We start from the raw sequence: 144179 nt of genomic DNA on the forward strand, positions 1-144179 counted from the left end.
CGCTGACCGGCACAGGTTAGCCAGTGTGCAGCAAATATCCTTTTCTCCTATTTCCTAAGGAATTCATTAATGTGGCTTTTTGTGAGTCCACAGAAAGGCTCAGGACCAGTAAATTGCGTATTTGCTCCTCGTTTTGCAAGGTCATCAGCCATTTCATTTCCCTCATGTCCTTCATGCCCCGGAATCCAGCCTAGTGTTACTATGTTGAGGTTTCTTAACGTGTTGAGAAGGTTTAGGCAATCATTTACCAGTTTAGAGGTGATAGTTGTTGATAGAAGGGCTTCTAGAGCCGCTTGACTATCTGAAAGTATGTAGATGTGAGTACCTCTCATTTTGCTGCTAAGGCATTCTCTCACATCGGAATCGATTTCTTGAATTTACGCCCATTGATTCCTGCCCCTGTTCTACCATTTTCCAATTTGGACCCATCAGTAAACCATAGCTGGGAGCCAGGTTTGAAAATGATAGAGTTATTTCTCCAGTCTGTGCGTTCATTAATTATAACTTGGAAGTTCCTGGAGAGTTTTGGTTTAGGTGATAGTATATCATCCCTATGAAGAATGGGACTATGTAGGAAGTCTTCTAAGATCTTTAAATGTCCTCTCATATCCCCACTTTTAAGTTTAGATATACCTTTTAATCTTAAAGCTCTCGAGCGAGCTTCCCTTACAAATGCATACTCCCTATTTTATTCTAATTGAAATGCGTGCATCAAGTCACGCTTCAACTCAATTGACCGCTAATTAGAAGTAAATCAAAGCACCACTACATATCTATGTATATTACATAGTTAGTATGCATGTATGTAGCTAAAAGAATTCTGTATAACGTATGTATGCGTAAAACTTCTTCTAAGTTATTGATTGAGTACTTAAATACTTAGCTTTGCTTTAGGACGTATAGGTAGGTAGGTAGGTAAGATGGCAAGAGTACCCCAGGTACACTACAAGTAGCACTTACGTGCCGTTTTGATACCATAAAGTGGACCACTACCTGTGAAAGGATTAAGGGAGGAGATAAGCCCGTCTACAGCCATCTAGTGCTGTTGATGTAGCGGAGGAGAGAAAAGGGATCTAGGCTGGAGAATTTCATCAAGTCATCCCCAAAGGGGACGCTGAGGAATCTCAAGCGCCTAGCCGCCAAGGCCGGACATCTGCAGAGAAAGTGTTCCACAGTCTATTTCTTTGCAGGATCCCCACAGCTTCTGCAATGGGGGTTGTACGGAATTCCAAGCTTCTCCGCGTGAGTGCCGATCACCCAGTGGCCAGTGATCACCGCAATGAGTTTGGAAATTGAATGGCGGGGAGTTCCCATCACCTTAAGCGTTCTGTTTATGTCATATTGAGGCCATAGTGCTTTTGAAATGGCACACGATGAGACAGACCTCCATCTGTCTTGCGCTTTTCTAGAAAGAAGTTGTGTAGTTTCCCTTTAACGACGGCCAAGGGGATACCGATGTCTGAGAAGAGGGCATCTGGATTTGGTTCTGCCGCCCCCTTCCTGGCAAGCTCATCGGCAATTTCATTTCCCTCTATATTCCTGTGCCCAGGAACCAAGATGAGGGAAATGTTTCCAGCACGTTCGAGGCGTTTAAGTTCCTCCTTGCAGGAGTTCACGAGAAGAGAGCTGCAGTACGGCGACGACAGTGCCTTGATTGCAGCTTGGCTATCGGAAAAAATTTTAATGTCTCCCTCCCAACAGCGATCCCGAAGACCTCTGCTTGAAAGACGCTGCTTGTCTCCGGCAGTTTATAGGAGACCGAAATGCTGGCTGATTTGGAGTAGACCCCTGCCCCCACTCCAGACTCCATTTTGGATCCGTCAGTGAAAACAGAGGCATCTATATCCGCAACAACTCTCCCCTCTTTCCAATCTTGCCTGCTCGGAAAGATAGCCCTAGCACAACGCTCAAAGCACAGTTTGCGGATGGAGAGGTCGGTGCGAATATCAGAGAAGGAAGGGGAGATCTGCTTCAAGATGCTGCTATGCCCTACAGGGAGTTGTCTCCAAAGGCCAAACTCCTTCAGTCTAATAGCGCTCTGAGCAGCAATGGACTTAACCTGCAGATCCATAAGAATTAAGTGGAGAATAACGTTGAGCGCAGCGGTGGGACATGTCCTACAGGCACCAGTGATGCCTACACATGCAGTTCTCTGCACTCTCTCTAGCTTAGTGGTGATGTAGCCCTTCTGAAGAGCTATTCACCAAACTAGGTAACCATATGTCAAAATTGGCAGAACCACTAAGTTGTACATCCAAAGTACGACACGTGGCTTGAGGCCCCATTTTTTGCCGAACATAGATTTACAGGCGTAGAAGGCTATATTAGCCTTCTTAACTCGATTTTCTATGTGCGGCTTCCAGTGGAGCTTGGGGTCAAGTACTACACCAAGATACGTATACTGGCCTCTATTTTTATTATATCAAACTTTAGTGTTTTCTAATAAAGTTGCGTTTTATTATTGCTAACTATATATTTTATGGATTAAAATGGCTGCAACTATCAGATCAGTCCATAATTTCGTGCGTTAAAAATTAAAATGGAATCTTCGAACGCGTATAAGAGGCATATTTTGTATTTGTTTTATAAAAGTGGTAAAAATGCAACAACTGCTGCTGCAGAAATAAACACTGTTCACGGAGAGGATACCGTGCGTGTAAGGACTGCGCAAAAGTGGTTTTCAAAATTCCGAAGTGGTAACTGCGACGTGGAGGACGTCCCACGCGCTGGTCGTCCAGAAGTCTTTAACTCCGACGCCTTGCTCGAACTCGTGGAAGCTAAGCCAAATTTGACAGTCGATATGATAGCTCAGAGGTTAAATTTATCGCATGGAATAGATCTCAGGCACGTGGTTCAGTTGAGAAAGGTTTCGAAGCTGAGAAAATGGGTTCCGCATAGACTTGCCGTCGCCAACCTTCAGCATAGAGTGAGTGTGTGTTCTCAGCTGCTGCAACGGCTGAAATGAAAGTTTTTTGAACCGTTTCGTTACTGGTGATGAAAAATGGGTCCTTTACAATAATCCTGTTCGCAAACGCCAATGGTTAGATAAAGATGAAACACCAGAACCGACCCCTGGAGATGGCCTTCATCCCAAGAAGATTCTCCTGTCTATTTGGTGGGATATGGCCGGTATTGTTTATTATGAACTGCTGGAACCAAACCAGACGATAACTGCTGATTATTAGTCCCATCAGCTATCAAACCTGAATGAGGCACTTAACAAAAATCGACCGTCTTTAGTGAATAGACGCAAAGTTTTGTTTCACCACGACAACGCCAGACCTCATACTGGCAAAGCAAGCTGAACTAGCTCGGATGGGAGCTAACGCCGCATCCACCATACTCTCCGGATATTGCACCTTGTGATTATCACTTTTTCCGTGGATTTCAATCCCATATGAGTAACAAGAACTACTCCTCAAAAAAGCTATAAAAAGGGATATCGAAGCGTATTTTGGCTCCAAGGACAACACATTTTTTGAGCAGGTAATTAATATAAAAATTTGCCTAAACGTTGGGAAGACATTGTAAATAATGAAGGAGAATATATTATTGATCAATAAATACTTTAAACATCTTTTTCATTAATTTTAAAACCACTATTAAAAAACGCACGAACTAATGTACTGACCTGATAGTAGTCTGGTCAAATACTCATTTTTATAGATATTTTTTAGGAATTTTTTTTAAAGAAAATAAAATGCCATCGTTTTGATTTTCTAATATGTTATTATTGACTTCAAAAAGGTATACAAAACAATTTTTGTTTTTTTTGACATATTGTTTTGTAGTAGTGTGGCACCAAAGTAAGCGTCTTAAAAAATAGATAGGTGGCTTGTCAACCGGATTTTAGCTCTTCAGGACATGTGAAACGAAAAAGGTTAAACTAATTAGTATTCTGTAGGCTTGTCATTCTGGCAGGTCCTGTTCTTCTGTTCTGACATCTGCAGTTGCCATGCGGCTAACAAAACGCAGCTACGACGGGCTCTTCAATATGCGCTATAACCTTACTGATATTTTGAATTTTAGTCTAAAATTTTCACATTCTATTTTCAACATATTTTACTTTTAAAATATGTAAAAAAATATATATTTTGTCTCATTTTTTAACCAGACCACTACCACTCAATGATCTCGAAACGACTTTTTTCGGCCTGGTGTTGAAAAAAAAAAACTATTCAACCGAATCGTCTGAAATTTTTGAAATTTTAATATTTTGTTCAAAACATCAATGGCTTTCGCCCGTACTAGGGTCATACTATTATTTCAAATATTTCGCACTTTTTTGATTAAAACACTGGGCAAAACCGATTTTTAGGGTGTCAAATTCAAAACCGCGCCATTTTGTCAATGTTTTTTTTTTCTAGTACGGGACATAGCTGCAGTCATACAGATTAATAATTTTTTGGTTTTTGTCTTTCAGATAAATAGAAGAGCCAAAATGGACAACATTGTCCAGGTCCAATTTTTTGCGAGGGTCAACTTTATCGCCATTTTGAAAATTATTAAAATCAAAAAAAAAACAAATTTCCTTTTTTTTTTGTAGAAGAAGTTAAATAAAAAGTTAAAAAAGTTTAAATATCATTTTTGATTTTTAATATTCTGAAAAAAAAAATCATGAAAATACCTTAAATTTTCGGGCTCTCGATCACCGGGACCCCTTAGCAAATTTCGTTGGTGTCGCTTAACTTTTTTCTAAATATCTAACGCGAAATATTTTTATTTATTTATTTATTTAATAATCTATATTAAAAATGGAATATTTCATACAAACAATGAAGAACAGATTAATGCTAAATAACTCAATCAAAAATTAAGGAAATTTTTTATTTACTAATTTCATTGTAATGAAATAAAATGGAACATTTTTCGTAATTTGCAGAGAAAGAGTATTAGATAATATTTAGAATTTGGTTCAACAATTTATTTAGTAACAAATCGTACTTTTGTGAAGTGGTTCATTGTTGAATAAAAATCAAGGACAATCTGATTTAAAAGCGAATTGAATTCTCTTAAAGTTATAGAAATCAGGGCATTGAAAGAATAATTAGTTCTAACCTGCATCTATAGAAGAATATGCTTGAGGAGTAGAGAAGAGCATGGAAAGGATGGGCATCTCAGACAGTGTACTCTGCCCAGCTTGCGAAGAGGAGGATGAGTCAGCGGACCACTTCCTGTGCGTCTGCCCTGCCTTCGCTCGAATCAGGCTTGAGGTCTTTGGTACTGATGTGTTAAGAAGCGACCATCTTGGCTGCTTGGCACCACAAGATCTACTCAGGTTTCTTCGGAGGTCACGTAGACTTAAAGAAAATTTAAAAGGATCCCGAGTGCAGTTCAATGGTATTTAATGTGTCTGAGTGTTGTACTGGCTAGTTGTCTCGACAAAAATAAGGGAAGAATATGAATGAATAGAGAAAAATATAAAGGAATATTTGAGTATGATTTTCTGGATTTAACGTATCACCATAAGTAACTATTCAATTTTATAGTCGATTCGAGCTTAAAGGTACAGATACCTGTAAACGGCCATATTTTCCTTGATTTTTATTAAAATTATTTAAAATGAAGAAGTCAATATTTTTTTTCAAAATAGGCATACAGTTTATTTATACACTAAAATAATATAAACTTTTTTTTATTTTAATCATTTAAACTGATGGATGCACACTCAATTCTTCCAGGAAGGTCGCAGCGGGGCTTCTCAATCGGCGGGCATTGTAGCTTCGGCGTCAGTGACCTGAATAGAAAAAACCAAAAATTATTTTGTTTATTAATGTCATTATTTCTATATGAATTAAACAAAAATGGAAAAAAATCGCGGAATAAAATGCTTCAGAAAAAAAAGAATTTTGGGTCGAATTTTCCTAATATTTTTGCTTAAAAAAAATAATTTTTTTGAAAATTTTTCGAAAACTTGTAAATTTACATAGAAAGTAAAGAAGAAGAAGAAAAAGATGTGGGCCAAAGTTCAGGGAGATCAGTCAATGACTTTCGGAGTTATCGTGTACGCCAATTCGAAAAATATAATATAGTTTTGAGAAAAGCGCTTCTAAAGTTTGAATACAACGTAACTATACCTTTCCCAGCGCTCGAACGCAAGGAATAGAGTCGTCACGGTTGACGATCTATAATACAGGGTGGGCCAAATAAGACCTACTAATGACTAAAGACTACTGCTGAGCAATATGCGCAGTTGCTCCATCTTGTTGAAACCACAAATTACGATACTGCTCCGCCATTGGCCGCAAAAAGTTTTCAATCAATTCTATAGAAGCTCCTGAAATCGATTCCGGCGTTTGATCCTCATTTTCGAAGAAATATGGATCGATAACTTTAGTGGCCATAACACCGCACCAAACAGTACATTTAGATGGGTGCAACTGATGTTGGTGTGTTGCCCTCGGATTTTCAGAGCCCCACAATGTACAGTTTTGCTTGTTGAAGAAAAACTCGATAATTTTAACGCGTTGTGTTGTACTGTAGGGTTCTATAATAAATTTCCAACAATTCAATTATAACCTACAAAAAAAAAAATAAATAAATATGTCAAAAAATAAAAAAGTTATTTGTGCTTAACATTAGTAGGTCTTATTTTGCCCACCCTGTGTAAGAAATACTTAAATTTACGTTCTAAAATTTTTTTCACATATTCTTAAAGGATTATATTAACATTTTATGAAAAACAATTTTTTTTTTTCGAATTTTTACAGGTATGTGCCCCCTTAATAAAATAATTTCGTTTTAAATTCCTATCCGAAGATTTGAGAGCTCTAGAAAACTGCAAATATTTATGTTTATGAGTGATGGAGTGTGATAACTTAAACTTTGTGAAATATTTATTTTTTTCTTAGTATGCTAGTCCTATTTATTTGAGGATATAATTTTTTCAGATATCATTTATCTTAAGCTTAAAAATAGCATACAAATTGGCAACTTCAACCCTACTAAGTATGGAATCCCAATCTAGAATGTCATGAATGAACTCTCATTATTTTATTTTTTATTTTTATTATGTGTTATGTTAAGTTTATTATATTTATTGAATTATCTGTTTGCTATCATTTTTTCGACCCAAGTTTTTATCGCAGTTATGTCCCAAGGTATATTCACTACCTGCCAATCCTGCTCTATTCAATTTGTTTAATATCTTCATACTACCTTACAATTTTTTTTTTACGTTTTATTTTTAAAATTATTACCAGAATTGCGTTTTTCGAACCCAACAACTCGATGCTATTAAAATTCAATTAGAAGTATATATTTGCATGGCCTTGGTTCAGCTTTTGAACGCATTTATATTTATATTTTTGTCATATTGTGGGTGTGTTCCAGTTATAATTGAAGGTCTACCAATTTGTGTTTTGCTGCCCCAATAATGACTGGAATGCCAAAAATTACCAAAAGAGTTATTAATATGCATGCGGCAATAACAACTTGTCAAATAGTGTTTGTTGTTTTTTTTTAATTATTACACATTTTATTTATTAGCCATATTAATATGAACAGCCGACACATTAACTATTAGTAAACCGAATGATATTTTGAATTTGCGGATGATCACCGAGGGCTCGGAGAGAAATTTTGATGCATTAGTTAGTTTTGTACCACGATGAAGAGAATAATGAGATGGCTAGGCGCCGTGGTACCGCTACTTCGTTTTCATCGAATTTGCCAATTTGAGCGACGTCACTCTCGCACAATTGGTGATTAGTGTGACCAGATTACCATCTTCGTAACTTGATTTAGTATTTAAAATGAAGAAGTCAATATTTTTTTTCAAAATTGGCATACAGTTTATTTATACATTAAAATAATATGACACATTTTTTTTTATTTTATTCATTTAAAATGGCGGATGTACACTCAATTTTTCTAGGAAGGTCGCAGCGGGGCTTCTCAATCGGCGGGAATTGTAGCATCGGCGTCAGTGACCTCAATACAAAAAACAAAAAAAATTGTTTGTTTATTAATGTCATTATTTCTATATGAATTAACCACAAATGACAAAACAAAAATTCGCGGAATAAAATTCTTTAAAAAAAAGTGAATTTTGGGGCGAATTTTCCTACTTCGAAAAAATTATTTATTCGAAAACTTGTAAATTCACATAGAAAGTAATATCATAAAAAAATAGAAAAGCATGAGTTATCGTGTATGCCAATTCGAAAAATATAGTTTTGAGAAAAATGCGTCTAAAGTCGGCAACGTAACTATACCTATTCCCTCCCAGCGCTCGAACGCAAAGAATGGAGTCGTCACGGTTGACGATCTTCCGCTTTTGACTTTGTTTTGTTTACTTATTTAATTTTTTTTTTAATTCTTTCTTAATATTCCTTTTATGTTGCTATTTTTATCTTTGATATCGTAAGTACTTACTTTTTTTATTTTTCAAAAGCGGTAGCTCAGTTTTAGAGAACGACCGAACATCGACTTTTAAGGCGCAACTGAATGGAAACGAAATTCGGCTAATTTTAGCCGAAAAGTCGATTAGACCTTTGAAAATGTTCGGTTCGACTTTTCGGCTAAAATTGGCCGAATTTCGTAGATAAAAAAGTAATGAATTTTTAAACATCCAGTAATTGAATTAGTAAAAAAAACACAGGTGTACATATGTCTAAATCACAGGCATTTCAGCTCATAATATCTACATATTTATGCTTTTAAATACCTAGCTTTAAGAACAAAAAAAAAAAAAACTAACAAGAAAACAAAAAAAAAAAATTTAAAAATTAAAAATGCTTATTTCTATATGGGTACATGTGCCTTAATGATATTTGAATAATTTTATATTGTAAAGATAGTTTTATATTCTAGTGCACCAACATTAGCTCAGCAACCTTGCCAGGCCCACCTTCTACCCGTATAGAGCTGACTTGCGGCACTTGAAAACTGCTCACTAGCCGCACTCGAACCGCACTTGATATTTCAAAGCAATTAAAAAAAAATACTAATTCGGGCTTTGATAGCAGTCTTCAAAAAATTAAAAATTAAAACCTAAATTTGTATACAATAATTAAAAAAAAAAAAAATTTAAGTCGTTCCGAAACGGAACAGAAATTTTGTTGCCCAAAATGGCCGAATTTGAAGTCGAAGCCGAAGTTCGGTTGGGCGCTACTCATTTTTGTAGATTTATTTTGCTCTTCTTTATGTACATATGTACTCTTTTGGTCAGTCGTTATCATAATTATTATGAGTTTATTATCGGCTTTTGGCACGTGATCTGAGTATGAAGAGCTCCGATATTTTAATTTATAACTGATATTTTGCATATATGGATCTATTTGTAGCGCTTCTTTTATCAATATTTACAAGTGTAAATATTTTGTTCACACATTCATGGGCACGTATGTAAGCAATAACTAAAAATAGTAATGATTTGGTTAGAAAATTTAAAGTTTTGTATAATTTTGATATTATTTTAAGGGGACAGATACCTGTAAAATTTCGAAAAAAACTATTTTTTTTCATAAAATGTTAATATAATCCTTTAAGAATATGTCAAAAAAATTTTTAGAACGTAAATTTAAGTATTTCTTATATAATATTATAGATCGTCAACCGTGACTGAAGCTATGCCCCGTACTAGAATAAAAACAAAAATTTGAGAAAATAGCGCGGTTTTGATTTTGACACTCTAAAAATCGGTTTTTTACAGTGATTTAATCACGAAATAATGATGTGATTCTAGTACGGGCGTGAGCAATTTATGTTGTCTACAATATATTAAAATTTCAGGCGATTCAATTGAATATGTTTTTTCTTTGACAACACCAGGCCGAAAAAAGTAGTTTCGAGATAAATGAGTTTAAAGTTTGAGGTACAGGAGCGCGTGGGCCGCTCTCTACCTAGTTAATGGGCTGTAGAAGATAATAATAATAATATTGGGAATTTCTGCACGTCACATTCGGGCAGCTTGCGATTCGTTTCTGGACCATCTCAAGGCCATAGTCAAGGCAAAAGGTGGTCATATCGAGAAAAAGTAAATTCATTCTTAATTTTGAATTATTTTCACAAATTTTTTACTTTGAATTGAATAAAAGTAAATAATTTTCCAAACTAAATTTACGGCCTTTTTAATTGATTACACTTCGACTGCCGGACCCTGTATGTATCGACTTCGATCGGAACTTACGGAGGCTTCCCTCTGTACAGATATATACACTCTTGTGCTCGCATTATTAATAATTAAAATATTTGCAATGCTGTTGTTGCTAAATTTTCTTGTTATTTTCTTATAAATCAAGGTCTCAAAAATTAAAAAAAAAATTCACAAAACATTACCAAAGTTTAGCGAATTCTCATCAAGCATATCAACTCGGATTTTTTTCTTATTTTTTTCTATTAGAATCTGAAGTGATGCTTGTACTCCCACTCAGTTTCACAATGGAATGCCGAAAAAAATGGATGGTGTATTCTGCGCCACCTTAGTCATATAGAATTCATAAAATACGAAGCCTTGTTCTCGCAAACGTACACCACTTGTTTACAAAAAAGTGAAGAAATCTGCGCTGTTTCCATTTTTATTAGAAGCAGGGCAAGCGATCATGTGATTTATGTGAAAGAAAATTTTCCACGTCAGACGCGAAAGAAAATTGGCAAAAGTCAACGCTATTGTTCATTGCCTTTAAACGTATAGTTTTTATATAGTTGTTATATAAATACTAAAATTGCATGGGCTATACAACTGCGTACCTGATTAAAAAGTTCACAATTTTTAATACAATTTTTTCGAAATTTGTAAAATTTTTGTAAATTTCGTACAAAGTTTGAACTATAGCTTAAAAAAAAAGTACCGGAAAAAAATAATGCGAATACTGTAAAACTATAAAGTGACTTAATTATGTTGGCACGAATGTATGTTTATGCACGAAGCAGTGTGACTATTTTCCGCAACTTAAGAGTCGCACCTCGTATTGCCTGCAAACGGAAATTTCAAAATATGTCCACCAGTTAAATATAATACTGTAAAAGCGGCAACTCTGCCGGAGCTACAAAAGCTTATATTAATAAAGTTCTTTACATTGCTATAATTCAAAACTTTTGGCAGAGAGCTTTTCTATAAGCTTTTCTTCAAGGTCTCTCTTTTTAATATACTTACCGGAAACTTCGATAAAAAGCTAATCTTAGTTTTAAGCTTTTGCGGCAGTGACTGCACTTTCTCCACTACCAAAAATCACTACAGAGGGCGCATCACCTCCTGTGATGGTAAAGCTATGGTGTACTCGTATGAACACATTCGTTGAATTAAACAATATTTTCATGGCTTCTTATGTTCGGTTATATAACGGTGTTTATACAAATTTTAATTTTAAGTTTTTTGTAGAGAATGTTAATATTACAAAGAATGTTCATGGATAGACAGATAGACATGACTAAAATGAGAAAATTATTTTATTAATATATCTAATTTTTTGACTCGCAGCTCTTCATTTGACTTTCGCCGTACCATAAGACGACGACTCGATCCATAAATCTTATACATGATTTTGTTACTAAAGACTATGGCTTTCCAGCTCTCAAAACTTTTTGCTAGCGAACAAAAGTCGCTTTTCGTTGTTTATTTTCATATGAACGGCTTATTTCGTGCGACGTGACCGGTTTTTTTCTGTATTTTTTTCTTGAGGGCATTATTATTCCTGAGTACTTTGCGCACCTGTCTAATCAGATACTTAGGTGTAAAATGTTGTCTTTCGCTTGAGGCTGTTATATGGAGTTTTCGCGATTTTCTTTTAGTATTTGGTGATCCTCCAGCAGGCGCGGTAGGCGAATGGGTTGGTGCGTGACTATTATTTGGGAGTGCTTAGGCTCGAAAATTTGTGCATGAAACAGCAAAATGAAAAATATATTTCTAATAGTGGTCGTTCCTCGGCAGGCAATGGCAAAATTTTGTGTGCATTTCTGCCATGAAAAAGCTCTTCATACAAAATATTTGCCGTTCGGAGTCGGCTTAAAATTGTAGGTCCCTCTCCTCTCTAGGCCAAACAGTCAAAAAGGTTGTAAGCGCCATTTTTTTTCCTTGTTCACTCCTCTCGGCAGCATAGGATCTCGACAAGACTCTTCCATCGTACACGGTTCTGTGCTGTTGTTTTTTCACCGTCCCATGAGATGTTGGTATCTGCTAATTCGCACACCATCGACCATCTCCAAGTGTGTTTTTGGTCGACGGCGACCTCTGCTCCCTTGCAGGTTCCAGTCCAGCGCCATACTCGTGATGTTATCTGGTGATTTTCTCAATATGTGACCTATCCATCGCCACTTTCTGCATTTGATTTGCCTAGGTATGGGGTCTTCATTCGTTAACCTCCACAGTGCGTCGTTACTGATGGTGCTTGGCCAGAATATTCTGCAGATGATGGGGAGGAATTTGTTGATAAAGGATTGTAGCCTCTGAGTGATGGTGTTAGAGACCAGGCATGCTTTGCTTCCGTACAATAACACGTATTTTACGCATGAGCCAATTATTGGTAGTGGAGTGCGCCTGGAGATTCGCGAATTCCCCCATACCGTACGTACTCGCCCGATTGCCGCCCTTGCCTTAGCCTGCAGTTGACATCTTCATCTGCGCCCCCATCTGCCGTGGTGATGCAGCCGAGGTAGCAGTAACTTTCGACAAATTCCAGCGCGCATCCGTCAACCAATATCTGCCTTAGGTAATTGTGGTTAACTCGCATGGCCTTGGTCCTAGCGATGTTGACCTCCAGTCCGACAGTGCGTGCCAGCGCGACTAGTCTGACCGTCATCGTTTGCATATCAGAGAGTTTGTGAGAGATGTCATCGGCAAAGTCCACGTCCTCTAGATGTCTAGTGAAACTCCATACGATCCCTTTTTTGGGCAGGGTCAGTTGGCTCATGACGTCATCAAGGACGATGGCAAAGAGAAGGGGCGACAGGGGACAAACTTTCTTTACGCCTACTTTGGTAGTAATGGATCGTTGATATCACCTTTGTGAAGCACTGCCAGTTCGGAGTTCTCGTAGAGAGCTTTGATGAGGCGGGCTCTCTTGGCGGGAACTCCCTTTCTACTCAGTGCCAGTCATATTGCGTCTCGTTTGATAGTATCGAACCCCTTCTTTAAGTCTACGAACAGCATGTAGAGCGGGGAGGACCACTCAACTGATTGTACTACTTCCGAAGTGTTCACTTTACAAAAGCAAAAGAAAATACTAAGATTTCTCACTTCATTGTTTACTTAACGGTAAGTAATTACAAGCATTGCCTTCATGCGCTATTTGTATATACATTCTATGGCAAAACAACAACATAAGCGGTAATACCAAATTAAAATATTTAGTGTATGCTTTAAATCTATGTTGCCATATGGGTGTACCACTTGCCACTTGTACCAAATTTACAGTGGTAATCACAAAACGCCTCCAAACTTTCACTACGTGCTGCCTGCGATGCATACTACGAATCTTTTGGTCCGGATGAATAAGCAACTCCGAGTTGCTTAGAGGAACTAATAAGCTCGAGATTGCCTGTGTAGTAAGAAGAAGGAAATGTAACAACATAGCCAAACATGCGTAACGGTGGAATCCGTTGGAAAACCTCGTATAACCTGGCGAAGATCAACTGAATTCGAAATTACAACACTCGGCTTATCGTGGACCGAATTGAGTGCCATAGTGCAAAACCATATCCGATCGCGTTCTGGAGTAGTTTACGCCCTCTGCTTCACTAGGAGTTAAAGGAAAATATATACAGTGTCCGGCACTCGAAGTGTAACCAATTAAATAGGCCATCAATTTAGTTTGGAAAATTACTTTTATTCAATTCAAAGCACATTTTTTGTCCAGAGACGAATCGCTTTTTTCAGCGTCTCGAAACTGGTGGATCTTTTAGTTCGGACTTTGCTCTCCAAAATGGCCCAAAAAGAATAATCCATCGGATTCGCGTCTGGTAAATTTGAGAGCCATTGTGTGGACGTTATGAAGTTCGGAACGTTGTTTTTTAGCCATTCTTGGTTCAGACGGTGCCGACGAGTCCTGTTGAAAAGTCCATGGTCTGCTAGCAAAATGTTTGTCTGCCCACGGCATCAAAGCAATCTCCAGAATACTTTCCCGATAATATTTCGTATTTACCTTGACACCAGGCTTGATGAAAACGATTGGAGAGCGCTTATCTGCGGTTACAGCGGTCCAAACCATTACCTGTGTTGGGTGCTGGCTCCTGGTGGCCAATCGATGACTCAAATTCTCGTATGAACGGTCGGTTAAGTAAACCATATCGTTTTGGGAGTTTACGAATTGCTTAATTTGAAAAATTTTGTCTTCAGAAATCACAATGTTCGGAAATTTAACGCTTTCGGCCAAGCGAAGCAACTCCTTTGCTCTCTCAAGTCTGACTTGTTGCTGCTTTGGTGTGAGATCATGCGCCTTTTGGATAAGGTAAGACTTTGAGATAATTTTTCAGTATGCGGCAGATGCGACGGTTGCAAAAAATGGCCCAATTATTCCACTGCTTGACAATACACACCAAACCGTCACTTTGGGACTGTGAAGTTGCTGTTGGTGTGCTAATCGTAGGGGACCAATAACTGCAATTTTGTGATTTCCATTTCCATTTAAATGAAAGTGGGTATTATCACTCCAAAGTGTTCACTGTACGAAACCGCTTTAACATTGTCCAGTCGCGCAAATTGTAGTTGTTAGCGCTTGTACGATTTGAATTATGAAGTAGTGAATTCTAAGATCATGTCAGCAAAAGGTTTTACTTTGGACTAAATTGGCAATTGAGTAGTAAAGTCCTCTCTTGACGAACAAAACTAACACCCGTCCTAACGTAAGGCACAGAAACTTGGATGATGATAATATTCGATGAGGTGTTACTTGGAGTGTTTGAGAGAAAGATTCTGTGGAAGATTATTGGAGTTTTGAACACCGCAAACGATGGAGCGATGAGCTGTATTAACTTTTAAGAATAAGAAGAATTCTAAGATCCCACCTTAATATTTTACCACAATAGTTTTTGGAAGTCCCAAGACAGCTGCTCTCTTGGGCACGGATTGACACGCAAGCTGGTAGTGACTAGCTCAATATTTTCATTTGTGTTTGATTCCCGGCTGGCTATCGATTATTTGCCACCGCATTTGTCACTTCACGCTCATAAACAAATCAAATCTTCGACATGTAAATGCCGAATATTGTAACGTGAACGAAATCTACGACAAGGAATTGCACATGAATCATTTGCTTGGAAATACTCTTCGATTGCAAACGCACTACGTCCACTGCGAGGTCGTGAGTAAATAATCCGCACGAATAACAAAGCTAACGCTGATGCGCTCAGAGGTTAGAGAGAAACTTTAAATTTAAAGCCTAATTCTGCTACCGGACACCCTGTATAAGAAATAGTTAGAGCAATGCAATTACTCTATCATTAAAATTCCAAAAAAAGGATTGTACTTTTTTTTCAGAATTTTCAGCGATCTTCTGAGTATACAGTTTTATATCACATTCCATTTTTATATAATAAAGTGACCGTTCGACGTGTGTCAAAAATGGAGTTAATTTTTGGCATTTTTTTGCCTTGAGTTTCGAATTTTTTCTCTACATACAAAATATGTTCCATAGGGAAAAAACTGTAGAATACGATAAAAAGAAAAAGTTATTCCAAATCAATTCGATTTTCGTTGCACTCCAAACTTTTACTTCATTACACCAAAATTAAATGGGCTATAAAAATTGCATTCTAAAGGGTGGTTAAGTTTCAAGGCCCGGTGTTGATTTTGAATAAAGTACAACTTTTTTTGGAAATTATTGTCAGTTCTCTTTACTATGATAATATTGGAATAGCTCAATTACGGATAGAATAAAATATTGGCCAAATGGTTGCCGCGGCCTCGGCGGCACATCTCCATCCGATGGTCCAAATTTTCGATGACGCTCAGGCATAATTGATGTTCTATGCCGTAAATGTGCCGAATTATCTCATCTTTGAGCTCTTGAATTGTTGCTGACTTATCGACGTACACTTTTTCTTTCAAATAACTCCAAAGAAAGAAGTCCAACGGTATCAAATCACATGAACTTGGCGGCCAATTGACATCGCCGCGACGTGAGATTATTCGGCCATAAAATTTTTCGCGCAAAAGAGCCATTGTTTCGTTAGCTGTGTGACAAGTGGCACCGTCCTGTTGAAACCACACATCGTCCACATCCATATCTTCCAATTCGGGTCATAAACAGTTCGTTATCATATCACGATAGCGAACGCTATTCACAGTAACTGCCTGACCGTCCTCATTTTGGAAAAAATACGGCCCAATGATGCCGCCGGCCCATAAACCGCAACAAACAGTCACTCTTTGTGGGTGCATTTTAATTTGAACGCCCGTTTTCATAATAAGCCTGAATAACTTCAACGCGTTGCTTGATTGTGTATCTTTCCATGGTTCAAATTGAGTTAGTCTGAGATTGGAAAATGTCAAATGAAGTGCAGAAAAAAACTTAAAATTTAGGTCTGGTTTACATTCAACAACGGCCCTTGAAATTTAACCACCCTTTACAAAGTTTTTTTTTAATTCAGATTCAAGACTTGAGAATTTCAATGACTTTTTAAAATTTCGTACGAAGTTGGGAACCTTGATTCGTATGACTTTTTGTTCAAAGAATGTACTGTTACCCTTATTGAAAATTATTCAAAACTAAATTAAAATAATTATAATAAGAATAATAAAAATTTATATTCACAGGACAGGATTTAACTAGAGTGGAATGGATGGCAGAGTTTTCTTCTTCTACTGAATTGATTGGATATTGTTTTCTTACAAAAATAAATCATGCGACGCTTTATTTTACGCTATTTAAGTAAAATTTATCGCATGGCACACAATTACTTACTTAACTCGACGGTAATGAGCAATACAGGAGAGAATGTTGGTTGATATGCTTAAGTAAATAAGTAAATATAAATGCAATAAGTACCTATATACATACACACATACATGTAAATACATATACGTATGTATGTATGTTGATTGAAAAATGCAGCCCTTTATGGCCGAGCGCACTGATGAAACCAATAAAATCACATTTTTCAATTCCATCCCAATTCGCGGAAGAACATTATTTTGGCTTTCTTTTGGAAAGCAACGTGTCATTTAATGTTGGTTGGGTCATAATTCGTTCAATTCTTCGCTTAATGCTTAAATGGTTCAACAGGAATGAATGGAATTATAAGCGTCAAAAGTTTTATTGAATTATTGAGTGACAGCTCAGTAGATGCGCGAGTTGACGAAAAGGCTTATTTGATTGACAATTCGTGGTGGTATGTATGTGTGTGCAGATAATAAAATTATCGTCAGGTGGAAGAGCCTGATATGCATAAGATTTGTTTGTTTAATAAAAGCGCAGAAGAATACCTTATATTGAAAAGCCAGATTGTGCTGGTTCAAGTATAGTTCTGTGGCTGATTGACTGCCTTTCTCTTTTGATTGAATGCCTGCCAAGTTGAATGACCATTTATGTCTTTTGCAGCCCGTCTGATTGGCTGCTTGTTTGCTGTGTCATTTACTACCCACTCCGAGAGAGGTAAGAGCGTCAATGAAAGCACAAAAGAAATTAAATATTGGAATGTGGTTAGCGGTTATTCAAAAGTTTCATTTGTATTGGTAAGATGACAGCTATGAAGAATAAATACAGCTGCGTTAATGGCAATGTAACAGAAGTTGAGAAAAGGGTCGAGAGAGAGAGCGAGGGGAAAGAGAGGGAGGGGTAGAGAGAAGGTTGTTATGTTAATCGCAATGTAATAAAGGGAGAGAGAGCGAAAGAGGAAGGGGGAGGAGGGAATGAAGGAGGGAGAGAAAGTGGGTGGAAGAGTGAGGGTGGGAGGGAGAAAGTCAAAGAGAGAGAGAAAGAGAGAAGGAGCAAGATATTGAAAGACCCAAAAATGAACAAAAGCCTGAAGAAGGATTATTAAATGAATGTTAATTTTAATTATAAAAGCTGTCAGCTACAAATTCCTTATTTCATTAATATGACAAACTGATGGGCTCAGCGATAAACATAATTAAAATTTCGTATTCTTATGTACGTACAGCGAACCAAAGAGAAACTGGGATACTAATAGTCAAAAAATTTTAATTTATATTGTATAAATAAAAAAAACTACAATATTTACAGATTTTTAAGGCATTATTTGCATTGAATATATTTCAGTTTTAACCATTGCATAATTAACGGTAACTCCGTTTATTTAACCCTCCGTTGGTGACCCAGGTCTGATCAGGCCTTTTCGACTTCGGGCATGAATTTAACATATTTCTGTTGTAGCTAACGACTTGTCTCCAGGTAGCTTTCCACCAATTGGTGGTCGCAGAGGAAGAGGAAAGCCTCCTCTGCGTTGGAAAGATCAGTTGGAGAAGGACTTGGCTTCGTTTAAAGGTTGCAAATGGCGCCGATTAGCATGAGAAAGAAACGACTGGTGCGCTTTGTTAAACTCGGCTAAAATCGTCTAAGCGGTTATTACGCAAATAAAAAAGAATAATAAGAGGAAGAGGAAGCGATAACATTATACACAAACAAGTACTACCTCTTCAATTTGTTTGCTTTACTTATTGGGTCGTTTACTTCAAGCGATGACGTCAGCCGGTTGTCAAAAAAGCGAAAAAGAAAATAGCGGTTTTCGGAAGGCGGCTCCTTTAGCTTCTGTACACTGTATAATCGTCTGGTAGTGTTTGGAATTAGGGTTCATCAGCATGAAACCCATATTTAGCGAAAATTTAAAAACATTCTGGAAAAAATGCTTGCTGCTTCTCGTCTGTCAAATATCTATTAATGATCTCGAGCTGAGCTCTACTATCCTTTTATGCACATTATACTCGTATTACCGTTTATCAAAATTGTCATTAGAAGTTATCTTAACATGGGCTACATTCCGCTAGGCTGGGCGGAGGCAAAATTCTCCTTCATAGCCAAGGTACGTAGGTCCTCACACACTAACTCCAAAGACTTCAGACCCATTAGTCTAACGTCTTTTCTGCTCAAGATCCTGGAGAGAATAATGGATGAATACATACGGGGCGTTGTGCCTTAAAATAGGCTCTCCTCGGCGCAACATGCCTATACTAAAGGGAAGTCTACAGAAACCGCCTTACACTCACTCGTCGGGTTGGTGGAAAAATGCTTATTAGACAAAGAGTGTTCATTGGTTGCTGTCGTAGATATAGAAGGCGCCTTCAACAATATAAAGGCGAGCGCTATAGTAGATTCAATAGAAGATTTTGGAGTTGAACCTGATAGAAGATATGCTCGTCAAAAGAAAGGTACGGCTAAATTAGGCAGCACTACTCTAAGCAGACAGGTCTGCAGAGGCACACCGCAAGGCGGAGTCCTCTCCCCTTTTCTTTGGATTTTGGCAGTAAACTTCCTATTGCTGACCCTGGAAAGAGGGGGTTGCCACTTCACTGCTTACGGAGATGAGTTAGCAATTGCCGTTAAAGGCAAATATCCTAACACCCTTATGGATATTCTGCGCTCTAACATGACCACACTTAGAAGCTGGATTAAGAGCAGGGGACTCGATATAAACCCCTCAAAAACTGAAATAATTCTCTTTAAAAAGAAACATAAGCTCCCTATAATCTCCCCACTAATTTTTAAGGGTGTGGAGATTCCTTTGAAAGAGAATGTCAAGTACCCAGGACTCATATTAGACAGGAAACTCACGTGGAAATCTATTATTGAGGAAAGAGTAAAGAAGGCCAACGATGCATTATATATTTGCAAAAAAGCGGTCGGTATCAAATGGATACTAACACCTCGTGTTACGCACCGGCCCTATACTTTTGTAGTTAAGCCAATATTAATGTATGGAATACTTGTATGGTGGCCATCTGCTCAAAATGCGACTTACGCTAAAATCATGAAAGGTTCAAAGAACAGCTTTTTTATGCATCTCTGGCGCTTTAAGGACTACCCCAAACAAAGCGCTGGAAGTGCTAATCAATTTACCTGCCCTAAATCTGGCAGGGAAACACGTGGCCGCCGCCTCGGCGCTTAGACTCAAAAGTATGGCGCTATTGAAAGACCGGTTGTTTGGCCACGCCTCTATTTTGCACTCTCTGAATAGTCACAAACAAGAAATAGACTACTCTATCCCTAGACTCACCTTTGAAAGGATCTTCAAGACGAGTATGCCGTCAAGAACGGAGGGGCAGACACCAAGGCCATGGAGAAGGGGGAATTAAATTTTTATACAGATGGTTCCAAGATAGACGATAAGTTTGGCTATGGAGCATTTTCGAAGGAATTAGGACTGGAACTATCCGTTCGACTACCAGACTACTACAGCGTCTATCAGGCAAAAGTTCTAGCTATAAAAGAAGCGGCTACATATCTAAATACGCTTGCCGTAACAAAATCGACTATAAATATATTCTCGGATAGCCAAGCGGCCATCAAATCAATGAATGCGGCCTTACTAAGACTAAATGTTGCACAGGAATGCCGAAGGTCGTGGCTTGTTTAACCAGTCAATGGCTATTTCGCAGGCATTCCTCAAGACTAGGAGTTTTCTCCTATGGATATTGCAGAAGTTGCAGAGATGAGGAAGAGGAAGAAACAGTTGAGCACTTCCTTCACAATTGTCCAGCCTTAGCTAAAATCAGAGCAAGTTGCCTAGGTAAACACTTTTTCAATTCTCTTACAGAACTGTCTGGCGAGGGGTTGGGATCAATTCTACGTTTCATAAGAGCCACAAAATTGTTCCATGAAGGAAGGCAAATGGGGTTCCCGTGTAGCACAGTGGTGTCAAAACGGACCTGTAAGGTCTAAGTGAGTTGGTCGTGCAGACCGACTACCACCATAATCTTACCTATCCTAACCTATACCTTTATGCACAACTGAAAAATCTAATTTAAATCGCGCATTGCAATTCAGTTCTACTAGAAAGCAGATAGAAGTTGTTAGATAGAAAATGTGGTACCCAAAAATATTACTTACAGCAAGTTGTAAAATAAATAATAAACATTTTCGACCGGCAGATAGAATTGTGCTAAGTTGGCCAGATCAAACCTATTTCTTCTCAACAATTGAACTGGCCATTGATTACCCATGTATGGCAAATGAAATACCAAAAATATCAAAAAAAAAAGAAAAGAGAAATCAAATTTACTACAAGGTTCTTCAATCAGTTTTGCGGTGATAAGGCAACATTTAGAGCACTTTCGGTTTCCTAAAGGATAGAGTGGATGCGTTGCTTGTGCGTCGATTTATCACCATGAAGGAGACTTGGGTCAAGACAAGACGATAAAAAGTAGTGTGAATCTGGTTCCTCTTCTCCGAAACGAGTTCGGGTCCAAAAATCGGCCAAGAAAGTGTTAGCATCGGTTTTTTCGGATGTGAAATGAATTTTGTTTGTAGATTACTTGCAAAGTGGTCAAAAAATAAATTCTTAATATTATTGTAACCTCTAACCCCAACTGAAGGAAAAAATTCTTGATAGGAGACTCAGTTTGTAAAAGAAAATTATGTGATCATAACAGCTGTGGAAGCGTATTTTGCTGCACTTCGAGCTTCTGACTTCAGGGATGGAAGTCATAAGCTGAAATCTAATTGGCAAAAGTTCAATGATATTCAGGGAGACTATACTCAATGATATAGTGTATTTCAAAGCATAAAATTGTGTTTTTCTTATTGAACCGCAAACCTTATTGAATAACCTAGTATTTTGCAGCTGCTTACTGTCCAGTAAGTAGTGAGTATTGAGTTTAGGTAATATTGCTCCGTTCAACTGGTCAGAAACTCATATGTATCGAAATTATCGCGCTAAGTGAAATGAAATAAAATTTTTGACAAACAGTTTTACTGCTTCTTGGCTGTTAGCAAAACAGGGCGAGGCTGATCTTTTCTGTGCGCCTGTTAAGACTGCTGAAAGGAGCAGAATTTGGAGAATATTTGTTAGCTGCCGAAAATTTGTTGGACTGTTCGACGCCGGTGAACTTCTGAATTTGTTGAGGAAATATGGAGAGAAATATTTTTGTAGCAGCTGGTGTCCTAATTGTAAGAAGTAGAATTTCGTTCCGTTGCAAAGCAAATAATTGTAAGATCGCAAATTATTAGATCACAAAGTGAAATTTATTGAAATGTTGCTGATTTTTTATGCTGCTTTCTTGTGGGGGACTGACAAATTCCGTGCCATAGGAGACTCATACATTTTTTGCTTTGATTGTTAAATTTAAACAAAAGGGTTTCAGCAGACCTTTGCAGTCCAGTACTGCGCACTTGGTGAATTTGTGCGCCATTATTCACTGAAATTGAATTTAGTTCTACTTGGCCCATATAGTGTTTACTGTTTTCTTTACTTTGATATATACATGCCTCTGTCCACTTCTAGGTAGGTAGGTGAAATGGTGAAGTGCACCTGCCACTCCTCAAGTAGCACTAAAGAACCGCTTTGATAACATTATGAGACCTCCATGCAGATATCTACAACCTACCAAAGTTGTTAATATAGTGGAGAAGATTAATTGGATTTAGGTTGGCGCACTGCCCCAGGCTGTCGAAAAAAGGAGCTCCCAGTGACCTTAGTCTTCTAGCTGGCAAACCTGAACATTTACAGAGAAAACGCTCTACAGTCTCCTTCTCTGAAAGGTCCCCACGGCTTCTGCAATGGGAGTTAAATGGTAACCCTAGCTTTTCCGCGTGCGTGCCGATCGTTCAGTGACCGGTAAATACAGCTACGAGTTTGGAAATTGAATGGCGAGGAGTACAAAGAACTTTCTGAGTACTTCGTATATCGTATTGGGGCCAAAGGGTTTTCGAAATAGCACATGAAGAAATGCAGCTCCATCCCTTTCTACACAATGAAACAATATTTAATATTAATATTTAATTTGTTCTTTTATTTAAATTATTTTATATATCTTTTTTTATTGTATGCGGCCTAATTTGTCTAAAGCCATTAAAAGTTCCTTGAAAATATTTATATTCTCCCGAATGACCTCTTCATGGATATGCTTTAACATGCGAGAGTTGGAAGGCAGTAGTTATATCAGTGCTAGCTTCATTTGATTTGGATTTCTGTTGTTATTTATTAAATTAGTGTTCTCGTTTCTTTGCCCTTCTTTCTTTGGCAGAATCGGTTGAGTCTCTACGCAATGCCTGGCGCCTTCGGGCTAAATCTAGTGAGTCCTTTTTGACCATCATGGCTGGAGTCATTTGGTATACCTCAAAGGGAGCACTTTCGGATGACTCTGATGGGTCTCTTTCGGAAAATTCTGTTGGTTCATCTTCGGATACCTCCATTGAGACATCTTTAAGTGACTCGTCTTTAGGTGACTCGTCTTTAGGTGACTCGGCTTTAGGTGACTCGGCTTTAGGTGATTCGGCTTTAGGTGACTCGGCTTTAGGTGACTCGGCTTTAGCTAACTTGGCTCTACGGGGTATGGCGATTTCGCCCATCTCAGCTACGGGATCTTCGTCAGAATCTTCCATTGCCACTGGGGACGGAAATGTTGGATGCGTGATCCTTTTTTTAGTTTGTGTTAAACTTATGGAGGAATCAGTTATGGAATCTTCCTCATCATATTCTTCTTCGGTTACTTCCATTATGGTATCCTCCGGTACCTCAAGTGGAGCTTTTTTTCTTATTATTACGGCTGTGACACCTTTGGGTGAATTTCTTGGGCAACTTTCGTTAGAAGATTCCGATTCTTCGCTATCGATGACAAAATGCCGGGGACGAGGATCGGCTTGCAATTGTTCGGATTTTAACTTTTTTAATTTCACGTCCTCTGGAATATCTCCGGATAAATCGGTTTGGACAATTTTCGACACCATTTTTATGCGTTTTGGATGTCTGGGGGCTTCCTCGGTTGGGGGTCCCGGAACAATAGTAATTTTTCGTATCTTGGGTATTGCACCTGTTGGTTGGGTGAATAAGGTGTGAGCACGGGCTGCGGCAGAAGTTGAGGGGCCTGTGTCCATTTCTAACGGCAGGGGTGCAGGTGGTTTATTTGTGCTTACACCAAATTTATAAATAACAACATGCTCGTACTTTTCACCAGGCTTCAACATGATCGATGGAAATGTGTACTGAAAGAAACCGAATGAGGAAATGTTGCAGAATTACTAAAATTGAATATTAATAAATAAATAGATTATTAAAGTGATTAAAAAGTGCCGTAGCATTTTATCGTTCAAAGATGCTGCTGCTTTGCAAAAATTAATATGCATGTTTTATTTTATTGGATTGCATCAGAGAGCTAACAACAGCCTCAGCTCTAGACTATGTAAAACTCTTTTCAGCTGGTAAAGAGCCTTCAAAAGTTCAAAAGCGGTCGACAAAGCAGCAGTCAAGAACAGTGCACACAAAGCATTAAAAGCGTGTAAAACGGAAACGGAAAAATATTTTTTATTTTTTGATTCATTGTTAAAAAATAAAAACTTTTTTCTGGCCATACGAGGTTCATTCAAAAAGTTTTCAGCCTTCAAAAAATGGTCTTCCAAAACAGGTATGTCGCTGTCGACTCGGATTCCGAAACTCACAGCTGTCTGAAATCAAAAATACAAAAAGTATTTTATTCAGCGTGAATGTCAAAATCGTGGAACTGCGATCTTAAAAAACAAAATTTTGACAAAATGGCGGACGTTCCAAGATGAAAACCCGTTTTTTGACCTTTTGTTTTGATTTTTTTACTTTAAAGTTCCGAAAAAAATCCTAAAAATTGGAATGATCGTATTTCACACGATAACGACATCAATTCTATGCCATTTAGATTTTATTTTATCAAATTTGGTTCAGTAGAACCGGCTATATTTGTGCCTATTGTCCATGTGAAGAAATTTTTTCAAGGCTGACAACTTTTTGAACGAACCTCATATGGCCAAAACACAATTTTTATTTTTTAACAATAAATCTCGAAATAAAATACTGGAAACAAAAATAAAATTTAACAAAACGGCGGACGTTCAAAGATGAAAACCCGTTTTTTGATCCTTTTTTGAATTTAAAGGCCCGAAAAAAATACTAAAAATGTTTTTCCCAAATGATCCTACTTCGCACGATAGCGACATTAATTTTACGTCATTCAAATTTAATTCAATTTTATTTCATCAAGATCGGTTTTGCAGAAAAGACTACATCTGTCCATTGTCCATGTGAACACCATTTTTTTTAAAGCTGACAACTTTTTGAACGAACCTCGTATGACGAAAACAATTTTTTTTACAATAAATAACGAAATAAAATACGCAAAACAAAAATAAAAAAATCTTTCGAAGCATTCAAAAAACTTTGTCAAAAAAATACGCAAAACAAAAATAAAAAAATCTTTCGAAGCATTCAAAAAACTTTGTCAAAAAAAAACTGGCATTCGGAAGCGGCATAAAACTGGCACCTCCAATTGTGGAACAACATCACGACGCACGCCACAACTAGGAAGGTGTAACTCGGCAAAAAAGGTGTATGCAACAGTTATACATATGTATATAATTTAATCGTTTTTAGTTCTCAAGCTCTTATAAAAACACCCGATACATATATATATATATATATATATATATATATAGCAGAAGCAGAAAATACAACCAGTGTTTTTCGTTAATACAAAAGGCGTGAATGATGGCTTAATCGTAGGATATTTGCTGTAGGGTGTATATATACAGTCACTCACACCTTATTTCATACAGTGCTTTATATTTCTCAATATTTTGCGAAAATGGGAAAACAGAGTATGCAGATATTTTATTTTATTTTTTTCATTTCTCAACATAAAATACAAAACAGTGTCCACTCGTTTCATTGTAATGCAAAAACACAAGCAGAAACATATAGAAAATTCACGCCACAGCTTAAATGATGCAACTTAGAAAAGAACATCTATTTACTTTCAATTTTTAAAATTTTAAGGTATTTAGTACTTTTTCGGGTATCCTTTATTATCAATAACAGCTTGCAGTCTACGTGGCATGGAGACAACCAATTTTTTTGAGTATTTTGTACTATCTTTGTTCCACTCGTCAAGTATCGCCTTTTTCAGATGAGATTTGTTATGGATGTCAAATTTTCTTATATTTGCCTTCAAAACCAACCACAAATTTTCGATGACGTTCAAGTCCGGTGATTGTGCAGAAGTTTCCGCAATGTGGGGACATTTGAATATTAACTATTAGGTTGGAGAATAAGTTCGTAGCATTTTTAACGAAGACTTTTATTTAAACAAAAAAAAAAACAATAAGTATATCTCTAAGTTAATCAATTACATATTCGCCGTTGCTGTTTACGACCACTTCCCGCCTCTTGGCCAATTTGTTGATGTCGTTCCGCCAAAAACCGCCTGGTCTGGTATCAAAGAAGTTGCTGAGCCAGTTTTTAAGGATCTCTGTGTTACTCTTCATATGGTTTGACAGGGACGGGAAAAGATGATAATCGGGCGGTGTAAGGTCTGGAGAATCCGGGCTCTCAATCGAGCTCTTGTAGTGCGACTTTGACGACTTGTGCCACATGGGGCCTGGCGTTGTCGTGAAGGAGTATGGTTTGACCATGTTGATCAGCTATTTTCAGTGGAATAGCCTCATTTACGCAGTGTGGCTGGGCAAAATAGAGCTCGTTGTTGACCGTGGTATTCTTTTCGAGCATTTCCCAGTACACCATGCACTCCTAGTCCCACCAAACAGATGATCTTGATCATGGATGAAAATCCGGCTCGACTCTCGGCTTTGCCGTATCTCCTGGAGCCATCCACTCCTTTCTTTGCTTCACTTGGATGTGTGAGCACCATTTCTCAATTCCCGTGACAATTCGGTGCGAAAGCGCTATTTATGATCGCCTGTTGGTTGATGGCAGGCGAGATGCTGAGAAGCGCTTTGAAGGCGATTTTCTTTGTTTTTTCGTTGAGTTCGTGCGGCACCGAGGCTCCCAATTTTTCGGTAAACTCCATTGAATGAAGATGCTTGAGAACCGTTTTATGATTGCAGTACATATTTTCCGCCAATTCAGAACTGGCTAGGTGATCGTTCTCCTTGCAAAAATGATTTGAGGCGTTCTTCATCGAATTCAGAAGGTCTTTCGCTGCGGGACGTGTCATCGACATCATCGACGTCAAAGCCACCATTTTTGAATTTTACAAACCATTTCCTTGCTGAAAACTCGCCTTTGATAGCTTCTCCATACACGTCGCAAATGTCCAGGGCTGCTTCGGCAGCTTTTTGACCTCGATGAAAAGCATAGAAGAGTAGATAGATGTCGAAAATGTTGATTTTTGCCTCCTGTGTATTCCATTTCTTAGCTTCAAAACTAATAAAAAACTAAGTAACTCCAAAAATACAATTGAAATAGTTTTGTAGAGCAGAAAGAGTTCTATCGCATGAATACTTACCCTTTGCCAAAGAGCAAACAAGTCGTTGGAAAATAAAAAATATATGAAAACGTAATGAACTTATTCCCCAACCTAATACATTTGCATTATTTGTGATTTTTGCCTAGGGTCGTTATCTTGATAAAAGAGAAAGCCGTCTTCAATTTATAATTTTCTAGCGCTTTGCACCAAATTTTCTTGCAAAAGTTTTAAATAAACATATTTGTTCATGATTTATTTGATAAAGGGCAAATTTCCCACTCCATTTGAAGACATGAATAATCAAAACCATAAAATTGCCATCGCCGTATTTTATACTAGCTCGCAAGTTTTAGGATTTCAGCTCCGTATTGGCCTCGCGTCATATAAAATGTCAGCCATCGGGTCCAAATGAGTTTATTTTTACCTCGTCTGCAAAAAGAACTGTCCTCCAAAATGCTGGGATCTTATTTAGTTGGTCACGCGCAAACTGCAATCTCATACTTCCATTCTGTGCACCTGCGAAATGTTTACTACGGGCAATTCTACCATTTAAATTTGCTTGCCGCGGTACTCTTCGAACAGTTTCTGGATCGTAAGTCTTACCTAAATCCTTGTGGGCCATTCAAGTTAACTTTGGAGCACTTGTTGCTAGATTTTTCTTCACTTGGCGCACTAACCACTGAGAATCTTTCTCTGCGAAAGTTTTATTTGGAGTCTGTCGTCTCTTATCTACCATACGATTGTCAAGCATAAGGCGTTGAATAATTTGCTTAACATTTGACGAACGTAAATATATAATTTCAGCTATTTTTCAATGAGACATTCCTTTTCTAAAATGCTTCAAAACTAAGTTTCGCTTTTCTATCAAAGTACGCGGTTCCATTGTTAAGAAAAGAAAAATACGAGCGTACATAAAATTTAATTTTGCTTTATGCCAAACTCACTTTACAAACACTCGCATACTAAAAATACCATTTCGTTTGTTGAAACCTGCGCCAGGAATAGCGGTAACTGTATCATTTCAGTTGTGGCATGAATTATGTGTATGTTTTTGCGTGCTTTTTTGCATTATAACGAAATGAGTGGACACTTTTTGTATTTTGTGTTGAGAAATAGAATAAAATAAAATAAAATAAAATAAAATAAAATAAAATAAAATAAAATAAAACAAAATCAAATCAAATCAAATCAAATCAAATCAAATCAAATCAAATCAAATCAAATCAAATCAAATCAAATCAAATCAAATCAAATCAAATCAAATCAAATCAAATCAAATCAAATCAAATCAAATCAAATCAAATCAAATCAAATCAAATCAAATCAAATCAAATCAAATCAAATCAAATCAAATCAAATCAAATCAAATCAAATCAAATCAAATCAAATCAAATCAAATCAAATCAAATCAAATCAAATCAAATCAAATCAAATCAAATCAAATCAAATCAAATCAAATCAAATCAAATCAAATCAAATCAAATCAAATCAAATCAAATCAAATCAAATCAAATCAAATCAAATCAAATCAAATCAAATCAAATCAAATCAAATCAAATCAAATCAAATCAAATCAAATCAAATCAAATCAAATCAAATCAAATCAAATCAAATCAAATCAAATCAAATCAAATCAAATCAAATCAAATCAAATCAAATCAAATCAAATCAAATCAAATCAAATCAAATCAAATCAAATCAAATCAAATCAAATCAAATCAAATCAAATCAAATCAAATCAAATCAAATCAAATCAAATCAAATCAAATCAAATCAAATCAAATCAAATCAAATCAAATCAAATCAAATCAAATCAAATCAAATAAAATAAAATAAAATAAAATAAAATAAAATAAAATAAAATAAAATAAAATAAAATAAAATAAAATAAAATAAAATAAAATAAAATAAAATAAAATAAAATAAAATAAAATAAAATAAAATAAAATAAAATAAAATAAAATAAAATAAAATAAAATAAAATAAAATAAAATAAAATAAAATAAAATAAAATAAAATAAAATAAAATAAAATAAAATAAAATAAAATAAAATAAAATAACCCCGCACGGACATCCCTCACCGAGGGGTGCTGGAAGTAACGACTCCACGGCTCCGAAGTTTCAGCGAAGAAGAAAACATACCGCTAAAATGCCTAACATGCCGGCTGTGTGAATGCATGTCTGAAGGACACAGTTAACCCAGAAGGAAATCTGTAAACCACCTGGCAGAAGGTTTAAAATGCAATTACCCGTTTCGAAAAACGGAGAGCCGCATTATAGAGGAATCTAATGATTGCAGCCGAGCGAGGATATGTGTCAGCAGAAGCCACGGCTGCCGGCGAGGGCTCTGCTCATCGGCATCAGATAGCGGAGTCGCCAGTGGTACAACAACAACAACACGAAAACCCCAACACTGCGACAAGTGTTTCTCAAGTTAATCTTGGGACCACAAGAGCAGGCCGTGTTAGACAGCGTATTCAATGGACAACGGAAATGAATGAATATGTCCTGCGCTGCTACTACATTTCCACAAATTGTGAAGAACCGGAGCACATGACGACCTATCGTGAGAGAATGCTAGACCTGTTTCTGAGAAGATATAGACATCTGAATGGGAAGCTAACCGAAAATAGCCTTGCTACAAGAAAAAAAGCAATCTTCCAACACGAATATGTAAGAAAAGAAAAGCAAGAGGAAATTAAAAGTGCAATACGCAACGAGCTACGAGGAGTGGAAGGAAGCGAAGAAGAAATAACACCAGAGATAACCGAGGCACGCAACCCACAGCCTGAAGATTTAGCGGAATTTACCAACGCACAACCTGAACTTAACTTGATCTATGAAAGTATTGAAAGCGATGGTCCAGAAACTAATGAAGAACGGGAGGTGAAAGATATTTTCCTTAATTATCTGGCGAATTATGAAGGTATGGATCCTTTGCTAAGACCAAGGATACCCCGATTAGGCGAATCGGAAAAATTAAACGAAGTGGTTAAAACACTTAACTCGAAAATTCTGCCAGCATATGTCGCCAATAGCACCAACTTGGAATATGTTAACACTCTCTTTTATGTTTCTGCTCTTACTACTGTACGATTACTGGGGAAGCACCCAAAGGTACAGACATTTAAAAATAAAACAACGCAAAAAACGCCAGTAGTCCCCAGGTGGCAAAGAAGACTCGAAACACGAATTGCCGGTCTAAGAGAATCTATAGGGAGGCTTACTTCATTTAAAAATGGGGCTAAATCTAAAAGGTTGTTAAGGCATGTATCTAGTATCATCGCGCCGCTTAAGCCTCAGACTGTGGGCCTTGACCAATTATCAGAGATAATTGATAGGAAAGTACAGCAACTCGCCGCTTACTCAAAGCGATTAAGAAGATACCTCAAAAGTAATCAGAGGCGGAAGGAAAACCAGCTTTTCCACAAAAATCAAAAAAGCTTTTATAGAAATCTGCAACAAAACAGCAATGCAGAATCTCAGACATTATATCCACAACAACAAGAGTTAGAGCAGTTTTGGGAGAAAATATGGGCACAAGCAAAACTCTTCAATGCTGATGCGAATTGGTTAGCCAAAGAAAAAGAAAAAGCGGATAACGTTGCACCAATGCACTTCTACGACATAACAGCAGAAGAAATAAAGAATAATATATGTACTTCAGCTAACTGGAAATCCCCTGACCTAGACCAGCTACACAACATATGGCTTAAAAAGCTCTCAGTAATGCACGAAGCACTCGCAAGATGCTACAACGAGCTACTGAAAAATATAGCTGCTATCCCAGAATTTCTCACTGCCGGAGTAACTTATCTTCTTCCAAAGGACGCACCATCTGCTGATCCAGCAAAATACCGCCCAATTACTTGCTTGAGCACGACATACAAACTCTTGACGAAAATTATCGCTAACCGAATATATGAACACTGTGAAAGTAACAGCATTTTATGTGAAGAACAGAAAGGTTGCAGGAAGCGCACAATGGGCTGTAAAGATCAGCTTATTATAGACACTGTTATCACAGGAGTAGCTCTGAGAAGAAGGCGGAATTTAAGCGTCGCGTTTATTGACTACAAAAAAGCTTTTGATTCAATGCCGCATGATTACCTATTAGAGATATTAAGAATATACAAAATCGATGCTGCCACTGTTGCCCTCTTGGGCCGCTTAATGAGCAAGTGGAATACAAAACTGGTTCTAAATGGAACTGTTTCGAAACAGATTTCAATCAAACGTGGTATATTCCAAGGGGATGCCTTAAGCCCGTTATGGTTCTGCATTGGTCTCAATCCACTTAGCAGGCTTCTCACACTTAAACAAAATGGCTTTATACTCAAAACTGAAGTAAGAGAGCACACGTTCAACCATCTTCTGTTTGTTGACGACTTGAAACTGTACTGTTTGCGTACGCATAAGCGTAAGCATAAGCTATATGAGCTGATAGATGCCACTAAAGCTTTTAGCGATGACGTGGGAATGGAATTTGGACCAGATAAGTGCAAAATAATACATTTGATTAGAGGTCAGCTTGATGAATCCGAAGAAAACTACGCAGTAGACCAAAATATCGTTATAGACAACTTGCATAGCAGCGAATCTTATAAATATTTAGGATTTCTGCAACTTAAAGGAATCAACCACACGCTAGTAAAGCAAAACCTCATTAAAAATTTTGAGGCACGACTGAAAGCTATATTAAAAACTAGTCTGAACAGTGGAAATAAATGCAAGGCAATCAATACCTGGGCCATACCCCTTTTGACATACTCGTTTGGAGTAATAAAATGGTCTCAGACAGACATCCTTCGGATTGAAACGCTGATACGCACCACTTTCACAAAGTTCCAAAGCCATTACCCTCAAAGCGCTGTGGAAAGAATATCGCTTCCTCGAAACGTTGGTGGGAGAGGAATCATTAATATAGCGCGCCTACACTTTTCGCAAACTTTGAAGTTACGTACATAATTTCTAAGCAGCGAGTCCCATCTATTTAAAGCTATCGCTATGGCAGATAATGGCTTTACCCCGCTAAGTCTGATGGAGCAGAATATCCCAGTACCTGAGGGGGTTAAATCCCCAGCAGAAATGATCGCAGCATGGAAGGCAAAAACAATACACGGTGCCCATCCGCATGATCTCGAAATGGAATGGATAGACGCACAGTCATCCAATTTATGGTTGAAAAGAGGAAAACTATTTTCTGAAACAGAAGGTTTCGCAATCGCTATCCAAGACCGAGTTATTCCAACAAGGAATTTCCGAAGGTCGATACATGGCGAGGCAATAGAAGATAGATGCCGAAGGTGCGGCATTTACGGTGAAACAATCGACCATATAATTGCTGGATGTAGCGTACTTGCCCCCCGTGAATATGTCATGAGACATAACAATATAGCAAAGATCCTCCACCAACAACTTGCGATCAAACACGGTCTCTTACAAGCAGAAGTCTTGTATTTTAAATATGAACCAAAGGCAATAATCGAAAATGCAAATTTTAAACTGTACTGGGACAGATTTATATCCACAGATCAAACAGCAGCTGCCAACAAACCTGACATTATCTTGTTCGACAAGACAAATAAAACGATCGAAGTAATCGATATAGCGGTGCCCCTTAAAAGGGGCAAATACTCCACCAAAGTATCGAAGTATGCAGCTCTGGCCATAGAACTTAAACGGATGTACAAAGCGAGAGAAGTTAATATAGTACCAATAATTATATCTTCCACTGGATTAGTGCCTAAGCATTTAATAAAAAACTTGAAGAAGTATGACTGCCAACACCTCTTAGAAGACATGCAGAAGTCGACCATACTGGACACATGTGCAATAGTTCGTAGATTTTTAAATATTTAAGCAATAGTAATCGCATGGACGTAGAACTTGGACTACGCTCCACCAGAGCACAATCCCTTGAAAATTTTATCCGGGATGTGTAATCTCCGGCAATAGCCGAGATGGATTAAGCTCAAATAAAATAAAATAAAATAAAATAAAATAAAATAAAATAAAATAAAATAAAATAAAATAAAATAAAATAAAATAAAATAAAATAAAATAAAATAAAATAAAATAAAATAAAATAAAATAAAATGAAATAAAATAAAATAAAATAAAATAAAATAAAATAAAATAAAATAAAATAAAATAAAATAAAATAAAATAAAATAAAATAAAATAAAACAAAATAAAATAAAATAAAATAAAATAAAATAAAATAAAATAAAATAAAATAAAATAAAAGAAAATAAAATAAATTAAAATAAAATAAAATAAAATAAAATAAAATAAAATGAATAAAATATCTGCATATCCTGTTTTCCCAAATATTATGAAATATAGAGCACTTTGCAAAAAAATCGTCTCTGTATTAAATAAGTTGTGATTGACTGTATGTATGTATTTATGTGTATACATGGTGACTGTTGGCAGTTTTCTGCTTTTAAAATTATTTATTTATGCATCTGTTTGTGTGTGACGTTATTGTTCTTCAACTCAATTTGTGACACCTTAGCTTTTTGTCGCTACAAAGCTTCGTTCTTTTCGCCTTCCTCTAGCAGCCTGACTGTTATCAGAACCAGAATGGCTCTTTATAAATATAAAGTTCGTGCTCATCAGTGCTGCTCTTTTGACTTTTCGCAAGCGTTGTTGCGCGCATTTCATTTCTGTATCGCGTGGTTTTTGCCAACAGCATTCGGTAAGGATTTCTTTTAATTTTTCCTCATTTATTCATCTTCTTTATTATTTCATTTATGCAACTGTCACAATCGCATTAACCTTTTGTCATGTCACTCTCGGCTACTAGCCATGTCACTATTTACTCTGGCGCGTATGCAAGGTATGCAATGCGTGTAGTCCATCCTTTTTTGTATGAATGTGCATGCATCCCTGCAGTGAAACGCCAAACTAGTCAGAAAAAATACTAATTTACAATTTGAATTCCGTGGCTGAAATCGAACTGGTTCGAAAAGGACTATACTTGTGCCACTTACAAAACGATTTACGCAAGCCTACTTCGTATGAATTCAACACTATTTTGCTTTTTGTTGGGTATGTTTGTTAACTATTAACACGATTACACATTCTATTATATAATAGGCCTCAGTTTTAGCAATAACCTCTTCATTTATGTCTGCGAGCAGCCAGTAGTCGCTGAGAGCCAAATCTGGCAAATACGGAGGATGTGAGAGCAATTCAAAGTCCAATTCATGCAGTTTTGTCATTGTTTTGATTGACTTGTGACATGGTGCGTTGTCATGATGAAACAAAATTTTTTTCTTTCTCATATGCGGACGTTTATTTGTAATTTTGGCCCTTAAACGCTGTAATATTCACTGCTGATGGTATTTCTCTTTTCCAGATAGTTCATGAATATTACTCCACGCACATCCTTAAATAGCGAGTCCATAACCTCCAGCCAATTCTCGTGTTCCGATCGCTTTGGATGAGGTTCACCAGTTGCTGTTCACTCAGATGATGATCGTTTTCATTCCGGAGTAAAGTGATGGATCCAATTATAGGTAATAAAAAGGTTTTCATTTTTGGGTTCCTGAATTTATTTTAGTTTTTTGTTTCACTTTGTAATCTCAAACTAGTGAGTTTGGACTAGTTTTTTTGTCTAAATTGAACTAGCATTAGACTGGCCAGTTGCTTGTGTGGGAAAAAGACATTTGGCTGACTAGTTGGGTCTGCGGCTCCTACTAGTGCAGTGTGAGTTTCGGACTATTGCACATTCTCTGATATTTCATTCTGCCCACATCCGCTTTCGAAGACAGTGGAAGGAGTGGATACTATCGATGGCATAAAGTCTCCAAAGCTACACTGGAGCAGAACCTGTTGTGCCAATAGACATAAACGCGGCTCAAAGAAATGCTAATGTGGTTCCAGGGTACAAATCCGCCGAGAAGGAGGAATGTTTTAATATGTTACTGGGAGCATAGCCTATATACCATTGGCGTGTCGACACCTTTATTGTTTCTGACATTTTGATTTCAAACACCTTACCAAAAAAAGAAGGGTATGCACACGCACTTATATATGTACATCTGCCGTCCGGTTTATTTGCTTATTGGCACTAATTTATAATTTTGATGGCAGCAAATGGTTATTAAAGCTACCATATTTGATCTCCAGTAAGACAAGGATTTACTAATTCAAGTGCCTCAGTGCCTGGGCTTTAGCTCTAGTATGGCCCTCTGGATATACCCTCAAATGGTTAGACCAATCATACTGTATGCGGCACTAGTATGGTGGAGCAAATCTATTCAAAAAACAGCGGTAACCAAAATGGAAAAAGTACAAAGGCTTGAGAGAACTACCCCAACAGCTGACATGGAAGCACTCCTTAATCTCCCACCACTTCATATAGCAATCCAAGAGGAAGCAGCTACGCAAGCACTCATGCTACACATGAAAGAAAAATTTCATTTTAAACAAAGTCAAAAACACCATAAGCATGGCTCAAGTCTCAGACCACATTGACCCAACCCTCTGTTTCACAAAAGGATACACAGCTACCTTTCTTGAGAGAAACGAGTTGAAAACAAGCTCAAAATGGATGAATGATGATTCACAAAAATGGTACACTGATGGATCAAATACACCTTATGGTGTAGGAGCAGGAGTAGTGGGGCCCAGAATCCACAAATCATTCACTCTCACCAGGGACACCACCATCTTCCAAGCGGAATTATACGCAATGAGCTATGGAAGCAGCAAACATCATGCAACGTAGAAACCACAAGAGAGTAAATATTAGAATACTCTTGGCCAGCCAATCAGTTCTAAAAGCTTTAGAGAGCTATACCTACAACTCAAAAACTCTCTTAGAATGCCACAAGGCACTCAATAACCTGACATCCAAAAACAATGTCTCATTAATTTGGGTACCAGGACATGAGGGATATGACGGCAAAGAAAAGGCAGACTTTCAAGCCGAAAAAGGGGCAGATGTAAATTTCATCGGACCTAGTCCAATGTTTGGATTTAACAAAAACAGCCTAAAACAAAAAGTAAAATACTGGGCCAAAACTCTAATAAATCAGCATTGGAAGAACGTAGAGGGTCTTAGACTCCAAAAAGTTCCTAAGTTTCGATGCTAAAAGAGCCAACATGGCCCTCACGTTAAACAAAAAGAGCATTCGCACTCTCACAGGCGCCCTCACGGGTCACTTCACCTGCAACAAACACTTACATAAATTAGGCATAACTAACACCAGCACCTGCAGATTCTGCTGCGAAGATGAGGAGTCTATAGAACATCTCACCATCGAATGTCCGGGGTTGACGCATAGAAGGAAAAAGTTTTTAAACAAGTTCATGCTTATAGATGAAGACCTCCAATCACTCCCTCAGAAGGAGCTGGTACAATTCATAAGCATACTTAACAGTCAACAGACAGCATAGGGTGGATAATAGATCAATATGGTCGCAGCGCTAAAGGCGCATACCTTCACCCTTTACTACCATTAACCAACCCTTACTAATTCAAGTGAACACTGTACTTTGCTCGAATATAAACGAGCATCAAAATATTATTGCATCTAAAGGTATTTCGCAGCAGTAAAACTTCAGCAACTGCAATATTGGGTTTGATGTATTGATTCACTTGAATGGCGGCACTAACCAAATAAGAAAAAAATTTTTATATATATCAAATATAGGAAATTACATTTTTTCCTTTTATTATTTCAAGCTTAATAGTTTGTGCTGCCACCTTGTTTATAAATTAGTTCGTAAATTCATTGATGAATTAATTTATACAAATTTTTCAGATAGTGTGTAATGAAATTTCAGACCAGCCCATTTTAATGATTCGAATTGAAGCATTTTTGCCTTCAATTTGTTATCCATTCTCAGCTTTACCAGCAAGTCATCCTAATAGATTTTCAATAATTTCTAATCTTCGGAATGCGTTGGCCATACTAACGATTAAACGTTTTGGAACGCAATCCATGCTTTGAGCACACTTGAAGTGTGTACAGGTGCATTATCCTGGTGAAAGATCCAATTAATAGACCCAAGTGATTCACGAATCTTGGAAAAAGATGATCCCAACAGAGACCTGTTTCCCTAGTCTAGTCACTTTTTAGTCTACAATTTCCAATCGAACGCGCCATAGTACGATATTGCATCCCATACCATAAAACCACCTTCACGGCTGTGATGTTGACTCAAGCACCTCTTCTCCTTTTTAAGGTCATAGAAATAGTAATTGTATCCATCCGGCTCATCCATATTGAATCCCTTTTTGGCACTAAATACTTTTTTTCCATTCACCGGGATCCTTATACGTAAGCCAAGCCATGTGGTCTCTTGCAAAATCAAGCCGGCGTTTTTTGCAAAATTGATTCAAAAATGTTTTTCTGTTTGTTATTTTTTATGTTTCAGATGTGTCGCTGTTGGAAGAACCCATCGTACGTTGGATTTCCTGGCGCAACATCTGCCATTTCTTTCATTTTTGCCGTTGGAAGGGCGGAATTTGATGCAATCCTAATTATTTTGGGGATATCCTTCGATGTCAAAGCAATCGCAGTTCTGCCTTTGTGGGTATAATAGTTCTTACCATAGGAGGCACCTTATTTAATGTAAAGATCCACAACTTTTGGACTTGGACCAATTTTTTTGGCAATTTGGCGCATTGAAAGTCCCTCGGAGGTCAAGATATCGATTTGTCCTTTTTCGCGATCTGTTAAACTTTTCTGCTTTCCCATTTTATTAGAATTAAGAAGTCCTCCACTAAACTCAATGAATGCCTAGAAAACGATGCCTTTTCAAAGCTTTCATACGCAAATAATGCAAGAAAATAGAGGGTCTCTATTCAAGTCAACCCACAAATCAAGTAGAACCTCTTATGTTACGAAATTAATAACCATTTTCTTCTATACAAATTTTTGCTTGTAGTCAAGTGAACCGGACTGTGTGTATTATAAGTAACGTATGTTTGTGTGTGTTATTTTGTGTGAGAATCTACGATTAATACTTTACGAGTTCGCTTAATTCTAAATATCATTAAACTCACGTTATGGGGTGCGTCGGCAAATTTTTGGCTCATCATACAGAAACCACCGTGCCTGGCGTATCGTGCATCCATTTTCCCTATGAGTGGTCTCTGTAAAAGAAATTTCAAATTTAGTTTTGTTATAATTTATGTACTTTTGCTTGTAATTTATTAGTTAAGTGCATAAAATAAAGCAGTAAAACAGCGCATAAGCGTAACAAACATACGTCTACGGTATTTTATCAGAGAAGGAAATGAAACTCCTAAAAATAAGATAAATATAAAAAAATAAAAAATATAAAAAGTTTATAAATAAAATAATAACTAAAAGAGAAATATTCTGAATCCATGATGGGAGCATAATAGAACTTCTAGGTCACACTGCTAAGCCCCGTCCTGGTAATAATAACAAAAAAACAGTGACTTCAGTTTACGAATAGCAAAGTTTCTATTGTTATTGATCTGCTTAGACTTAGATAAAGATTATGTACAAGTGAAATACACGTAGTCTTGCCGTAAATTCTGTGAAAAATTTTACAATGGATACAGCGAGAAAAATTCATAGGAAAAAGTTCTGTCATTTTTGCTCTTGGTCCGTTTGCGTTGTCTACTCTTAAACTTTACTCAGTTTCGTGGCAAATTCCGCTTGTTAACAATGGAGTGGGGAGGCAAGGAAAATCGCATGGCAGTGAATGCATTACAAAGGTGTGGTAAGAGGGCTTTGTGAGATTTCCGAACTGCTAAAAAACTTTAATATTTCGAGAATGTTTATTTACCGCACGATCAGTCATGAAAATATTCTTTTCATATTTGTGAAAATGTTCACTGTTGAAGAAGTTTTTAATAAGCAAAACCATAAAATCTACGCTGAAACTTCTAAAGACGCAAGTGATCGGCGTGGCCACCATCCAGCCTGCGTAATGGATTGGTGAGGAGTGTCATGGACGGCGTTACTTCTCTTCATTTCTGTGAAAAAGGGGTTAGGGGCCGTTCATAAACCTCGTGTCCCGAATTTTAGAAAAAAATGATCGCCAAGATATTTCGCACGGCTTCTTTGAAGTGCAGGACATTCACAGAAAAGGTGGTGCACCGACTCAATTTCTTCTTCAACGTCTGCAGAAGTCATGCCAGGTACACTAATTCTATGGGCTAGGATGCCGATAGTGCAATTGATTTGTTGAATCCAAGCAGACATTTTGTTCTTTTAAGGTTCAGTTTTGGCCAGAGCGCTTTGGAGACTCTGCAGGTAATAGTCAGAGACTACCTTTTATTGGTTTCCGTCACTACGCTCAAGTCAATCGCAGTGTACAGTTCGTTGTAAGGAATACTTATGTCCCCTACTACTCCCTGAGGGTCCAACTCAGGACATTTCCTTGTACACTCTTCTGCTCTTTCCTTTCCCTCTACCCCAGAGTAACGCTACGCAGTGGTATGTCTCCAGCACCAGTAGTCCAGCAAGACCTCGTGGACTAATCCCTGTGGTGGAAAAGAATGGCCAACAAAGCCCCAGTGCTCTGGCCAAAATCCATGTCCAAACACCAATTTCCGGCAGAACAGAGAAAAATAGATATTTTTCATTCAATTAACACCCCCGATCTCTTAGATAGTTTCTTGACTTACTCAAAAACTCTCCGAGCATAGCATTTAAAAGCCAAGTGTAAATGCGCACCTAACCACAAAATATAATATAGAAGTTATCTTTGATAGTTTGCTCTCCTTCTCGGCGCATACAACCACAATTGGTCCAAAACCCCCTAGTCGACACTTGACAGAAAAGGCAAAGAAATGTTGCTGGCGACATTTAAAGCAATTGATTGGCCGGTTCTGAATGGAACTAATGATTCCCAGTGGGGTAAGCTTGAAACCTGTCAGAAGAACAGCCATGGGGGGGGGGCACGTCTCCAGAACGAGGCTACTATGCTTTCGGTAAGGAAGCATCTCTTCAACTACACTGACGCTTCTAGGGCTGAACACAACTATGGACCAGGTATTAATCGACATTCATCCGGACCCTCTTATCACCTTCCTAAACTCCCAACCCTTATGAGAAACCTTCAAAAAAGTCATATTGCAAGATGGAAACGGGGTGACCACTTGCCAAATCTTGCCATCAATAAAGTGAAGGAAAAGTTGATCAATATTACCAAATTTACTATCAGAGAGCTGGAAGAGAACTCGAACATTGCTTATGGATCCGTTCAGGACTTTGTAATTAATGATCTGGGCTTACGCCGTGTTGCTGTAAAGTTGGTTCCAAAGGACCTGAATTTCGTGCAAAGTGGCACCGTCTTGACAGATAGATTTCTTTGAGGTTTGCACTTCGACTTCATGGTCTTTTGTGTCCTCTACTCATCACAGTACCTCATTCAGAGCGCGTTCCCTTATTAAACTCAGGATAGAGCTGGGCTGGATTGCAGTTCGCCGAGATGTCTCAATCTTCTGCGCGTTTGAACGCCACATTCAAAGAGAAGGTGAATTGGAGTCTCCTGGGATTGGTCACAGAAATGGCAAGAAGCAGTAGACCATATCCCGATCATGTGCTAATCAGTTAATCCTTGGGGATGTTTATGAAACTTTACACCGCTTTTGGTTGTATCTTCCCAGTAAGGATTTTGCCTGACTTGATACCAGCAAACCTCTCTTAGGCTAGACCGCGTTGATATCGCCAAAAACATGATTTCTAAGGCTTAATATTGTATTCAACATCGAACACATTATTACTAGAGACTAGAAGTGGATTTATGAGTGAGACATATAATTCAAGCATCGGGCGACTGAGTGAAGAGCTCCGAATGAACCAAGACCAAACAAGCCAGTCGTTTTCATATAAAAATGGAAGCGATGTGCACGGATGATTTCATGGATTACAACGGCACTGTTCACCACGAATTTTTGCCAAAAGGTCGGAGAGTTAATAAGGACCATTTTTTGGACGTTATGCGACGTTTACGTAAATAAATTCGCCAAAAAATAAAAGATTTGTGGAAAAACAACTCGTGGATTTTACAACATGGCAAAGCACCATCACACAGCGTCATCATTATTCGTAGACGTTTGACCAAGAACGAAACTAATGTCATCCAATAGTCATCGAGTTCATCTGATATGGCTCCCTGCGATATTTTTCTGTTTGATTGAGTCAAAAATCCACTACGGGATCCGCATTTTAACATCCGAAAGAAAGTAATCGAAAATTTTTAGTCGGCTCTTATGGCTATTCCGAAAATAGAGTTCTAGAAATATTTCGAGTGCTGGATGGGAAGTACTTTGAAGGTGATAATAACACTTTTGAGGAAAAAACTTCTATGTATTTTAAATTTTCTGAATATATTTCGTGCACTTTTTCATCAGAGTGATATTGCATTTCAGGAACTTTGTTGAAATAAACTACCATTTATGCATTTTTTCTTTGCCATTGGTCATATTTTGTCAAAAATTCTATTTTGTATGTAAATGAAATGTATTTCCCATGTTTGACAATAATCGCCGAAAGAAATCAAGTGCGATTAAATAATAAAAACGAAAATAAAATTGTGCAAAACGGAGTTACAAATGGCATCATATAACTTTGCAAATTCAAATTTAATACTTTCCGCCTGCAGTTACGGTTTAATATAAATATAATTGCCATAAAGGTATTAACGTGAGTGCGCTTGTATATGTGAATACATGAAAACAGTGGCACAATTTAAAACTAAAACAGACACTGATACGTTATAACACGTTCGATAAAGCAATCTTTTTGCAATGCATTTAAAATACAATAATATGCACACGCTCGCATAGAGCTACAGACATACTCGTATGTCTGCACGTATGCATGTGTGAGGGTGTGTGCATGCAAGCATGCGAAACCAATACTCATACGACCCGTTGTGCCAGCCATACAAACTCTCATATATTGTAATATATTTTCATTGTATTGAACGTAGAAGTAAGAAAAAACTAGAAAAAATGTTATCAAAAACAAAAACAAAGACAAAACAGATTGAAATTATATGTATTATATATATACGTACAGCGCATATGACACGTAGGCAGCGTGCCTCAGGCGGTGTGGCACACAAATAAATGCACACACAGTCAATGTTATGAGTCACATATGCGGTTACTACTCGTATTTGTATTCGTGCATACGTTTGCACGTATGTGGGTAGGTGTGTAGTATTTTACTATTATTTGCGTATTGCTTGACTCTAATTCTGTGCTTCCCTTATAACTACATACCCTGCAGGGAAGTTCACTAGTATCGAGTATTGGTGCGAATGCCATGGTCTTTCGGCGAATCCTACACAAAGTACCTTAGTGCTTTTCACTAGGAAACGCAATATGGAAGGCCTGTTACTACCCACATTGAAAGGGGTAACACTGCAACTGAGGCTAAATATCTAGTAATCCTAGATAGTAAACTTACCTGGAAAAAGCACGTCGACCAGAAGGTCTCTCGAACACTAAAAGTCTTCTGGCAGTGTAAGAGAAACTCTGGCAAGACATGGGTTCTAAGAACGGCGATAGTACACTGGCTGTACATCACCCTGATTAGACCCATTATTACATACGCCTCTGTAGTATGGTGGAAAGCCACAATGGTTAATTCCAGAGTAAAACACCTAAACAGGCTGCAGAGAAGTGTGTGCTTGGGTGTCACAGGTGCCATGAGCGCAACATCTGGTGATGCCCTTAATGTCATTCTGAACCTGCAATCTCTAGATCTTCAAATTCGAAAGGAAGCAATGAAGGCGGCGTACAGGCTAAAGTTAAACGGAGTCTGGGGAAATGAAGTAAGCACTGGCCACTGTCAGATATACTACCAGTTGTCGAAGCAGTGCACACTGTTCTCTATGCCGGTGGACAATCGGGTGCCTGTCGTTGGCGTCGGTAGGAAGTATGATGTTTTGATCGCAGATAGAGATCAATGGCTAAGTCCAGAGAACCCATTAACGGGATATCAGCACACTTCCTTCACCGACGGATCCAAAACCAGTGATGGAAGCGGATCTGGATGGTACTTGGACGAAAACACTAAGTACGCCTATGCCACAGGACCGATGGCCACGGTATTCCTTACGGAAGTCTATGCCATCTTGAGTGTGGCATACTGGCTAATTGAGAAAAAGTGGCGGGGTGGCAGTATCGGAATTTGTAGTGACAGTCAAGCTGCACTGAAAGCCCTAGCTAACCCACGCTGATCTTCAATGTTAGTCGGTGAATGTAAGACAAAACTGAACAGTGTTGCAAAACACAACAAAGTTGGTCTTATTTGGGTGCCTGGACATTGTGGTATTGCAGGGAAGGAGTTAGCCGATAAATTGGCTAATGAAGGCTCTGCAAGTATGCCACTAGACTCTGAACCTTTTCTATGTGTCAATTCTGCATCGATTCAACTAGGGATTTACGACTTCATGAGTTCCACCGATAGAGGTGGACTTGTCCAGCCCCCCCATAAATCTAATCTAATCTAATCGAAGGGGTGAAAAGTCTTTAATACAGACAAAAATCATTCAGTACAAAATTGTTTTTTTTAATACCGGTCGCCATTCGTCAGGCAATGGCAAAGCTTCGAGTGTATTCCTGCCACCAAGAAGCACCTCGTAAGCTCGTCGTAAGGAAAGTTTAAAAGCAAAGGTAATTTATGAACGAATGTTAAAAGTGTATAAGAACTTCTCGCTATCAGTTAGTACAGTAGAAAAATGGGTTGCTGAATTAAAGCGTGGTCGTACAAGCCTTGAAGATGATCCACGTCAAGGCGTCTGAAAACAGCAGCAACACTAGAAATCGTAGAAAAAATACAGGAAATCGTATTGAAAGTCGTCGAGTGATTGCATCAGATTTAGTAAAAGGCCTAAGCATCTCATTAGGCATTGTATCTAAAATTTTGACTGAAGTATTGGGTTTCAGAAAGGTGAATGCACAGTGCGTGTTGCATTCGCTAGCAACAGAAATGGAACAAAAACACATAAGAATGCGATTTTTTTAGAAACATTTAGAGCGTATGGAAAGGATAAAGTGGATCTGGTGCTTCGACTAATCAATATAGATGAAACTTTGGTCTATCGCCATGAGCGTAAATCAAAACAAGAGGCTGAAGAGTGGGTGCATACCAAGAAGGTATTAGCATCAGTTGTTTGGGATGCGAAAGGAATTTTGTTTGTGGATTACTTGCAAACTGCTAAAACAATAAATTCTGAATATTATTGTTACCTTTTAGACCAGTTAAAGGAAAAATTCATGAAAACAAAGAGTAAAAGACTTAAAAGATTAGACTTAAAAGATTAGACAATGGCTAAATTCCATAATTTAAAGTTGGAATTGTTGAAGCATCCATCATATTCGCTAGATTTGACCCCTAGCAACTTCCATCCGAAATCCTCGACATCTCCGAAATCCATTTTTTATTGGGTAATTTTAAGCACAATTTCAATTTTTTTAAAGAGATGAATCGCGAGTTTGGCTTGAGCTTTTGTTGTACATAAAAAAACATAAATCATCGTCCAGTCTGACTCAAGCAGAAGCTTATTGCATCGGAGACCATATTCAGCACATGACTTGACATAATGTGCCAGTTGCCCAGGAGTCTCTAAAGATAGATGTCGCTACTCGCAAGATTAGTAGTGAAGTGGTTCACAATGGGCGAGATCGTACTAGTTACGAATCAGAAATCCTTTCTTCTAGTTCAGGATTTTCCAGCAGGCTGTGCAAGAGTGTGTGTAAACACAAGACACATGTTTTTCTAATGAATGGCTCTGCAGCCAGCAGCAACAAGAACACCAGCTTGAGGAGCACAACAGCAATGGGCAAGCGAAAAACAATACTTTTGGGCACAAAGCAAAAAAAAAAGGAAAAGAAAAGAACGGTAAAAACGGTAAACTTAAGTAAAAAATCATAACAAACGTAAGCACTTGACTCGCTTGCTAGTGTAGTCAGCACTTTTTATTTTTTTGCAAGATGCAGCTGAGACTTGCTGCAATTGCTTGTTTGCGCACTTCAGTGCATTTCGGAGTTGCACTTTTTCATTGTGTTTGTATGTTTTTATGTTTGGCTACTTTTTGGACAAAAACGCTAAGAGCGTAAAGTGGAAAAAAGGAATGCAAGGCAGTGGTGAAGAGAGAGAGATGTAGTGAGCGGCAGCGAGATGGGGATGGGGCGAAGGGGTCACACGCGTTTTTGCATTGCAGCAGAGGCACGTGCCAGTCATAATAATGTCCACTTTTCAGCTAACAAAACCATTTTGCGTTTTGAATCTATAAAACATTTCTATTGCACACACGCACACGCACACGCACAAGCGAATTTCGAATAAGTACTTACTATAAATTGCAGCGGAAACGGAAATAGTGCAATCATAAAATGCACTGCTGGCCTTCAGGAGTATAAGCAAGTAGTGAAGTACGTGTGCTTTAGCAGTGAAAACGGCAATCAAGGTTAGCATACCAATGAGTAGATTTCCGACTGTCTTTTGGATTTACGCTACTTAATTAAATAATTAATTATTACAGCCAATTAATTTAATTTGCCATAGAACACATTTTAATTGAATTTTAAGGACGTTTTGGTTCAACAAAAAGAAGAAAAAACAAAAAAACAATTGCTCATTTTCAAGATACTTCTCTTTGCTTATGAAGGGTGGTTTTTTAAGAGCATTAGAATTTAAAATGATAGTACAAAACAGAAATTTTAATGCAATGAATTTTTTTATTATTATTAGTAGTAGTGGTAGTATTTATTGCAAATAAAAGTAAAATATACACAATTTCAAGTTTATTTATTGTAATATTCAGAAAAAAAAAATATTTACAATAACACTAGTCTACAAGGAAAAGTATCCGAAATAATTTAAACTAATATCTGCTTCTCTGTCCATACAAAATTCGGATTGATAACTAAAATTAATTTATTAGTTTGAGTTTTCGAGATATCCTAACCTAAAAGTGCAAAAAACCCCATTTTTGCCCATATTTGAGGTTATGTAGCCTTGCAGATGTTTTCTTTCACCAAAATTAAAGGATGGCATCTTTAAATACAATCCTTCTTTTTTCAAATGGCGTTTTGTTTGCTCAAATATCATTTTTTTTCGCAGAGATATCGCATTTTGAAATTTTCATGTTTCGAAATTTTCCTACACCTGAAAATCGATTAAGATAACATAGACATGATATAGTCGATTACTAATTTTCTTGAATTGAGTCTTATTTTTCTTAAAATTTTGTGTCACACCACAAGTGTGCTGACTCACCACACCCCTACACTATCTAACCTTTGGGTACCGAGTCACACACAGCCCTAACCGCTAGAAACCACCCCTATCATACCGCGAGCAGGCTAACCCACATAACCGCAAGCAGACTTACACACAAACTCCAAATTTACATACTATTAATCCATATATTTCAGGCCCTCAAACCCAAGAAAATTAGTAAGCGACTATATCATGTCTATGTTATCTTAATCGATTTTCAGGTGTAGGAAAATTCCGAAACATGAAAATTTCAAAATGCGATATCTCTGCGAAAAAAAAAGATATTTGAGCAAACAAAACGCCATTTGAAAAAAGAAGGATTGTATTTAAAGATGCCATCCTTTAATTTTGGTGAAAGAAAACATCTGCAAGGCTACATAACCTCAAATATGGGAAAAAATGGGGGTTTTTGCACTTTTAGGTTAGGATATCTCGAAAACTCAAACTAATAGAGCAATTCTGAGGCCAGATTTGGATTCAGCGCATCATAAACCTTCGGAAATATATAGTCTGGTTTCTGGGTCTGAATGTTGGTTAAATTTTGTCGGCCTGTGTAATTTAACGACAATGGCATGAGCCGTCTGTCGATTTATTTTTCGTGCAAAATAATTATTCGGTTTACGGTTTTTAAAACCAGTTAAATTCTTTTATTAAGTCATCTCTGTACATAGAGTCATATTTAATGAAACGCAAAAGTTTATCCCAATGATCATTTTCCCCCATCATTTGAATCAGTCGTGAATTATGAATCATTTAAGGTAAAATTTCCGAAAAAGACTTTTCTATATTCTCTTAATATTGGGGAGCGCGCCAGGAAATGGGTTATGTTTTCAAGCTCGCCTGAATTACTCATTGAGCAAGTTTTATTTTCTGTGTCAAATCCGTTGTTATTTAAAATTACCATGTCACTTCTAGCCCTCATTATCCACATGCAATCTAATTCCTTATATATCGTACTAGTACTTAAGGCGTTTTGTATGTACACATTCATCCTTGCCTGGTTATGGTATGTTATCTATTCACCAAATGACATCGTTTTTACGAAACAAATTCTTTAAGTCTCTAATTCAGAAGACTTCTATCTTTATAACAATTTTGGACAGATAATGTCGCAGCCGATTTTCTGAGTACATAAACAAAAATCTGTGTATATACTTAAGGAACAGTTCTAAGGTGAACAAATGATTTTCTTGCAATCCGGTTTCCAAAAAAAGTATGTATGTAGGCATATGTGATGATAGCTTCAGAATTCGCTTTACAAGATACTTTTGCAATATATCAACTTGAACGGCAAACTGCAAGAAAATGTTTCCATTTAGCTTCAATTGAAATTTCTTTCTTTTTTAAAAGACAAGTCCACGAAGCATTAAGACACTTTTTTGCTGCAGCTGTTCTGTTTTCAACATGTTTTTTTAAATTAATCTGAGGTGTATTTCCACTCCTAAGTAAGTATATCGAGACACAGTCTGTATTTCTTCCTTACTATTGTATAATACCACTTCACATCTTTACTAAGTTTCCCACCTTTTCTGAACACCATTATTTTAGACTTTGAGCGGTTTATTTCAACCTATGGAACGTATGTAGCAGTAGCTTTCAAGGTTATTAATCGTCTTTTTTAGTTTACCTGGGTGATCCGCTAACAAAATGATATCATCCATACATTAGAAGTCTAATATTTTTCCCTTTTATGTGTAATCCTCCATCTAAGCTTTCATGTAAGTCGTTTATGTAATGGGCAAATAGTATTGGCGACAATAAGCATCCCTGTATGGCGCCTGAGTTTGTTTTGAATGCATCTGAAATTTCTGAGCCATTCCATACAACTCTCTTTGTAGCACTGTATATATTCTCTATGATCTTCATTAGATTTGTTGCAAGACCAATGTGGTGCAGCTTATATATCAAGGCGTTTCTTGATACTCTATCAAGCACCGCTTCGAAGTCGACAAACTACGCATAAACTTTCTACTTTTCTGCGAATTTTAAATGGACAATAGCAGCTAAATTGAATATATTTTCGACTGTGGGGTAATTCTTTCTGAAGCCGGCTTGGTACTCGTTTAAAATACTGTTCCTTTCAGTCCGAGAGGCTATTCTTTTGTTAATTATGCCCATCATAACTTTAGCAATGCAGTTCATGAATGAAATTCCTCTGTAGTTTCCTACCAGGGCAGCATCCCCTTTTCTGAAAAAAGGAAAAACTACGCTGGTTCTAAAAGCCTCGTCTAGTTTGCATTTTTCGTAAAGATTTATGTAAGCACTTGCCATAGCCGTAATGAAAGTATCGGTAGCATTTTTTAAGAACTCGTAAGGAATTCTAACAATCCCTGGAGCTTTGTTTAACTTAACTTTGTTTAGCACAGATCTAACTTCGTCTGGTGAAAAAACTGCCTCAAGTAGATCGTCAGCGTGGAAGTTATGCGCATAAAAAATTTTCTTGTCATTCGCTGGCTCAGCAGACTTTAAAAATAAACCTTAAATTCATGCGTTTATATGGCGAAACTTATTTCCAAAGCTTCACCCTTATCTTCTTAGCAAACTTCCACCAGCTGGCGCTATCTTTAATGTTGTTGATATTTTCTATAAGCCCGTTATACCATTCTTCTCTATTCATTTTACATACTTCTTTAAAATATTTATTTGCTTTTAAGTATCATATAACAACTTATTTGTTTCATTATAGCTTTCTCTAAGGGCACTTAATCTTTGAAATGACGAGATTCTTGCTTCTTGACATTCTTTGTTATTATTATTATCTGGTAGATAATTTCTTGGCATTTATTTTTTTAATTAGATATCCGAAATATGTCCGCCGCGGCTACATGCCCCATTCGATCGATCCAATTTTTGACTACTTTTTTCAATAAATCGACGCAATCCGACGCAAAAGATGGTCATTTGGCTTCAATTATTGCACCAACTGTATTTTATAGGCATGTAAGCCAAGTCAGTAAGAGAATTACTAATGCAGACATACTTTCCAGGCTGTCTCTGCACGGAAGACTTGTCATCGGCTGGTCCAAACAAATCAAATCACCGGGGCAAGACGGAATTATCCTCGCTGATCTGTAACATACAATAGATATGATTGCTTCTACACTCGCCTCATACATACGATGCATACGGTAAAGGTAAATCAGTAGAGACAGCACTTCACTCGCTAGACGACACAATTAAGAAATCAATTCACTTTAAGGAATACACCCTTGCTGTTGTTTTGGACATCGAGGGTGCCTTCAATAACATATATCCGGAAGCAACTACCAAATCGCTAATGGAAGAGGGAGTAAACAGTGCGCTTGTCTCATGCATAGAACGAATACTAATCGGGCGGATGACAAGCACAGATTTGGGTGAAACATCCATTATGAAATTTCCGGTCAGGGAAATTTGCCATTCGGAGTCGGCTTAAAACTTTAGATCCCTCCATTTGAGGATCAACAGCAAGACGGACACCACAAATAGGAGGAGGAGCTCGGCCAAACACCTATCAGAAGTGTACGCAGCCATTATATATTTTTATTTATTTTTACTTTTTATTAAGCCAAAATCCTTACGTAAAATTGTTTACGTAGTCGAAGAGCAAAGGCCAACTACTTAAGAAGGACGACGAACCGACATTCTGGCTTTTGCTCCAACACTGTGCGCTACAGCAGCAATATTTTCTTCGGTACACATATTTCTTAGAGTGAAGAACGCATGCCAAAGATGCGGAAAATTGGAATAATTCGTTTTCTACATAAAAAAGGAGACATGTTGATCTGTGAAAATTACGGGGCCGTAACTCTTTTCAACGGCATCTGCAAAATATTTTAAAATATTCCAAATGCTAGACTTAAACCGCATGTTAAACTCATCATTGGTAGCTACCAGGCTGGTTTTCAAGAGGGAAGATCAACGATTGAATAAATTTTCGTACTAAGACAGATTTTGGAAAAGTCCCCCGAATACGACATGACGACGTATCATCTTTTCATATACTTCAAAACAGCTTACGACAGTATAATTAGGAACCATAAGTTAATCCGTTTAACATGCTCGACCATGCAGAATGTAAGAAACATAGTGAGAGTTTAGAACAATCCGTCGCGAGAGTTTGTCAACTTGAATGGACTTTGAAAAGTGGATGGGCTCTCATGTCTTCTCTTTAATATTGCTCTCGAAAAGGTTATCAGGGACTCTGCCGTAAACACAAAGGGAACTATTTTGTTTAAATCGGTTCAATTGCTGGCTTACGCGGACGACATAGACATAAGCGCATCCTCGAAAGAAGCCTTAGCAAGTATTGAGAGACAGCAAAATTTATGGGCTTAGAAATAAACGAAGCCAAAACTAAAGTGCTAGTTTCAACTACATCGGACACTGTCAGACATAATGTGGGTCAAATACCAAAAATCGGTGACTATGGTCTCGAAGTAGTGAAGGAATTTAAATACACTGAGGTAATCATTAATCATGACAACAAAAGTTCTGGAGAAATCAGCCACAGAATCCTTATGGCCAACCGCTGCTATTTTTCGCTGTGTCAACACCTAAAGAGTCGCTTTCTAGACAAAAAAACAAAGATTTCACTGTATTGCTCAATTATAATTTCCATTTTGCATAATCGGTAAATGCCACATACAGAGAAGAAGGGGCCGCTCGCCACTTAGATGAATAGACGCTGTAAAAGAAGACGCAGGTTTATTGGGATTTCGGGCATGAAGGACACAGGGGCGAAACCGAGACAATTGGAGGCACATGCTACAGCAGGTGAAGACCAGACCAGAGTTGCCCAGCCAACAATGTTGATGATGACACACATTTCTTTGTCTTGTTAATGGATTTGAATTGAAAGGATTAAAATTAGTGCGAAAATGATTAAAAACTGCAAATGATTAAATTGCTTGCTCAGTAGGCTGACTATGTTTACTCTAAAATGGACAATGAATGCTCTACAAACTTCGCAAACAGATTTATTTTTTTGAAAGTAAATTTCCCCAACAAAGAGGCGCTCTTCTGGCGTTAAACGCATCTTGATAACTTGCCAAACCTTAATGGACAGAAATTGATATTGAAATTGACAGTTTGTCATTCATATGTACATATATGTTAAGCCATAGCTATCGATATCGTTAGTTCTCATGCTGCTAAAAACACACCCGATATAACTGCATGCAGTTACTTCTCATGCAAGTGCACTTGTCGCGTCCAAGAGCACTAGAAGACTGAAGTGTTTTTTGATTTTTTTTTGTTTTTGTGCCAAGCACGTACTCACTTGTGGGTAATGCGATTAGTTGGTGTGAATTGGGTAGAAATTAAGTGCGAAATGTCATACGATGCGAGAAATAGTTTCGGGAAAACCTCACTGTAGTAGTTATGGGTGTGAAATTTAAAATATTTTTTTTTTTGTTTCTCGTTTGAAGCTCCAGCAATAGTTATCTGAAATTGGTGAATGAAAAAAATCACACCCTCAAGATGACACTGGGTTGCCGCTGTTTAGAAAAATCGTATTTGTGTTCCGATTTGGCTGGTACACAGAACTAAGCTTACTCCGCGTGCATTGTTAGGCTTCATATTTTTTTTGTTGTATAGTTCGAAATTACAAATGAGTATTGCTGAAATGAGCTTTCACCTTATAAAGCTTAACACTTTGGCAAAAATTAGTACACCTCCAGCCTGGACAAACTCCCGTTTTTATAAAGATACAAATTTCTGCTCAAAATGCAAAGGTTTCAAGCCTTATGCCGTGCCGCACATTCTATTTGAAGACGTAGATAAGCTCCAACTTTACTTTGTTAAGGGGGCAGTTCCTTCAACTTCTCCAGCATTTTCAAATTCTTCATTTTTTTTTGCTTTAAAAATTCATTTACAATCTAAAGAATGTCTTTTTAATATTTTAAGCTTAATATTAAGTATAAAAAGTCCCTATAAAATGACTGAAGTGATAAGCATCGAACGAAAACTTTAATCGCGTTTTTCTCGAAATACGTATTTTTGCCCGTTGTCGAATAGAACTCAAAAAGTAATGAAGATATTAACTAAAATTTTACAGTGATACTCTTTAACATACTCGCCTTTACATGTACCTAAAATTTTATATTTAAAATCACTAAAATATTGCTTTGATCAATTTGTTTTTAAAACATGTAATCTTTTTCTGTTTCACTTCAAATTTTAGTTTTTTTTTAAATTTTTTTTTTGTAAAAATAGATAGTTCAAATCGGAATAACTTATTCTAATGAACAATTTTTGTCTGGTTGATTTTTTTTTGTCTGGTAGTTGATTACAAGAGGCTGTACATTCCACGGCGAAAATGAAAGGAGCCACGTTTGAGCAGCTGTAGTGCCAGCATTGTGTTTTTTTTTTTTTTATTTATAAAAATGTTTGTATATTCATTTAAGCATGAATATTAATATTTAGTTTGAAGTTATTAAATACTCTAAGTTTTTGCTAAAATGATTGAAAAACTCGTTGTACGGAGGAGCTGCCCTCCCTAAGCAAATTTTAGGACTTCTGGAATGCTTGCCTACATAAGGCCGACGCCTTATTTATGTAGATTAAATATCCAGAAATATCCCCTCAAACGAGTTTTAGAAATTCCGAATATTTACGGAGGGACGCGACAAAACTTCAAAATTAGTTTTGAGGCAAAAAAAAGCATGAATTGTTATTTATACACAAAAAAGTGATTTGGATTGCCGAAGCAAAACTGCAAAAATAGTTTCCAGATATAAGTGTTCAAATTTAAGGGTTGAAATCTTTACAAAACCAGTTGTTCGAATTCAGGAAGGAACGCGCAATTTAGTTTGTTAGTGATCGTTTTTCGTTTGGCCCCCTTTTTCGAGCTAGCGACAGATATAGCCGTTTCTCCAGAACCGATTTTGATGAAATACAATTAAAATGACGTAGAATTGATGTCGTAATCGTGTGAACTACGATCATTTGAAAAAAAATTGTAGTATTTTTTCGGACTTTTAAAGTAAAAAGAAGGGTCCAAAAACGGGTTTTCATCTTGGAACGTCCGCCATTTTGTCAAAGTTTATTTTTATTATTTTATTTATATTTTTAAATTTCGTAGTTCACATGATTCAGACACCTGCGAGGCTCGGAATCCGTATCGTCAGCGACATATGTAAAGTTATTTTGAAGGCAGATAACTTTTTGAACGAACCTTGTATGGTCAAAAAAAATTTTGTTTTTTAACAATAGACCAAAAAACAAGATACTTAAAACAGAAATAAAAAATCCTTTTTGTTTCCAGTTTACCCGTTTTTAAAGGAACACCCAATAAGCACCATTTCCAATGAGGCGAGGGCCGTATGCCATAATATCTGAAACGAATATGGAAAGTGGGCACATCTAGTGGATGTAGTTGCACTACAACCAAATTATATACAAAGAATAATAGTTGAGCACATTTGAAAGGTGGTCTACTGATTGATGGAATAAATGTACGCCTTCTTCTATATGCTGATGATATTGTTCTCTTAACTAATAATCCTAATGACATGCAATCTATGATTAAAAAGCTACAATATAAATATTGTATATTGCGCTGACTGGAGCATGGAAGTAAATTTAATGAAATCTGAGATGATGGTCTTCAGAAAAGGTGATCAACTAGCCAAGGCAGGAAAATGGTGGTAAAAAGGTGAGGAAATAAAAGTGGTAGCAGAATATAAATATCTTGGTGTCATTCTCACACCCAAAATGGCGTTTGCTAAACATGTGCAAGCCAAAAATAATTCAGCAAAAGCTAGTATTAATAGTACATGAAGCAATTTCTTAGCTAAATCATACATCTCATACAAAGGCAAATGGAAGCTGTTTCAGGCTGCGTGCAGAGCCATACAAACATACGGCGCTCAAATCTGGGGTTATACGCTGTTCGAAGAAGGAAATAAACTTCAGCGTTATTTTATTACAAGAATTTTCAAATTACCTGACTTCACCCCGAATTATGCAATAACTCTAGAGACTAACGTAGAAGATAGCTACTTATATTCGTTAGAACTACATATGAAATACATTTAGAAACCTATCTATAAATACAACAACACACTATGCAACTCAAACGAAGAAGGAGACATGTACCACTTCTTAGGAAGGTGCCCTGATTAATGTATGAATCAAATCAATTGTTAGCCATAATTTTTCATAAATTAAATAAAGAATTACCTACTACTATTACTACTATTTGAGCACAGCAACAAAAGACTCCCACAAAACTTGACACTTAGAGCATTGCAAAGAAAACATATTCTAGGCTGAATCATTTAAAGAAATAGGAATAGAATATAATTTAAGTTGAGACGATAGAAATGTGAATTCAAATGTTTGGAAAGAAAAAAAAGCGAGACAGTGGAATGAGGAGGAATAATAAAATTCAAAATAAAATGTAGGAACAATCCAAAAAAATGCAGTTTGGGGAAAAAGAAATCCATTATTTTCACGGCGTATGGCTGTAGTGATTTATATCACGTGAAGTATCGATCAAACAATATTTAAAGTTTTTGCTCGTTGTCAAGGTGACATTTCACACTAAACAAAAATCTTTTGGTGCTTTTTGTTTGTTGCATTCAGGATTGAGTTACAGGGTATTAACAATGGAAGTCCACAAAGAGAAAATTCAGAACATTTTACAGTTTTACTTGGACAAAGGTGAAAGTGTGAAAATAAAAGCCAGGCCGTTGAAATTGCGAATGATATTTATGGTGCCGATACTGGAACATTTAATTACGAGCAATTCTGGTTTCGTTGTTTCCATTCAGTCGTTTCTGATGTTCAAGAAAATGTCGATAATGTTGAAAATATCCATAAAAGCACAGAAATAATCGAAGCTGACCGTCATATTAATAGTCGTAGCCTCGCCCAGGAGCTAAGAATCGACCATCAAATATATTTAAACAATTTTCGCAAAGCAAAAAATAAAAAAAAAATATATTTCTTTCTCCCCAAACTAATATATTGAAGAAACATTTAGACTTCAACAGACAGGAAGAACTTACTTGAATTACTTGACACAATTCAAATTGTTTTTCTAAATACTCATGGAATGGTACGTACTTGCACTTTGCTTTAGCGCATGAAAGAATAAGGAAAGAAACTACACGAATTGTGGAAGGGCAAGTCAGACTTTTCCATTGAACTCCGATTCGTACTGCATTGTCAGTAAAGAGGTCTCGAGAACCAACTAAAACATTTTATAACTACAGCGTTTAGCCTACTATATTCGTTGGATTTTGCATTGTGCGATTTCTACCTCTTCGTTAGATGAAATATGCAAAAACAGCTTTGAGTGCAGAAGGAGCTGTGAAAGAAGTGAAAGAAGAAGGCTGCCAGCACTCTTTGGAGGACTGTAAAATTCATAAGAAGACTTACCGAGGTAGAGGAGGAGTAGATATTGAATGTGATCATAGGTGTGTATGAAAGAAAAGAAATTATTATCGGGAGGCAGTCTCATAAAAAACATATGTGGAGTGGTTAGTCGCTTATGACCGAATGCACAAAACAAAAAAAAAAAAAAAAAAATATACAGTCGAAATTTAAGCTCTCTAGCGATAGTGAAATTACAGTGAAGGGAAAATGTATTTGGGGCACATTTACATAAAAGTTGATCATACGCCATGTACGTTTGTCAGCCTCTATCAGAGATATTGGGCAATGGGCAATCATCGGTATCCGGGAAAAAAAATTTGCGCGCAAGTGCAATAAAATCGATATCATCTTGATTGAGATCTGATTCAATTTATGATCCATTCTATTCGTTTTGTTTTTCGTCAATACAAAATTTCGCAACATAGCTTTTTGTAATTAGTAGCAGTGGCAAGTGAATATATAAGTACATAAACATGGAGGTATATGATGTACTTTAGAAAAGTTTTTATTTCAGAAATTCATTTAGTGGTGGATGAAGTTTTTCAAAATCTAATTTTCCACTGTTAAGCATAAATTCTTATGGAAAATTGATAAGAATTAAATTGATTAAAAAAAAAAAAACATAAATAAATAATTGGTGCGTTCACTTGTATTAGGTGCTTGGCCGAGCTCCGCCTCCTACTTGTGGTGAGCGCCTTGATGTTGTACCATCAATGGAGTGACCTATAGTTAAGGCTCGACTTCGAACGGCAGATATTTTTTATGCGGGACTTTTTGATGTCACGAATACACTCGGAAGTTTGCCATCGCCTGCCGATGGGCGAACGCTATGAGAAAAAACTTTTTCTGATTCAATTGATTAGCTCGTCGATTTTCAGTTGAAATATCGTTTTGTGGAGAATGTGTATTATTTGCAGATGCTTTATCTTCTATGCTGTCATATTTCCAACAGCAGTTCTTATGTAGAATATTGCCACATACAATTATTATCGATTGAGTCCAAGTCTGTATTTTCCTTCAAATGAAATTCTTGGCTGAACTGGAATCTGGTTTTAAATATCCTGATTGCATTTCGGACAACAGTTATTTTGTAAGAATGTAACAAATTGTTTGTGTTTCTTCTTCTTTGAACTTCTTCATCTTTCATAGCATTATAACGCGTGGTGGGTCAAAGCTTCCTTCAAAATGCTCCTCCAAAGCGGTCTATCTTGAGCTGTTGCTTCGTAGTTACATATTTCTAATTTCTTAAGATCGTGTTCCACTGCGTCTATCCAACGGTTCCTCGGTCTGCTTTTCACGTCCATTAGCTTTTCTGTTAAGGCTTTCTTCACGGTATAGTCAGCTGGCATACGGCATAACAAAACGTACAGCTGTCTCGTTCTGAATTAGATTGTTCAGCTCAAAGTTCAATCGAAGTCTGTAGGCAACATCATCCATTCTTATAGGGACAAGGATCTTCTTCTTTAATTTTTTTTTTCCATGCTAGGAATCTGCGCGCAGTCGAGTCCATACCTCTTAACCCACCTTAGGATTGGTCAAATACGGGTTCTTTACATTGTTATCTTTGTAGCTTTAGACAAAAGTCGGGGCTTGAACAAGTTAAGATGGGCGTAATATGCTTTGTGTGCGGCGTTGATGCGATGCCTGACTGCGGACGTTCAATCACCGCTACATACGAACGTAATTAATTTTCCGATAAAACTGAGCCGCATTACACTTTGCATTTAATTATATTTCCTTCGTTTTATATTTGATGAAATCTCTTTTTTTTTTATTTGTAACTTTTCTAGCTACCGTTCTTTTTGAAACATATTTCGCTCGCGCTCGGCGGGTGCCGCACGCTATGAAGTTGCGCCAGCTTTCATTTTTGGCGTTAATAAGCTCTTGACATTCATCAACAAACCATTATTTTTTGGATTGCTTTGGTAAGTAGCCAGAAACATCCCTGACTGAGCTGGATATGCTCTTTGCTACCGCATTCCAATCCTCTACAGATTTGGGCTGAGTTCATCCAATTGCGGATGCAACGTAGATTGGAAGCTGATTTTAATTTCTTTATCTGATTAGAAAAGTTACATTTTTCTCTTTTGAAGTTATTTTTAGACCCAACAACTGCCAAACGCTGCCTTAATATTTATCAAATAATGATCAGAGTCGCAGCAAGCTCCTCGGAGTGAACGGACGTCAAGTACTGAGGTAGCATGCCTTCTGTCTACCAGCACATGATCTCTAGCTGGTTAGCTTTTCGGCTTCCAGGGATTTTCTACGTTCGTTTGTGGATGCGCCTGTGTTGCAAAGAAGTACTGCTGATCCTTAAGTTATTTTCGTGTGCAAAGTTTATTAAGTAATGGCCATTATCACTATTAGAATTGTGCAGAGAGTGCATCCCAGAAACCTCTTTCACAAAGTCTTCCTTTGTACTACCAATATTTAAATTTTATATCAGTACTGTCAATGCCAATAAAAATGATCTGGATCGTTCTAGTGGGAATTGTTTGTGATGCTTAGTAACCTAAGGGAATATGCTAATTGATGAGTTTTTTGGAATTTGCATATATGGATTTAGGTATATACATTTTACACAAAAATACCAATTTTTAACCGTTTTAGTGAAGAACTCCAAACGCATATAAAAAACCATACGGCGGAAGAACGAGCGAGAGAGTGCAAATTTATAAAAAGCAGTGTCACACTAATATATCAGGAATTATAGATAAAGAGAAGGCTGCGTCATTACTAAAATGGAAGGGAATTGGGAAAACTCGACAAAAGAAAGTTGGATCTATACGCTAATCTCGAAAGATGGTTAAATCAAAGCTATGTTGAGCTTGACTTTTAGCTAACACAATTCCTGAGAGATCAGGGTTACTTCCAGAAGTACCTATACCGCTTTAAGGTACGCGAGTCGCCTTCTTGTGCAGCATGCCATGAAGAGGAAGATGTAAAGCATGTGTTTTTTGTATGCCTATGCTTTTCGATTAACAGACGTGATTTGGCTACACTATTAGGAGATGGCCCCAAAGTATGCGTGGCATAGGATTACGTCGGCAATCAGCGTTATGCAACATGCATTAAAGCATGCAGACGTCTACCAGGTCAGCGGTAGCTAAACAGAGGAAACTTGACAAAGAAACGGAGTCCTAAGTTGACGTGAGACAAATATGGTGGGAGGTGGGGGACAGGTCCAACTGGGGTAGTTTCGGAAATAAGCAAAACTGTGGGAGGATTAAAGTATATGCAACTTTTGGCAGCTTATGTCTGAAGAGTAATTTACGTAGAGCTTAGTGCTCAACCACGTCCCGATGATTTACTTAACGTTAGAACCGGGAGGGGATCGATGCATTGACTGTAGAAGGTTTGCTCCGAGTTGAAGTTCCACACTGACGAGCTAAAGGCTTTCGATGCTTCCTCCTCGTAAAAAACAGAAAAACAAAAACATTTTAGTACTGTGTTTGAGTTTTATTTATTTGTTTTTTTATTTACTGTTTTTGTTGTATTTATTAATTTTTTTTATTTACGCATTGAGCACTTTGGTGCAGCTAAACCCGAGTCTTTGCTGTAATGATTTATTTTTCTTCTTACTCTCCTCCCTCATAAGCCATTTTTGCAGTACTCTCCTGATATCCATTTTATTTGGTTGGTTTTACTGTTTTTACTTGCTTCAAAAGCTTATTGTTTTAATTTGTATTTGCCAGCAGTAGTGTGAGTTTTAGTTATTGTTGTTCTTCTCTCAATGCGCAAATCAAACAACACTTTATGAAAGTTTTAAACTTTATACCAGCACTCATTCTGCTATCGAAGTGGTCAGCAGCGCTGAGGCACAAACACAATGCACACATACACGCACATTCACACATACTTGCTAACAAGAAAACGTTTGTTCATAAACTCAGAAATGGTTATGTTCATTTATGCACATTCCCATATACAAATACACATACAGCGATACATACATACACACATACAGATATACAATGATACATGCAGAAGCATGCGGAATACAATAAAGCTGTGCTGTGCTGCAACTCATTTTAAATTTGAGCTTTGAAAAGTTGCTCAATTGCGGTTGCTGCCACATCGTTGGCTAATTGAGTGCGCCACTCAGGCGTGCAATGCATTAATGCATACACATATATATGTATATATTTACTAGGAACGCCAGTCCCGGGATCCCAATATCCCGATATACTGGCAGTCTAGCATCCCCGTGTCTTTCAGGTCTTGGCAATAATGGGATTAGCTGGCATAAGCCCCGGGGATACCGAAAATGTTGATATTTTGAATTGAAGGCAGTAAAACTTGTTTATTACAAAATTTGATTCAAATATGTATTAAAATTTGGCTATTGTATGAATTTTTACTCATATTACATATCTAATGTCCCAATTACGTCGTGGACTCAGAAAACACCAACTAGATTTTTGTGCTGATGCACCTAAAATTTTAAACTTTTGGTCACTTTCGTTATCTGGGCATGATATTATTAAGGCCGGCGGGCCAATTAAAAGGTCAAAAAAATCGATTTTTTTTTTTTCCTGAAATCAATAGCTTAGATATTCAAGAACATGAGACACAAATTTTCAGAGTTAAATTCCAAGTATTTGCAGAGCTACAGAGCCGAGCGTAGTGCGGCGACGAGCAACCGTGCGCTTATTGTTGTACTTTGAAGCGCGTTTTCTCGGCTTTTCATTTTCACGATTTTACCTAATTTATGTACACGATTGCAAAAAAACTAAACGAGCTATCCATTTCATTCAAAATGCGTTATCTTCAGTATTGTTTTCTCTTCTATGTGAACTAAAAAAAAACATCCAAAAACTTTTTTAAGCGACTTTTTACCCAGTTGAAGAGTTTTTTTTTTCCTTGAAAAACCACTTTTTTTTTCTACCTTCCCCAAAAATTCGAATTTTACGTGTTTCTCCCAATTTTCTTAGTTCACATCGAAGATAATTACATCAAAATTAATAATCTTTTTTTTTTGTTTTCAGATGAAAATTGCAAGTTGTATCTTGTACAGAAGTTGGATACAGGCGCTCTGGGAATCTATTGATAACTCGGCTTACAATATATTGTTGGAGATTGTACAAATTTTTTTTTTTAGTTCAAATATATATTAAACTATCCCCAAAACTTCATTTGGCTAATTGTTTTTTTTCTCATCCTACAACGCTTCGCGAAAACTACTGAATTTAGGACATCTAATTGGCCCGCCGGCCTTAATGGTATTTTACCTTTATAATCCTCCTAGAAAAGAGACATTGATGGAATATCTCTTTTCTTACATAAAACCTGCTGTTATTCACTTTGCTCACTATTAACCTCTATCTTCAATATTTCACTATCTACTGGCGTTTTCCCTTTCGATTTCGTTGGAAGTTGGCGTCCATCACTTCAATTTTCAAAATATGCATTAATAATGAAGTAAAAAATTATTAACTTAACACTTAGGCTTTCCCAGTAACGGGCCAAACAAATAAAACCATCTTTTTGTTCAAAATTGGCTTAATTCATCAACGTAATTTCCATCAAGAACAACGCAATCATTCCCGCACCGCTCTAACATTTCAATACCACTTTTGTAGAATGACATATCTTTTGCCTTAAAATAGGCCTCTGTTTCAGCGATAATCTCTTCATTCAAGCAAAATTTCTGCCGGCGAGCATTTCTTTAGGTCTACGAACAGCTAGTACTCTTTGGGGGCTAAACCCGACGAATACGGAGTACGTGGGAGCAACTCGAAGTTCTATTGATATAGTTTGGCCATTATTTTGATTGACTTGTGACACGGTGGATGAAAAAAAATTTTTTTCTTTGCCACATGCGGACGTTTATTTGGAATTTTGGCCTTCAAACGCTCCATTACCGCTATGTAATATTCACTGTTGGTGGTAGTTCCCTTCTCAAGATAGTCCATGAATATTACACCACGCACATCCTAAAATACCGAGTCCATAACCGTTCCAGCAAATTGTAGTGAATTCCATCGCTTGGGACGAGGTTCACCAGTTGCTGTCCACTCAAATGATGATCGTTTTGATCTCGGAGTGAAGTGATGAATCCATGTTTCATCCATTGTCACATATCGTTGCAAAAATTTCGGTTAATTTCGTTTAAATGTGGCCAAACACTGCTCGGAATCATCAACATTTTCTTGTTTTTAGTCAAAAGTAAGCAAAGTCGACGCCCACTTTGAACTGAGCTTTCTCGTAGTCAAATGCTTATGCAATATAAAGACAACAAGTTCCTTTGATATCTTTACGATGTCAGCTAACTCACGTAACTTCACCTTTCGCTCATTCAAAACAAATTTGTGAATTTTTTTGAAGTTTTCTAGTGTACCGCCTTGCGTTGTGCATTATTGGTGTTTCTACGACCAGCACCAGTTTGAAGTCAGCAAAGCATCGTTTTATTGTTGTTTCTGATGGAGCGGAGTCCCTATAACACTTTTCAAGCCATTGCTTCACTTGAACGATATTTTTTCCCATCAAGAAGCAATGCAAAATTAAAACACGAAATTCTTTTCGATTCATTGTTTTGAAAATATCAAAAGTAGCGTCACTCTTGGCGCAATAACTCACGAACTAATGAAGAGGATATCATGAAATTTATTTCTAAAGTTAGTTCTAACTGAAAAAGAGGTAAATTCAATAAAACTAGTTCTACGTATGTGCTATACCCGTGACTTTTCAGCCTATGTTATATCTAAATGACCGACTTGTTCCAATGTTCCAGAGAAAGTGGTCAAGGACACGCTAGCATTTGCTATCAAAGGATTGATTGATTTTTGTCAGCATGGGTTTGTTGGCGGAAAAATTACAAATTTAGCTGTTCTTTGTCTCTGAATTTAAGAGTAAGCCTCAAGAGGATACTAAATAGGTACATCGATTTTTCGAATGCATTTGACACAGTCGCGCACAAAATTCTCCTCTGAAAACCTGAAAATCTTAGCTCCCCTTCTGCTTTGCCTTTATGGCTGAAATCATATCTGTCAAATAAAATCTTATTTGTTAAAATTGGGAATACTAAATAGCATACATTTGTGTCTACTTCTGGGGTACCACAAAGTACAATAGCATTCTTAGTCCTGCCTTGTTTATACTTTTCATTAATGTAAGTATTCGAAATATTTATACTTTGCAAATGATTTGAAACTTTTTCGCAGAATCTCCCCTCTATCGGACACAAAACTAAGACTCACTTTACTTTTGCTCGATATGACCACCTTTTGCCTTGACTATGGCCTTGAGACGGTTCAGAAAGGCATCGTAAGCTGCCCGAATGTGACTTGCAGGTTACAGCGGCCCAAACCATTACCTGTGGCGGGTGCTGCCTCCTGGTGGCCAATTCTCAAATGAACGGTCGGTCAAATAAACTCTATCGCTCTCTCAAGTCTGGCTTGTTGCTGCTTTGGTGTGAGATCATGCGCCTTTTGGATCTTGTATCGTTTGACTTTGAGATTAGGTTTCAGTATTCAGTTCTTTCACCATTTGATTGACACTTCGTTGGGGATTTCGCTCAAGTCGCTTCTTCACTTTTTGAAACATTTCACGTGACGTTGCAATCTTTTGATGACCGCCTCCATGAAGTTTCGCGATGATACTAGTATCATTGCAACGAGTAATGCTGGGATGAAAAAAAACTTTATTTACTTTAATGTGCTTGAGCTGAAAAACTATCGTTGGTTGTTGTTTTCCAGAGCCAAATATAATGTAATCCCACCATTACGTTTGAGATCCATTACTTCTTTTTTCGTGTTTAGTGTCGGCAAAATGCCTCCGCGCGCTTGTAAACAATACTTTGGACTGTTATTTAACCAACTAACAGACAGCTGATTCCCGTCTATCAGCTGCACGAGCATCTGAAGTTGGTTATACTTGGAATGCCGGACCCTGTAGTGATTTTAAGGACCTATATAGTAGAAAATCTTCTATAATGCCTTAGTCTGTTCGAAGTTGGAGTACGCCTCCGTCATCTGGTATCCGATGTATTTCGCACATTATCTTCGAATTCAAAGAGTTCAACGCAAGTGTGTACGTTTTGCTCTTCAAACTTTACACTTTGATAGTTCCTTGCCGTCCCACAGTGCTTCCTATCAATGTTTTATCACTTGAGATCCGACGACTTGTTCAAAGCTTAATGTTTATATATATTAAGATATTATATTCGGTACCATTGATTGTTCAAATCTACTCGGCCAAATAGGTTTCAATGTTTCTAGTAGAATACTTTGCTCTTATAATCCATTTTATGTTGAAGTTTTCAGATCTAATTACCTTAATTTCGTCGCTCTTACAAGAGGTCTTGAAAAGCTTAAACGGCTTCCTAGCAGTCTTGATCTTAAGTTTTTAATGCCAATGTCTGAAGGTCTGTGTTTAAGTCACTTATTGAGTCTTACTAGCTTTAGTTCTTAAGTTTTTGTTATTTTGCCCTGTAAATCTAGTCAGTAAGAGTGATACTATTGACTTGAGTAAAGACAGAACCCAAGATTTAGGGATTTTTTAAAGAATATCCCGAAATCGTGGGAGCAAAATTTTCCGCTAATATCGCCGTCCCTAATATTGCATGGCATAGCTACACACATACCTATATAGGACATACGTAAACGTGTATGTTTGTACGAACATGTAAATGAAAAGAACAACAAACAAGGAGCAATAAAAAATTTTAATAACAAACAGGGAAATTGTGTAAAAAACGTACTTAAATAGTTGGTGCTTTTGCTGCCATTTTTACGGGCATTGCTGCTTGTTATGGTTAGCAATTTTTGTACTTTGAGCCGGGCAATTATTTGGTTTCATTGCCTTTTGCATGCATATTTCGTTGCCCATAAAAGTGCCGTTTATAACAGCGGCCTAACTTCATAATATTTTTTCTGCGCCAAATATTACGCTTCTGAGCCATACGTTAGGACGGGCATGATGAGAGTCTTGTAGAGTGTTAGTTTTGTTTGTCGAGAGAGGACTTTACTACTCACTTGCCTACTTAGTCCAATGTCCGGGTCGTTCCGGTAATGACGATCGTGGTAAGCGTTTCATTGTAAAGAAGTTAGAGATTTAATGCACGGAGACATGAAGGTATATAAAAAAATACATAGAAAGGCTTATAAAACACTAGGATACGGTGTAATATCGAATAAAATTCTAAAGAAATCACATTTATGCTTAATAGGCTAAATGTGCAGCTATTTATCACCTGCGTTGCAATTTTAAAAACTGAGTGTTTTTCTGTGCAATGGAAAGTCGTCCAAACTATCCTTATACCAAAGCCAGATAAGCCACCAGATATGGTTCCCTCCTATCAGCTAATAAGTATACATACTAACTGCGTTTTCAAAAGCTTTTGAAAAACTATTCTTAAAAAGGCTTAAGCCGATTATTGCATCGAAACTTAGGAGGCAGAGTTATGAGAAATACGATAGGGGTTGGTTGGCTGGATGGTAGAGGTGCTATCTGAGTGATACACCCCAAACTCAGTTAGCACAAAAGGTGCCATTTTGGTACACCACTGCTACTATTTTGTCAAACCATCTTGATTTCACAATAAATCTACGTATGCGATCTGTGTTCTTTCCTGCAATTTCTACCAAGTTTTTCTTCTTCTACGTTCCTTGTCGTAGAACAGCCAGACTTGGGCACTTACACAGATATTGGAAGACTGTCTCCCTAGAGTCTTTAAGATTGCAGCTTCTACATCTATTGCTATACGGCCACTCCATCTTCCTAGCATGGTCTTCGATAGGTCAACGGCCGGTTATTGTTGACGTAATTCTAAAGGTGTCTTGGCTTTCTTAACAGCTCGTCAGTTCTGGATTTGTTGTAAACTGGCCGCGTTTCCTTCGCTGTTTTGCTGGTATATGCAATGGTCTATCTGTTGAAAGCCTGCTTCCGGAATTGCAGAAAGATCTCCCTCTTGTAAATGATTCGGGGGCAGCCCACTGCTAGGACTTCGAATACTCTAGAGTTAACCCCCGGTCATCATTAGCTTTCTCATTTCCTTCTATGTTTATATGATCACGTACTCAGATGACAGATGAGAAAGATGTCTGTCGTGCGTGCTGAGACATTTAATTCTTCGTTGCATTGCCTGACGATTTTTGAATTGGTTGTTGATGACTTGGAAACTAAGATATCTACTTGACTATCCGAAAAAATACGTGCTTCTGATAGTTGTTGTAGATGATTTCTGATTATCTTGCAAGTTTCCTTTATCTCGAGAACCTCTGCCTCAAAGATGCTATTCCAATTCGCCAAGCGAAAGGACTTGCAAGTTTCGGAGCCTTTCGAATATACACCCGCACCGATGACGCAATCCATCTAGGTTCCATCTTGGTTCCATCAGTGTAAAGTGCGGTGGTATCTTCCTTCACTACTAATTTTAACTCCAATTCCTTTCACATGAGAAATATTACCTTAAATTCTAGTCTGAAGTCTACAGTAGCGGTAATATAGTCTGATGGATTGCCGTTTAGCTTTCGACTATCAAGACTATATGTCGATAAGGCTCTTAAGAGGGCATTATCTTATTACAAAGCATTCACATTATTAGAAAGCAAGAACCACATAATGTCTTTTATCGAAGCTTTCAAGATACTGAAGAAGAGAAAACCGTCGAACACCTCCTGCGTACATGCATTGTTCTATACAGAAAAAGGCTTTCCACGCTCGGATTCGCCATTCCTGACAACATTGAAGTAATTAAAAAAAAATTTCATTAAAACCATAGGTTAGTTCAGGCAAGACCAAGACCACTCAATCTAACCGAACCTAAGCAATTCAAAGTGTAATTGCTAGGTGAATACAAGAGCGAATTACGTGCCGAGGGCATATAGCGTTAACTGCAGTTAGTCTCTTTTTATAATTACCAATATGGGCACAAACGAATACCTTTATTGACTACATTTATTGTTTTTTTTTTCCTAAGTAATAAACTGACGTGTTTTCTCTGCTCTTTGTTGTACCTTTAATTAAATCAATTTCACTTATGTTACCCTTCACTTCCTGCAATTACAAAACTATTGCACTCAGAAAACCCCCTATGCCACTTTCTTTTCACTGCTATGAACTCGCGGCAGTCCACTGCTGCACTTTTGCAACAGCTGTTGCCACTTCAACTTAACAGCTATGCAGCAATTGCATCGGCATTTTGAGTTCTTTTGTTTATTCCCCCATCTCTGCTTGACTGGTTCCTCCGGACTGGCCTCCGTAGCTAATTGCTTGCTGCTCTTGCTGCGTTCGATTGGAAGATTTCGTTAGTTGAGGTAGCAAGCAGTAACAAAGTGAAGGATGTGGGAAAAATAGTGACTGCGGGTAATCTTTTTTGAATACAAGTTAATACGATTCTTAATACACTGACTATTGTAAATATGCTTACACCGCGCTTCCATAACACGCGCACATTTAGGTGCAGGAAGTTCACCTGCAATGTAATTGACACCCAATGAACTTGCGCAACCGAAGCGCGCGCCATCAATATAAGGCACACAGAATATATTTAATTCGCAGTGTCAGCATACTCGAATACTCAAATAAGATGTGAAAGGAGAGTGCTGGCATAGCAGCGTCCTTGTATTGCGAAGTGCAGCGGTAGTAGATTTAAAACTGCTTCCATGCCAGCAGTTAGGGTAATTCTCATGGCCCCTGTTAGAGTTTTTTCATCTTACACGATTTTTTAAATTTGTCTAACCCATCCCAACATTTATCATATGTCGGATGCATTTTTTTACACAAACAGATTTGCGTGTATAGAGCGCTTTTATTGCAGGCATTTTTTGTTATACTGATATATTCTGTTATACTATTATAATGTTACATTATAAACTGTTATACTATAAACTGTTATACTAAAACTGGTATACTGTAAACTGTTATACTATTATAATGTTATACTGCCATACTGCTATACTGTTTTACTGCCATACGGTTGTACTGTTATACTATCATATTATACTTGTTCACACTTACCGAGCCCAATTCAGTATCGGGTAAATCGTTGGCGGTGTAGAATTGTAGGCCTGGTTGATTGCTGAAAACTTCCATCCAACGGCCGGATGGTGGATGGGCGACTCTAAGAAGAAAAAATAAATATACATTAAATTGACTGAAGTCGAAACTCGGTAAGTTTTTAATTAAAAATAATATATTAGTTACTATAAATGTTTAAAATATTATGACCGAAAACATTTAAGTTTTGAATAGTACTAAAAGACGGCCGTCGTAGCCGAATGGGTTGGTGCGTGACTATCATTCGGAATTCATAGAGAGAACGTAGGTTCGAATCTCGGTGAAACACCAAATTAAGAAAAAAAGAACATTTTTTTAATAGCGGTCGCCCCTCGGCAGGCAATGGCAAACCTCCGAGTGTATTTCTGCCATGAAAAAGCTCCTCATAAAAATATTATATCTGCCGTTCGGAGTCGGTTTGAAACTGTAGGTCCCTCCATTTGTGGAACAACATCAAGGCGCACACTACAAATACGAGGAGGAGCTCGGTCAAACACCCAAAAAGGGTGTACGCGCCAATTATATATATATTATATATATATGTATAAAAGAATTTAATATACTTAAAATAAGTAAAATATACTTAAATAATATATCTATAATATAAAAATTAATCAGAAAATGTGTTGGTAATCGCATAACTCAACAACGCATGGACCAATCTTAACAACTCTTCTTTTAAAATGTTCCTTGAAGTCCAAGGATGGTTTTTACGGCGAGAAAGTTTCTAATAATTTCCGGCAAAGCCCTAAAACAGCCCTTTTCTTTTTACCATACAAATATTTTCTAACTAAATGTAGAGTCGTGCGTGTGCGTGTATTTAAGGGTAATTTTGGACTACAAACTTGGCTGAAAATTAAACATTGAAGAACGGGTAAAGAAACCAGAAATCGCTTTATATGCCTGTAAACGTATGCTAGGAAGAAGATGGGGTCCTCAACCCAAGTATACATTATGGTTGTATAAGGCGACGTTCTAGAGAGAGAATACAACATCAAATTACTTGGCAGAATACAAAAATCAGGCTGTGCAATAACAGTCAGTGCAATCAGACCATGTCCTAGGGAGGCCCTGAACGCACTGACACACGTTATTCCGGTAGATCTACATATCAAGAGGATGGCAATAATGAGCCATTTAGGTTAAATGAAGCGGGTCGCTGGAAGGAAAAAACTTCGTGCAATTAAAAAAAAATCCAACAAAATTGTATCAAAATTTCAAACTTTGAAAAAATTTCTAGCATGTTCCTTTAAAGCCAGTTGAATTTTGGTATAACAGGGTGCGGATTTGAGATGGTTCGGTTTTCTATAATCACTTTTTGCAGTGGGTGTAAGGATTGCACGAAAAATGAGTTTTACTTTTAGTAAGGAAGGCTCGAAGCATCAGTTTTAGTTAAAAAAACAACAAAAAAAAAAAAAAACGAAAAATAATTCGATATGTAATTATATTTTCTGAACAATGCGAAAGAATTCGGAAATTATAATACTATTTTTTTATCGCATATTTTAAAATCTCAAAACATTAATTTAATATAAATTTGTATATAACTACGGCCCCTACTTAAATTAAAACTTTGTGCATAACTTTTGTCTTATTTGATATGACATTTCGATAAATTAACATAAATATAAATTTATGGCTAACTGACCTGGCTGCAAGTGTCACTTCTTTAGAGTTATTACCCATTCGTGACACGTAATAGTTTTGATCGTAACCATCCATAGATTGCGGTAATTCTCGCATGCATCTGCCTAAATTCTCTCCGTAGTGAAAATCAAAAGGAGTGTGACGCACTGAAACAATAATGCCAGTGGGAATCTTTTCGCTGTTTGTTTGGATCATTTTGTCCGCAAGGATCGTGACATTGTGTTGATAGAGACCCTCTTTGCCAGCAGTCTGTATGCGTTTGTTGCCATTGATAGCATGACAGTAGTTAGGCCGAGCACATATGCATGTTCCCAAAGGCAGAAAGAGAGAGAGAGAGAGAGAGAAAGAGAGAAAATGTAATGAATATTATTATATATGCATGTATGTTATAAAAAATTCTCCATGAAGACCGCCTATTTTGAATTTCATGCTAGTTTGATAGCTGCGAGGTATGTAAACTGCTGACTGAGCGAGTTTTACCGATGACCTTAACCAAGCGCACTAACCGTTTCTTTCCTGTGGTAACTAACGCCTTTGCTATTTACCTTTCTCTTCCTCTGCTATTACCGTCGACGGCACCACATTGAATTCTCTATGGGCTGAAGCATTTGAAACATTTGAGAGCATTTGTAGCCAGTAGCGCGGAACGCATGAATATGTATTCATAATATAATTCCGTGTCACCGTAAGACTCATACATTTCAGCGCTAGGTACCGGAAATGATCAGCAGAATGCTCCTTTTAGTAGGACTCGCAATACGGGAGTATTTTACTTTATAAGTATTAGTGCATTTTTGGTCGTTGAGTGAGCAGTTTACATTTCATTGACTTACTTAGTCTAGAAACTAGCCCTTGTAAGTGAGTTAGTTTCTTCTTTGGATTTCAAGGTTCACATTTAAATCGATGTTTAAGCTGGCTTCGCAATAAACGAGGTCGGTTAGTACTTTGGAACTGTCGACTTGTATCGACTTTCTTGGTTTATGTTTTTATTTTTTTGTAAGCATTCGAAAGAAGCGATCTTATTGGCGAGTTTATATCTTAGAAAGAAATACACGATTTAATAATTAGGTTTCGAAAGCTGCTCGAATAATATCATCTAGTAGTTTATACGTATTAGTTTGGGGAAATAGAAATCCATTATTCTCTCGATAGATGGAAGAGAGACGTATTATCCGAAAGAAGAAATGAGAGGCCGAAATACGTGAGTGCGAGGAGCTTGAGATGCTGGCCAATAGGAACAACGCCCGAAAACTATACCATAAAGTTCGGCGGCTTACAGAAGGTTTTAAGACTGGGGCGTTTTCCTGTAAGAACAAAGACGACGATCTGGTGACTGACGTACAGAGCATACTTAAATTATGGAGGGAACACTTCTCGAACCTGTTAAACACTGACAGCTGCGCATGTCACAGAGAATGTGAAGATACCGATATCCCAATCCTTGACGACGGAATTGTCGTTCCGCTACCCGACCACGACGAGGTGAGAATAGCGATAACGCGGCTAAAGAACAACAAAGCCGCGGGCGCCAACGGACTGCCGGCTGAGCTATTGAAACATGGCGGCGAGGAGCTGGTAAGGTGCATGCATCAGCTTCTATGCAAAATATGGTCGAATGAAAGCATGCCTGCCGATTGGAATTTAAGTGTGCTCTGCCCAATCCATAAGAAGGGCGATCCTGCAATCTGTGCCAATTACCGCAGGATTAGTCTTCTAAATATCGCCTATAAGGTTCTAGCGAGCGTATTGTGTGAAAGGCTGAAGCCCACCGTCAACCAATTGATTGGACCTTATCAGTGTGGCTTTAGACCTGGAAAGTCTACCATCGACCAAATATTCACAATACGCCAAATCTTGGAAAAGACCCAGGAAAAGAGAATCGACACACACCATCTTCTCGTCGACTTCAAAGCTCTACTCGACAGTACGGAAAGGAGTTATTTGTATGCCCCGATTCCTGAATTTGGCATCCCCACAAAACTAATACGGCTTTGCAAGATGACTTTGCAGTGCCGTCAGAATTGGGAAGGACCTCCCCGAGCCGTTTGAACCAAACAAGGTTTCAGACAAAAGTAAAAATAACGGTACTTTTTTCTGCGAATTTGTTCTCGTCGTACGCATTGTAAAATTTGTCACAGAATTTATGGCAAGACTAAGTATTTAAGTTATCTGAAAACCGGATTTATATGGGTTTTGTTAGGCAAGAAGCTATACTATGTATATAAAAAACAGAATTGAGCATTACCCAAAACAAAAAAATTTAATAAAAAAATAAATTAATAAAATAAAATAAGAAAAGTAGTCAAAACTGCTCAAATTGCTGCGGTGTTATCGTTTTGTCGCGCTGTGTTTGCACGTGTCTACGCAGTCACGTTGTCTTTGCGACAAGCGTCACTTATGGTGTACTTGCCCTGAAGCCTTTTTACTCGCTCGCACAAACATACATACCACAAAGCTAAAGATAGGTGTGCTCCTTTATCCTTCGTTTTACCTATTAAGCTTAACTAATCCACCCGTTCACCCACTTACTCCGAAGTGTACTCACATGGCCGGCCAGATTAAAATATGTATGGTTTGTCATATTGACCACTGTCGTCATTTTTGTTGTTGCTGTCATTTTAATAGCTACGGAACCATTGTCGCTTAGCGAGTAACGTACGGTGCAATATAATTCACCAGGATAGCCCTCGTGACCGTTAGGTGAAGTATGAAAAAAAGTGACACCATCGGAATGCGTCTGTAATAGTTGCCAACACATCTTATTGAAACCAAATCTGCCACCATGCAGATGATGTGGACCATAATTTCGCGTAAGCCTTATATGCTTGTTGTAGATGTAGAAATGAGAATTGGAAATGAGATTGCACACCCGCCCAATGGTGGCGCCAAAATAATGATTAGGCCCGTCCGTATATTCTAGACATAGGAAGAAATGAAACACATTTAAATGGCATGAAATCAAATACAAAACTAAATGCAACTAATAAAAACACAATTAATAAAATAACTAAATGTAATGAAGTGATATCCAAAAATATAACAACATATTATAAATCGTGATGAGTATAATGAAGAAAATATATGCAAGGGAGGATACTAAAAAATAAAGTAGTAATAATAAATAAATAAAGTAGGCTACATTTGAATAATAAGAACAACTGCAGGCTAGTCCATCTAGCATTTGGAATTTGATTTGGCTATAAATAAAAGGCGCAACCATATTTTTCAACGTATTTTTCTTTTCGCTGGAAAGCGTAAATCTTGAATTTAAACACGAAATGCCATTTGCTTGAAATTACTTCCGCAGCCCGCCTTGCAGCAGTAATGCATCTTGTCACATCCATATTCCAGTAGATCACGCATCAAAGTCAATGTCGGTGTCATCTTTCAACTCTTGAATTGCCTCTGGTTGGCTGGCTTCTTCTTCTTCTTATTATTTTATTATAGGTTTGCACATGTTTTTCTTCACAGGATTATATATGTAGTTACAAATTATACAACTATTACAAAGTATTACTAAAATTCAAAATGACGAATTATTATTGTCCTTCCGCTAATGTCGAAATCCAGCTTTCGCGCCATCTCTTTGGTGGTCTTCCAGGTCCGCGTTTTCCATATGGTATATAGTCCCTCGCTATTTAGATAATTCTGTCGTCACTGGCTCTAGAAACGTGATCATTCCAAACTCGTCTTCTTGTTCTTATAAACTTCACTACGTCATTAACGCCAGTTTCGCCACGAATGACCTCGTTTCTAATGCAGTCAAGACGTGTTTTTCCTACGATGGATCGAAGAACTTGCATTTCAGCTGTACGCAGTAGCTGTTTTGTTTTTGCGTTTTCAGCTCGTGCTTCGGCTCCATAGGTCAGGATTGGTCTTATTACAGTCTTGTATATACGTGTCTTGCTTTCAGTGGTCATATATTTGTTCCACCATACAACATCCCTAATGCAACCCGCAATACGTACGCCCTGCGTACATCTCTCTCTGACTTTCTTAATAATGTCGCGGTTACTGGATATTTCTATCCCCAGGTATTTAAATTTCATAACTTTCTCTATCATCGTCCTTTCTATTTCAAGTTTGCATCAGATCGCATTCTTGACAACTACTTAACTTTTTGTTTTTTCTCTGGAGACCACCATATTAAACTGTTTGGCTGTAACTACAAACTTATGTAGTAATCTTTGCAAATTGTCTTCAGAGTCCGCAATTAATACGGCATCATCTGCATAACATAAAATTGGTACGCTCATGTTATTAAAACGATCCCCATCTAATGACTTGACTTCTTTTATTATTTGGTCCATTTTTGTATTGAAGAGTATTATTGTATTGAGCTCAGCGAGTCTCCTTGTCGTATTCCGCTTGCAAATGGAACTTGATACTTGAACTGATATATTTTCCATCTATTCTAATTTTTTTTTTGCAATCACAGCTCAGGTTTTTAATGACGGTAAGAATGTCTGCTGGTACACCTTGCTTGGGCAAGTTGTTCAAAACATCTTGCAGTTTGATTCGGTCGAATGCTTTTGTTAAGTCAACAAAGCACATATATATACAGGTATGCTGGTGCATTAAATTCAATTGACTTTTCCACTATCTGTTGAATGATATACGAGTAGATCAGTGGATCTATTTACCGAAAACCGTATTGTTCCTCCTGTGTGTCCAAGTACGAGTTTAGTTTGCCCAAAAATGTCTTTGAGAATAGTTTTTGCGTTGATTCAAGCAATGATATACCTCGATAATTTTGTGGATCTTTTTTGTCACCTATTTTAAATATGGGTATCATAATGCTGGTTTTCCATCCTTGCGAGATTTCACCGGCTTTAATTACGATATTGAATAAATTTGTTATTTGCTGGTGTAATATTTTTTTTTTTTGTTTTTTGGCAGCAGGTTGGCTGGCGTAGCATTTATTTTGAACTGTGCGCCATAAAAGACGAAGACTCAAATCGTAGCTTTAGCCGGTCAATTTACATCATTCGATTTTCGAAGCGAGTGCGCAAAACATCAAATGCAAAATTAGCTGTGTAGACCGTAGCGCCATGCTGTTGAAACCAAATGTCGTTTATGTCTCTCTTTTCAATGAGGATAAACAAAAAATCGCTGTTAACATGGAGCAGTGTCAGCTAGCTCAAGACTAGGCGTCACTTCTCTAATCGCTATGTTTCGCCTCTGCTCGCTTGATGAAAAATTTAAATGTAAAAGCAACAACAAAATTATCGAGCACGATTCGCCGCTAGCGCGTATGGTTACAGCTAAAGGTTGAATTAGTGGAGCCACAACCATAATCGCATAAATCGGCTGATCGAATCAACCTATGGGCAACTTTGATTAGAGATGGCATACCAAATATCGTAGTCATAACCGTAAACGTTGGTTGGTTTTTCGCCGTAACCGTAAACAGCTGATTGTTGATTTGCCGATTTGTGCCTGTTTTTACTGCATTTTAGAAATGAACAAATGAATTATAATATATGTAAATAGCAGCTGTTTATGGCTATGGCACAAATAATAGATGACAGTAAATATGGTTATGGCTAAGACTACGGTTACGGTTATCGCGTTATGGTATGGCACCTCCAATTTAACCTTTAGTAACTCTCTCTTCTGTGGGGGAGAAAAGGATGAAAAAGGACAGTAATGCGTTTTACGGATGTAAAATAATGCAGGGATAGGGAAAAACGCTCGAAAAACGGACATGGTACGTTTTACCAGGAAGTGTAAGGTCTCGACGTGGAACCTCCCGAAACTCGGCAACAACGAACTACTTCTCAAAAATCATCCTGGTACTTCGGAGTAATACTAGACAGTAAATTGCTGTGGAAGCGCTGTACGCATGTAAAAGAATGCTGGGCGTTACTTGGGGTCTATCACCCTCTCTGATGCATTGGTGCTACACAGCAGTAGTTAAAGTGATATTGCTGTATGGGGCCTTAGTATGGTGGACTGCGACGAGAAAACTGACATACTTAATGCCACTGGAAAGGATTCAACGACTCGCTGCTCTGTGCATAACAGGAGCGATGAAAAGGCGCTGGAAATGATACTCAGCATGCCACCTATTGACCTTATGGCGGAGAACCTGGCAGCGAAATCCGTTAAGAGGCTGCTGGGGTATTCACCTGTAGAATCTTGGGGCACAGCTCAATAGGAAACTGGAGTTCAGGTTGCACAAACTACATGACTTCGTACTTTAATTAGAAGAAAAGGTTTCGCACTACAATTGAAGAAGATGAATGGCACAAAGGCATGAAGCCTGGCCATAGGACTTTTCACATCTCTACAGACGGCTCTAAAACTTTTGACGTAGTCAGAGTGGACATTTACTGCTCAAAACTAGGAATAAGGCAGCCTACCAAGCTGCCGGATCACAGCAGTTTTTTCCAAGCGGAAGTTTTTGCTGTGAGGAAAGCCGCGGAGCTGGCCTACACACGAGCAAGAAAGAACTCAACATTTAATATACCCGTGGAAAGTCAAGCAGCAATAAAAGCAATAAGCTCATATTGTATTAAGTCCAAAAATGTTCGACGGAGCAGGGATGCCATAGAAAGGCTAGCCGCAAACAGTAGGCTGCATATCTACTGGGTACCTGTTCACAAAGGCATTATGGGGAACCAAATAGTAGATGAGATAGCAAAAAGTGCTGTTAGACTACCTTTTGAGCAAGAGAATGACATACCAAAACCGCTAAATACAATATACAACGAAATGGACGACTACATGAAATAGCGAAAAGAAGCTAGGTGGACTAATCTGACCACATGCAAAACAGCAAAAGTCATGTGTAGAACTAACGACAAAAAACTGACTCAATTTGTACTTACGCTCTCGCGAAAGGACTGCAGAACTATCATAGGTATGCTAACAGGTCATAATCTATTGGCTGCACATGCATACAAGATAGGGATTGCGTCACGGACAAATGCAGAAAATGCAGAGAGAATGTTGAGGAAACTTAAGAACACCTTCTGTGCGTCTGTCCGTCATTATTAAAAAACGCGTTTAAAATGCCTGGGAGCCTCACTGTTTGAGGGTCTGGAGAACGTCTCAAAAGCGGGTCTCCCAGCTCTGCTTAGATTCGCCAAAAGCGATGTCTACTTTCGGTATTCATAGAGGTCGGTTTCCATCTGGTATCTTTAGGGACCAAAAGGTCTATGCGTGGCTTATTGCCAACCAGGCTAACCTAACCTAACTCTCTCTTCTGATATTTGGCAAGTTTCATTAGACCGCGTTCATACAGGGAAAGTTTTGTTCCTTCCACTTTGCAAATTCTCCTTTAGTGTGCCTGCAGGTGTTCACACACCTTCCAACTGTTAGTTTTAGTCTACAGTCAACAAGAACATAGAAGAGAGCGCGAACGCAAAGGCTGTTGACAGAGCGCGAGTATCGCAGTTACGAGCTAAAGAGTCAATTTATACGATGATTTTTCAGCTTGGGTTTTGTTTTCACATTCTCTTATAAAGAAGTCGCCGAAAATCTTCGTGCATTCAAACGGTGACTTTTTCTTTGCGGCATTCCTTGTGTGCTTTTGAGGTTTAAGTGGACTATTTTCTTTGATCATTCGTTTGCCAAATGCAAAACAAAATGTCAAAAAACTCCTCGATATCGCTGATCGTGCGTGCATGCCTACCCGGTTAATTTCTCTACACTTTTTGTCGCTAAGCTCGACATGCTTGACCTTCCACTTAGGGTGAAAAGTCATCGTGTAAATTGGCTCAAATCAACAAATGTTTCCCTGTATGAACGAAAAAGATATCTATTATTTGCTCGGTAGATGGTTGTTATGATCGAACTCTCGTAAATTATCAAACAATTTAAAGTTTATGCTCGTTGTCGGTGACTTTTTACTTAAAAAATTATTTTTATGTTTTTTGTTTGTCCCATTCAGTTGTGAGTTACAATTATAAAAACCCAACTTTGAAATCCAACTATAACACTAGCAGCATAACTAATCTTACTTATAGCCAAGCAGCAATCAAGGTTCTCAAGTTCTTCAGGTTACATGAAAACTGGTGTGGGAATGTCTTAACAGTCAACCATTTTACCTACGTATCTACCTATAAAAACGGCGCTTTAGTGCTACTTGAAGATTGCCAGACCGGCACTTCAACCATCGCACATATGTCTTAACAGGCCGAATATCTTAGGCCAGGACAATCGTTTACGTTTCTATGCATTTCAGGGTACATAAGAATTACTGGAAATTAAATAGCAAAACAATTAACATGAAAGGAGCGGCCCCCGCATTTATTGGCCCAGGAAAGGACAAATTCTTCTCTCTTATTCAGGACATTGGGAAAAGAAAAGAAGATTTAATGCTGGAATAATTTACCCGCTTCATCGCAATCGAAGACAAAAATTAGATTATTATTATTATTATTACTTCCTAGCGCTCCAATTGGAGGCGTAAAGTACCGAAACAAATTCATTCCATTGGGATCGATTCTCGGTTATAAGCTTTATTTGCGGCCATGTCAGCGAGTCATCAGCTGCCGTGAATTCAACGTAAACGCTACATATTCAAATTGCTTTGGGTCGACCTCTACTACGTGTGTCTTGTGGACTCCAATCTAAGCACATTCTGCTGATGTCAGTCAGACATTTTCGCAAAGTATGACTAATCCACCTCCATTCACGCTCGCAAATTTCAATTTCAACAGGACTTTCCCCACCTCGGGTGAGGAGCTCATCATTTGACACCCAGTTATCGGGTGCGTAGGATGACTCTAAGGCAGCGATGTATGAAGGTCTGAAGCTTTGTTGTTGTTGCACCAGCCGCAGACCATTTAAAGATTGTGTGGAATTAAATACGAATAATTTTAGAATCATCACAGGGATTCTTTCAGGGCATTGTAGATTGACTTATCGCCTTACAGACCTTGAAATATACTCCAAGGGAAGATGAAACCGTCAAACATGCGCGGGAATCGTGCCCAACACTGATCCATAAGTGAGAGTAACACTTGGGTAAATATAGTTTACCAGAGGAGGAAGTAAAACTCAATAAAATAGAACAAATACTAAAATTTATTGAGGAAGTTGGGCTCAGAGAATTTTTTTTTCCTCGTTCACTCCACACGAGAGCATAGGGCCTCGACAAGACTCAGCCTTGCGTTGGTTTCGTTAATCTATTTTGCTTTCTGACAGGGTAAGTGATTAGCCTGCCGCTACCAGTCTAAGTGGTGGGAATGCCCACCTGTCGTTGCTTAGGAGCAACGCCTTTTTACTTCTTGAAGCGCCATCTGTGTGCCACATTTTTCTGGCAGAAGGATCACACAGATGGTTGAGGACTTTGCTAAAATTGGTGTGTCAGCGCTATTTTACCGCGATCGCCCGCTTCCTCTTGCTGGCGCCACTGTTGCAAAGTGTAACTGTGTCTTTTTCTTTGTTATTTTGCTTGTGTGGGAGTAAGGATAGGAAGGATAAGGTTTTTGGGGTTGAGGAATGAACTTTTTTTTTGTTTAGAAACTACGAAAGTAGTTAAGTTTGGAAAAGTGCGAGGACCGTGTTTTACGTGGAATTCGAACCCACAACCTCTGGGATGGCAGCCTAGTGCACTTACGCTAGACTACTGAGGGCTCAGAGAAATACTTTGCTTATACTTTTTCAGTGGTGCCAACACAGGGGTGCCGCCTGCTAACGCTCGACGAATTGGAGGAGCCTACTGTAAAGCAGTGGTCCAATGATAAGGCGCGACCAAGAGAACCTGCAGCAAAAACTCTTACTCATTGTGGGAATGCGCGAGTGCAGTTTGCTAATATGTTTTATTTATTATAATATTTAGCCCCCGGGGAGGAAATGAGGTTAATATGAAAAGATGATTTTCTGGTAGAAATGCTCATACTCAACCAAACATTCTTTCGTCCACTGATCAAAGTTGATTCAAACGAAATGTGGCTAATTTTGTAAATGTCTAATTACAAACTAAATTTCTGGTTCAACAAAATCAATTGTTCAAAATCTAAATACCAGTTGGGGCCGTCTGCATAAAGAATAGCGCCAGTTTAAAGGAAGTACAAGCTGACCAACGTCAAAAAAAGTGAAAGAAAATAAAAATTTAAAATAAAAACTCCAACCAAAAGCCTCAGTCGTTCAATGTGTTAAGGGTTGTTGTTAGTGGCTTCTAAAAGCGCACAGCAAAGCTGGACCGTTGCTACAGCTGCTGAAGTATGTCAGAATGCAAACGCGCGGGCGCACCTCTGCTATGGCTGTGGCATGCAACAGACCAAACGGAAGTGGCCATAGCATATCAAGTGCCACTGCTCTCATCCGCCATCCAGCATCCGCTGGCACCTCGGACGCCACTGTCACCGGCACGCGTCGTGTCGCGCCACTTGATGTCGGCATTAGTGGCAGCCACTTGTTCCTCTTGGTCACCGGTTCGGTTTAGGTGCCGCCTTTTGCTTTTTTGTATTTTACTCATGCTGCTGTTTTCTATGTACTTTATAGCGGCATATTAGAACCGTACGCGCATATGAAGTAACCGAAAATGCAGTGTTCAGTAGCTTAGTGCTCTGACCAGTCCTATGCAGACCACAACATATCCGGTGCATGACCTCATCGCCGCCATTCGCAGACGAGTCACATTGTAGTTGAGGTCAGTTGAGGTGAAGCATTGCCGGTTTTTGTTTTTGTCTTTCATTTTGTTAGTATGCTTTAATGGACACTGTTGCCATTGTTTGCTCGTTCGTTGTTTTTTTCCGGGTGTGAATTGCGATTTTTGCTTTTGTCTTCCGCTCTGCTGCCGCAACGCGTCAGTTCCGTTTAAGTGGGAAATTTGTTGCCCCTCAAAGTGTTACAAGTGGTAACACCAAATTGGCTCTTGGCAGCAAATCGCCCCGAGTATGTATGGATATGAGCAGCTGCAACAGCAGTGACTAGGGTGGCACATATGGCTAAATTGGTCGGAAAAAATAGCTTTAGCAAGGCAGACAGCTGCATACGAACACCGACGGATGGACGAACGGGGCGCACAGTCATCTGCTGGCTCTAGCTGACCGCCGCCACAGATGCCAGAGTGTTTGTGTCTGTATCCGGTAAATCCGTCTGCTTAGTCTCTTTTTTCTCTGTTTTTTCCGGCTATCCCTCTTGAATTCGCCTGCTCAGCTGGTGCTACTTTGATGTTGTTATTGGTTGAGCTGTTTGTGTCGCACGCTATTTGGTTGTCTTACCAGTGTCAGTTAAATATTTGTCACATTGTTGAGGGGAAATGCGTTCACGTAAGTACGCGCACGTGCAGTGTAAAGTATGTTTGTGACACCTCTGTGCACATGAGTACGCATGCATTGCTACCAGGAAGAGTGACATCTGTTTTTTTTAATATTTTTTCCAGTTCTCATAGGTCTCTGGAATATTTCTCGAATATTTTCTAATCGCCTGCTGGAATTGGGTCATTTCGAAAAAAATTTGGAACGACAGATAAATAATGATATTTCACTCACTTAGAGTAAATGAAATTCAGGCAGGATAATAAATGAAATAGTTGAATAAAAATCGGTGCCCGTGTTTTAAAAATACTTGAGTGTAGAATTGATGCAATGGATGCCGCTTTATTTGTGAAAAGTAAGTTCAAGTGTGCTCTCTACTAGCCGCATTTCATGCTTGATGTTGTTGTTCTTGTAGTAAGAGAGGCCCCGCCATTGTAGAGTATATCATCGGTCGTCTTCGTCTGGCTCATCTAAAGGTAGGCCCAGGAAATATGCTCTTTCAACAGGTTGGGTCCAGAGGGAGAGGGGTGTTAGATGAGTGAGTTTTAAGGGCATGTGAAAAGGTGGTTGGTGTCGTGCGGGGTGCCTTCACATGCCGGACATAAGTAAGGTATGTCGGCGTCAATTCTGGATAAGTAGGAGTTTAACCTGCTAGAGTATCCATAACGTAATTGTGCCAAGGTTACGCGGGACTCTCAGGGAAGTTGGAGCTCTTCATCTGCAATGGGTGGTTGTTGGACTCCGATTACGCCATTCACTGGACGGGAGTTTATGAAGGGGGTAGCAGTCTCATGGTGGATGTCGTTTAATGTCTGTTTAAACACTGTCCGGTCCAGTAGGTTTCTGTTTGTTCTGTCCTGGATCTCGTTGGCGTAGTGTAGTAAATATCTCTTGACGTGCCTGGGAGGCGGCTCTGGCTCAAGAGTGAAACCTACGGTAGCACCCCAACAGGAACTGCTTGCTGAGCAGTTTGTTATCTCCTTGACAGGTAGCATATGGGCCACGTTGTGAAGGTGTTGTAATGCGGACATCAGGAGGCAGCCCGTCGATGTCCGAATGACAGTGTTTTGGCATGTCTGAAGCCTTATCCACTGCGTGTCACTAGTTCCAGGCGTCCAGACATGCGCAGTATAGTTTAGAACCAGCCGGCAAATTGCCTTAAATGACGATAGCAACAATTCTTTGTCTTTGCTGTCGGCAAGCGATTTGACAACCTTGTTGCGATGTTGGACTTTAGTGACAATTGCGGTTGTGTGCGCAGAGAAGGAGAGCAAACTGTTTAAGGTTACACCCAAAATGTTGGTATTGTTTACCGTCGAAATTGGTGTATCATCGACTTTTACCTTCAGGGGCAGTTTAACCTCCTTTGTCCACGTGGTAAAAAGGGTTGCCGTCGACTTTGTGGGGCAAGGTTGGAGATTCGTCGCAGTCAAAGAGCGAGAAAGGTCAGTGAGGTAGCTGTTCACTTTGGAGCACAGACCATCGATGTCATTTTCGACGCCATTATCGTGCAGTCGTCAGCGTATGTGACCAGGGAGACTCCCTCTGGTGGCTGGGGGAGCCTCGAGATGTAGAAGTTGAACAGCAAGGGTGAAAGAACACCACCCTGCGGTACACCTTGCTTAATCTTCGTCTGTTTGGATGTAAGTGTCACGCTTAGATAACTTATTTATTATTTTATCTAAGAAGTCTAAAACGAGGAGGTTTATGTTTTCTAGTCCACAGTGTTTTGTGTTTTCTGAGGCCGCAACTGGCAGTCCACCGACTGAGTACAGCAAATGACCTTTCCAAGATCTCATCCATGACTGAGAAGAACGGTCTCGATATCATCACCGGGGTATGCTAAGTATGAACTTTGGCAATAGCAACTAGCCAAAGGAGAGGCAAGAGAGCATCACCCTGTGGTCGTCCACCAGTGCACAAATCTAGTGATTTTAGCCCCTCTTTCCATGGCAATTGACTCCGCCCTAACTTTAAAACGCACAATTTAAGTACTTCATTCAAAACTAGGTTGTTCAAAAGAAACGACTGGCGCGCTTTGTTAAACTCGGCCAAAATGGCGTAAGTGGATATTGCGCTAATTAAGAGGAAGAATTTCGGATTTGGTCGATTTCCCTGAAACGGAGCTTACATCTCTTTTGGGCAGCTTCTTTGGGCAGCGGCACGTTCTTTATTTTCATATATATGTATGGTCACATGTATGTCTGTAAGTAATAGAGGACTGTAAATGTAACGAGGAGTTATTAACAGTAATTTTCGAATAACGACACTTTTTCAATGTTTGCTGTGCTTGAGTGAACCCAAACATACTTTTATCACACCACTTTTTTGTTGGTTTGTTACTTTTTTTTTGTTATAAAGCAAGTGAAATAATTTAATTTTTATAAATTTATGGGTAAATCTGAGTTCCATAAAAAAATACATCAACAGTTTTTTCAAATATTGTACACCCTCTGGACAATAATGAATTGCTGCAGTATATGGGCTTAAGTCATTCAATGTAAGCAACCAATCGATGTATTATAAAAGATTATAAAGTTTTGCAGATAAAGCCTCATTTCTAAAATTAATAAGTACAAGTATACACTTACCATTGAGATTGTTATAACCAAGAACAACATCTGTTGGTGTATTATTAGGGGCCGGCAAATCCAGGGAGTAGATGCTAGCGCCATAGGATATGACCTGGAATTTTATACATCCACAGTATTTGTTTGTGTATTTGAATTATCAGTTAGTGCAAACACCGATGTCGCCTCAATGAACGTTGACGGTCAGTCATTGTTTTTAAAAGTGTTAAATTAAATGCATTGGCCGGTCCAGCCGATGTCATGCGAGTTAGCCATAAGACCAATGAGAAGTGCAGCAATTGGCATAATGAAAATGTGGCATGTCCGGGTGTAGTTTTCAGAGCATCGGCATGCAGAAATAGATAGAAAACATTAAAATAAGTGAAAGAAAAAGGAATGTTGTGCAGTTGAAATGAAACATTAGCGATAAAAGAAAATATACAGTGACTCACAGCTTATTTGATGCAGCCAAAAACAAATTATTAAAATATCAAAAATATTTTATGGTATTTCCATTACCGATATATATCTTATATTTTTTGACGTGATAACGTTTTATAATTCGATTTAGCCGGTTGCACGCACGAAAAAATGTGTCGTTACCTTGCTCATTAGTGTTACCTTGCTCATTTGTCGTTACCTTGCTCATTTCGTTACCTTGCTTATTTGTCGTTACCTCGCTCATTGCCGTTACCTTGAATGAACTGCAAGCGAGAGCGCGGAACGAACGACAAAGAGCACAATCGGCCCCCGCGTTCGGCAACGTTCGACATCTGGCTCTGTCCTACTTAAGCGAGCGTATATATGTATGTATATGCGCATATGTAGGTATATAAATTCACATACTTGTATTTGCATATGCCTTCTTGCTGTGTGCATGGTAATGAACCATTTCTCTGTTGAGAATAGGACGATGATAGAAAAAGTAGGAAATGAAAGGGAGTGTTTCGAGTGTAAAGTGTCTTGAAAAAGGCAAATCGATGATGGTGCCTCTTAGTGTTGTTGACTTATTAACGACTGATGCACAATCGAAATTGAAGATATCTTTCATGAATTTGATAAATGTTTCATCATTCTTCACGTTTGAGTAAATGTAACTTGACCTATTCCATTGCAATTCCATTTACCTCCTCCTCTATATCCATACAAAATATCTATCAAACAAATAAAATTAAAGTTTTGTTTTGAAAATTGCAACCATTCCATCAATATTTTCTTATGACGTTGTCACGTTAAACTATCGTCAGTAAACCGACTTTACAGACAACCTCTTTTTTGTTTGTTATTAAATAACAACATTTAGTAACAAAAAATGTTTCTTCATAAGAAAGATAGGTAGCGCAAATTAAAATAATTCAGTTACAGTTTTGAGGTCACGGCTTAAATTATGCACTAAATTAAAAGTATTGAAAAACATAAACACATTAATATTTCGATTTCATGATTACGGCTAATACTTAGTGGGGTATCCCTTTTGATTCAGACCAGCTTTTAATCGAGAATACATAGATTCTACAAGTTTTGCTGTATAACCGGAACTAATTTTATCCCATTCTTCCTGTAGTGCCCGTTTCAGATCAGAAGCATTAGAAATATTGTGGTTTCTTATTTTATTTTACATAACTGACTACAAATGATCAATACCATTGAGATCTGGACTCTGTGCAGGTGTCTGTACTACATGTGGGCGGTGTCAGATAAGCCAAGTGTTTACAATACCAAACGTATGCTTGGGATCGTTTTCTTGGTAGAACCTAAACGAATCTCTAATGCCCATTTTATACGCACTTTGTACTAAATAATCTTTTAGCAGATCCAGATACATCTCTATATTCATTTGTCTTTCGATAAATTTCCGACGCCTGAATAGGACATGCAACCCCCTACCATCACACTGTCCCTGCTGTGCTTAAATGTAGAGCTCAAATTACATGGTTGAAGCATGGTGTCTGATTTTCTCCAAACGCAGGAATTTCTGTCAGACCTGAAAAGGTTAAATTTGCTTTCATCCGCAAAAACAACGGACTTTCAGCACGAAATGCCTTTGTTCAAATGATGTCTGCAAAACTCTATTCTTTGTTTTCTATTACGAGCATTAATCAACGGTTTATTTCGGGCAGTTCTTCCATCAATATTTTCTTGAGCAGAACTCTACGAACAGTTTTAGGGTTACATATCTTGCCTAAGTATTTTTCGACTGCGTTCATTAATTTTGGAGCGCTTAAATCGGGTTTTGCTTTAACTTTGCGAACAATCCACCTCTTATCTGCATCATTAAATATTTTATTTGGCACAGATTTGCTCTTATCTTCTGTCCTGTTTTCGTGGCGAAACCTTTCTATAATGTGCTGGAAAGTTGAGGAACTAATAGCAACAATTTCTGCAATTTTTCGCTGGCTTTTGCCCTCTTTATAATGATGAATAACGTTTTCCCTTTTTTTCAAGTGAGGTTCGTTTTCCCATTTTAAGAAATGGAAATTTTTTCAACTTTTCTTTACACAAATTTTTTGAGAATGAATTAAGACGCTAAGGTATATAGAAAAAAATATATTTCATAGTTATGGTATTCTTAGAGAAAATATAAAATACACTGCATCATTTCACCTGTGAGCATATTTTGGTGAGAAAACTATTTGTTTCTATATTTTTTCAGCAAGCTTTGCTTTTGTTCTTTCTGTAGTGGTAAACATAGTTTACAAGTCGAATAAAATTTTTTTATTAAATTTAATAAGCATAGAGTAATTTTCTTTTTTCTAAAAAAGTATTACCTGTATATGCATACAGGGGTTGATTGAAAAGTAATGAGCCTTATTGTTTTTAAGCAGTTTTATTAAACCGTTGGGCTTATACAACTAATATTCTTCAAAATAGGACCCTTGAGCGTCAATACAACGCTGGTAGCGGTCCTTCACCTGCAGGAAACATTTTTTAAACTCATCCGTCAGAATCGCGTTGAATTCGGCTGTCACATTTTTTGGATCGCCTCGAAGGAGTCGAAACGCCTCCATTTCAGCTTTCTTTTCAGGCGCGGGAACAAGAAGAAGTCCGGAGGGAGGACAGAGAAAGGCGGTGTGCGCCGGCACATTGTCGTGATGAAGGGTCCAATTGTTGACGAGGTCGGGCCGAACCCGGGCGACCCGGTTTTTCAGCCGAAGGAACTCTTCTTTGTAAAATGCTACGTTTACAGTGCTTCCTGGAGGTACAAACTCCTTGTGGAGGATGCCTCGAGAGTCGAAAAAGATGACGCAAATTTGATCAAGTAACGTTGCTCCAACGATCGCTGCATTTTCGCAACTGCAAAATAATAACACAGTTTTAAAGCAGCTTTCACGCGCGGAGCGATGTTGACTGCACCGCTGTTGCCAGCAAACTGGGACCGATTTTTAGTGGAAGGGGAAGGTCCAACGATCATTTTCCCTCACTAGCCGATTCGGTTGATCGCTTGGCAGACGCTCCGCGCGGGAAGGCTCATTACTTTTCAATCAAACCCTGTATATATAATTGTGGCTTGTACTCTTTTCCGGGACCTATAGCCAACTTCGAACGGCAGATATTTTTATGGTAGAAATACATTCTTATGTTTGCATTACCGCTATTAGAAAAAACGTCTTCTTCGTTTTTGGTGTTTCACAGAGATTCGAACTTACGTACTCTGAGATCCCAACGGTAGTCACACACCAATCAAGATGATGAAGAGAGCCCTGACGGACTAGACATGCTGATGTTGAAAAAGCTGGGTCCATTGGGAGTAGAATATCTCACCAAGGTCTTCTACTCGACGGTTAACAATCCCAAAATATTGGGAGTTACCTTAGACAGCTTGTTCTCCTTCTCAGCGCATACAACCGCTATTGCAACTAAAGTACAGAGTCGCAACAAAGTCCTCAAATCGCTTGCCGGCAGCACTTGGAGCAAAGGCATGGAAATGTTGCTGTCGACTTTCAAAGCAATAGGCCGACCAGTTCTAAGCTATCCTGCGCCTGTCTGGTCGCCTGGAACCAGTGATTCGCAGTGGACGAAGCTTCATACCTGCCAAAACACTGCATTAAGGACAGCGACAGGATGTCTTATGATGTCACCGATACAACACCTACACGATGAAGCCCTTATGCTGCCTGTTAAGGAGCAATACAAATTGCTCAGCAAGCAGTTTCTACTGGGGTGTTACCGCAGGCCTCTCCCTTATAGACACCTGCTTGAGCCTGAGCCACCTCCCAGGCACATCAGGAGGCATTTCCTCAACTATGCGGACGAGATCTCAGACAAAAAAAAACAGACAGTTACTGGATCGGACAGTGTACCGACAGGCTATAAACGACATTCATCGGGAGACTCTCACAACCTTCTTCAGCTCCCGAGAGTCGCGCGTAACCTTGGCACAATTACGTTCTGGATATTGTAGCAGGTTAAACTCCTACTTATCCAGAATCGACCCCAACATACTAAACATATGTTCAGCATGTGAAGGTACCCCGCACGACACTAACCACCTTTTCACATACCCCATTAAACCGACTCACCTAACACGCCTTTTCCTTTGGACCCAACCCGTCGAAACAGCTAGTTTCCTGGGCCTACCGTTAGATGAGGTAGACGAAGACGACCGGTGATTACGCTACACTGACAGGGAAAAGGTACTGCTACAGCAACAACATGAAGAGATAAAAGAATTTCAAAGCAGATTGTAATAAAATCATTTCATAAGAAAGTTGGCAAGTAAAAAAGTTATTACATACTCGTATGTATGTAATCGAATTTCCTTCGGACTATTCTGTTTCATGTAGTATAACATCTATGGTGGAGAAAAAAAGTTTAGGTAGAGTCATTGTTTTTAAGAAAATATATAAGAAATATCTCGTAGAAACTATTTTCAACAACAACTCACATGTAGTTTGTGTCTTTTATTCGTTTCCCTCCAAATGTGTAAACAAATTTTCCACTACTTCATACGTAACTCAAAACATACCATAACAAAAAGGAGAACAAAAGCGGGGAAAAAGTTAAGGCACTGCAGTGTGTGTAATCTGTTTCTCCTTACATTACTGGGAACTTCTAATTAGACTGCTTTAAAAATGTTGATTTTGTTTGCGCAAACTTGGATGAAATTTGAGCACAAAAAGTAAAAAAAAAAAACAGTGGAACTGGAACTGTAATCACTTTTATTTTTTTATTTTGTTTTTGTGAAAAATGTAAAAAAATTAAATCAGCGAAGGAAATAAAAAAATAAAAAAATTCTTTAATAATAAAATCTATTAGGTTGGAGAATAAGTGCGTAGCGTTTTTATCGAAGACTTTTATGTAAACAAAAAAAAATTATTTAAATGAGCTAATCAATTACATATTCGCCGTTGCTGCTTACAACCTCTTTTCACCTCTCGACCAATTTGTTGATGCCGTTTCGCCAAAATTCGCCTGGTCTGGCATCAAAGAATTTATTGACCCACTTTTTAAGGACCTCTTTGTTATCGAAGGTAACGCCCTTCATATGGTTTGACAGGGAGCGAAAAAGATGGTAATCGGTCGGCGCAAGGTTCGGAGAATACGGCGGATGCTGCAGGACCTCCCATTCGAGCTTTTGGAGTGCGGCTTTGAAGACTTGTGCAACATGGGGCTCATGAAGGAGTGTGGTTTGACCATGCCTATCAGGTCTTTTCAGTCGAATAGCCTCAATCACGCGGTGTAGCTGGCCAATGTACTGCTCTTTGTTGGCCGTGGTATTCTTTTCGAGCATTTCCCAGTGCACCATGGCCTCCCAGTCCCACCAAACATATATCATGATTTTATTTAATGCTGAATCTTAAAAGCCGTCAGCTCAATAACAAATTTCATATATTTTTTGACACTCTACGAACAACACCCTCCATCCAAACCAGTATGTGTACAGAACCGGAAACTCTACGGACATTTGCTTTACAGATAGCTGATGGAGCATCTACGGATATCCAAAGTGCTTTTGACTATGAGGAAGAAGTTCTCTGTGCCTTCCTTGGTATCGAGGTGCTTCTCACGCGGGAGTATGTCGCACATTACCGAAGAGGAACGCCCAGAGCCCTATCTGCAAATAGATTGCGTCCCTGCTACAGACAGGGATAGCTGAAATCGCAACGGCAGGCTATGCTACCCAACTACAAACAAGTAAATGGTGTCCGTAGGAGGACTTGCTTCACTTGCTGACAAATAACGGCATCCCCTGGCAAGGAATTTCAGATAAAGTTGAAATTATAACGAGGGGGTAGTTTAAAAACACTCTTTCGAACTTGTTGTAGAGAGATTTAAACCTGACGAAGAGATGGTGTGCTGAGGAAGGTCTGGATATAAAGACGTCCAGAGCAACCATCATTCTTTTTACCAGAAAAAGAGTTCAACCAAGAATGGGGGAAATAAGCTTGGACGGGGCTGTTATTGGATTTTGTTTTTTTTATTTATCTCGGCCAGATGTAGGCGGAAGAAAGGCACATACATACGCTTAATGTAACCCAGCTCTATCATGAGTTTAATAAGGGAACTGGGTGCAAACCTCGAATTCATTTAATCTAATCTAAATAACAACTAAAAAGTAAAAAAATAAAAATTAAAAAAATTCATGAGTAATCCGTATAGTGCGAGTTTGTAGACTTTTCTTATTACCACGTCTATCCTTGTGTTACTTTTTAAATTTTATTATCCGGAATGAGCAAAATCAAATCTTCTTTACGCGAACCTTGCATTGTTTTCGTTAACTAAGAGTCCATTTGCGCGGATATTCAAAAATATGGTATTTAAAAGACAATTATAATCTATTGGCAATAAAAACTATGCAGATAATAGAGAAAATCCACGAATATATAATATGATTTCTCAGTATTTGAGTGTTTCAATGTTTGAGCTGCTTCATTTTGCTTTCGCCACGATCGTTTTCGCACAATATTGTCCTATATGCCCCATTTCTCTACCTCAATCACCATCCGTTTAAGAAATTAGTCGATTTCGTTTCGTTTGGCCAATGCTTCGCAGATGGAAATTCCATCCCTCAAGCTTCTGTTTGAATCAAGTTAATATGTTAAATTCGATCTTCATCGAATTTAGCCTTTCTTGTGTTTAGTATTATTCAACAAATTACTTTTTTATTGTTACTAGGGCACGAAATAGGTGAGCTTAGGTTAAGATGAAATGGTTACTCAACTTGGACGAAAATCAATAATTCGTTTGTTATTAAGTAACAAATATTTTTATATTTTTTATAAAAAAAAATCGCTAATAGAGCTGTTAGTTATTTACAGATAAAATTACAAAACAAAAAAACACTTTATTTATTCACTTTCTGTTTGTTGGTATACTCTGTAAACTGCTAGCCCATATTTTTGTAACGCTTGAAACATTAAAACTTTCCACCTCCTTCCAAGAAAATGTGTGCTATTGCCCACCCTTGATGGCTATCCACTTCTTCGCCACACTTGCCCATTCGCCCAATCGCCTACAATCAACGGATAGATTACGGATAAATGCTCAGGATTTTCCGGCGAGGAAACTGACCAACTTAAATGCCGACCAACTCAATGCGTGGCATTGCCTTTCAGAGTGCTTTTGTTGCACGCTTTGCATGCTTTCGTTAGTTGTATTGTTGTTGATATTTTGACGCTTCCCCACGCGCGACCTCAGCTGGTTGTGCATAAAGCGGGGAAGAAAATAAAAGTAAAATCTCCAAAGATAAGGAATGAGCAAAGTGAGCCTCTGTTTTCATCTGTGATGTTTAAATTTGTTGCAAGCATTGTTAAGTGGTATAAAAACCCAAAACAAGACATCACAGATTTGAATTTAGTTAAGTTAATTTGTTCATGAAAATTAACTATTTTTCGGTAGATCTCTGAAATTAACCTCCGAACTCCTAGAGCTGTTCGACTTCACGTAGTGGAGCTTAAACGGTGTCCACCTACTTTCCGTCTCTAAATAATTTTTCGGATTACAATTTGGATTTTCTAAATTCTAAGTTAGTTGCGATATACCGCTAGCAGAGTACGTTAACACAAAATTTATAAATTACCACAATGGAGATGACGATGTGGATGTGAAATTATCCCCTTGTGACTTGTCTCTGACCGCATGCCTCAAAAGAGTAGGGTTTTAATCCTTGCAGGACACTTTTATTGCGGCTCAGAAAGCCGTGGGAGGTCATCCGAAACAAAAATGTGAGACTCTTCCTCTAATTCTGAGCTATTCCTATAAGTCGTTCTTAAAACGGCAACGAATTCACTGCATATAGTCGCATCCACGGAGCATGTAGGATTTGCCCAGCCTTTCGTTTTGCACTTACTTTCCATCGACTCTTACGTTATTTCCATCGCCCCTCGAAGTGCAATCAGGTTAAAGACGGTTGGCCTCTGGAGGGAACACTTCAAAGGACATGGTAGAATTTTTTAGCAATTAATACCGTATTTTTCCGACCTCGAACAGATCTCTCTATCCGTAAACTAGAGTTTGAGAGTCTTATGTCTTCACTGACAGCTCCAAGATGGAATCGAGAGTCGGAGCAGGGGGTTTGTCTAAATCAGCCGATTTATCTGTTTCCTTAAAACTATCGAATACTGGTAGTGTTTTGCAGGCAAAAGTCTTTGTGATGCTGCACGCTTGCAAAACGCTCAAGGAACGAGGGAGATATTAACAGTTAATGCCATGATGCAGATCCAAAGTAGTCAACTCCTGTAAGGAGGATATCACATATCTTTGGTGTGCAGGTAACACTTCTCTGATCTGGGTTCTAGGACATCGAAATATAGAGGGAAATGAAAGTGCTGATGAGCCTGTGAGGAAGGTAACTGAATTGGTCTCAGAGACCTCCTATCCGGTCATCGGCATCCCTCTGACAGTTGTTAAAGGGGAACTGCACAAATTATTTCTCAGGAAAGTACAGAAAAGATGGAGCTCCATTTCTTCATGTGCTATTTCTTAAACCATTTGTCACCTTTAAAATAGACAAAGGGTTCAGAAAGTGCTGGTGACTCCACAACGTCCAATTTCCAAACTTGTAACTGTGTTCACCGGTAATTAGACGATCGAGACACATGCAGAAAAGCTGTGCTTACCATTTAATCTCCATTACTGAAGCTGTGGGGACCTTTCAGAGAAAGACACTGTTGAGCACTTTCTCTGTAAATAATGTCTCTAAAAAAATGTCCAAAATGTCTTAACAGCTAGACGATTAGGACCAGTGGATGCATCTTTCTTCGACAGCCTATTGCAGAGAGCCATCGTAAATCTCAACAATCTTCTCACAACACAAACAGCTTTCGCTGTCAGTAGATATCTGCCTGTTGGAGATCTCATGATGGTATCAAAGCGGCGTTTTAGTGCTATTTTGGGAGTGCCAGAGTGGTACTTAAATGTATGTATATACTTAATCTTAGTTTGTTCCGACCTCTGTTGTAAACAAACCGCTGTCGTATCCCTTATTTTATAAGCAAATCAGCTGATTCCATAGGATTGATGTTGGTCACACCTTAAAACTTTGGGCATTGGATGGATATCTGTTATTACCCTTTCAGGAGCCATTTAATTCTATTGACAGATTTCTTTGATATTTTCATTTCTAAAGTTTATAAGGCCTTTCTCTTCTTCTTGATTGGCGTGATAACCACTTCCGCGGGCTTGACCGAGTTTAACAAAGCGCGCAGGTCGTTTCTTATTCGTGTTAACCAACACCAGTTGGGTACACCAAGCGAATCCAAGTCCTTGTCCACCTGATCTTTTCAACGCAGAGGAGGCCTTCCTCCTCGGCTATTGTTTTTGTCCAAGTTTATAAGATCGCTGAACACAAATCTGTTGTTGTTGTTGTAGCAGTACCTTCGCCCTGTCAGTGTAGCGGAATCACCGGTCGTCTTCGGCTAGCTCATCTAACGGTAGGCCCAGGAAACTAGCTGTTTCGACGGGTTGGGTCCAAAGGAAAAGGCGTGTTAGGTGAGTCGGTTTAATGGGGCATGTGAAAAGGTGGTTGGTGTCGTGCGGAGTGCCTTCACATGCTGGACATATGTTAGGTATGTCGGAGTCGATTCTGGGTAAGTAGGAGTTTAACCTGCTACAAGATCCAGAACATAATTGTGCCAAGGTTACGCGCGACTCTCGGGGAAGTTGGAACTCTTCGTTTGCGATTGGTGGCGGTTGGACTCCGATAACGGCATTCGGGGGTCGAGAGCTTAAGAAGGTGGTGAGAGTCTCCCGATGGTTGTCGTTTATAGCCTGTCTGTACACTGCCCGATCCAGTAACTGTCTGTTTTTTTTGTCTGAGATCTCGTCCGCGTAGTTGAGGAAATGCCTCCTGATGTGCCTGGGAGGTGGCTCAGGCTCAAGCAGGTGTCTATAAGGGAGAGGCCTGCGGTAACACCCCAGTAGAAACTGCTTGCTGAGCAATTTGTATTGCTCGTTCACAGGCAGCATAAGGGCTTCATCGTGTAGGTGTTGTATTGGTGATATCATAAGACATCCTGTCGCGGTCCTTAATGCAGTGTTTTGGCAAGTCTGAAGCTTCGTTCACTGCGAATCACTGGTTCCAGGCGACCAGACAGGCGCAGTATAGCTTAGAGCCGGTCGGCTTATTGCTTTAAAAGTCGACAGCAACATTTCCTTGTCTTTGCTTGAAGTGCGGCCGGCAAGCGACTTGAGAACCTTGTTGCGATTCTGTACCTTAGTTGCAATAGCAGTTGTATGCGCTGAAAGGAGAGCAAGCTGTCAAAGGGAACTCCCAATATTTTGGGGTTGTTAATCATCGGAATTTGTGTATCATCGACTTTCACCTTGAGTTGTAGCTTGACCTACTTTGTCCAGGTGGTGAAAAGGGTCGCCGTCGATTTAGTGGGGGAGAGTTGTAAATTCCTCGCAGTGAAGAAGCGAGAAAGGCTGACGAGGTAGTCGTTTACCTGTGCCTGCAAATTTCGATTGCATAATCAGTTTTACCATAACTTGCTGCCATAGTTTTCATCACGCACAACCTTTTTTGTTATTATGTCACCTGCAACTCGTTGACCACTGCTTCCTTCAAAGCTATCCGGCCATCAAATCCATTGAGTTTGTGATAAAATGAATACTCAATAATTGGACGTCCATTCCTGGTTATCTCCCATTTGAGCAGTTTACAAGCATAATTGTTGCTGTTTTTCAATATTTTTTTGTATTTTTCCGTTTTCAATGCTGTGCTTAGAAATTTAAAGCATTTGGTTAACTTTAACAGATGAATTTTACCTTTAGTGTCAGCATCATTTTCGGATTCTACTCCCAACTCGTACCTTTTCAATTCACCATCATTCATCTCAAATAGCCAATTCACTAATCTATTCAACTTTCTCTCTGCTCCCAAAACTACTTTAACATCTCTTTTAACATGTCCCAATTGTTGTTGCTAATATTAGAAGGTCATTGGACCTTGGTATTGCTGCTGCTTGCTATTGTCTCGGCCATGTGGTTAGAATGGCTTCTTTGCCGTTCAAGCCATTGTTAGCCTAGTGTTGCGTTGGTATGAGAATTCTGTAACTGCCCTATGCTGAGTGCGGAAATGGCATTTTGTGTTTATGTCTCTTTTAATTACTTCAGCAGTTGACGGCAACTTTATGACATCAAATTCGTTTGCCTACATGCGCCTAATACTCAATTGTCCAATAAATGTTTGCAAGCAATCGTTAATAGTACACATGTAGATATGTCTATGCACGTATGTATGTATATTAGGATGGCCCAAAAAAATATATACATTTTTTTAGTGGTGGTAGTTTAGGGCATACCTAATTTTGTGCTATGGGCAAAAAAAATTAACTATTGTTTTTTTTTATATTGATTCGTTACGTCAAAGTTCTGAATATTGCGATTGAATTCCCATGGCAAAAATTAACTTTTCCATAAATTTGGTATAAACTGTTTACAAGTTCTCCGAATCTATCGCAGACTATAAATTTAACGGGTGCCAATTGGTTTTTACTGACGAGTCAAAAGGATCCCACACTTCTTACGCAGTGGTAAAGGAAAATCAGGAAGTTATCTCATACGGCCTTCTATTTTCATTCTGCTCGATTTTCACCGCTGAAGCAACCGCCGTTCAATACTGCGCCAAAAATAAGGGTAAACGTATAATTTGCTCCGACAGTTTGTCCTGCTACCAAGCCATCCAAAACCACAAAAAATCAAGCAAAATCATTGGCTGTATTAAAAACATACTAATTACCCATCGTAGTAGCATCAAAGCTATGTGGATACCTGGGCACTCCGGCATCCAGGGTAACACACTGACAGATACAATTGCCAAGAACATTTCCATTGCACGAACTGTCACATCAGAAGTCATCCTACTCAGCGACATAAACCGACTTATTCATGAACAGAGAGGTTACTTCGTGAATGGTCGTATTATAAACACCATTATTCGAATATTAACCCCAAACGTACATAACCTGCCTATCCATCATCGGCACCCACCAACCATCATAATTACTGGCGTACCCCTATTACAGGGTAATAAGGTACATCCAACCCCTGCCCCTTCTGCCAAGGCACAGTCAGTGTGCATCATCTTCTGGTATCCTGCGCAGAACTTGCTTCTTAAAGGCATCACCACTTTAGCAACATATATCTTCTTCTACGTTTAAAAGATGCCACTGAAGATAACATTAAAAACATTTACAAATTTCTGAAGGACACCAACCTACTCCATCGTATCTGATCCAACATCACATCACCAGACAGCCGAAAGCCTCTGATGCTAGCGCTACGTTTGCTTGAGTTCACTTATAATTTCATTATCATGTAAGCTTTTAAAAATAAAAATAAATAAGTTAAATATTTTATATCTGCTCTTAATTTCTCTTGCCAAATGTAAAGAAAATTATGCAGAAAAAAAAGGTAAATTTTGTTTTAAGTTTCAACTTTTTTTAGTTTTAAGCGTTTTCAATGCCCTTATAAAGAATAGTTGAAATTTTTTGTTCTTTGGCGTAAGAGGAAAGCGAATTTCGTTCGAACGCCAATAATAGTAGACAATTTTGATCCCGGAATTTGGGTGGTAATCCCGTGAGTCATGGATTCGGCCTAGAATTTTCTCTCACCTTTTTCAATAATATGTAAAAATTCAATCAAAAAAGTCAGTGTAGACAATCAGCAAATTCCAAGTTTTGAAGGACTTTGCCTGTCTTGCGACCAGCATCAACTACAAAAAAGGCGTGAGCCTGGAGATCAAGCGGAGAATAGCTCTTGCCAACAGCTGTTACTTCGGGCTTAGCAGGCAATTGAGAAGAGCTCATTTTCGAAGGGCCAAAGTGACATTCTACCTAATGCCTATCGTTCCCGTCCTGGTATATGGCGCCGAAGCGTGGACGATATAAATAGCAGATGAGAAAGTTTTGGGAGCTTTCGAGAGAAAAATTGTCTGTAAGATCTTTCGTCTACTCCGCGTTGGAACAGCGAGCTGTATGCACTGTATGCGTTATAAAGAGACATGGATATAGTTATTATTCTTCTTCTTGATTGACGCTATAACCACTTAAGCGATTTTGGCCGAGTTTAACAAAGCGCGCCATTCGTTTCTTTCTCGTGCTAACCGGCGCCAGTTGGAAACACCCAGTGAAGTCAACTCCTGCTCCACCTTATCTTTGCAACGTACAGAAGATCTTCATCTGTACCTATGTATTTGGACGACATAAGCCAGCCCACGAATCCAATGGATATTTTTTCACTATCGCCGACTATAACCGTTGTCGCTAACGTATTAATGTTCAAAAATCTTTCTTTCAAACACTGCACTGGATGCCTCACGGATGTTGGCATTGTCCCAGCTTCTGCACTATACGATAGGATGGACATTTTTCAGCTGAACGTAATTAAGCTGTAAAAAAAACAGCGGCTACGCTGGCTCTGTCGTATGATCGAAGACGCTCCAGTAAAGCGAATCTACGAAACGGTACCCCAAAAAAGAAGCCGAGGCAGGGGACGACCACAATTTTGTTGGAAGAACCAAGTGCTGCAGAACCTGTCAGCACTCGGGATTTCTAAATGGCATCAGCAAGTGCAGAACAGCTACAGTTGGCGCACTGTTTTGGATTCGAGCAAAATCGACATACGATTGTAGCGCCACCGTAAGTAAGTAAGTACTTAAGTAAACAAGTAAGTTATAAAACCATTTAAAGTTTAAGATAAACTGATTTCAAAAATCACATCGTTATTAACTCATACAAATTATATTTGAACAGCCATGTGACTATGGAACGCATACGAGTACATCAATGCGTTCTTTTGCGGTTCGATAAGGGAACTCATTGCTACTAGGTTTAATATTTCTTTGTTATGTCGGCTTATTCCTCATACTTGTATGTGAAGTTTCATTCCAATCTGTCAATCAATCAACGTGTCACAGTATTTTCTAAGCAAAGGAAATTTATGAACGAATGTTGAAGATGCACAAGGACTTTTCGCCATTAATTAGTTCAGTTGAAAGATGGGTTGCTGAATTAAATGTAGTCGTTTAAGCCTTGAAGATCATATACGTCAAGGATGTCCAAAAACAGCAAAAAATACAGGAATACAGGATATCGTATTAGAGAATCATGAATGAATGAAAGATACTTAGTACAGGTGGGCCATATAGCGTTTGCTTTTTGAACCACCTATTTTTTGAGAATGGTAACACAAATGACATGTCAAATGTGTTCATAATTTACTTAAAGGTTTGACATTTACGAAATGGGACGCCATACGCTTGAGCAAAATTGAGAAATATTCTTCCGCGGTTACAGTAAATGGCGAGCGTTACCGTGACATGCTCAACGAGATTTTTCCAAAAAATTGAAGAGGATGACATGGACGACATTTAGTTTCAACAGGACGATGCAACTTGTCACACTGCCAAAGTTACACTCGAAATTTGGCTACCGTTTTTGAATTCCGATATCAATTGGCCGCCTCGGAGCTGTGATTTAGACCCGTTGGACTATTTTTTGTGGGGAGCCGTTAAGGACAAATGCTATGCGAACCATCCAGAGACGATTGATGCTTTAAAACACGAAATCGAAGTTGCCATTCATGAAATTGGGGCCCAAACAATCGAAAATGTGCTTAAAAATTGGGTTGATTGAATGTCCTACTGTAAAGCCAGTCGTGGTAGTCATTTGAACGATATTATTTCTCATTCATGAATGACAGTCTTCAAAAAGTTTGAAAACGTATTGATTAGTTTTTTTTTTATAGCCGATTCAAAAAGCAAATTTTACATGGCCCACCCTATAGAAGCCCCAGGCACTTCAGTGGGCAGCGTGAGCAATATTTTGACTGAAGTATTGGGTTTTCGAAGGCTCAGTACACAATGAGTGCCGCCTTCACTAGCAACAGAAATGGGTTAAAAACACATTCGAATGCGACTTTCTCAGCAACATTTAGAGCGTTTGATACATCGATTCATCACTACGAATGAGACTGGGGTCTATCAGCATGATCTTAAATCAGAGCAAATCAAAGCAAGAGGCGAAAGAGAGATGTGAGCCTAGTTCTTAGGGTCCAAAACGAGTTCGTGTCCAGAAATCGACCAAGAAGATGTTAGCATCAGTTTTTTTTGGGATGCGAAAGGAGTTTTGCCTGTGGATTATTTGAAAACTAGTGAAAAAATAAATTCTTAATATTATTGAAACCTTTTAAACCAATTGAAGTAAAAAAAAATTTTGTTAAATAAAATCAAGTTTGCGAGGGAAAAAGTTCTTTTTCTTCAGGGCAATGCACCGAGAATTTTGACAATGGCTAAAATTCATGAATTGAAATTCGTGTTGTTGAAGCATCCACCCTACCCACCCCAGATTTGGTTCCGAGCAACTTCCATCTGTTTCCAGACCCAAAAAATAGAGGGTGGTTAAATTTCAAGGGCCGATGTTGAATGTGAACCACACCTAAACGTCAACGACAACGTTGGACTTCTTTTTTTGGGGTTATTTGAAAGAAAAGGTGTACGTCGATAAGCCAGTAACAATTCAAGAGCTAAACCTCAATTATGCTTCAGCGCCATCGAAAATTTGGACCATCGGATGGAGGTGAGCCGCCGAGGCCGCGGCGGCCATTTGGCCAATATTTTGTTCCATACGTAATTGAGCCATACCTATATTATCGCAATAATTTCTTAAAAAATTATTATTTCTTAAAAAAATTGTATTTTATTTAAAATCAACATCGGCCCTTAAAACTTAACCACCCTTTACATGCTTGGAATGCGTTCTTCATCAAATGATGAGGTCATAACAGTGTGGAAGCGTTTTTTGCAGCCCTTACAGATTCTCACTTCAGGAATGTAATTCACAAATTAGAATCTCGTTGGTATAAATGTACTGATGTTCAGGTACACTATACTGAATAATAAAGCTTGAAACCATAAATTTTGGTTTTCTTATCGAACCGCAAAACTTGTTGAACAACCTAGTATATTTTTGTATAAGTATTATTAGTGATTTAAATGCGCTGCAGGCGCTTTGTGTTTGCTTCTCATATTAACGCATAATCCACATATTGCTGCAGATGGACAATAAAAATAGGACAATGGATCTGGCTGGCGCGAAGTTTTCGTGTTCTTTACACATTTTTCTACATTGTCAGCCAGTATTGTTATAACCTAGAAAACAAACCAAATAAAGCTTCAATCTCAAAATTGGTATAGTCAACCATATCTGCCAAGGTCATGGTTAGTTTGCCATAAAGACTGTCACTGCGTTTGTGTAGTTATCATTTGCACATTTGTACCAAGTAATCTTCTAAGCAAAATCAACAAGTGGTAACTTAGTGTACCAGATATTAAATAGTCACTACTTACCCTCAAGAGCATTTTGCATTTGGCATTATATATAGAGAAGCGATATACGTGTGTGAGCAACTTTGTTTGGGGGTCGACGCAACTGCCGATCATATCCGAAGACACATTATTCACACTCATATTTATTTATTTATTTAGTTTATCATATATTTTATTAAATTTAATCTAACTATATTCAGCTACAACAGAAAACACTTATAAATAAAATTAAATTCAGTTAAAAACTGCCGGTTAACGGTTTCGAAATCGAATCACCGCGCTGCGGGTAGATCTGTACAAAACAAATAATGCAATGGATCTGTTATTTGGCTTGAGTTGAGTTGTTGTGTTAGTGAGAGTATGCAGCGTGCACTTGAACGTGAGTGAGAGTAATGTAAGCGGTACTATTTGAGTGTTTGTATAGGATTTGTAGAGAAGCTAGTTTTTGGTATTTGTTTTTTCTTTTGGGTGCTCAGGAGAGCAAATTGCCAATTGTAATTGAATTTTTTGCCTTTTGCAAACAATAACATTGCAGAGATTTGTATGTATATTAATTTATAGAGAGCGTTTTTTTAAGAGATGGAAAAATTGTAACTCACAACAGTTTTTTCTGTGATAATTTATTCTCGCTTGTTTTGAGGTTAGCTTGGCCAAATATGATCTGGTAAAACTATAATTTTTCAACCGAGAGCGGAGCAGAAGCATTTATGTGGCTTATTTCATTTTTAGCCTGTTTGCAAAACCGAATTAGTCCTCCACAAGTACATTTGGAAAAATTCAACGATTTTTACGATTTATTTGCTGTGGGCGGCCATCTCTTCGTGTGATATGAAATTGAAATGTGAAAAAAGTCGAGCCTGGAAGCAGAGAGAGATTTGGTAACTCGTAAAACACTAAGGCTAAACATCACATTGTATTTAAAGCCCAAGAAAGTAAAGTAAAAGGTAAAGTAAAGCTTTCAAGGAGGATAGGAGGGAGGTAACATAAATAAAGTAATAGGATAAAATAGAGGCAAAGAGGTAGCGAGAACTGTGAGAATTTTCCAGATTCTTTTTATATACCGTTAGCGTCAAAATAAAGTGTTAACCAGATTTTGTTAAGTTTTGACTATATGTTTACTTATTTTATAATTTCAATTATTTGTTTATAAAAATATGGTTCGTAATAAAGTAAAACCGCCGGCCGGCTGTGGCCGAATGGGTTGGTGAGTGAATACCATTCGGAATTCAGAGAGCGAGCCCCGGTTCGAATCTCGGTGAAAGATCAAATAGTAAGAAAAAGTTTTTTCTAATAGTGGTCGCCCCTCGGCAGGCAATGGCAAGCCTCCGAGTCTATTTCTACCATGAAAAAGCTTCTCATAAAAATATTGGCCGTTCGGAGTCGGTTTTAAACTGTAGGTCCCTCCATTTGTGGAACAACATCAAGACGCACACCACAAATAGGAGGAGGAGCTCGGCCAAATACCCAAAAAGGGTGACACGTCAATTATACATGTGTATAATAAAATAAAACCCACATAAACTTTCGAACTTATTACAAGTTTTATAAAAATTCTGCAAATGTTTAGCAAAATTTCAGAATTTTTACTAGGAATTTATAGAAAAATTTCAGGTACACAGTTTTGTATATTAGATTATTGAAATTTTGTATACTGAAATTCAAAATTCAAGTAGTTCAAAAATTGCGTTGATTTTTGACAATTTTTTCTGCTGACGGTATAGGATGTTTTTTTCATATAAGAAAATTGTGTCGAATATAGAAAATGCGCAAAACTGCTTCCTAAAAAAATTTTCAAAAATCAGTGTAGTTTTGAATGTACTTAAAACTTGCACTTTATTATACCAAAATTGAATGATCTATAAAAGTAGATAACCGAAATTTTTCTAAAAATTCTAAGTAAAAAGTCTGAAATTCTGATGAAAATTTGCCGAGTTTTTACAAGTTTTATACAAAGTTCGAAACTTTAGTTTATATGGCTTTTGCTGTAGTTGAACAATACTTAAAAAAAAAAATAATAATAGAAATTTCAAAATAAATAAATTAATAGTCAAGTCTTAACAATATCTGGTGTACACTTTATTTTGGCGCTGACTGACTATATAATTGGCGCTTGCACCCTTTTTAGGTGTTTGACCGAGCTCCTCCTCCTATTTGTGGCATGTGTCTTGATGTTGTTCCACAAATGGAGGGACTTACAGTTTCAAGCCGACTCCGAACGGCAGATATTTTTTTATGTGGAGCTTTTTCCTGGCAGAAAAACACTCGAAGGTTTGCCATTGCCTGCTGAGGGGCGACCGATATTAGAAACAACATTTTCTTCATTTTGGTGTTTAATCGGATTCGAACCAGCGCGCTTTCGAATGGTAGTCACGCACTATTATTCGACTACGGCGGCTGCTCTTTATACACTTGACAAATAATATAACCAGCAAGTTACAGGGCTTATACATGCCATACATATGAACACACTAAGTACCCTGCAGGAAAAATTTAAATAAAATGTGGCTTTTTTTAAAGCAATTTGAAGTACCGCCGATTTCAAAACCAAATCCTTGTGAGTAAGGAATGATGAGTTGTTTGCAAGTTCGATACCCAGTGTTGTTACGAGATTTGGTTAGGATGAGTTTGGTTTGGTTTGGTCAAGGGGTGATTTTGGTTTTTGGACTAGATAAACTAAAAAGGCACTTTTGGATACTGTGGTAAATCATAAATGAAAGCCCGTTGAAGATATCTACTCACATAGCTTTCGAGAGTAAAAAAAATTTTAAATACGGGTATTTCATAGGTGGATTGCAGGAGACGAAGTAGATTTTAGGTGAATATATTTACAAAGATTTAAAATTTGTATGCATCTGCAATTTGAACCATCTGCCAAATAGCATTATAGAATATATTTATGTTTTAAACATATATTTGCTGCATATATTTTTTGTTGGTTGCTGGGGAATTGCGTTGCATATCTTCTTGGTTCATAAAAGGAAAAACCTCAAGTTTTACGTCGCTTTTGAATGACAGACAGTTTTTTCAGAAACACTTTTTCATGGCACAGAGTGAATCGGAGGAAAAATTAAAGTTTTGTACTAGAATTGTTTGGTTCCAGCTTATACGAGGGCGGTTGAATCAGTACCCGTGCCTAATGACAGAGGGCGCTCCTGTGGGAAGTTGAGGTTTGAATCGCGTGCTGCCATCTATCGAACGACGGCAAAAGAAATTTCGGACTGTTTGACAGGTTAGTTTGGATTTGGCAGCTATTCGAGTAAGACGTGTTTCGTGATTTTCGCTAAGATGGAAAACAGTATGGAACAGTATCGTTCGGTAAGTTGCTTTTTATTTTTGGATGGGAAAAAATGCAAGGATATAAAAGGAAAGTTGGATGCTGTCTATGGAGACGCTTCGCCATATTTGACCGCAGTTAGATATTAGTTCAACGAATTTAAACGTAGGCGAACATCGAAATCTTTTAAAATGTCTACGAGATTATTCTCACTGATCGACGAACGAAGGTGCGCGAAGTATCAGAGGCCATAGGTATGCCAACCGGGATGGATATTTATATTTTACAACATTAAGTTGTCGATGAAAAAATTGTCAGCCCAATGGGTGCTGCGATTGCTCACGGTGGGCAACAACTTCGACGCAGTGTTGGAGCAATTTAAGCGAGATACGAAGGAATTATTACTCACCAGAAACTAAGCAACAATCAAAGCAATGGATTTATCCACGTGAATCTGCTCCAAAGAAGGCTAAGACTGTCCCATCCACCGGAAAGGTGGAAGAAGGATCATTGGACAATACAACAGTGAGTTATTGGACCACTTTCATAAAAAAATTGTAGGAGACATGGCCGCATTTGGCGAAAAATAAGATGCTGTTTCACCACGATAACGCACCAGCACATTTATCCGGAGTTGTCACCGCCAAACTGCATGAATCGTGTTAGAAATTGCAGCAGCCCCCCCAGTCTTGACCCGAACTGTCTCTCTGCGACCTTTTCTTATTTAGTTTAAGCAAGGAAGTCATCGCCGAGATAGAAGCGTATTAAGTGGGGTTAAAGAGGGGTTGGCGGGATTGGGAGAAGCGTAACTTGCTAAAAGGGGATTATGTTGAGAAATAAAAAATTAAAATAAAAAAAAAAGTTGTCTTCATTTCTAACACGGATACTTATTGAACCCTCTTCGTATATCTTGGCCTTAGCTTTTAAGCTCTTTCTTGATGGTATGTTGTCCAAGAAAAAGGAATAGCTTCCAAAGGAATAGTCTATAGCCAAGCATCAGCTTTAGGAGTACCTCATTTTCAAGTATTCTCATACGTCTTGGGACCCATATAAGCCTGATTCGACTAAACAATCCTAATAAATAAATTTTCTCTATGCGCTCAAGGGCTAGTGACGACTTAACCTGGGCCTTAAGATATGGCCTTTTATGCAGCTTGACTGTCGATCTAAAGGGCAATTCACTCTATCCGCAGTTTGTTTTCTAAATTGATCTTTGCCATAGACAGATGGCATACACTTAAGCTTAGAAAATTATCGGAAAACTAGGAGCTTTGTTTTGCCATCATATTGGCCAGCGCTTAAGCCTCCGGTGTTTTTGAGCCATCTGTATATCTGTGCATGGAGTTGCACCCTTGGAGTTTCCTTTCAACGTTAGGTGCACTGCAATTAGCCTAAGTACTCAGTTCAACGTTGAATTTTTATTTCATCTCCAAAACTATAACCCTTGTGATATCATTTCTGGGGAGTTGAGACCTCACATGGTAAAATTTGCATTAGGTACAAGTGAAGCGGAAGCTATCGTCGCGAATACGTATTAATTCCCAAAGACTATAATTAGCCAATTTCCTGCAGGACACTTAGAATTATAGCTGGCCAAAGGTTATCAGAGTTCTTTAGCGGTATGAAGTGCTCCTGCTAATTGGTGAGAGTATAGGTATATGTAAATAAGACAATAGCGCTAATGTGAGTGGGAATGGGTGAGCGGGAGAACACTTCAAGCAACAAAAATTCAAACAGTAAGCAAATTGACTTTTACAAAAGACTAAGTTGTTGTATGCATGTATACATATGTATGTATGTATATGTATATGGAACTTTGCTTGATAATATCAATAACGGGAAAGCGATAAAATGTTTACATGTTTCTCACAGTGCAAAAGAGAGTTTTAGAGATTATTTTGTTAATTTCACGTATAGAAGTTCGTTCGTTGGTAATTTCTGTATTAATTTTTATAACGGTTATAAGAAATTTTAGAACTACCACTTTGCGCTATATTCTGAGAGAGTTCGCATGTATGTATGCGCATTTGAATATTTATACATTTGTATGTAAATATTTAGAAACATGAATGCAGTAGCGAAATGTTGATTGGTGAAATGTAGAATTGGCGGGTTGCATTAGCAGTAAGGTGGCATGAAAAAAAATTGCTTTTGCGAAAACTTAACGGTGGTTACTTTAAGAATGTAACGTTTCAAGTAAAATTATAAATCAAAATATTGTACATAAAACGATAAATTTGGCACAGTATGGAAATTATTTATAGAATTATTTATGAATGCATAATAGTGTGCCTAGATGAGCATGGCTGCCGTAGTCCAATGAGTAGGCGCGTGACTACCAATCGACAGTGTCCGGGATCGACATTTTTTCTTATAGCGTTCGCCCCTTGGCAGACAAAGAGAAATATTTGAGTTTATTTCTGTCATGAAAAACCTTGTTACAACCTCAAATCATTTGCGTCGTTTGGACACGGCATACATTTTAAGGACCGTCCGTTCCAACAACATATGCACATACATAAATAGAATAAATATAATTAAAAATTAGTAGTTCCACGGCTAAGGTCGTTGCATTTTTTGTATATAAGTTCAGCTAGTACAGTGGAGCTAAATGATCAATGCGTAATTTCAATACAAAAAATATTTCAAAGCACAGGGGTCGAGTCTTTTTATTTTCCACACATTAAAAAAAAACTATTACTAATTGAGTATTAAAGAAATTGAAAATTTTTGAATTCTTGAATTTTAAATCCTAATACTGTAGAAACTCGTTACTTGCACGTAATGAAAACCGGGCTCGGTGAAAGTTTCGAGGTTGTCGCAAGCACTGAGGCTTTTCTAAGTTAGGTTAGATTGATTTGGCTGGCTGAAAGCCATCACATAGATCTATTGATCCTTAGTGTTACCAAATGGAGCTAGACCTTTACGTTTCTTTGTAGTAGACATCTTGTAGTACGTTTGGAGTTCTATCCCCGAGAGGTACTTTAACTTCTCATATTGTAAAGCTCCTAAGCGTTTAATCTGGTTCTAGCTAATGCAGGGCAAGCACATAGAAGGTATTCTTGCGTTTCCCCCTCTTCTAGTTCATTGCATCGCATTGTATCGTTGTTTGTAATTCCTATCTAGTATGCGTGCGCCGCTAGCAATTTGGGGCCTCAGAGGTTAAATTCATCGCATGGAACAGTTCACAGGCTTCTGGTTCAGTTGGGAAAGGTTTCAAAGCTGGGAAAATGGGTTCCGCGTAGATTTTTTGTCGCCAACTTTCAGCAGAGAGTGAATGTGTGTTTTCAGCTGCTGCAACGTCTTGAAACTGAAAGTTTTTGAACCGTATCGTTACTGGTGATGAAAAATGGATCCTTTACACTAGTCCTGTTTGCAAACGCCAATGGTTAGATAAAGATGAAACACCAGAACCGACCACTAGAGATGGCGTTCACCCCAGGAAGATTATCCTGTCTATTTGGTGGGATATGGCCGGTATTGTTTATTATGAGCTTCTGGAACCAAACCAGGCGATAACTGCTGATTATTATTCTCATCAGCTATCAAACCTGAATGAGTCACTTAGCAAAAATCGACTGTCTTTAGTGAATAGACGCAAAGTTTCGTTTTACCACCAAAAACGCAAGACCTCATACCGCAAGGCAAGCTGAACGAGCTCGGATGAGCGCAAATGCCGCATCCACCATACTCTCCGGATTATCACCTTTCCCGTGGGCTTCAATCCCATATGAGTAACGAACTACTCCTCAAAAGAAGCTATAAAAAGGGATATAGAAAGCGTATTTTGGCTCCAAGGAGATACAATTTTTTGAGCAGGGAATTAAAAATTTGCCTAAACGTTGGGAAGACATTATAATCACGAGTAATGAAGGAAAATATATTATTGATTAATAAATACTTTAAATATCTTTTGACGTGATAACGTCTTATAATTCGATTTAACAGGCTGCACGCACGAAAAAATGTGTCGTTACCTTGCTCATATGTAGTTACCTTGCTCATTAGTGTTACCTTGCTCATATGTAGTTACCTTGCTCATATTAGTGTTACCTTGCTCTTTAGTGTTACCTTGCTCATTAGTGTTACCTTGCTCATATTAGTGTTACCTTGCTCATTGCATTGAATGAACTGCAAGCAAAAGCGCGGAAGGAACGACAAAGCAAACAAAGCAAACGAACGGCAACGTTCGACATCTTGCTCTCCCCTACTTAAGTGAGCGTATATATGTATGTATATGCGCATATGTACATATATAAATTCACGTACATATTTGTATTTGCATATGCCTTCTTATTGATTATTATTAATTTGATTCACTTGAAGAATTTAAAATAAAACCAAGTTTGTTAATACAACCTGTTGTTTTAATGTTATTATTATTATTTTTTTATTATATATGAAGGAAAAAATGTATGGTAATATTTACCATATCTATACTAATATTATAAAGAGGAAAACTTTGTTTGTTTGGTTGTAATGAATAGGCTCAAAAACTACTGGACCGATTTTAAAAATTCTTTCACCATTCGAAAGCTACATCACGAGTAACATGGAATATATTTTATTTTGGAAATAGGGCTCGAGATATAGGTCAAAACGTGGACCCGGGTAACCTTCGGATGTGTATGTACAATATGGGTATAAAATGAAAGCTGTTGATAAGTGCTTTAATACGGGGTAATTTTCATACCTATTGATGACTAGGGTCTGGAAATATATGCCAAAACGTGGACCCGCCGTGTCTTTGAACCGAATTAAACCAAACTTACACACATTGTTAAGTAGGTATTGAAGATGATTTCCGTATAGTTTGAATACCTATTGGTAGATAGGGTCTTGAGATATAGGTCAAAACGTTGACCCGGGTAACCTTCGGATGTGTATGTACAATATGGGTCTCAAATGAAAGCTGTTGGTGAATGCTTTAGTACAGAGTATTTTTCACGCCGCTCCGTGACTAGGGTCTCGAGATATAAATCAAAACGTGGACCCGGGTAACCTTTGGTTGTGTATGTACAATATGGGTATCAAATGAAAGCTGTTGATAAGTGCTTTAATACGTGGTAATTTGTTATGTTCTGTTATGTTATGTTATGTTATGTTATGTTATGTTATGTTGTGTTGTGTTATGTTGTGTTATGTTATGTTGTGTTATGTTATGTTATGTTAAAGTATATTATGTTATGTTAATGGTAACTCATTCTCTATATCCATACAAAATATCTATCAAACAAATAAAATTAAAATTTTCTTTTGAAAAATGCAACCATTCAATCAGTATTTTCTTATGACTTTATCACGTTAAACTATCGTCAGTAAACCGACTTTACAGACCACCTCTTTTTTATTACTTTTACAACCACCTTTTAAAAACGCACGAACTTATGGACTGATCTGATAGTTCCATTTGACTTTCTACCCATATTTTAATCAACAACTGCTGAGATTCTAGAAACAATTTCCCTTTTGTGTGGATAACACTGCCTTTGCAAAGCCTTTTATGATTTAAAATTCTGAATACTTATTTCATGGTATATAAAATAATTGAGAAGGTGTGCCTAATAACAGATCAGTATCCAGCTCTTAGCGAATTTAACAAAATCAGCTGATTGGTTGATGTAAATGCGATCGCGAAGCAGTTTGTTTGCAAAAAAAATAAACAACGATTGATTGGACGAGAGTGTGAAGACATGTGAAAGGATCATCCTGAATTCGGCTACCGAATTCCCCGTGGCAGTTGAAGTTCCCCGTCGTGGCAGTTGAAGTTCCCCTCACAATTTTCTTTCTCTACTTATTGGTCAAACCTGGTAAACCTGTTGATCTGAAATGTTGAGTTATTTCATTCTCTATATGTATTGGGTATGGGAGTAAGTTTCCGCTCTCTTAAAAGAGGTGTCGCTGCTGATACTATTTTTGTGTTCGGTCTAGTAATACACTGGTGATTTGAAGGAGATCTCGATCGCAGTAGTTGACATTCGTTTTTTATCTGACGTCAAAATAGTCTACGCTCGTCCCGAAATAACAGTATTTGCATGAAGGTATGCTTCATTATTACCTTTTAAAGAAAAGTGCAGCGGAAATGTGTCGTATATTGATCAAAATTTACCGTAATCACGCCCCAACAAATACAACTTGTAGAGACTGGTTTCGACGCTTCCAAAGTGGCAATTTCGACGTTAGTGAAAAAGATCGAACGAGCGAAGGGGCACCGAAAAAAATCGAAGATATTCAATTACAACAATTATTGGATGAAGACGCATGTCGAACCCTTGATGATATGACTAAAGAGTGGGCTGTTCACATATCAACCATCGGTAAATATTTACACGCGAGGGGAATGATCCAGCAAACAGGTAACTGGGAGGCACACCAATTGAAGGAGAAGAACATCGAGAGACGTTTGGTGACGTGTGAGATGCTTCTTTAACGGCAGAAAAGAAACGGTTTGCTGCATCGGAAAAACGGATCTATTATGATAACCCTAAGCGCCGAAAATGTTGGAGCCTGCCAGGTGAACCAGGACCATCGACAGCGAAACAATATTCAAGTTTTAAAAGTTAAACCATCTGAAACCATCACTGTCGATCGTTACCGACCGCAGCTAATGCGTTTGAATTGAGTTCTCAAAGAAAAGCGGCCGGAATGGGACGGTTGACATGACAAACTGCCTGAAAGATGGAGTAAAGTTGTAGCTTCCAATGGCACATACTTCACGTAATATCGGAAGGATGGAAATTTATTCCCATACCCAATATTAAAAAATTAATTTTCGTATGATAACACGAAATGAAATAATTTCTTTTTTTGACTTTCTACTATTACTTTTGTGAGGCACGGTATGCACACATCAGACAGGTAGGTAGGTAGGTAAGATGGCAAGAGTACCCCAGGGACACTACAAGTAGTACTTACGCGCTGTTTTGATACCATAATGTGGACCTGTGAAAAGCCATCAATCCACGGTACCAAACAACCATCCAGTGCTGTAGTGGAGGATGGAAAAGGGATCTAGACTGGATAATTTCTTCAAGTCATCCCCAAAGGGCATGCTAAGAAATCTCAGGCGCCTAGCCGCCAGAGCCGGACATTTGCAGAGAAAGTGTTCAACAGTCTTTTTCTCTGTAGGATACCCACAGCTTCTGCAATAGCGGTTGTACGGAATTCCAAGCTTCTCCGCATGTGTACCGATCACCCAGTGACCAGTGAACACCGCAATGAGTTTGGAAATCGAATGGCGGGGGATTCCCATCACCTTAAGCGTTCTGTTTCCATCGTATTGGGGCCATAGTGTTTTCGAAATAGCGAACGATGAGACAGACCTCCATCTGTCTTGCGCTTTTTTTAGAAAGAAATTGTGTAGTTTCCCTTTAGCAACGGACAAAGGGACGATGTCTGAGAAGGGGACAGCTGAAAGCAGTTCTGTCGACCACTTCCTGGCAAGCTCATCGGCAATTTCATTTCCCCTCTATATTTCTGTGCCCAGGTACCCAGATAAGGGAGATGTTTCCTGCTAGATCGAGACGATTGAGTTCCTCCTTACAGGAGTTCACCAGAAGAAAGCTGCAATACGGCGATGACAAGACCTTGATCGCAGCTTGGCTATCGGAAAAAATATTAATGTCTCTTTTCAACAGCGATCCCGAAGCATTTTGCATGCCTGAAGGATCGCGAAGACCTCTGCTTGAAAAACGATGCTCGTTTCCGGCAGTTTAAAGGAGGCCGGAATGCTGGCTGATTAAGAGAAAACCCCCGCTCCCACTCCAGATTCCATTTTGAATCCGTCAGTGAAAACAGAGGTACCTATATCCGTGCCGACTCTTCCCTCCTTCCAGTCTTGCCTGCTTGGAAAGATAACCCAAGCACAACCCTCAAATCCCAGTTTGCGGATGGAGAGATCAGTGCGAAGAACAGAGAAGGAAGCGGAGATCTGCTTCAAGATGCTACTATGTCCTACAGTAAATTGCCTCCAGAGGCCAAGTTCCTTCAATCTGATAGCGCTCTGAGCAGCAATGGACTTAACCTGCAGGTCTACAGGAAGTAAGTGCAGAATAACGTTGAGCGCAGCAGTGGGACATGTTCTACAAGCACAAGTGATGCCCACACATGCAGTTCTCTACACTCTCTCTAGTTTAGTGGTGTTTTAGCCCTTCTGAAGAGCTACCCACCAATCTAGGCAACCGTATGTTAAAATTGGCAGAACTACTAAGTGGCTTGAGACTCCATTTTTTGTCGACCTTAGATTTACAGGCGTAGAAGACTATACTGGCCTTCTTAACTCGATTTTCTATGTGTAGCTTCCAGTGGAGCTTGGGGTCAAGTACTACACCAAGATACCTGACTTCCGATGCGAGTGTAAGACACTGGTTGTTTAGTCTTGGAAGCTTAAAAGGCGAAGGCTTGCATTTCCTGGTGAATAGCATCAACTCCGTTTTGTCAGAGTTGGCTCTGTGACCGCAACTGGCAGCACAACTACTGAGTGTAGCCAGTGCACCTTTCAAATTTTCAGCCATTACTGATGGGAAGGGTCCTGAGACCATTAGGACCAAGTCATCGGCATATGCTACCACCTTTACTCCTCCCCTGTTTAAGAGAGTTAAAGCTTCATCAACACATCAGACAATTATGATAAAATAAGTTTTTCTGAACATTTTATACATACAAATATATGTTAGTATATCCATTACAAAGTTAATGAAATTATAATTTCACGCTTCATAATTTACGAGTGTCAAAATGTACGCAGGTATAAAAATAAAAAAATTGAATAAAATAAATAATTTGCAAGCCACAGATAAGACTTTGTTGCCTAAATTACCAATTATGATACCAAATTTCAGTTTTGCTTAAAATAAATATTATGTTTTAAATAAATCCACACCGATAAGCTGTTTGTGGGTGATTAAACACGCGCAAATAAATTAAATAGTTTTTACAAGTACTAATAATGTCATTGGTTTTTAGGTGAAAAATTTAATTGAAAATGTTTGTGTGGCTAAAATTTGAACTCAAGTGGCTTGAACAGCCTTGGAATTTGAACAGTGAAATTAATTATGAAAATTGGTAGCTGAAATTTTAAGTGGAACTGAAATTTAAAAATGAAAAAATACGTAAGTGGTTGCTTTTATTATATTTTTGAGAACTAAATTGATGTTTTTGTATTGAGCATCAAATTTTAGCAGCCAAGTGGCTATTAAATTTTTACAATATGAGAGTACCGCCACAAAGTGAGCTGGTGAGTGTAGAAGAGATCTGAATGAGGTAGCCAAATGATGCCTTGTGAATGTAGGACCCAATCAAAATTTGACAAACTTTACCATTTTTGTTGTTGTAATTTTTCATAGGGACATCACGAAAAAATTATAATTAATTTCGAAAAATTCTGTCATATATTACTTTTGTGCAGCGCTTAAATGAGAATTGAATTTAGAAAATTCAATAAGAATTTCGATTTCGAAAAAGTTATCAGCAGTTAAAAACATTAATATAATAAAGGGTGCTTAAATTTCAAGGGCCGATGTTGAATGTGAACCACACTAAACGTTAAGCTTTTTTCTGCATTAAAATACTTTAGTAGCGACCCTGTAACCAAGTGTGCCGTTGGATAAAATGAAATATCCGTTCTTGCAGCGGATATTAGAGCTATCAAACTAGTTCATGAGGTATTCAACGTTCATGTATAGAAATTCAGATAAACAAAGCAGAAAATTTGTTCAGACTTAATTGAAGGCGGGGTACACACAATCGAATCCGGCTAATTTTTGTCCTAGGACAGAGGCTTAGGTATAACTAGGAACGAAATAGCGGACGCATTGCCCTCGCTTGCTGTGGGATAACACACTGTCAAGGAGAAGCTTAGAAGTGAAGAGCTAATGCTAAGGGAGGTTAGTTGCCACCAAACTATAGGGCTACGCCAAGCGAAGTCCATACTGGGGCGATGCCACCAAAAGAGGTTTAAAAATCTCATAACTCTCCCCAAGGATAAACTGAGAATGCTCACGGGCATTCTCGCAGGCTATTGCAGACTGCGTGGTCATCTGCACATGATCGGGATATGGTTCTTTGACTCCTGTCGTTTCTGTCACTAATCCTACGAGACTCCAATGTACCTTTTCCTTGAATGTAGCGCTTAAGTACGGAGACGATTTAGACTTCTCGGCCATTTGCAGCCAGAAGAAATGCACATACTCTAACCCAGCTCTATTTTAAGCTTAATAAGAGAACTGGGTCTGGATGTGGTACTGTGATGAGTAGAGGGCACAAAAGGCCATGAGGTCGAAGTGCAGACCTCCAATAAATCTAAATCTATTGCTTATCAATGGGAATACTATTAGAAAAAACCTTTTCTATCAATTGGTATTTCGTGCTCACAGTGTACCTGGATTTCGAAGCCGGGCACTACCGATTGATAGTCGCGCACCAACTTTATCATTAATATTGAGAGATTGAAACGTCTAAAGGGTGTCTTTCAATGTTTACTGGCACTCTTTGCACACTATTATTTTGGTTGTATTCCAAGCAATAAGACGTTTTCATTCTGTACTCTCTTTTTTAAAAAAAATTTAACTTCTCATGAGTTTGTAGAAAATGAAAGTAGAACTTTCGTACCTGTAAACAAGACTCCGTATTCGCAGGGATTTGTGGCTGTCTGTCATAATTTTCCAGATGTTTGTAACAGACACAAGAGGCTTCCGAACTGTTTGATTATATGAATGTTTAAGGTATGTAGTTATTATTAGAAACTACTCTTCATCGTAGACGTTCAAAAGGTCATTGTAATGCCACAAATTCAATTTGGAAAAGACCTCAATGAACTGTCCGGCGCAACTTCTTCTTCTTCATCTTCATCTTTACTGTAGGCCCTGGTCCTGTATATCCAATGAAAAAATTTGCAATATATTATGGTTTTTTAAAATAAAATTTTAATTATTGCGTCATTCGCATCGAGATCCAGACGTGAACCACACGTTTGTGACGTTTAGGAAGTTTTTTTCTGCATTTCATTTAAAAATTTTCAATTTCAGACTAACTCAATTTGAACCATGGAAAGATACACAATCGCGCAACGCGTTAAAGTTATTCAGGCTTATTATGAAAACGGGTGTTCAAACAAATCAAAACGGGCGTTCGAAGAAAATCATCTTCAGTGATGAGGTACATTTTCACCTCAGTGGATTCGTCAATAAGCAGAATTGCCGCATTTGGGTGAATGATAATCTAAGAGTGATTGCTGAAAAGCCAATGCACCCACAGAGAGTGACTGTTTGGTGCAGTTTATGGGCCGGCGGCGTCAATGGGCCGTATTTTTTCCAAAATGAGGCCGGTCAGGCAGTTACTGTGAATAGTGTTCGCTATCGTGAGATGATAACGAACTTTTTATGGCCCGAATTGGAAGATATGGATGTGGACGATATGTGGTTTCAACAGGACGGTGCCACTTGTCACAAAGCTAACGAAACAATGACTCTTTTGCGTCGCGGCGATGTCAATTGGCCGCCAAGATCATGTGATTTGTAACCGTTGGACTTCTTTCTTTGGGGTTATTTGAAAGAAAATATCTACGTCGATAAGCCAGCAACAATTCAAGAACTAAGGGATGAGATAATTCGGCACATTAATGGTATAGAGCCTCAATTATGCCTCAGCATCATTGAAAATTTGGACCATCGGATGGAGTTGTGCCGCCGAAGCCGCGGCGGCCATTTGGCCGATATTTTGTTCTATGCGTAGTGGAGCCATACCAATATTATCATAATAAAGAGAAATGACAATAATTTCTTAAATAAAACGCATTTTATTTAAAATCAACACCGGCCCTTGAAACTTAACCGCCCTTTACAATAAATATTGATTTTAGTACAAATAAGTGGTTATTCTCTCACATTATTTTATATTAGATAATATTGTCTACTTTAGAATGGCCACTAGTCAACAAAGTGGCAAAACCGCGAGGGAAAATCGTTTCAATATTTTACAAATCCATATTATCAATCAATTCAGGATCAATATTTTTAGTATATAATTTTGTCGAAACATTTTATTTCACATTTCATTGCCACTGCCTACTTTACAATGCAATACCTTGTAAAGAGCTATAATTTTCGGTACTCCTTTAAAGTGGTGTACGATTAAATAGAAATAGTGCTTATTTACTAGTGGACACCGGTTTTCATTTTAGGTTTGTCGCAATTTTATGCAAATTCTCATTTTGTTTCCAAAAAAGAATCAAATAAGAGTCACATTATAAGTATCATTTATTAGAGCAGACTGTTCTTGATTAAGTCTGCAATTAGAGAAAACAAAAACATGATTAATGCTGCCTTATTGAACACCAGAGCACTTGTAAGTTCGCTCAATTTTTGTTGAATGCGAGTGCGCTCGCGATATTTTCAACTGGTTGGGTCCTCCACTGAACGAGGGGAATTATTTGCATTTACGTGAGAAGGAATTGCTTGAATATGTGAGAATGCCGACCGCTGTTGTATGTTATTTTTTCTTGCATTGGGTTAGTGTTAGTGCTTCTGGCTTTACCTTTTTTCAGTAATCCACGACCGGTTATAGGTTAAGAGAGGCATTTTGCTCATGATAAACGTATTAACACGTTGGCTGCCAATGTATTACTGGTGATCATTTCAAAAACCTACCCCCAGGTGCCAATGTATCACTGGTGATCATTTCAAAAAACTACCCCCAGGTGCCAATGTATCACCAGTGATACACGCATAGGCCCCTAGATTTTAGGAGCTGGGACCCTAACGGAAGGAGTTTTGGGAAAATTGAAAGTTTATTTTAAAAGAAAAAATATTTTATTTCATAGTAAAATACAAAGTTTTGAAATATATTAATACGAAATTAAAAATGAGAAAATTCAATTCAATTCTGGAAACAGAAAAAAACTATATTTTTTGTTTTTAATTTTAATGTAGTTGTTGAAAATGTTTAAGACATAGGTATGGTGACCTCCGACATTGGGCGCAGTATGTTGCCACTAGTTTGGCCTTCTTCCTGGCGACTGACGACGAGTTTGTGGTCTTTAATTCTGAATAGCACATGCCGCAACGATGTCTCTTGCGCCTACAATCCTTTGTTGTTTCTGTCGACGTTATTAAAAAGTGTTTTCCCTGCGGAGATGAGCGCGCTATTGAAGCCTTATCTTTTCCACTCATGAAAAGGATAATGCTTTGACGAAAGGCAGATATTTGCATATTTTAAGTTTTTGACACTGTTTCAGAGAAACTGTTTCCAGTCCATTATCTGCGAAGTGAATGAATTTGAGCAAGATCTGGAACCGGTTACGAGCCATAACTTGTGGGACGAATGCGTTTTTGAACAATGTGCTTGGTTTCCAATAGTCGGTTATTGCAGGGTATTTTACCATTCCCATATACATGACTATGGCCAGAAACCCCATGATCTCCTGGCGATCAGTATCTTTCCACATATACATCCTACTGCTGCTGCGAGTACCGATGCCAGTTACTTGAGAGTTTGCATTCCTATTTGTCTCTTCAACAATAATATCCAATATCTCATCGGTCAAAAACTTTCTGTAATATTGAAATGGCGTACCGGCATCATATTGCAAAACCTGGGGTGGATTGGTAAATTCTTCTAAACTCTTCAAAGTCTCTCCGGTAGCAGGCGAGGTCCATGCTGTCGTAGTTTCCGTCTGTTCTTTATCAGCAGTATTATTAACATTTGTAGCACTTACATCGAAGTTTTCATCAATACTGTCATCACTCCTTGTATCACTGCCTGAATCTGGGATGTACTCATCTTCATCTGGACTAAAATCCCCACCACTAACACTGAAATTTTCCATTGAATTCAACGCGTCACGTATTTCCTCGGAATTCATAACTTCACAACTTCATTTCACTGTAATTTGTAACCAACTGCTCGCTATGAACTCATGTTTGGTACTGATTTATTTTGATTTACTTCTTCGAAATGTGATCACCGGTGATCACATTTCAAAAAAAATAAGAATAGTTTTAAAAAAACGGCAAGTGGTCACCGGTGAACACAGCACAAAAACGTGTTCATATGTGTCAGGAGCGTGACTTTTATTCCTGGTAAAAATATCTCGTTAAAATTCAAACGGGAACATGACTTTTTTTGCTTAGCATCTGGGGGTAGATTTTTTTTGTGATCACCGGTGATACGTGGCAGCCAACGTGTTAAGATAGAAACTCAAAAGAGATGCTAAAGAAGGTGAATTTCAAATTGGGCGTCTCTTAATCGTATTATGAGAAACTGATGAGTTCGGACTTATGGTTAGCCAATGTAAACATGCAGCATGCCTTATTCTTCAAACAGTGATTTGACGATATACTATAGATAGTGATCACAATGGTGAACCTACCAACAAGAACATTGTATGCTATCGTAATATGAGTGGAACGTGAACAAAATCTGCCTAGTTTTGTCGTGATATGTCTTTATACAATTACGACATTATTGCTTTATCAGAAACTTGGTTTTATGAGCAAATTTTTTAATCTGATTTTTTTTCTTTTTTCGCATAAAATGATCACGTTTATCACTTAGATCGCTGTCCAACAACAACCACTGGCCTTTCTAAAAGAGGTGGAGTCATGGTGAAAAGACTTTTACATTTGTGGCCAATATAGAACGATTCTCAGCGAATTTGACAGAATCAGCTGATATGCTGGCATAAGAGGAGTTGTGAATCAGTTTGTTTATGAAAAAATTGAGTTCTGCTGGTGATACACGAAAAAAAGGCAACCTACTCCATGTCTCTTCACTGCCGTCTGAACAACGAATGATTGGACGAGTGTGTGCAAACGTGTGAATTGATCAGCCGAAAGTGCTCGCACAATTTTATTCTTCACCATAGTTAGTGGTCAGACCTAGACGGAATACCGTAGGCTGTGAAAGGCAATTTGTGTAGTAATAATGTTTCTGTAAACTTATTAGTCATTAAGTTTTGCGGTTCGAGGTGTGGGAGCTGGCCTCTATTCGGAACCGCTCAACTTATCCAAATCAATTCGACTTCCTGACTATGTCAGCGTGTTCCTGGCAGAACTATTAGTAATCAGGGAAGCTTGCAAATCATTGAAATACTACAAAGAAATTGATGCAAGAGTAGCTATCTTTGCAGGCAGACAAGCAGCCATCAGGGCCGTAGACTCCAACTCCATTTCATCCAAACTTGTTTCACAGTATAGAGAGGAACTTTAACTGCTTTGTCACATAGGCTTCAAATTCCATTGGCATGGGTTCCCGGACATAGGACTATGATTCTAACTCAAAACAAGAGGCTTAAGAGTGATGCGAACCTGGTTCTTCGGCTCCGAAACGAGTTCGTGTCCAGAAATCGGCATCAGTTTTTTGGTATGCGAAAGGAATTTTGTTTGTGGATTAGTTGCAAACTGGTGAAATAATAAATTCTCAATATTATTGTAAGCTTTCAAGCCAGCTTAAGGAAAAAGTCGTGAAAAAATACCCGATTTGCGAAAGAAAAAAATTCTTTTTCATCAGGACAATGCACCGAGTAACAACATTTCATCAATGGCTAGAATCCATGAATGAAAGTTCGAATTGTTGGAGCATCCAACTTACTGACCAGATTTGGCCTCTAGCGACTTGTATTTGTTTCCAAACCTAAAAAATGATGAGGTCATAACAGCTATGAAAGCATATTTTGCAGCCCTTCCTGCACTAGATTTTTATTTTAGTGATAGAACTGATAAATTGGAACCTCGTTGGCACAAGTGTGTAAAGTGTATTTCAAAGCATGCAACTTTGTATTTCTTATCGCACTGCAAAACTTAGTGAATAACCTAGTAGAACTCTTCCAATCGCGGAATTATGGAATTTCCTACAAATTGACAAAAGTTTCGAACAAAACGGCGGGATATGATAAATAAATTTCATAATTTTAACTGTCTTAAACTGAAAAAATGTCCACAACTTTTTACTTGACCTCATTGGGTATTTATGAGAATATCAATTTTAGCGAACTATTTGTCAGCTACTTTACGTTTTAGATCACCCTATATGCCACCTTACACTCAACTAGCACAACTCCACTTATGAGTGCCTCTCTTGGGTTTAATTAGCGAAACACGGAATTAAGCGCAAATTTGATATGAGAATGAAGGTATGCAGAAACGACCTACACACAAAGCATTTGCGCGGCATACTTTTAGGCAAATATTCCAGCGCTAAAGGGAATTTCTTATAGAGTTACAATGCAATAAACGGAAATAGGAATTGTTTAGTGTAAGAAAGAGGGCGGAATTTCAGCTAAAATTAACTACTACCCCACAAAGATTCAGGTTTCAATTAATTGGATGGTCTCTACTGGCCTTTGGCCACAATGATTATGGTGTTGTTCTTGTTTTTGCGATTAAGCAAGGGTAGGAATAAATACTTACATGCAGTAACTTCCGGCGATTTTAGCTGTTTGCTTGAAGTATAAGTAGTACTCAACTAAATTTGTTTTTATTTGTCTGTTGAATGCTCCGTTCAATTAGTCAGTGTCTCGGGATATCTCTTAGGCTTAATGCCATTTTTTGCACAAATCAGACATAAAAACTTAATTGCACGATTATTTGTTGTTGAGTGCACTGTTGTACCAGGTATATACCTATGAAATGAGACTTTATTTTTAAACCTTCTCAAATGCCGTGTTTTTTTCGTCTGTCATCTGTCAACAATATTCAGTTCATTGTTTGTTACGTTTCATACAACAATGCATTTTTGTCGCTCTTAAAAATGTCGAATTTCGTACCTTCAAACTACGATTTGCGGACATCGTGAAACCACTTGTGAAATGCTGCTCTCCCGGTTCAAAAGGAAGTCTTTTTTGCATCGAATCGTTACGGGTGATGAAAAATGGGTGTATTTCTCCAATACCAAGCGTAAACGATAGGTACCAACGACAATTGGCCGAATTGAAAAGCGATATACACCGAAAACGCCCAGAACATGCCGATCGGCATCACAAAGTAATTTTTCTTGATGACAATGCACCACCACATCGAGCGACCCGGGAATTGGAGGAGACGTACGATTGGGAACCGCCGATGCATGCGGCTTACTCACCAGACTTGGTGCCTTCTGATTGTCAAGAAGCCAAAAAATGGCTCGATAATTGGTTTGCGGCCAAAGACTGCCAATGTTTTTGGCGTGGCGTCCACAAATTGCCTGAGAGATGGGAAAAATATGTCGCTAGCCATGACTATTATTTTGAAGATTAAATTTGCAACCATTTTTTAGTAAATGAAAAAAGTATTGATGTTCTGGTAAATTGTGTCGCTTAGGAGCGAAGTTGAAATTACGAGAAAATCTATTTTTAAAGTTGCTCAGATTTCTTCTCTAAAACGAATTGAAAACATGGTTTTAATTTCATGCAGTATACAGATATGGGCCGAGGCAAAAAGTCATAGCAATGGCACAAAAGTCATTCGAATTTTCTTTGAAGAAAAATTTCAAACTTATCCTTGTATATCCATGAACGTTGATAAATATGAAACGAAAGAATGCCTGATAACTGGAATCTGGCCCATAGGGCATCAACCAGGCAAAGTAGGTATCCCTGCCATAGTTGTAATCAACCAGAGAAAAATGAAATAAAGGGTTTCCAATAAGAGGTGTTATTCGCGTAAAAGATCAATAGTTTCGTTGCTTGTGTGGCACATAGCGCCGTCTTGTGAAAATAAACGTTGTCCAGACCAATACCATCCAATAACTTGGCCGGACCAGGCAGCCGCGGGAATAGCGCAAGACACTTTAGCAAAGTCCTCTATCATCTGTGCGATCCTTCTGCCAGAAAAATGTCAATCACAGATGGCGCTACAAGCACTAAGAAGGCGTTGTTCCTAAGCAACGACAGGTGGGCGTTCACACTACTTAGGACTGGTAGCGGCAGGCTAATCACCTATCCTGTCAGAAATCAAATAGATTAACGGAACCAACGCAAGACAAGTTTTGCCGAGGCCCTATGCTCCCGAGAGGTGTGAACAAGGAAAAAAAAAAAATAACTGTAGCTATGTCCCGTAAGAGAATAAAAACAAAAAATTTGAGAAAATAGCGCGGTTTTGAATTTGAGACTCTAAAAATCGGGGTTTTTTCAGTTAGGCAAAAAAATACGAAATGGTTGAAATAATAATATGATTCTAGTACGGCAGATATCCATAGATGTTGCCATCAATATACATTCAAATTTCAAGCAATTTAGTTGAATAGTTTTTTTTTTTGACAACACCAGGCTGAAAAAAGTCATTTCGAGTTACATGAGTTTAAAGTTTGCGATATAGGAGCGCGCGGACCAGTCTCTAGCTATTTAATGGGCTGCAGAAGCTATAATATTGGGAATTTGCGCTTGGAAATTTCAGAGTATATTCTTAAGTTACTATACTTTCGAAACAGCGAAAAACAAAATATCGATTTTTTTAAAGATTTCTAGACCGCCGGGTCCCTTTAAGATCGCCTAACTCCCCAAACCGTAATCCCCTATGAAGCGCAGTTGAGGGTGAAGCCAATAAGCATCCTCATAAGACCATTTCTTTTCTGAAGGTAGCAATTAATGCCGCTTTGGAGCAATCGTTACCAGACCCGGATTTGAGGAGGTTACTGCGGCTGATTAAAATTTTATTGAATGATTTTATAGATATAACGGGAGATTTTTTTTACTATTATCTTTTTAAACAGTTGGTTTAAACATGAATCGTCTTATAAACGAACAACGCAAATCATTGAATTTTATTATAAAAATTCGTGGTCTGTTAAGAAAGTTTAAAGTCGAAAAATTGTGTTCAGCGACGAAGCTCATTTTTGGATCAATGGGTATGTAAATAAGCAGAATTGTCGATTTTGGAGTGAAGATCAGCCAGAAGAATTGCAAGAGCTACCAATGTATCCAGAAAAGGTCACAGTTTGGTGCCGTTTATTGGGTGGAGGTATCATTGGACCGTACTTCTTCAAAAATGCTGCGAATCGTAACATAACTGTGAATGGTGAGTGCTACCGTGAAATGATATCCAACTTTTTTTTGCCCAAAATGCAAGAGCTTGACTTGCATGACATGTGGTTTCAGCAAGACGGTGCCACATGCCATACAGCACGCGTAACAATGGACTTGTTGAGAGGCGAGTTCGGCGAACGTTTTATTGCACGTTTGGGACCTATCAATTGGCCACCCATATCGTGCGATATAACGCCTTTAGATTATTTTTTGTGTGGCTATGTTAATGCTCATGTCTATTCAGACAAGCCTGTTTCAATTAACGCATAGGAAGACAATATTAAAGCATTTATATGTGAGATACCGGCCGAAACATTGGGAAGAGTTGAAGCGCCGTCGCGGTCAACGGTTACATGAAATAATCTTCAAACATTAAATTATATAGACTGTAGTATCGATTTTTGGTTTTTTGAAAAACTTTCCTATAGCTCTTAAAAAATCACCCTATATAATAAGTCAATGTTGTGTAGAAAACTCGTGAATTCGTAAATTTTGTTCTAAATAAAAGCTAAATAGTTTTACTCTCAAGTTGAATTAATGAGTAAGTAGTTACAGAAGTTGACGACATTTCTTTAATTAATGTAAATAAATAAATAATTCGCGCTTACTTCCTTTCTGGGTGTTTAGCCGAGCTCCTCCTCCTATTTGTGGCGGGATGTTCTTCGCTATTAGAAAAAACTTTTTCTTCATTTTGATCTTTCATCGAGATTCGAATTTACTTTCTCTCTGAATTCCTCATGGTAGTCTCGTTTTGGTGCCGGAAATCAAGCCCGTGATCTCCACAACATTTGGTTCTAACAGCGCGTGAAGCAATGTATTTACTGCGTCGTCGTTTCGGTGAGCAATTTTTCTCTCGTCTCGCACCAGTGGATTGGCCACCAAGATCGTATGATATCACACCTAGGACTTTTATTTGTGGAGGTATGTATGTCAATTCAAAATGCTTTGTGGATAAACCAGCTTCAATTGAGGCATTGGAAGCCAACATTACTGAAATTACTCACGAGGTACCGACCGAAGTCCTCTAGCGAGTCATTCAAAATTGGTGTTTACGGAAGGTCGAATTACGGCGCAGTTGCGGCCAATATTTGAAAGGGATTATCTTTAAAAAATAAATGTCATGAATGGTTCTACACAAAAATAATAAAGATTGCCTAATTTTTGTTGTTTTATTTCAATTTAAAATCCGATACAGGCGTCCTTCGTATAACACGGTACTTGTAAAACACGGTTTCGATATTACACGGTACAAGAGTTGATATTAATATAACACGATTTTGAAAAATATGCATTTTAAATTTGAACTTTTTTCCGTTCAATAAGGGGAATACCCCCTATGTAATTATTATTATTAGTCTTTGAATATATTTTTTGTTGTATTTTTTAATTTTTGTATTTCATCATAAAATTGAATTTAATTTATTTTTCTTAATACAAACTTCAAGGTAACTTCCTTTTTCATTTATGTAGTATTTGGAACGAAATTTCAGCTTTCATAAAATTTTACACCTTATGATTTGGTTCCGATATAGCACGGTACGAATTAAGGGGGAAGTCTACTGTGAATTTTTCAAAAAATCGATTTTTTTTTTATTAGCTTAAAAAATACTTTGAACCCTCTTAAATAAGGTACAATATGTGTTACAGCTGGCTAAATTTTTCTTCGTTGAAATTTCGACCTTTTCCCGAAGCGCTCCAAAGCTTTAAACGCTGAAAACTGAAACTTTAAACGCATTTTTCTCGAAACTAAGTTTTTGTATACGGTGTACACGATATCTCGAGTTCTGATAAATGAATCAGCTTAAAAATTTCATTATATATTCTCTGTAATAGTGTCTCTCGTCTGACATAGGATTTTTTTGATATCGTTATTTGTTAAATTGTTATAAACAATAGTAACATCAATTTTAGGCAAAAAAAAAGAAAAAAATTTCAAGAATTTTTCTTTCAACGCCAAAATTTTTTATCGACATAATCCTACGTCAGACGAGAGTCAATACTATGTATATGATAACAATATTTTGTTTTTTTGTTTTAGATCACCGAAACGTAAGATTTCATGTACACCGTTTAGGCACCTAAGAAAAGCGGACCTGCGCTTGCAGAAGTGCCACAGCGGCCATTTTGAATATTTTGACTTAAAATTTTTTTTTCAAAAACTTAAATATATAATAAAGATAAGAGTTTAAATAGATTTTATGTACGAGCAATATTTTGTTAGAAATAAAATCCGGAAAATAAGCCTGTTTTTTCCCTTGTCACAGTAGACTTCCCCCTTAACCGTGTTATACGAGGGACGCCTGCACCTCTAAATTGATCACCCTTTATATGCATCTAGTCAGTAAGGTTCTTGTAATCATAGACTTAAATAAAAATAAAAATAAAAATAAAAATAAAAAGTATAATAAAATGGAACAACAAAAGATGTCTTTAAATAATAGAAGTGTCCGAGGCCATAAATATAAACAGCAGCCCTCAAAGAATCCATCTTACTCGTCGCGTGATTTCTACCTGTTCCGTGAGCTTGAAAATGCATTCAAAGGAACAAAATTTTAGTACATGGAAGCTTTGAAGAGAAAGCGACACGTGCAGAAGCAACTACAAAAAAAAAAAAACAGGTAGTAATATGAAAATTGTGTAATATTTTAATTTAATCACACCATTCATACAGTTGTAAAAATTGCCCTCATCATTTTACTATTACCAATACATACTTGAATATGTCGTCTGCGCTTTATTACATTTTCATTTCATTTATTTAATTTCCTGAACTCTTGCGACAAAATTTTATTAATACAAAAATCACAGTTGCGAAATAAATTTTCGTAATGGAGCTGAATGAAAATATTTACATTAAAATAAATTTGCACAGATGCAATAATATGACCACATAACAACCTATGCATGTATGGATGCGTGTGTGTATGCGTGTGTGTATAAGTGACGAGAATAAACAAGCCAAAGTGCACAAGTGACCCAGCTATTCTGGCAGGCAAGCGGCATATTTACAGATCTACTCGTGTAGCTGTATTTGTGCGTTCCACATACCCGTCTGTGTGCAAGTGTATGTATGTATGTGTGCATATTTACCGGAGTACACAGATTCAAAGCGCTAACAGCAGAGTAATATTATTAATAAACATGAATACTGACGATTTATATTTACATCCCCGCTGGAGTTTGTTGGATTCTTTGTTTTATTAGAAAAAATATGCATTTTGTAAATTTCGTTGTAGTTAGTATTTAAAAATATCTGGAAATTCGTTAGGGATATCTGTCACACCAGCAAGTGCAAGTGGACATACATATATGCTTTTAGAAGATTGGTTTGGGGTACACTGACATCGGCATGAAGCAACAAACTATAGAAAAATAGTGAGTGCCAAACCTTCGAGTGTGTTTTGGCCTCATAAAACCCATCTGCCGTTCGAAGGCAGCATAAAACTGTATGTAGGCCCCTCCAAAAAGTGCTGGTATTTACCAGCATTAAGAGGTAAGAAGTTCTCATCAAACCAAGCTTCCAGTCTTGTTAAGTCATCTTGAAGTCTTACGCATCCTCTATATATACCCTATGATCTGAAAGTACCGGGAATATTTAAAGAAAACAAAACAGAGTTAAATTTCAGATAAATTTATTTAATCTCCTTCAAAATATGACCCGTCAGAAGCAACACACGAGTGCCATCGTTTAACCCAGTCTTCCAAGCACCCCTGGTAGGCCGACGAAGGAATGGCCTTCAGCTCCTTCGTCGCATTCTCTTTGATATCCCCTATCGACTGAAATCTCCATCCACGAAGTGGTAACTTCAACTTGGGAAACAAAAAGAAATCGCACGGGGTCATATCAGGTGAATACGGTGCTTGCATGACTGTATTTACTTGATGTCTGGTCAAATGATCCAGCACAGTTTGGGCTCGGTGCGATGGTGCGTTATCATCATGCAAAATCCAAGAATTGTTTGTCACATTTCAGGCCATTTGCGACGTACAGCAGCTGTCTAATGATCCCATGGTGCTAAAAAGTGACAGATGTGTGTCTTGGACTCCTACCAACATAAGAAAAAAATATGGAGCGGTTCCCACGTGCGCGGTTCGTTTACATTAAACATTCCCGGTATATACCGGTAGATATAGAATGGAATATAGATAGAAAATGGTTACAAATTTAATCTTCAAAATAATAGCCGTCACTAGCGACACATTTTTCCCATCTCTCAGGCAATTTGTGGACGCCGTGCCAAAAAAATTGAGCGTCTTTGGCCGTAAGCCAATCATAGAGCCATTTTTTGGCTTCTTCGTGAGAATTGAAGCGCTGCTCGGAAAGTGCGTGGCCCATCGATGCAAACAAATGATAATCGGAAGGCGCCAAGTGTGGTGAGTAGGCCGCATGCACCAGCGGTTCCCAATCGTACGGCTCCACCAATTCCCGAGTCGCTCTTGTTCGATGTGGCGGTGCATTGTCATCAAGAAAAATTACTTTGTGACGTGCATATTCTGGGCGTTTTCGGTGAATAGCGCTGTTCAAATCGGCTAATTGTCGTTGGTAGCGTGCACCGTCAACTGTTTCACCTGGTTTTAATAGCTCGTACCAAATTATACCACGCTGATCCCAGAAAACACACAGCATTGCCTTGCACCGAAGCGATTTGGGTTGGCCGTTGTTCTTGGCTTGTGGCCGGGCGGAACATACGATCGTTTACGCTTGGGATTTGAGAAATACACCCATATTTCATCACCCGTAACGATTCGATGCAAAAAAGACTTCCTTCTGAACCGGGAGAGCAGCATTCCACAAGTGGTTTTTCGGTTCTCTTGCTGCCTTTCAGTTAGTTCATGCGGCACCCATCTTCCGACCTTTAAAGTCATGCCGATGTTTTTCAAACGTTTGGAAATGGTTTTTCGGGTCACTCCCAACTGCTCTGCCAGCATTTCTTGCGTTTGACCATTATCTTCATCCTACAATGCTTGCAATTTGGCGTCCTCAAACTTTTTCGGTGGCCGGCCACGGCCCTCGTTCTCCACGCTAAAATCACCACTTTGGAATTTTTCAAACCACCTGAAGCATTGTGCTCTACTTAGAGCATGCCCACCATAGACTTCTATAAGCATTTGATGAGCTTGAGAAACGTTTTTCTTTAATTGATAACAGAAAATCAACGATGTTCGCAAATCGTAGTTTGAATGCATGAAATTCGACATCTTTAAGAGCGACAAAAATGCATTGTTGTATGAAATGTAACAAACAACGAACTGAATATTGTTGACAGATGACAGACGAAAAAACAAGACATTCGAGAAGGTTTAAAACTACTCCTAGCGACATCTATGGACTAATAGCTGAACGTCTAATTTCATAGGTATCTACCTGGCGCATACACCCTTTCTGGGTGTTTGTCCGAGCTCTTCCTCCGTTTTGTGGCGTGCCTCTTGATATTGTTCCACAAAAGGAGGGACCTACAGCTTCATTCCGACTCCAAACGGCACATATTTTTTATGAGGAGCTTTTTCGTGGCTGAAATACACTCAGAGGTTTGCCAGTGCCTGCCGAGGGGCGACCGCTATTAGAAAAAACTTTTTCTTCATTTTGGTGTCTCACCGAGACTCGAAATTATGTTCTCTCTGAATTCCGAGTGGTAGTCACGCACCAACCCATTTGGCTACGGCAGTCGCTGTGCTCTATACGAGTGTAAATTTTCAAGTCGTCTGCATGCATCAGACAACGTGAACGTCTGGAATAACATCAGCAAAGATAACGAACAATAGTGGTCCGAGATAGCGACTGAGGTCACTTTGATGGCATCAGGTTTAATTTTGTTTATACGAACGCACTGAGTTCTGTCTGTGAGCTGAGATGCAAGCCAGTTAAGTAAACTAGGGTGGAATTGAACCCAGCTTTTTAAGTAGGATGCTATGGCTTTGAAAAGTCGGTGAATTCGACATCACATTGATGGCTTGTTTCAATTTGTTTTAAGACAAAATTTTCGAATAAACCTCAATACGTAACAAACCTCAATGCCTAACAAATCCATGCTGGTAAGGCGATATGAGATCTGAAATTTGGAAGAGTTTCAAAGCATGAACCAGTTTTTGAAAGAGTTTAGGTATACTAGAGATTTTGCTGATCGGGCAATAATTTTGGATATACGACTTGCTTCTAGACTTACGTATCGGTATGATAAAATATTGTTTCCAATTATGTAGAAATTCATCCGAAGTCAGTGATTTGTAAAAGATAATTGTTAGCTGTTGGTCTAACCATGTGGCACATTTACTTAATAATATAGAATATAGGAGAGAAGCTAACTTTTCCAGGAGTTGGGTCGTTTGTCGAGGCCGAAAGGCTCGCTAGTACTTCACTAAATGAAAGTTGGAAACCTTTAAATGTCGGTGAGTTACGTAAGTGGCGGCCTCGGTAGTGCAGCGTAAGTGTATTAGCCTGCCATTCTGCCTATCAGAGGTTTTGGGTTCGAATTCCACGTAAAGCACGGTCCTCGCACTTTTCCAAACTTAACTACTTTCGTAGTTTCTAAACAAAAAAAAAAATTTCATTCCTCAACCCCAAAAACCGTATCCTTCCTATCCTTACTCCCGCACAAGCAAAATAACAAAGAAAAAGACACAGTTACACTTTGCATCAGTGGCGCCAGCAAGGGGAAGCGGGCAATCGCGGTAATAGGGCAGACACACCAAATTTAGCGAAGCCCTCAACCATCTGTGTGATCCTTCTGCCAGAAAAATGTGACTCACAGATGGCGCTTCAAGCAGCAAGAAGGCGTTGTTCCTAAGCAACGACAGGTGGACATTCCAAATACTTAAGACTGATAGCGGCAGTCTAATCACCTACCCTGTCAGAAAGCAAAATAGATTAACGGAACCAACGGAAGACAAGTTTTGTCGAGGCTTTATGCTCCCGAGTGGAGTGAACACGAGAAAAAGTTACGTATGTTTATTAGGGTGTCTCTTTAATTTCAAGTTGGATTTTTTTTTTTACCTCCTTAAAAGTTTCGTAATAGCTCGATATTGTTTAGAAAAAAATATTAGCTCGATTTATAAACGATAACCCGTGCCGACTTGCGACGTAAACTTTGTTTTATTTGTCTTTTCATGCGTGATTTTTGAGATTTTTAGTGCTTGAGTTTTTAGTGCGTAACCTTGTCGGTGGAATCACGGAGTGACAAAGATGTATATTTTCTATCAAATAATGGTGTAAAATAACCAAATAAAATCGACAAGTTCTCTTTCGTCAGGCTGAACTGAGTGTTAGTGAAAGTGCAAATCTTTTCATTAGGGAGTGCATCATATATTGGGGAAAAAGCAAGAATTCCAGCAAGGGCATTTCCTAACTGTGAAAAGAAACTTGCTGATTTATATCATGTTTAGAGAGAGATACAAAAAAAAAAATATTTACGAAAACTTAGGTTACGTACAAGCGCAGGGATTGATTGATCTTGATAGTTTGTTTGATATTGCACATTACGTTTGAGGGAATGAAAATAGAAGAAGATAAATTATCTTTTGTAAAACAAAGAGAGCCATGTCGCCTGGAATGCGGAAAAAGAAGAAAGATCTAGACAACGACGACTGGAAGAAGGCGAAAGGATCGTACGACAAAGATAATCAGTGGCTGTTGCATCCACTTCCACCTCAAATAACTTAGAAAGTGTAGTAGATTCAGACGAAGAACAAATCTTGAATTCTGAACTCAGCTTTCCGGAGGTTGCCTGCCATGAACAAAGTTCAAAGAGGGGTAGAAAGAATCGAATAACACTTAAACTACTTGCAGCTTTAGATCTATGCCAGTTAAGCATTAGAGACTCCGTTTACATTCTCAGTGCGGTGGTTGAAGCGCTTGGACTAAGTGGCGATGATTTCCCCATTAACAAATCCTCGATTCAGTGAATTCGTACTGAAACTACAATAGAAAATCAAGGGCGGAAGCAATAAAATCTGATTTCCAAAACAATATACCCGAAGCAGCCACAGTCGATTAGGATGGAAAATTATTACCCGTGTTGGATGTATGAAGTTCAAAAGAGGAACGGTTGCCAGTTATTGCTTTGTTTGACGATAGAGAACAGCTTCTTGCAGTGCCAAAACTAGAGAATTCTTCTGGAAAACATCAAGCTAAGGCCGTCCCAACAGCTCTCTTTGAGCGGAAGCTTCACGATAAAGTGCAAATAATGTGCTGTGACACAACAACTTCCAATGGTGGTGATTTCAATGGCGCTTGTGCAATTTTAGAGCACACTTTAGGAAGAGAATTTCTATCTTTCGCCTGTCGTCATCATGCTTGTGAAAGGGTTCAAAAAGTTGTCTTTGAAACCAAGGTTAGGCAAGTTGCTAGTAGCCCAGATATTCCGATGTTCAACAGGTTCAGAGAAAATTGGAAAAGCATTGATTACTAGAATCAAAAATCAAACACTGGACCATCGCTTAATTTCATAAAAGAACGTGTCGCCGAGACAGACATTCAACCTTTGCTGATGTTTTATAAGGCACAATTAGACAAAGGTTTTGTAAGAGATGCAGGGAAAAGAACCCATAGTTTAACAAGCCCGTCGAAGGAAGAACTGACTCAAAAGTTGTTTGGTAAGTGAAGTTAACTTTTTGTGATATTCTTAAATCTTTTGTTGATTTTTTTTTGCTATTTAAATAATTTTTCGGTTCTTTTTCTTATCTCAATGATACTGCTGAAAAGGCTCTAAAATTACAGCAAGATTTTAACGGACTTATCACGGCTGCAGATCAACAAAGCAGTTTTTACGCTGTGTCTAGGAACATAGAAATTAAAAAAAAAAACTATTCTAAAAAGGAGTTTCCCTGATTGGTTTTACTTTCTGCTTTTAATTAAATATTTATTTTCAGCTCGTTTAATTTTTATTTTTATTCACTTAATTTATTGCATTAATAGTGAATTTCTAAACTTTGAAGCTTGGTCGGCACTGGTTGCAATTATTCTAGAAAGATGAAATTCTAAATATATTTGAGCATTTTATAGCATTAGAAAAAATGTAGAGGGTATGCATTTCGATCGACCTACTGTCGCAGTTCCTCCTGTCACTAAGCAGAAGGGACTGTAGGAGGCTGGTTTGACTGATGACGGGCCACTTTCTATGGCAAAGCATATGCAAAAGATGGACATCTCAGACAATGCACTCTGCTCAGCATGTGGAGAGGAGAATGCGAACGCGGACCACTTTCTGTGCATCTGCCCGGCCTTCACTCGAATAAGGCTTGAGGTCTTTGGTACTGGTGTGTTAAGAAGCGACCACCTTGGCTCCTTAGCACCACAAGACTTACTAAGATTTCTTCGGAAGTCCAGTAGATTTTAAGAAAATTAAAAATTGAATCCGATTGTAGTACAATGGATTTAAATGTGTCTGAGTGCTGTACTGGCTAGTCTGTACCGAAAAAAAAAAAATGCTTTTCGAAATTAGAAAAATATTTGCATTTGTCGTAAAAGGGACACATTAATGTATATACACGGATTTACTTTCTTGTACACACCTATGCACATATACAGCCATCCTGTTTTCATTATTTATAGGTTCTATTCTCTAGACGAACTCATCTGTAATTTGTAATTTTTGGATTCTCAGGGCCTTTCTAAATGTTTCAGAACAAACCAACTAGATTTTCAGCTGCACCATTTCGCTGTGTGTACATACATTTATAGGTAGTTATATATCTGAGCAGAGGGGACTGAGCATACCTCCATAAATTTTCATAATAATTTCACGCAAACAGGCTGTCATTTGTATGTTTGTATGTCACATGTCTGTATGTATAAATGCAGGTATTTGCAGAGTTGCGTATGTGGATCCAATCTGTGCATTTTGGAAATTGCATGCATGCAGGTGTTCGTTTATTTGCACCGTTATGCGGTTACCTAATGGCTGACAGTTTGTTCGATATATTTGTGTGAACTCGCATTTTGTAGGGCTGTGTATGCATGTGTGTATTTATGTAAATACATGGCTAATCTCACTTGTTATAGGAGTCGTTATGATGCTATTTGTAGCCTGCAGTAAATGTATGCGAAGCCACAGCGCAAACACTAAAAATATGGTGAAAATAACCAATAGTCATCCAAAAAAGTGCATTAATAGGTGCACTACTAAAGAGATTTCCGGTCAGGGACGCACGCCAGGGTGGCGTAATCTCTCTACTTCTGTGGCCCCTGACTGTCAATAATCTTCTCCAGGTACTTGAAAAAATGCGAGGAAAGATAATTGCATACGTCGATGATATTGTATTGGGAATCTCGGCTTAACACCTTCCAACCTGGTGGGATCTTCAATAAAGGTCTCCCAAAAAACTTTGGCATAAAAGTCGAGATCTATTAGTAAATCCGGGAAAAACAGATCTGATAGTGTTTAGCAGCAGACGAAAAATACCTGCTCCTTAACCAATATCCCTAAGGGGAAAATCCCTTAGAGTAACAAAATGGGCTAATGTCTTCTTCAGTAGACTTCGGTACACTTGTTGTATCAGATGATGATGTCATTGAGGGATTGTTAAAGATTAAAAACTCTGCTCATTCGGATGTAGATGGGCATTCGGTAACTTTGCTTAAAAATTGTTGCTCTTTGGTATAACCTCTTAAGCTAATTTTTAACAAATCTTTGGCTGAAGGAATATTTATTGATGATTGGAAGCTGACTTCAGTCACTCCTATTTTCAAAAACGGTAATAAAAGCGATATTGCAAATTATAGACCAATTTCCAAATTATCTGCTGTATCTAAACTTTTTGAATACATTGTTAAAGACAAGTTATGTATTAGCGTTAAACATCAAATTAGTCCTCGATAGCATGGTTTTGTTGCTGCAGGAACTACGTTATCTAACTTATCCGTTTTTACTGATGATTGCCACGCAGACTTCCAGAATGGTTTCCAAACTGACGCGATATACACGGATTTCTCTAAAGGCTTTGATAAAATTTCCCATACGATTTTAGTAACTAAATTGGCTTGTCTCGGTTTTCATTCTACTTTCCTTGATTGTATTCGATCCTATTTAATAAAGAGATGCTGTGCTGTAGTTATCGATGGAGTTTCTTCGAAACAGTACACTGCCACCTCTGGTGTACCTCAGGGTAGTATTTTAGGACCTTTGTTATATGTTCTGTTCATTAATGATATTTGTTCGTGCTTTTCCTTCGCTAATTTTCTTCTCTATGCTGATGACCTTAAAGAGTATGCTGAAATAAGAAATTCTAGTGATTCATCCGCCCTACAGTCCGAGTGGAATAATTTATTTTCCTGGTGCCTTGTGAATCGTCTATTTCTTAATGTTGAAAAATGCAATAAAATCTAATTTTCTAAGCTTCAAAACCCCCTCTATACCTCTTATCATAGCAATTATACATTTCTTGCTTCGCCTGATGTGATAAAAGATTTAGGGGTCTTCTTTGATTCTAAACTTAATTTTATCGCGCACCTAAATTATGCCATTTCCAATTCACTTGCTAAGCTCGCTTTTGTTAGACGTCACTCATCGCACTTCACTGACCCATATACTCTTAAGATTTTATACTCTGCGTTTGTGCGGTCCAAATTAGATTATGCCTCTTTTATTTGGAGACCTTATCATGCAGTCCATATAAATCGAGTGGAGAGGGTTGAACAAATTTTTGTGAGTTTCGGGTTACATTCACTCAATTTCTCAGACCCCAAACCATGATACGACTCACGCTGTCTTTTGATTAGTATCTGTCCGTTAAGTGACAGAGGTATGTTTAAGGCAGTTTCTTTTATTTTCGATCTCGTTAATGGACAAATTTACTGCCCGTTTCTTCTAGAAAGAATACATTTTAATGATCCTTCCAGGAATTTTTGCCGTTGCAAAATTTTTCATGTTGTCTTTAGGACGACATAATAGTGCCAATGAGCCACGCTGTCTGTCATTAACTATCTCGCCTCCCTTTTGGATTTAGACTTTTCCAGGGCGAAACATGTATTTAATACCCAATTAAAAAATTTCTTTCTTTGTAAGAAATCCAAATAATTACCTAGTATATATATGTTAATTTATTGTAGTTTCCTAAGCTTTAATTTGGTTAATTACTTCTATATAAATACTCTTAGTTCTATGTAGTCTGTAAGAAAATTTGTATTTCTTGACTTACCAAAATGAAATAAATAAATATATATAAAGACCTTGTACTGCATAGGAAGCTAAATTGGCGGCTCACAGTTGCAGTTTTACCACGCAAACCAATGCCGGCTTTGTACTACTTTATAGCCTTCCATTGGGGGAAAAATATGGATTAAAACCCCAAATAATACATTGACTCTGCACAGTGGTAGTTGGGCCAAGTCCCTACTTAGGCATCGCAATATGGTTGAATGCCCTTGAGAACGGTGTGAACATTAAAAAAGTTGACAAAGTTCAAAGAATGTATCTGCTCTCATAACCGGCAGAATGTCAACCACGCCATCGAAAGCATTATATGCGGAATTAAATCTTCTTCCAGTAGATCTGCAAGCAAAATATATGGCGCACAGTCCGGCAATAAAGTTGCACACTTTAAGTAAGTGGTCAAATAAGAGCTACGGTCACGGCAAAATCCTGGCTGGCACTTCGGAGCTTCCCAGATTGGTAGACTATGCACTCCTGCCGACACTTGGCATTACAACGTTCACGACTCTCCTACTCGCAAGGGAATAGTGAGAACGGGACGATGTAATACAGGGCGAATCCATTTATGTATACACAGTTGGCTCAAAGCTCGACAACACAGCGGGCGGAAGTGTACATTCCGAACATCTGGAGATCTGCTTTTGGTTTTCGACTCCCCGTCTACTGCTGTGTCTTTCAGGCTCAACTGATGGCAATAATAAAAGCCGAGACAATGATGCGGTAACTGGAGATGATACCTACATTTTCACTGATAGCCAGGCGGTGAGAAAATCATTCACAAAGCAGTCGATAATCTCCAAGGTAGCCATGAAATGCCGCCAGTCTCTTAACGAGATGGCTGCGCCATTTCACTTAAGGTAACATTGGTTTCTGGCCATTACGACATTGAGGGTAACTGTAGAGCCGATGAACTAGCAGGACTCGGCACCAAGTTGACTGATGTGTACACAGTCGATGACATGAGCATACCTTTACAGACTTTTAACCTACTTATTTTTTAGGAAATTGTAAGAGCAGCGTATGAAAGATGTCATATCGAACTCGCGTGCAAATTCGTCCGAGTATTGGGGCCGACTTCCAATATTACTCCCACAGGATTTCTGCTAAACCAAAATAAGCTTAGTCTTAGCACACTGATTTCTGTTATAATGGGGCCCGGCCAGAGGATGGACGTGCAAACGCATGACTTCTGCAGAAGCTATATAGATGAGGAGGAGGAAGATACAACCTCCCACCTCCTGTGCCATTGTTCAGCCCTATCCAGACCTAGATTTACCATTTTAGGCGAACAATTTTTTAATGAGCTGGAGGATCGCAGTTCTAGGAAATCAGGGATCTTCTAATATTTTCTAATCTAACTGGGCTATTAGCCTGAGTGCGCCACATAGTGAACAACCGCTTCAACATAACCTAACCTAATGGAGATAGTGGTATATTTTCATGAATAACACTGTACAGCACCAGGCTGGGCATTGGACTAAACAAATTTTTCTAAAAAATTGAGTAATAAGTAAAAAAGCAAAATCTCCGATTATCGAAGTTAGCTTTGAAGGGGATTTAATAAAAAAGTATTTAAAATTAATTAATTAATGGACTATGAATAAGTTCGTGCGGTTTTTTTTCGAAATTTGAAACTTTATTGACGTAAAATGGTTACAAATTTAATATTCAAAATATTGTCCATCGCTTACTACTACTTTTTCCCATCTTTCTGGCAATTCACGGATTCCCTTTGTGAAAAATTCGGTCGGTTTTGCCGCAATCCACGAATCGATCCATTTTTTGACTTCATCGTAATTACGGAAGTGCTGGTCAGCCAGGCCATGTTGCATCGATCGGAAGAGATAGTAATCGGATGGCGCAAGGTCTGGACTATACGGCGGGTGGGGTAGGACATCCCATTTGAGCGTTTCTAAGTATGTTTTGACCACTTGTGCAACATGTGGCCGAGCATTGTCATGTTGCAAAATAACTTTGTCGTGTCTATCGGCGTATTGCGGCCGTTTTTCTCGCAGTGCTCGGCTCAAACGCATCAATTGTCGTCGGTAGACATCCCCCGTAATCGTTTCATTCGGTTTCAGTAGCTCATAATACACAACACCCAGCTGGTCCCACCAGATACACAGCATAACCTTCAGGCCATGAATATTCTGCGCCGACGTCGATGTTGAAGCATGGCCAGGGTATCCATACGTTGCCCGACGTTTTGGATTGTCGTAATGGACCCACTTTTCATCGCCAGTCACAATTCGATGCAAAAAACCCTTTCTTTTGTGCCGTTGAAGCAGTTGTTCGCATGCCATAAAACGGCGTTCAACGTCTCTTGGCTTCAATTCATACGGCACCCAATGGCCTACCTTTCGGATCATTCCCATGGCTTTTAAACGTTTGGAAATGGTTGATTGATCAACTCCCAAAGTTTTTGCAACCTCTTCTTGCGTTTGAGCCGGATCTTGATCGAGCAATTCCTCCAATTCGGTATCCATGAACTTTGGCGGCGCACCCTCGCGTTCTTCGTCTTCCAAGCCAAAATCACCACTTTTAAAGCGTGCAAACCACTTCTGGCACGTTCGCTCAGATAGAGCATGCTCACCATAAACTTCCACCAAGATACGATGACTTTCGGCTGCTTTTTTCTTCATATTAAAATAATGAAGAAGAACTCCCCGCAAAAACACATTATTTGGCACGAAATTCGACATTTTCAAGTGTGGTAAAAATATTGTTGTTTACGCTTCAAATAAAAAACTTATACTGACGTTTGTGCCTTACGACAGTAGCTCTCCAATGAATGTTTGGAAATGTGGATCGATGGAATAATAATCAAGTTACGCCATCTGTTGTAAAACCGCACGAACTTATAAATAGACCTATTATAAATAACTAAAAAAGTGGAAATATGATTTATTAGGAGTCCAAAAAATTGATGTTCGAAAAATTAAAAACTTTATATTTTAAAAAAAGTTTTGACCCGTTTTTCAAAAATCAGATCATATTTAAACGCTTTTTTATTTGGTATGAACAATTATTTATTTTAGGTATAACAAAGAATTTTTGAACTAAAAACAAAAAATATTTTTTATGAAAATAAATTTTTTTAAAAAATAAGTTACTAATAACTAATATTATTGAGTGCTTTAGTTGTAGTGCCCCTTAATGCCCCGGTTTTTCTAGCAACGGTCGCCGCTCAGCAGGCAATTACAAACCTCCGAGTGTATTTCTGCCATCAAAACGGTCGTCTTGAAAAACCACTTGTCATTCAGAGGCGGCATAAATCGGTACTCCCCTTCAATAGCAAGACGCACAAAACAAAAACGTGAAAATTCCATATTTTTACGTTTGGGTGAGGCTAAAAAGGCCATACCATCAGATTTAATGTACGAGATGTTTACTTTCTTTTATGATTTTTGAATGTTCTATAGCTAAAAAAACACCCATTATAATTTTTTACATGCCTATCCCCCTTAACACTCTACTTTTCCTACAATTTCGCTATTAATTTTTCATTAATTTTGCCATTTAAATTTTTTTTGTTTATATCCGCGCACTTGTGGGCTTATAATTGGGTTGATATATGGGCTGTATGTAATAGTGTAAAGAAATCGAGATAGAGATATGCATATATATGCAGAAATGTTCCGAATGATGCGATAAGTTGTTGAAGCCATGCCTGGCCGTTGTTGTTGTAGCAGTTCAATAAGTCCTGCAGTGCGGTGTAACCACCGATCGTCTCCATCTAACTCAGTTAACGCTAGGCCGAGGAAACGTCCTGTTTCAACAGGTTGGGTCCAGAGGCAGAAGAGTGCTAAGTGAGTGGGCATGCCTGGCCGTCTGTCTGTGCGCACGATAACTTGAGCAAAAATCAATATATTTCTCAATACTGCCAATATATTTCTCAATGCTGCTTAGTAGAAGGTAGAAGGTTGTCAATGGTATGGGCGAAATCGGTCAATAACCAAGCGCTCCCGGAGTAGTAGTTTTCGAAAAATTAAAAACCTATTATAAACGAAGCTAAAGTACTTAAATTTGATACAAATAATGAGCCCCAGAAAACAAGTTCACCATAAAAAAAAAAAAAAATTGAAAAATAGGACATCCCACGTCCAGCTTTCGTAAACGCTTTTTGCTTTGGATAAAATCCACTTCCCTTTTTTATATATGTTAAGAGTGTATATCCGTGCGTTCCTCTGATGTTGCAGGCTATAACTCGCCTTGCCTATGTGATTTGTGTAATTCCACAAATGAATAGCCTGCCTGATTTTAATTTCACTAAAATGTGCGTGCGTAAATAAGGCTCTGATTTGAATTTTACCTTTCCTCTTGTACCAAAATTTTATTGTATATTTAACTCCATCAAGCTCGTTTCCTTTCAGCTTATGACATTTTTTGTTGGTAGTCATTTGTTGGCTTAAGTATTTGCTGTGGCGCATAAATTTCGCTTTAATAATGTGTGGCGAATTTGGCAATGCAGCGATGTGCCAATCTTCGTATTTGTATTTGCTTTTTCATATTTTCTCCTCTTGCTTTGTATTTTTAGGATGTACGAACATTCAAAATAGTGAACAACAACACTTAAGCAAAGTCCCAAAGCGTGGATATAACCAAATTCGATTATGTGAGCAAACGGGTTTCTCATGCATTTTCTTGGGAACTAAATTTTTGAAATTTGGTATTCTCTTGCTATTCTCAGAATAAGCAAACTAAGTGACGACGTTACTCAGCGCTAAAAAGCTTTTAACATTCTGTCAAAAAAGCACCGGGAATTGTTCAATAAACGCAAAATAATTATTTAATCAGCAAATTTATTTTGTCGCCTTCAAAATAAGCTCCATTTAAGGCAACACACATATACATATATGGCAACGATTAGTCCAGTCATCAATGCATCTTTTAAACGCGTTTGATGATATCTTCTTTATCTCCTTCAGCGAATTCTTCTTAATGTCTATCGGCTCAAAGCGGCGTCCGCGGAGTGGCAATTGAAGTTTAGGGAAAAGGAAAAAGTCAGAGCGGGCTAAATCCGGTGAATACGGTGGTTGTTCAATGATATTTGACGAGTTTTTGGTCAAAAAAGTGTTCACAATATGAGCCTTGTGAGACGGTGCGTTATCATGGTGTAAGAAGCATGAGATTTCTTTCCACTAATTGCATCGTTTCCTACGCACATTCTCTCTCAATCGCCGCATAACTTCCACATAATATTCTTTATTTACCGTAGAACCATTTGGAATGAATTCAGAGTGCACAACTGCACGATAATCAAAGAAAACGAGTAACAGATTTTCACTTTAGACCGACTTTAACGTGTGTTTTGGGCTTTATCTCATGTGGATAGCGCCATTCAGCCGCCTGGTTGTCTGTTGACTGGTTTGCATGTCAAACTCATATACCCACATCCCATCATCTGTTACGATGCACTGGATAAACGTTGGGTGCGATTTCACAGCATGTCTTCAGGCACCTTTTTCCGATGGATTTTTTGAAAGAAATTCAACTACCTTGCAACGAGTCGAGCAGCCACGCGTCTCATGCCCAATTGATGGAGTAAAATGTTGCGAATTAATTCGAGAGACACGCTTAGGTCACAAGCTACCTCTCTCAATGATTTTCCATCCCCATTTCCTTGACTTTGTCGCCGTTTAATGTTTTCATCCGTTGAAGATGTTGATGGGCGATCAGATCGGGGCTAATCTTCCACGACTTCTCGGCCCTTTGCAAAACTTTTATACCTCAAGTAGACCCGTGCTTTTGATAAACCACTATTGCTATAGGCTCTCTGCAACATTTTCAATGATTCAGCACACGAAATCCCGTTCAGAACACAAAATCTAAAACAAATTCTTTGTTCGATATTTCTATCCAGAGAGCACACCTGCGGTTGACTGATATAATAAAATGCCAAAAACAAACTAATTGGCAGATCACCCTCCAACTCTGTCACACTATAGAGGACAATTGTGCCAGCATTCCAGCAAAAAAAACTTAGACACACTTGTATGTGTAACGCGCGTTTTTTAAATGATCTGTTGGGGGCAGCACCTGATTTACAGGATATAGTTTGAGTATAGGTATGGCGCAGAAGCTTGGACGATGACAACATCCGATGAAGCGACGCTTGGAGTGTTCGAGAGAAAGATTCTGTGTAAGATTTTTGGACCTTTGCACGTTGGCAACAGCGAATATCGCAGACGATGGAACGATGAGCTGTATGAGCTTTACGACGACATAGACATAGCGCAGCGAATAAAGATCCAGCGGCTTCGTTGGCTGGGTCATGTCGTCCGAATGGATACAAACGCTCCGGCTTTGAAAGTATTCGATGCGGTACCAGCTGGTGGTAGCAGAGGAAGAGGGCGGCCTCCTCTGCGCTGGAAAGATCAGTTGGAGAAGGACTTGGCTTCACTTGGTGTGTCCAACTGGCGCCGGTTAGCACGAGAAAGAAACGACTGGCGCGCTTTGCTAAACTCGGCCAAAATCGCGTAAGCGGTTATAGCGCCAATTAAGAAGAAGAAGTTTGAGTATAGGTTAATTGTATAGTTTTTATATCATAATTTAGTATTGTAGTCTAATTTATAACATTGTAATATTTTTTACTCGTTACATCTGGTCACCCTAATTCTTGCACTTGTACTTGCAATATATTAATACACAATACACATTATCCAATATTTGTCATTTCCTAACGTTCGTATCAACGTACATATATACTTATGTACATATATTATATATAAGCTGTGCTAAGCAAACATTTCGATACTTGAATTTCGACATCAGCTGGGACCGGTGAACCTTAGCAATTGTAAAAAAGAATAATAGCACACGATCGCGTAAGTCTTAAATCGAAGAATAAATTATAAAGTGGCATGAAAATAAATGTGTTTTAATTAATTTAAAAATTATAAACTGCCAAAAAAGCTTGGTGGCCGAACATGAAGAATTCTCGATATTTTTTTGACTGAATGTATTTTTATTGTAGTTTTTATAGTTTTTAGAAGAAGTAAGATAGTTTTCCGATATAATTTTTTCTTTAGAACACATAGCCCTTTTCCGATAAAAAATTTCTTTATGTGAATAAAATTCAAGCTTGTTATATACTTTTATTATCTGATAGCTTTGAATAAATTAATTTCATTTGATATAATGTTTTTGGGTGTTTCTTTAAAAGCGTGTAAAACGGAAACGAAAAAAGAGTTTTTATTTTTGTATTAACTATTTAATTTCTTGATCTATTGGTTAAAAATAAAAAAAATTTTTGATCATACGAGGTTCGTTCAAAAAGTTGTCAGCCTTCAAAAATTAGTCTTCACTAGATAATGGACTCAGATGTAGCCGGTCCTACTGAACCGATTTTAATAAAATAAAATCTAAAAGAAAAGAATCTCATAGAATTGATGTGCAGTGTGAATGTCCCCATCGTGTGAGCTACGACAATTTGGAAAAAAAATTTTAGTAATTTTTTCGGACCTTTAAAATCAAAAAAGGTCAAAAAACGGTGTTTCATTTTTGAACGTCCACCACTTTGTCAATTGTTTTTTAAGATCATAGTTCCACGATAACGACATTCATACTGAACAAGAACCTGTTTGCCTTTTTGATTTCAGACACCTGTGAGTACCGGAATCCGTGACGCTAGCGACGTGCCTTGTTTCGGAAGAACTTTTTTTGAAGGCTGACCACTTTTTGAACGAACCTCGCATGGTTCGTTTTATTTTTTAACAATGAAAACAAACATAAAAAATCTTTGTTTGTTTCCGATTTACAAGCTTTTAAAGAAACATCCAAAAAATAAAACCATTTCAAATGAGGTGAGGGCCTTAATTTAAAAAATTCATTTTAAATTTCCAACAAATTAAAGCTGGGGTCCCCCAAAGCAGTATATTAGGTCCAATCCTGTACTTAATTTTTACACACGATCTGCCAACCACAAAAGGTGTACTAACTGGCACTTTTGCCGATCACACCGTTATTATGGCGACAGCAGTGGATCCCGTAGAAGCCTCTTATATGCTCCAAAGAAGCATAAATAGAATCTCCAAATGGCTCCGGAGCTGGCGGTTGAAAGTAAACGAACATAAATCTCAACACGTAACCTTTACCACAAAAAGAACAGCCTGCCCACAAATCAACTTAAACCGTATTCCAATTCCGCAATGTGATAGTGCTAAATATCTCGGCATTCATTTGGATAAACGGCTTACGTGGAAAACGCATATCTTTACAAAAAGGAAAGCTCTAGGTTTAATATTTCGTAATATGTACTGGCTGCTAAACCGCAAATCCACCCTCTCAATGGACAACAAACTTATCCTCTACCAATCTGTGATAAAACCAGTCTGGACTTACGGAATCCAACTGTGGGGTACTGCGTCAAATTCAAACTTGGAAATCCTGCAGCGTTTCCAGTCCAAGACTCTACGCACCCTAGTCAACGCTCCGTGGTACGTGACAAATGCCCAAATTAATCGAGACTTAGACATCCCTTCAATAAAAGAGGAAATACAAAATGTAACCAGTAAATACCAAAATCGACTTCAATCGCACCCAAATGAACTGACCTCTACCCTCATGTCACCATCATGTGCCTTTTTAAGGTTGAAAAGAAAAACACCAATTCAGCTCGTCCAAGAGCCATCTATAAAATATTGAATATATTTATTAGAAAGGATATTTCACTGGAAGTATTCCTTTAATACTAAAATCAAAACCACTCTTAAATGTAACCAAATATTTGTAAAATGTCTTCTAAGAATTGTAAGTATAGACAGAATACAAAATAAAGTTTAAAAAAAAAAAAAAAAAATTTTTTATTTATTTTATCTGAATACAAAAAAAAAAAAATGTAAATAAAAACCTTACCTCTGATTGTTTATGTCGTTTACGTCAACAAAATAGGTGTGACTTCTGAAGGTTATCGTAAGAAAACCTAAAAATATCTGCCTCTATTTATGAAAGATTTTTATATAAACCCATATTTCCATGTCCTCTCTAGGCCCTTGTAGTATTATCTATTTTTTACCGATTATCTATAAATTCAATTGCTTATTAACCATTTCCAATTACATTTTACATTTGCAAATATGAAAACAAATAAATATTCGCAGCATTTCGAATTCTCACTTTCCGAATTCTTTCTTTGTTATTCAAATACAAAACGAACTTCTCATGCAACTGCAAGAGATCTCTCAATTATTGTACTGAATGCATGGCGGTTTGTATTGTGATGGCCTCTTCGTATGCTAAGCCACTTCGTATGCACAATTCATCCTATCGGTTTTCGCTATTCATTTGTTGTTATAAGTAGTTTGAGTCGTGGCTGAAAAAGAGCATGAAAATCTAAAATGTAGGATTTGATATTTTTAGCGTAGATTTTGCAACATGGGTTGCCAAATGTCTGCGCATCAAAGAGGAAAGAAAGCATAAACTAAATTTCAGCAAAAACGTGCACACAGACAAGGGAATAGATTGGCATTTCAAGTTTTTCTTCTTGTTTTCGTGCGTATTGGCATCTAAGCAGACACAGCAATTGCGGTCATACATGCATAGATACATACATACATACATACGAGCATGTAGAGCTATTCCTTCATTTCGCCTTTGTTGGCTTGGCAGTTGGCAATTTTTATTGCTTTTCGCGTGTGCTTATTGTATTCCATGTATTTGCTGGGTGCGCGATGCCAAC

At 38.2% G+C, this 144179-nt stretch overlaps 1 protein-coding gene across 1 annotated transcript; it reads right to left on the bottom strand.

The window, feature by feature from the left end:
* Positions 1–22815: 22815 nt before the first annotated feature.
* Positions 22816–100410, bottom strand: LOC128857447 (uncharacterized). Its single transcript, XM_054093205.1, has 7 exons — positions 100108–100410; positions 83340–83433; positions 72078–72448; positions 69534–69781; positions 67847–67949; positions 38308–38397; positions 22816–24035 (listed from the first exon to the last, which is right to left on the bottom strand). The coding sequence occupies exons 1-7, from the start codon at positions 100225–100227 to the stop codon at positions 23040–23042; spliced, it is 2022 nt and encodes a 673-aa protein (XP_053949180.1). The 5' UTR covers positions 100228–100410; the 3' UTR covers positions 22816–23039.
* Positions 100411–144179: the final 43769 nt, after the last annotated feature.

Source organism: Anastrepha ludens, chromosome 3, assembly GCF_028408465.1.
Source record: "Anastrepha ludens isolate Willacy chromosome 3, idAnaLude1.1, whole genome shotgun sequence".
Classification (NCBI taxonomy): domain Eukaryota; kingdom Metazoa; phylum Arthropoda; class Insecta; order Diptera; family Tephritidae; genus Anastrepha; species Anastrepha ludens.

Excerpts from the sequence above, each read along its gene's own strand:
- LOC128857447 (XM_054093205.1), bottom strand. The coding sequence starts at position 100,227 with ATGAGTGTGAATAATGTGTCTTCGGATATGATCGGCAGTTGCGTCGAC. Across the intron at positions 67,950-69,533 it reads GAAGTGACACTTGCAGCCAG|AGTCGCCCATCCACCATCCG; the intron begins GTCAGTTAGCCA and ends TTTTCTTCTTAG. Across the intron at positions 24,036-38,307 it reads TTGCCGACGCACCCCATAAC|TACACATTTCCATCGATCAT; the intron begins GTGAGTTTAATG and ends GGTTTCTTTCAG.